The sequence below is a fragment of the Lytechinus variegatus genome, chromosome 4 (assembly GCF_018143015.1).
Source record: "Lytechinus variegatus isolate NC3 chromosome 4, Lvar_3.0, whole genome shotgun sequence".
Taxonomy (NCBI): Eukaryota; Metazoa; Echinodermata; class Echinoidea; order Temnopleuroida; family Toxopneustidae; genus Lytechinus; species Lytechinus variegatus.
Genome location: NC_054743.1, coordinates 64671336 through 64815514, shown reverse-complemented (window position 1 = coordinate 64815514; position 144179 = coordinate 64671336). Strand labels below are relative to the sequence as shown.

The 144179-nt window shown below is 37.1% G+C and overlaps 6 protein-coding genes across 8 annotated transcripts; 4 read left to right on the top strand and 2 right to left on the bottom strand.

Annotated features, from left to right (window-relative positions):
• Positions 1-15649: 15649 nt before the first annotated feature.
• LOC121414543 (tubby-related protein 4-like) lies at positions 15650-32168 on the top strand. Of its 3 annotated transcripts, none has more exons than XM_041607754.1 (11): positions 15650-15811; positions 20135-20309; positions 21476-21607; positions 22383-22516; positions 23179-23403; positions 24167-24221; positions 24950-25126; positions 25810-26030; positions 27672-27915; positions 28453-29675; positions 30757-32168. In XM_041607754.1, the coding sequence occupies exons 1-11, from the start codon at positions 15683-15685 to the stop codon at positions 30877-30879; spliced, it is 2838 nt and encodes a 945-aa protein (XP_041463688.1). In that variant the 5' UTR covers positions 15650-15682; the 3' UTR covers positions 30880-32168. The 3 variants fall into 3 exon arrangements, with proteins under 3 accessions (XP_041463688.1, XP_041463687.1, XP_041463686.1); XM_041607753.1 differs by having other exon boundaries at positions 21479-21607; positions 22380-22516; positions 30757-32167; XM_041607752.1 differs by having other exon boundaries at positions 22380-22516; positions 30757-32167.
• Positions 32169-41699: 9531 nt separating this feature from the next.
• On the bottom strand, positions 41700-53113 carry LOC121414542 (transmembrane protein 39A-like). Its single transcript, XM_041607751.1, has 8 exons — positions 52896-53113; positions 49730-49946; positions 48287-48370; positions 46508-46662; positions 45264-45543; positions 43855-44039; positions 42664-42784; positions 41700-42231 (listed from the first exon to the last, which is right to left on the bottom strand). The coding sequence occupies exons 1-8, from the start codon at positions 53021-53023 to the stop codon at positions 42010-42012; spliced, it is 1392 nt and encodes a 463-aa protein (XP_041463685.1). The 5' UTR covers positions 53024-53113; the 3' UTR covers positions 41700-42009.
• Positions 53114-59837: 6724 nt separating this feature from the next.
• On the bottom strand, positions 59838-67569 carry LOC121414541. The gene is made up of 5 exons (XM_041607750.1): positions 67469-67569; positions 65611-65723; positions 64749-65020; positions 63588-63877; positions 59838-62347 (listed from the first exon to the last, which is right to left on the bottom strand). Exons 2-5 carry the CDS (start codon positions 65709-65711, stop codon positions 60089-60091), a joined length of 2922 nt encoding a protein of 973 aa, XP_041463684.1. The 5' UTR covers positions 65712-65723; positions 67469-67569; the 3' UTR covers positions 59838-60088.
• A 293-nt stretch (positions 67570-67862) lies between these two features.
• Positions 67863-79479, top strand: LOC121414540. The gene is made up of 7 exons (XM_041607749.1): positions 67863-68218; positions 70984-71162; positions 71943-72047; positions 72580-72661; positions 73547-73704; positions 77343-77553; positions 78667-79479. The coding sequence occupies exons 1-7, from the start codon at positions 67975-67977 to the stop codon at positions 78756-78758; spliced, it is 1071 nt and encodes a 356-aa protein (XP_041463683.1). The 5' UTR covers positions 67863-67974; the 3' UTR covers positions 78759-79479.
• Positions 79480-89753: 10274 nt separating this feature from the next.
• LOC121414539 (protein TFG-like) lies at positions 89754-102779 on the top strand. Its single transcript, XM_041607748.1, is given in 9 exon segments — positions 89754-89833; positions 92728-92950; positions 93498-93581; positions 94114-94287; positions 96782-96910; positions 97242-97330; positions 97333-97468; positions 99803-99877; positions 101697-102779. Coding segments are annotated over 8 exon segments (1248 nt in total). The 5' UTR covers positions 89754-89833; positions 92728-92748; the 3' UTR covers positions 102056-102779.
• A 7143-nt stretch (positions 102780-109922) lies between these two features.
• On the top strand, positions 109923-132125 carry LOC121414538 (1-acyl-sn-glycerol-3-phosphate acyltransferase gamma-like). Its single transcript, XM_041607747.1, has 9 exons — positions 109923-109952; positions 112070-112277; positions 114012-114181; positions 116803-116964; positions 120535-120688; positions 125876-125978; positions 127954-128032; positions 130368-130581; positions 131199-132125. Exons 2-9 carry the CDS (start codon positions 112100-112102, stop codon positions 131339-131341), a joined length of 1203 nt encoding a protein of 400 aa, XP_041463681.1. The 5' UTR covers positions 109923-109952; positions 112070-112099; the 3' UTR covers positions 131342-132125.
• The last annotated feature ends 12054 nt before the right edge of the window (positions 132126-144179 follow it).

Below are 144179 nucleotides of genomic sequence, written 5' to 3'. Positions count from 1 at the left end.
GGAAAGCTAGTGGTAGGTATGATAAATGACGGAAATATAATGAAAATGAACAAATACATGTATGAATACAATTATTATTTCGACTGTGAAGTGATGTATTTTTCTCCATAATGAAAGACCAAAAATAGAAGGGTACATTTGATATTGTGTCCCCCTGTCCCCTCTGGGATTTCCGCCCATGTGGGTTGAAGATGTCACATTCCCACTATCCTGTTTCTTGTGTCATTACATGGAATCAACACTGTTTCATTTTTTTTCAAACCAGTGTGAATGATATGTCTCCCTTATAATGAAATAAGTTGCAGCAAAGAATATCTAATTGACTAGATCAGTTGTCAAATCAACTGCTTTTGGTTCTCGAAGGGAAAATATTGAATAAACCTAATTCTATATAATGAAATACAGAAGAACAAGTGGGGATATGACATCATCAGTTTGCTCATTGGATATTAATGAAGACATGCTTAAAACTGTTTCACCTGAATAATGCTAATCTTTAAAATGCAATAACTTTGATTTCCTTGTCAGATTTTGATCAAATCTTTATTCTTATCAATTCATCAATTGTGTATAGTTATATACTACCTATTCTGTTCATGCAGTGGCGTAACAACGGGGGGGGGGGGGGGTGTCGGCTGACCAAAAAAAATGGGGAAAAGGAGAAAAAGAGGGAGAAAGGAAGAGGAACGTAGTGGGAAAGAAGAAATTATCATTCATTATAATGGTATATTACATTATAATCATGTTATGTTATATTACATAGGAAACATTTTAATCATAACTTTATGAAACATAATTTGCTCAGGGCCTATGTTGTCATTGTTCCTGGTGCTCGCATTGTCTGTTTAGACAGATATACATAAACCTGTTGTACGAAAAACTCCTGTTTCAAGTGCAATATACACCAAATATATTATTGTTTTATGTAGTGACATATGCTTCTTTTTTAATGACTACTTAAAATGATTACCCCATGTTAAGGTCTTGACATTAAACATTTCCTGTCTGTGATTACGTTCGTATCAGTGTATTGTTGAGATAAGTCTGCTCTCCGTGAATTCCTAAATCAGTCCTTAAAATGTCCCTTTTTGATCTGAATATCAAAAATTTTGAGCTCGCGCTTCGCGCTCGCATCATTTGGTTAGGGAAATTTATTTATGATTACAATGACTACAAGTGCTTCCTTAAAATGTCTCCATTAGGTAAGTATACCTGTCAATTGAGCGCGCTTCGCGCGCTTACTAAGTGACTCAAAATTTTTGCCCAATGCCGTGACCCAAGGTACGCCACTGTGTTCATGATTAGAAAAGTGCTTAAGATGTCCTGTTTTTAGGTTTGAAATCCCACTTTATTTCAGCTCGCACTTCGCGCTCGCATCAATACCTATCCTCTTCATGATTAGAAAAGTGCTTAGAATGTCTCGTTTTTGGTCTGAAATCTCAATTTTGTTTCCGCTCGCATCAATTGTATAGATATTTACCTATCCTCTACATGATTAGAAAAGTGCTTAGAAATTATTTTTTTTGTTCTGAAATCTCAATTTTTATCCTCTTCATGATTAGAAAAGTGCTTAGAATTTTTTTTTTGTTCTGAAATCTCAATTTTGTTTCCTCTCGCGCTTCACGCTCTCATCAATTGTATAGTTATATTCCTATCCTCCTAATGATTAGGAAAGTGCTTAGAATGTCTCTTTTTTGGTAAGATATCTCAATTTTGTTTCCGCTCGCGCTTCGCATCAATTGTATAGTTGTATACCTATCCTGTTCATCATTAGAAACGTGCTTAAGATGTCCTTTTATACGTCTGAAATCTCATTTTTATTTCTGCTCGCGCTTCGCGCTCGCATCAGTTGTATAGTCATATACCTATCCTCTTCATAATTAGAAAAGTGCTTAGAATGTCTCGGGTTTTTGTCTGAAATCTCAATTTTGTTTCCGCTTGTGCTTCGCGCTCGAATGAAATGTATAGTTATATACCTATCCTGATCATGATTACAAAATGTGCTTAAAATGTCCAGTATTTAGGTCGGAATGTCAAAAAATTTTCAGCTCGCGCTTCGCGCTCGCATTATTTGATTGTTGATATATGTATCGTCTTAATCGGTAACTGCAAACAGTCCTTATAACACGTCTCTTTCGATCAGGCCAGAGCGTATATGAAAAATAATTTACTTCAATAACTCCATACATCTACTTGATTTGCTAGTTCAGCCCTCTGGACTGCCATACCCGAAAAGAACTCCCAAGAATTTAAAAAGCGCGAGCGCGCCCTCTCCCGTTCAGGCTTACTACCCATGATCACCGCGCAATTAGCGTCCATCTTCCTCTTTTGCTTTCGGCAAGCCACCTGTCAAGACGTGCTCAGATAAGTCTCCTAAGAGCTCAAATCTTTTTTGAGCTTTGGTATATTATTTTCGCTTATCTGTTGTGCTTTCTCCCTTTTAAATTCAATCTTTCCGTTGGTGTGTAAGATTGTGTTCAGAATTTACACCTGGCGTGACTTTTTAGACGTGTTTTTGGTGACACTTAAATTGTGTTTCTAACGTTTGAGTTCTCGTCGCGCCGCATCGCTAGCGCGTTCGCGAGGCACCGGGCTTGGCCTGCCTACGTGGCAGCAAGCCTTCACCACCGGCCGTGGTTATTGTTCTTCAACGTTCAAAGTGTGGTGGTTTTTGGTGCCGCTTTTGAATTAAATTCTAGACAGCCTTTACACTTTGTTGTCGAGGGTGTTATTGTTATTTCTTTTTGCAGGTTGGGATCTCCAACTCTGTTCCTTCCTTGCTTCTGGAATTGATTTATTAAGATTTTCGATTGATTATTGATTGATTAATTCTTCAATTCTCTTTCCTTCTGTTCTGAATAAATTTCTTGATTGATATTTTATTCACAGGCGGATCTTAAAGCTCAATTCCTTTTTCCTTCTGTTCTGAATAAATTTCTTGATTGATATTTTATTCACAGGCGGATCTTAAAGCTCAATTCCTTTTCCTTCTGTTCTGAATAAATTTCTTGATTGATATTTTATTCACAGGCGCAGCTTAAAGCTCAATTCCTTTTCCTTTCTGTTCTGAATAAAATTCTTGATTAATATTTTATTCACAGACGCTTCTGGGATTGTTTAATTCGACTTACGCAATTATACCTTGATTAATTGGTTATTCAATCCCCCCCCCCAAAAAAAAAAAAAAAAAAAAAAAAAAAATTTTTTGTTCTTTACAGGTGGGGTCTCCTTCCTGTTAGAAATTTTTTTGACCTTTCCCGGAATTGTTTTCTTCGTTCAATTCCCTCTTCCCTCCTAGTCTTATATTTTTTTACTTCGACAGGCGGGCTCTACGATTTCCCTTTGAGGATTTACTGTGTCGTTCTTCCTCTTGGAATCGTTACTAGAGACGTTCCTCCTTCCTCCTGTTCTGAATTTCTTTACCTTTCCACAGGAGGTTACTTTTTTCCTCTTGGAAATTATCGTAAAATTTCTTTTATCTGGAATTATTTGTCCCTCAATCCCTTTTCTTCCTGCTCTGAAATGCTTGTTTTTGTGTTTCTTCGCAGGTGGAAACTTCGTTCTCTTCTGAACTTGCATTCATTTTTGAATTTTTGTTTCGAATTTTTCCTTCGGGCACAAAAAAAAAAAAAAAAAGAGAATATAGTAGGGGAACCTTGTAGGAGTTTCTTTTTTCAAAGTCTCCGACCTCCTTTTTATTTTCTTACAGGCAGATACCTAAACTATTCTTAGGTTCTTCTTCCTCCCTACCCCTCCCCTCTTGTTTTGTTCTGTTTGCTCAAACAAACTCCTTTTAGGAGGAGGGAAAGACCACTCCGGTCTCCACTTTTAATCTAAGCGAGATCTTTGTAAAAAAAAAAAAAAAAAAGAAAAATTTCTTGTTTTTCCTTTTTCAGGGTAGAGAGAGGTACCTTTGAATGGGACTAACACAGCCCCAGAGGACCTGGTGCCCTCCACGGGGACCGTCCCGATTGCAAGTTACAGAAGTCGGCCGCCTCCAGGCGAGTAGGAGGGACGCCGCGGTGAGCGCCCGGCGGCGGTGAGTATGAGGGTGCGTCGATCAGCATTCCGAATTTGCGGTCGGATGCTAAGAGAAGGAAGGCCGAGACTGTGGTGCCACGGTCTCGGACAAAGGAAAAAGTGGTAGCCAAGGCTTCCAAGCCTAAACTAGGTCCTGCAGCCGCAGCACCCATAGGGCTATGCGACCCACCGGCTACCGGGTCACCAGAAGTCCGGAGGGAGAGTGCGGTTCTCTCCCCCCGGCACAGGTCAGGATCTCTGCCGTATAAGTCGTCCTCCGTTGACAGCATCGGGAGAGATCGCCCAGCCCCTGACCGCGAGAGGCGTCACACAGACTGTAACCACAATCTGATCGTGACCACAATCTGACCCCGTCAGATTCGGGTGAAGTTTCGTTGTTGGCGGCCGCCCTGCCAGGGGCGGCAAATCGTAAGAGATCACCCGTGCCTCTTGTGCCTTCTTCTGCTCCGGCCACGCCGGCGGAGCCCGCAAAATAAGAAGAAGAAGAGGTCGAAGGAGAGGTCGGCCAGCCCTGTTGCCATGGGCGTTCCTCCTTCAGACCCTTGTATCGGTGGTCAGATGTTACAGTCATACATGTTATGCTGCTATATTCTGCTACCGCGAGAGGCGTCACACATCAGGCTGTGACCACAATCTGACCCCGTCAGATTCGGGTGAAGTTTCGTTGCCGGCGGCCGCCCTGCCAGGGGCGGCAAATCGTAAGAAATCACCCGTGCCTCTCATGCCTTCTTCTGCCCCGGCCACGCCGGCGGAGCCCGCAGAAAGAGAAGAAGAGGTCGAAGGAGAGGTTGGCCAGCCCTGCTGCCATGGGCGTTCCTCCTTCAGACCCTTGTGTCGGTGGTCAGATGTTACAGCTATTCATGCTGCTACATTCTGCTACCGCGAGAGGCGTCACACATCAGACTGTGACCACAATCTGACCCCGTCAGATTCGGGTGAAGTTTCGTTGTTGGCGGCCGCCCTGCCAGGGGCGGCAAATCGTAAGAAATCACCCGTGCCTCTTGTGCCTTCTTCTGCCCCGGCCACGCCGGCGGAGGCCGCGAAGAAGAAGAGGTCGAAGGTGAGGTCGGCCAGCCCTGTTGCCATGGGCGTCCCTCCTTCAGACCCTTGTGTCGGTGGTCAGATGTCACAGCTATTCATGCTGCTACATTCTGCTTTCGAGCAGTGCGGGTTCACCCCACCCTCGACGTCTACTCACCCCGCTGATGCCCCTGAGCATCAAGCGAGACAAGTGGGCAATAACCACCAGACACCCGGGAAATCCTCGAGCGATTCTGTTAAATCGCCAGCCAGTGCACCGACTAACCGGGTGCCCCAAGATCGCGTGTGCTTTCCAGCATTTTCGTCGATCTCAGAGCACGTGTCCCAGCCGACACGCGGGGCCACCCCGGCGCTTACTGGACAACCCCCCGGTTCAGTCCATAGAGCGAGACTCCCTTTACGAGGAGTCTCTCGAAGGCGGACAGTGCGAGGACAACCCCTATCCCGCGGTCGACTTTTCAGTAAGCGCTCAGGCGCTGCTTGACAAGTATCTACCTCACATCTACCCTCCGAGCGGGGGTATTGATGAAGCAAGGGAGTCCATATTTTCTCGCCCCGCCTCTTCAGGCGCCCCGAGCTCAATCGGCCGAATTGGGGGTCTCGGAGAGTGACGGGGTCGCTCTAGACGAGGCGGCTCCTACGACGAGGAAGCCGCCAGCTCCGAGGGTGTAAATCCACCCCCGCTCTGCTGCTGCCCGGAAGCGCCAGGCTCCGGCGCCGCCGTCTCGAAATTTTCAAGCCTCTCGAGGCTAGCGAGAAGGCAGAGGCAGGGGGGGGGGGCGATTATTATGCAGGTACTCCCGAATTCGCCCTCTACGTCAAGCTCACATACGGCGACGACTCCTTCAGCGGTAACTCTCTCCATTCTTCCCCCTAAGCGGGCCCGTAGATTGGAGGTATGAATCTCTTACATACCGCATGCCGCACTTCTCTCGTGAGAATGTTTGACTGCTTTGAGAGGGCAACCTATCACGTCCGCGGACCGTCCGCCCAGGCGACGAGACCGTCGCTTTTCTGGCCTGAACCTCACTTTCTATTCGAAAGTAAGGGTGCCCTGTCTTACTTAGCTCCTACCCTTGCAACGCCAGAGTCAGGGCTAGTACAGACACCCGTTCTCCAGCGATCGCCGCTGAAGAGAGGGCGACTCTGATATGAGCACCATCACCGCTCAGCGGTATGTCTCACTATCTCATAGCTCTCCGAGCTTATGAGTATGTATATTGGATCTGAATGTCACGGCGATTAAAAGTTCTCCTGGGCTTAATAATCACTATGCCTTCACCACCCGGTGCATTATGGTTATGTTAACCTATTTGTCTCGTATTCGGGCGGCTCGTACAAACCCTGCCCGAGCTGCCATCACCGGTCGTCCCCCCGGACACCGCCGGCAGCACCCGCACCGAATACGTGGAAGGAATCAGCTTTTCATATGCTAGATATCCCTCCTGTTGACATTCACAGCTGTTCCCCGAGTCTTTCCCGGTTGGGTAAACATCATCTCGGAGGAAAGTAACCACCGTACATCTCATGAGATTGTTGGCTATGTACGTGCGTTCAAACTTGTTTAAAGCCCCAGGATTCTCTGTCGGCATTCTATGCCTACTTTCTGGGCACACCCACCGTACCGGGTCGGCGAGTTCACAACAAACTGTACACCGCCAGACCATCGGTCGAGCTCTAACTGTCTATCTTATAGACTGCCCTCTATGTGGGTCAATCTTGCGGGCGTCTCCGCCGTTCCCTCCGTGTGCGGAGTGGTCTACGGTGGATGTCTTTACCGTGCCCGTTTGTCGAATCAGCTTCTTTCTTAGAAATTTTTTCACGGCACACTCGAGTCGCCCCGCATGCTGCTTTCATCCTCCTTCCATGCAATGCATGTGGCCAGGGTCACCGCACGACCGAGGATGATGTAACCGTGGATGGATGTATGCTTATGCCTTCCTAACCACGATCACTACGACCCGCCTTCTCTCGGGCCGACTGTGGATGAGTCTCTCCATGTAAGTGATTTACTTCACTGGAGTCCTTTTAGAAATTAATATTCTCATCCCCCGCTGCTTAGGGCGTCATTTTTGCCGCCCCCCGCAGCTTTTTGGAGCTCCTTATCTTACCGATATCGGACTGTTCCACGCTGCCGCAACCGGCGCCGGCGGTGCTTGCTCTTACGATCACCTGAGAAACAGGCCTCGTGACTGTTTTCATAAACAACTGGTTCTCACCGCAGACTGATGGAAATTTTGTGATTACTTCCTCAAGTCTCCTTCGCTTGTTTCTTCAAGCGAGGACTTCGACACTCTTAGCCAGTTTCCGTCCCTAACTTGATAGGACAGGGCCGTTGCTACCTCATTCGATTCCGTTGGGAATGTAACGGTTGACGTATCATATCTGGCGATGTCTGTTCGTTTAGAGCATCTCTTGATGGTCATTTACACGTAATATCGTGACAGATTTTTTTTCGCCAGCTCCCTCTGGCGTACGCTTGCTGCTGCTAGGGATTCCCCCGCCCAGCGGACAGCCATCGCAGCCTAGCCTCACGGGCTCTCTCGGCGATGGTGGCTTGAGCCAAGCCACCTCTTCCACCGCGGGCACTGCACCCTCAGATGGGTGCTTCAATCAGTATGGGAGAAAGGGGATCCTGAGTTCTCTCTCGATCACTCGGTCTAACACACTTTTGTCGTGATGTGTACCGCGCTGTTTCCCTGACACGCCCGGTTGAGCTGTTTTGACCAGACTGCTCTATTCTACATAGGCAACATGTCCGCGGCATTCCTTATTAACAGGATGGCACTCAGTCGCTTTCTCGACCCTTGTCTGCCTTACGAGTGGTTTTCTTCCTAAATCCCTACTCTCCGTCGTTCCTGGTCCCCTTCGGACCGCTAGTAACTTTTTACCACAGCTCTCTATCAGAATTCTGCAGATTTTCTGCCCTCACGCATTTGAGACAGATATCGAATTCTGGGCGCTTTCTCCCACGCGGAGGCTTAATTCTGAGATATCTCGCCTTCTCAGATTGGTCGATTGATCACTTACTGAGCCTTAAAAGCTTCAGTTTTCCGATCACGATTCTTGTTGAAATTTTCAACAAATTCCGATTCTTACGCTCTAGTCAGCAGGTGATGTTCTCCTGACACTAGGCCGAGGGCCCATGATACTTAGTATTCCTGAGTATACAGGGCATTCCTCTCGAGGACATTTTTGAGGGCCGCCTTTTGGCGCTCAACTAACTCCTTCACTTCTTTCTACTTGAAGGACATTCCGTCCAGCGAGGCGAGATTTGCTGCTTCGGCGCTTAAAGCAGCTGCGGCTTTTTCCCCCTCTCCCTAAAATTCGTTGTTTTTGTTTTTTAAATTTTCTTAGGCTTACAATTGAAAACATGCCTCCCTACGGTTTGAGTCCGTGCTGGTCTAGCAAATCAAGTAGATGTATGGAGTTATTGAAGTAAATTATGAAAATACTTACCTGATTTTCTTATTTACGAGATAACTCATACATCTACTTGATACCCTCCCACCGACCCTCCGCCTTGCGTAGCAACATGTTTCAACGTATGGGCTTGCGAAAGGTGAGGAAGATGGACGCTAATTGCGCGGTGATCATGGGTAGTAAGCCTGAACGGGAGAGGGCGCGCTCGCGCTTTTTAAATTCTTGGGAGTTCTTTTCGGGTATGGCAGTCCAGAGGGCTGAACTAGCAAATCAAGTAGATGTATGAGTTATCTCGTAAATAAGAAAATCAGGTAAGTATTTTCATATCTGCTCGCGCTGATCACGTTCACAGTTATTATTTGTTACATACGCATCTTGTTCAGGACCACAAAAATTGCTCAAGATTTTCAATTTTCAGGACAAAATACATAAATCCCCCCCCAAAAAAAGCTCGCGCTTCGCGCTCGAGTTCTCTAATTATATATCTATGTTCTTTTATTATTAGAAAGCTAAGAAGTCACTGTGTTTGTCATATACGCAGTTGAGTATATGCACATAGTAACTGCGCTATATAAATGGTCATATTATTATATTATTATTATTCAATCTATCTATCTATATATGTATATATATATATATATACATATATATATGTATGTGTGTGTATGTGTGGGTGTGTGTGTGTGTAATTATGGAAAACTCAATTGTGCCCCCCACCGTTGAAGAGAGCTTTCAGCACCCCCACTGAAAAAATCGTTCCCAGGTCCCTGTTGATGAATGCCCTCATCTGTTGCTATGAAAACTGACAAGAGTGGGCAGTTTGAGGCGGTGGAGATGTGAAAGGAAAAGACTGCCACTGAGATGTCAGCTTCTCACTCAGTCTGGTGCCACATGAATGAAACTGTGTTTTATTCTAATTCTGCAGTAAAAAAAAAAATCAATTTCTGTCATACATGAAGGTCGTTGTAGATGCAGGGTATTGAGTGGTATTATGGGGAGCATTTCATGAAACAACTATAACAGGGATTTTCAATGACAATTGTTATAAGCTACTGACATCCTTGCATTTGATTGGCTTGTAAAAATATCACTACTTCATGAAACACTTCCCTGGTTTCCAGGAATCATCTCTGTTCTAGAGATATGGTTGCAGAGAGGGGGCAGAGATTTCTGCCTCTAATTTGCCCATTCATCTTGATGAGGACAAAATACTGAAATCACAGCATCTCAGTAAAGTCTATTGTCTTGCTTCCTAGAGCTAGAAACTGCACAGGTAATATCTCATGGAGGACTCATATTGTTTTTTAAGAGTATACTCTCTGATAAGTGGCAAAACAATTCTCTAATCACTGCGATTGTGAATCTTGCATGTACAGTATATGATGTAGATCAGAGGCATTTTATCAACATTTTTGTTCCTCAATCCATCAGATCTTTGGTGTTAAAAAAACACCACGGAGATTATGAATAACACCAAACTTATGTTAAAATAGCAAACATTTTTTTTTTTATTTAAGTATTTATTTATTTGGTTTAAAACATAGATACATGATACAAAGGTCCAAGGACTGATCTGAACAATTTTATAATAAATACAACAAAATCACAGATGAAAATTAATAGTAGCAACCAAATCAGACTACTGAACTTCGAACAAAGAAAATTTAAAATGCATAGGAATAAAATAGTAAAATAATAGATGGAAACATACATGTATATGATAAAAAAATAATGTGTAATTGAATAATATATATTTATAAAATATAAAATGATATTTTTTTTAAATATAAAATATATGATGTGAAATATGAAACATATTAGTCTTGATTTCCTTTTTGCTTATTCTGGTAATTATGTCATTGGGACAGATGCTACTTAAGCATCGCCATTAAACTTCTTCTTTTTTTGCATAGGTATCTGAGTGATTAGGATTGTTGAATTTGTTGAAGTGAAGATGTGCAAAATGATAATTGAAAGGTTTTAACAAATGTCCCCCACGTCCTTAAATCTCTTCAAATTGAGCTTTCTTTTTCTTAACATCTCTGTACAAAAATGAGTCTGAGGAGAAAGTCTCGATAAATCTTTACAATTTTGAAAATAAGTATGTTATTGGCTTGGTGTAGAGATATACCTGTATGCTTGTATCTCTCTTGTCTGCCATGGGCAGGATCCATTATCCCCATGAAAATGTTGCTTTTAAAGGATTTGTAAAGCTCAGACATTTATCTAAATTCTGCTTATTCGTGTCTTCTTTATGAAAAGCATGAAAGGGATCCATTAATATCCATCTCCGTGGAGACTGCTTTCCGTGGGAGAGGGGAGACTGTTATCTCTTTTGCCTAGATCCAGTTCCTTTTTTATTCGCAACATTACACTTTTGAATGGGGAAACTGGAACGAATGAGATGGTGACATTTAAAAATAAAATGGAAATGCATGTTTCGTATAAAATTCGCTTCTTAGAAAAAAATAAGACAGAAATATCCCCCTTTTTCCTGACTCTGCTTTCGTGTTGTACTGTTTTCAAAAGGTCTTGGAAATTGTGTGATCCAAATTTTCACATTTAACTTTTACTGCATTCATTTAATTGTCAAGTAGAGTTAATAAAACAAAGAATAGAAATTATCTTTTTAGAAATATGGATGGCTGCGATCTGTATATTAAGTTTTAAGCTTTTAAAAGGGAATCATAATCCATGAGAACACATTTCTTATTGGAAAGAGTGCAATGAGTGGGGCCATTTATAACAAGTTTCATCAAAAGCATTTGTAAAATAAGAGAGTTATTTAGTTTTTGTTTGATAATTCTTGCAGCACTTTCTATTGAGACCCTTAAGTTGGCCAACATGTTCCAAAATCTGCTGATTTTGTAGTAAAATCTCAATTTTTTTCTTGTACCCAAATTATTATATATTTCTATTCATTTCTCTGATCATCTCCTCCTTACCTTGACATATATGTGACATGAATTGTATTTTCCCATCGTATGTTATAAGAAAGCAAGATGTGAGCTGAAAGATAATGGGAAAATCTGAAAAAATTTGTACAAAACAAATGGAGAATTGCCCACAAAATCAGCCATTCTGAAGCATGTTTTGCTTTTTGTGGATTCCTATAGAAAGTATAAGACTTTTCTTGCTTCCATACACTGTATCTCCCTAATTTTATAACCGATTTTGATAAAACTATATATACATGTATGTTGATCCTCTCATCTTATAGTCTTTTTATTCAGATTGATTCACTTCTTGATTTCTTAACAGTCCCCTGCTTTCAGAATTTGGTGTGAAACTGAATTGCTCATAGTTACAATTACTTTGTTAGATTAAGTTACATTAATTTACTTTGAAAATAAAGTAAGATGTGATTGATATTCATACAAAACTATTAAACAAATATCAATATTGGAATTATTGGTACCATTTAGAAGTAATCTGGGAAATATGATATATTATTACCTCGGCTGTAGCTGAGCCGCCATATTAATTGGTGATAAAGTGTTCAAGGAATAATCCTACCACCAGGTACCCATTCACCTCACCTGGGTCGAGTGCAGCACAATGTGGATAAATTTCTTGCCGAAGGAAAACATGCCTTGGCTGGGATTCGAACCCACGACCCTCTGTTTCACAGAGGCTCCAACTACAGTGTAACTCGTGACACACTAAAAGCACAAGTCTTCAATCTTCACTATAAAGAGACTTCTTTTTTTTTTTTTACTTTCGGCTGCCTCCAATGAAATATTCAAGATGCATTTAGTGGCACATTAGAATTGTAGAAAATATTCCTTTTTTATAATTTTACAAACATTGATTTTATTTTCTTGATTTCCCGTGGGCAGGTAAATGCATATCCAATTTAACATAAAGCTAGTATCAGGGGAGTTCTTTTTTCAGAAATCAATCCAAATAGATTATATTTGATCAGGTGTTTACAACGGATGGGGGTTTTCCCTAAAAAAATCTGATCCACTCCACTATGTAAATGAAGAAGGCATTATTTTTCAAGAAGGAGAAGAGTGTTGATGATCTATTAAATACAGAGTCCATTTTGAAGTTGATTTGTATTGACCAAAGTTATTTATTTACAATTTAGAACAAAAAACTCAGCCCATCTTGATATTTGAAAATGATGTAGTTTAAGAAGGTTCATATTCACTATTTCAAATTCTCAAGTAGTCTAAGGCTGTGTTTATGCTTCCACTTTTCAGGCCAGAATCAGCGTTTCCAAACGTGATTAGTCCAAAACACGGTTGCGTCCATGCTTACTTTCATTCAAACGCTGTTTCAAAACGCCGATCGTAAACTCACAAAAAGGTGCGTTTGTAAACGTCGTTTGACCAGAATCAGGCTTTCTGGGGAAGTAACAGAACCACGATCGTAAACGTGTTTAAATGATGTCATTTAGTACATGCTTCTGGTGAGATGAAAATCCGCGGGCAAATACAGTCGTATTGCTCCACGTTATCTCTACATAATAACAACAATCGGAAAAAAAACTTTCAAAAAAAGGCGCGCCCAATATGACCTCGCTTTACGATGCGAAGCCAGCTGGAGATCATGATTTGCTCTGAAAAGTTAAGCATAAACAGCACTCCAAGAACCACGTTTACGATCGGCCTTCTGAATCGACGTTTGAAATCGCTGATTCTGTCCTCGCAATGGAAGCATAAACACACCCTAATACAACTTGTGCGTAATAAACCATTTGGTATGGTCTACCGTCAGTTTGGTCTAATTGCCGATTGGTCTACTCTACACTTGGTCTAATACCAACTTATTCTAATTTTCATTTGGTCTAATGTCAAGTCTAAAGTCAAGTTGGTTTAATTTCCATTTTGTCTCCTTGCTATTTTGTAATTTGCTCATGATTTTGGGTTGATAAACAGTTCATCTAACCATGTAGATAAAGTGGTGTTTAATAGACCGAGTGGATATCAGATTAAATGGGTATCACATAAATAGGAATTAGATGAAAATGGTGAAAAGTCCTAGAAGTGGCAATAATAATAATGATGTTTTATTTGCCAAGGGTAGCCACTTCGGTATTAGGAAACTGCTCTTCTAGTGGGCCCTTCATAACGTAATGGTATTATTACCCTTCTCCAATCTACATGTAAATGCTGAGTGCTTGGAGAGGGCAGGAAGTCCCATTTTTAAAAGTCTTTGGTATGACTCGGCCAAGGACGACCTCCCATTCATGAGGCGGACACTATTACTGTGCGGAGCCATCATGCCCAGTTAGAGTATTAGAATTTTAGATCACATGTTTAAAGATGAGCTGGTTGTAGGCAAAATGAGACAAAGCCATCTGGTTTTGGCAATTTACTTTATAAGAATACAATACAAAAGTCAGGCAGTATCTTTTTCAAAACTCATTACTGTCTGTACTTGTGTTCTCTTGTTATCCACTCTATTATCTTGCATGTATGAATGTTACCATGGTGATTGTAGACAACATGTCCTTGATCCGCTTGGTCCATACTGACCAATTTTGACCGGGATAACCCACCAGACTCCACGTAAGAATCCCTCCCATCAATCTAATTGCATAAAACGCGTCAAAAGTAGTTCATCTCTGCTGGCGCCTACCGCCCAATCAAATCACGGTCACTGCCGGCAAGTCGGATCAAATCGTGCCAGTCCCTTGAGCAGGCGTGAGGCATCTTGGGTTCTGATCACCTGTATTGTCCCAGTGGTGCAGGAAACACACCCACATCCTAATTATATCGCACCTTCACATCCAGAAGGACTGGGGGAATGATGTTACCGAAAACCCTCAGAGACCTCTGGTTGTTATTAATAAGTGCTCTACAAAGTGATGTATTATAAGTAATATCCTACATATCTGCATAATGTGGGGTGCCTCAGGGAAACCAATTAGGGACTCACATTTTCATTTATTTTGGCATTTATGCTTTATTGAATGATAAATTGTCTTTTCAAAATAGGAAGCTTAAAACACGGAAGACAACCAGTAAAATTTTAATATGATTCTTTAGTTTTTCAGTACATTTTAGATAATTTCATTTGCATTTCCAAAAAAAAAATGGGCCACTCTTTTTTTTACAAAATATCAAGAAATCCTCAAGCTATCAGAAAGAAAACCCCTCTCCTATTTAATGCCTAAACACATTTACAAAATGGTGAAATATTAAATGGGTACTCCTCCCTGATATTAAGTTGATTTGAACACAAAGAGTAACATCAAACAAAGGAAATAAAGTTTTGTTAAAAACACATGACAAATAACAAATGTCTTTTGTTAGAGCTTTTCCAATGTGTTTGATAACTTGTGGATGAGATACACTGCAGCTTTGAAATAATCAAATCCAATAATCCAAAATAAAAAGGATAATGATGCCACAAGTCCAATTTGTTTTATTATTATTTTTTGTATATGAAATTAACGAGACAACTTTCTGCTATATATTACTAACAAACCTTTATTGCCTCCCGGAATTTGTGAAATAAATCATTGTATACCCCGAACAGAGTTCGGTGGATACTACGTTTTTGGTCTCGTCGCGCCGCCGCTGCAGAGATTTCATTGTGAGCGCTCTATCAGCTGCATTTCTTCTCCGATCATCATCAAATGTGGCATTTTTTGTGGAAAATTTTGTGGAAAATTTGGTAAAACCAATAAACTGCTTTTTTCCCAGTTTGTCATAGTAGTTGGCACACAGAAGCAATATTAGAAGGTGAAGCGAAGATGCCTATCATTTTTGGTGGGGGTCTTAGGGTTAGGTTTGCAAAATATATCAGATTACCCTATAATTGTGTTCCCCAACAGGTGATACTGGACAATATTTTATGTTCTGAAGAGTCACGCTGTTGCATCATATTATTGTCATCAAATTTGGTACCCACAGGCAAAATGTGGGCAGGGTCATTGTCGCCATGATAATTGTATTTATTTGTCAAATTTCTGTGTGAGCTGTATATATATTGCAATGACGGATGACGCGGTGGGTTCGGGGGATACATATGCTCGGCTGCGCGACCTGCCGAGCATCTCTAGTTAGTATGTTTTTACATATTGTTATTGTCATTATTATTTTTGTTGTTAGTATTATCATTAATATTTTTACTATGGTTATTATTATCATCATCATTGTTATTATTCCTTTTCTTTTTTTGTTGGCAGGTAAGTGATTTCTCCTGGAGTCATGATGGCCGAATGGCTCTGATCTGCTATAAGGATGGCTTCGTTCTCGTAGGCTCTGTGACCGGTCAACGCTATTGGTCATCTCTGCTTGACCTGGATGCTAAGCTGCTATGTGGGGCATGGGCACCGGATGATAAACAGGTAGGCATGACTTTATGTATGACCGAGCAATCAATCAAGAATGGCATCTAAATTAAAAAGATGAGTTGAATACCTAGGGAAGTCACTTCCCTAGGTATTCAACTCATCTTTTTAATTTTCCTGGAATACCCATCCCCCGGGATCATTTTCATGAATATTTTTCTGGTCAGTCATCACTGACAAATGTTATAAGCTACTGAAATCCTTACATCTGTGTGGTTGAAAGCAATTTAACAATAAAAAAAAAGTTGGTGCATGAACTCCTGTGGTCAAAATGTGCTAAAGAGTGATATTTTCATTATACCTCAAGACTGCATTGAAATTCATTAGAGGCAACTCTGAAATATAGTTTATTCAGAAAGTGATATCTTAAAGTTATTTTTAAAAAAAATTCTCTAAAAATCCCTGCTATATATTGTGAGTACTGTTGTGCACCTGCACTTTTTATTCAGCAACCACATAGCCACAATTGATTGAAGAGCCATTGAAATGAAATTAATCATAATATAATAATATAATAAGCATAATATAATGTATCTTACAATACAGAAGCTTTATATGACCGAGGATTGCCATTCTTTTATGTCTCTTATTTTCATACCGCTTATATTGAAAAATGTCCAATGCTGATGGGTGCTTTTGTCACAGTGCACCAAATTGACGCCTGTTGCCATGGTTATCCATGCTATTTTATTCATGAGTCCACTGTTTTGAATTAATGAGCCCACTGCTAAAATAGTGGACTCATGAGTAAAATAGCGTACTTAACCATGGCAACAGGTGTCAATTTGGCGCATTGTGACAAAAGCGCGCATCAGCATTGGACACTTTTCAGTATACGCGGTAAATAAGCGTGTGTGTTTGGCATCCTCTGTCATATATGCTTATGTTCCCTGATTATTGATATCTGATAAATACCTGAATTATTATGATTATTTTGGTGTGTGTATACTGTACGAAACATTCTCTTTTTAATCATTGCTGAAGCTCCCAGCTTGCCTATAGAGTATATGCATACAGTCTTTAGGTGTCCGAGTTACGAAGAACGTCAATAAGTCCTTTCACACCTTCCAAATAAGGAAAACATACCTTGTGGTATTCCAGATTTAATTTAAATCTTCACAGAGAGTTTTAAAGTCAAATTTATATAAACCTGAAGTGCAACATTAAATCATACTCTTATGTTACGTTCTTCATACTTTTTTTAGTTCGTGCTTGATTATGTTTTATTAATTTGTATTTGTAAACTATTCATTTCATATTTGTATTTTTTCCATATTATGTCAGTCTCCGGACTGTTTTACAATGTCTTTGAAACCATATCAAATTGAATATGAATATGAATCAACTATTTCTCTTAATTCTAATTCTAATACAAACAATATCCTTTCAATAAAACATATTGGCAATATGATTCTGAAATCTGTTTATTTTTTGTTTTAATACAAAGTATTAACCCGTCTTGGTTGGAAATAATAATACCAACATGCTTATATAGAGCATATCACTGCCAAATGCGTCCCTATGCGCTTAATTGGATATTATTACCCTGGCTTCAGTCTCGCAGCCTTTTACAGCATGATGGCATTTCAAGGAATAAATTCCTGCCAGGTACCCATTTACCTCACCTGGGTAGAGTGCAGCACAATGTGGATGAATTTCTTGCCGAAGGAAATCACGCCATGGCTGGGATTCGAACCCACGACCCTCTGTTTCAAAGTACGAAGACTAATCCACTGGGCCACAACGCTCCACATAGCAATGTCTTTGAAACCATATTAAATTGAATATGAATATGAATCAACTTTTTCTCTCAATTCAAATTCTAATACAAACAATATCCTTTCAATAAAACATCTTAGTAATATGATTCTGTAATCTGTTTATTGTTTGTTTTAATACAAAGTATTAACCCATCTGGGTCGGAAATGTACAACATACATATTGTATAAGTCGGTAATGAAAATAATGGCATATCTGTTGCCTGTACAAAAGTCAAGGGTATTTTTTTTTATTTGGAAGGTGTGAAAGCTTCTAACATTTGCAGACTGTACTAACCCTGGAGTAGAAAACGTATCAGATATCTACCTGCTTGCTTGTTTGTTTGCCATATTTTGATGACAAATAGAGCGGAATCGCATTTCCCAGCTTCGTACCTGGGAAGAAGACAAATCTGGGAAAGGGGATTTGTCGGAGAGTAACACAATTTTGACCAAAATCACTCTGCCTTCTCTACTGAAAAGCAGAGGAAAGAGATGATGAGTTTCATATATACATCATCTTTCTTTTTTTTGGTGGGGGGCAGGGTCTCTTCTCTTTTTCCTTGTTCAGGGAAGAGGGAAGGGTCTTTTATTTTCATTTTAGGATACTTTTCAATGTCTACAACTTAAATGTTTAACATATATATATTTTTATTATTTTTTTTGTATTTTTGTTTGTATTTTTCCTTTATATGGCTGTTGTCTTTAATACTCATTTTCACCCCCCCCCCCCCGCCCAGCACACAAACTCACACACTCACTTTCTACCTTTCTCTCTCTCTCTCTCTCTCTCCCCATTGACTCCTCCCATTTTATCCATGGTTTATCAACCCAATCTGTTTTTTATAAAGTCTCCGTAGAGCAGAAATCCATTTTAATGGAGTATCTTCGCCAGATATTAACCAATCTATTGTGATCAGCCTTACATCTTCATAAGGTTATTTGAGCGATAAAATCCTTGGGGCATTTATTATGTGACGTTGCCTAGCAACATCATCCATGCGTTCAATTTATGTGTTTTCGATTTGAGGAAAACATATCTAGAACCTTTTAATTGCAGTATTTTAAAGTATTTTAACCTTATTATTATCACGGTAAATTCTCATCATTTAAAATGGCACTTTCCTGTGTTACTGAATTGCTTTGTGATGGAATATTAATTACCAAGGGTTTCGTGGTGTCTGTATAGTTATTGGCCCGTAGTCTAAAGTTGTTGTGTAAGTATGGACAGCCAATTGTTACATAAATCACTAACAGTAGACATGTCATATTTCAGCTCATTTGGCTCTCCAATCATTCGTATTTGTCTATAGGAAGGGTAGATAGATAATTGTCGTCACCATTGATGAATCAGGACAGAGCACAGTAAACATAAGAAACATACAACTTAATAAAAATTTTGATACATTTGGCTTCCCATACTGTCTTAAACCACAACTTTAAACCTGTCTTCAGAATACGGGCCATTGAATTTTATGTGTAGTAAGACTAAAGTTTGATCAGAGGAAGCTGTCATTTGAAAACAGTCATTGTACTTTTCTTATTGCTATAGGTAATTACTTCTTATTCAGATTTCTTTTTTTTTCTTAATTTTTTTTTAAATTTCATCTGTTAACACACACACTCCATCCCCCACCCTTGAGCCCAAACTCTCCTCTTTCATTTCACATCTCTCTTTCTGCCCCTCTCCCAATTTCTTCCCCCCCCCCTCTGCCCCAAGCTCCCCTATTTCATTTTTTTATCACTTTTATGCCCCTCTTCTAATATCTTCCATTCTCCAACCCCAAACTCTCCTTTTTAAAGGGCAAGTCCATGTTGTTGATTTGAAAAAAAGTGACAAATCCAACAAGCATTACACTTTATTGTATCAAAGTTGAATTTAGCAAAGAAAGACATGACATTTTTAAGTTTCGCTTAATTTCCCAAAACAGGTTATCATGTATGACCATTTTGTTTGGTATGCTAATGAGGGGACTGATGACATCACCCACTCATTTTTTTTTTGTCATGAATTTGGAATATTTTTATTGTCCCCACATTTTCCAGTGAAACAGTTTTATTCCTCCATGAATATTTGGTATTGCCATTGCTTTAACATTTCATGGTTCTGTCAAGTTGGTTCTTAATGTCATATGAGTAAAAATTTCATAACTTTCTTATTTCACATCCAAATTGGATGAAATTTTTATTTAGTGTTAGGCCTGTGCTTGTTTGGTTTTTCTCTATTTATTCAAATCAACATTTTTCTGGAGTGGACTTGACCTTTGATTTTCTCTCATTCTATATATGTATCCCCACACTCCCTCTGTCGTCCCCCCCTCTCTCGTTAACAATTTGTTCTCAAGTATCACTTAGGTCCTCCTTCGTCCTTTTTGGTAATCCGAAAAATACATTTCATATACATCCCATCATCATCTCTACAAGTCGGCCTCAGAATGAAAAAAAAGTAAACAAGAAAAGGAAACCGAAGTAGAATTATTGTTCTAACCTCTTTTCCCACTCTCATTCTCTCCCTCCCTCTCTCCCTCTCTTTCTCTCTCTCGCTCTCTTATTTCCAACCAAGGTTTTGTTAGGTACGTCCAAGGGGGAAATCGTCGTGATGGATATCCACGGTGCCTTGGTGACTCAGTGTAACCTAGCAACGGAGCGCCCCCTCAAGGCGCTGCTCTGGTCCTCAGAGAAATTTCGGATGGTTAACATCGGGGACTGCGAAGGGGACGAGCGAAAGAAGAGGAAAGGTAACTGGGCGTGTCATGGGATGAAGCACGGGGGGAAATGGTTTCACGGTAAATAGGACGTTGGTAAATGGACTGTAATTTAATTGCCATATCCATCTTATGGACTTGTCTTCCATTGGCGAAGTGGATTGCTTCCGCCAAACCAGCACTTTGCATGTATTTTTCGCACTTGAGTTTTCTTGTGAGTTTTTGACGCTAATTAATCTGATCTGTGTAGACTGAGAGCATACAATCAAACGTCTGTTCTAGAACTATGAGAAGACAAAAATATCAAATTTTGTTTATACTCTTATTATAACAGATTAATATTTTAAAGAATTGCCCAATTAGCATCAACAGATATCTCTATGAATCGATTTTGATAATCCATTTAAGTAGGCAATGATAAAGCGGGATTAGAACAACAACAAAACAAGATGATTACCCGGTATTTCATGGAATTACCCAATGCGCATGAGCAGAAAAAGGTAATTTGAGATAAACCGTGAAGTTGGCTTTCAAATTCACTGACATAGGCATTTGTGATTTGATGATTATTCATGTATTCCTTTCAAAATGCTCATTTTATCACATCCTAGCTGAAGAGTAATGAACAGAGCCTTTATAATCACTGGTATTTGACAGTAACGTAAACAATAGTCAAGTGTGCCAAAGGCAGACAATAAAACAGATATCCAAACTTTATCCCTGATGTACTATTCTAGTCACCTGGTCTATACAATGCCTTTTGTTCTTAGAATTTGAATGCTCTAGGTAAAGTTTGCGCAACATCTACATTTGAAAATGATAGTGCTCATCCTAATGAAAAATCGCAAAGGTCATTTGAGAAAAGTTGATCATGAGCTAACCATGAACTGACTTACAGAGGTAAGACTGTACCATGGAGTTTTCTAAATTGTAGGCTTAGAAAATTGATCTACTCAAGTAGGCAGTGATGAGCAGAAAACAAACAAGAACTAAAAGATTGTCATGATTAATCCATAGAGTTGCCCAGTAGAGGTGTGACTTTAAACGCTTATAGATTCATTTTATGACATTTGCCCCCCCCCCCCAGTAAGCAGTGAATCAACAATAAAAAGGTTGATTATTTCATGGAATTACCCAATGGAGGTATGATGGTAACACTAATAGAGATTTTTTCTTTGTATTTCATTCGCCGACCCAAGTAGGCAGTGACAAGCGGAATCGTAATAAGAGGAAGAGTCCAGTGATGGCTGTAGACCTGGGTGACGGCGAGATCCAGCTGATGAAAAGTCATGATGATCTCACTCCTATATGCGTCAAGACTGGAATGACCGGTAGGTTTCTTAGGGTATGGCTATATGCACAGCTATTTGTAATGTCCAGATAAATCTACTTTTGCTCCTTAAAAATTGACAGTAGTAGGACTATAGGCACCACTTTTTCTACGAGTCATCAACATTGAAATCTTAACTAGGGTCTAGTTTTGAAATGTCATTATTACTTAAGAAGCATGTGGACCTAGTTCATCAAGCAGAGTGCTACATAAGCACTTGCCCGATTGCCCGGGGCAAGTACAAGTTAGAGTCGGGCAAGTAGGGCAAGCAAAATTCTTACAGTAGAATGACCAAAATTAGGGTCGAATATATGATATGATATTGACCCAAATTTTGGTCATGGCAGGCAAGATAAAATTACTTTGGAAAAAAAATGTAATAACAAGGTAGATCAGTTCAAGTCAAAAGAGAGAAAAAGGTCAATGGTTTATAAAACCGCAAAACTTTCTTTTGAAGAGGTAAAACAAAAGATTTTATTGTGCGAGTGAAATAGATTTTGGGGCAAGTATATTCCAACAATTTAAAAATGTACTTGCCTGACTAGGAAAGTGCTTCTAAAACTTTATGTAGCACCCTGCATGAAGTATCCCTGATCATCTTTCATGAGTCACATGACCAAGATCAAATGCCATTTAGGGTCGGTGAACTTTGATCATCTTCCTCAACCAATGTAGTGTTTGAAATGTCTTAATAATGTGGGTAATGTATAGACCTAGATGACAGCAGAATGATTGTACTGACATCTTACTTGTTATTTCTTTGCCATATAAAGCAGCTGTAAAGATGGAGTGGAGTGGTTGCGGGGGCTTCCTGGCCGTGGGTGGCACGCAACCTGTTGAGAGTATCAGTGCCGTCAAGTTCTACGATACCACGGGACATCTACGCTTCACCCTCAATATTCCATCTCAGGTATGACCAGGGGTGTGAGAGTTCAGATTTTTATCTGATTTCAGATTTTTTTTGTTTTGATTTTCAGCTTAATTTCAGCTTTTTTTGGCTTTCCTCTGTACAAAAAGAATGGGAGCTCGTTCTATTTCAGACTTTTTCACCACTCCTCACCTTTTTTCAGATCTTTTTATTTGTGACCACTCACACCCCTGGGTATGACCAAAAAGTCTTTGAAGGATTTTGTGTTTCGTATGATGCCTGTATGATGAGTGGCACTGACATGTGTCATCCTTTTTAGATATTAAACAAGAAATAAAAATAATATAGAACTCAAAATGATTGTTTTGGATTCTTGTTTCTCGTAGAATAAATTTGTACTTGCTCTATCAAAGAAGGAAAAGTTAACATTCATTGAAAGTTTTTGCTCTTGACTGCCGATTACATTTTTGCATACAAAATTCCCCCTGAAATCATAATGAATCAAATATGATTGTAAATGGTCCCTTTTTTGGCAAATATTTCCGGATATTTGCCTATGAATAGTTTGATAATGTAAAATACTTGAATATTACTTGTGTTATTTTGAAATTCTATTTTGGTAAATGCAAAAGTATGCCCATCATAAATAGGGTTCACTTTGTAACTGTTTTTTCTCTCGTTCCTCTTGCCTTGTTCGTTTTCAGAGACCACTCTCGGCGTTGACTTGGGGTCACAACGACCAGCGACTCTTTGTTGCATGCGGCTCCATCCTCCACGTGGCATGGATCGAGAAGGGCGTGGCCCCTCTGCAGGTGCTATGTCGGGAGGTGATCACTCCTCTCACCAATGAGGAGAAGCTGATCACCAAACTTCCCTTGCCTCTAAGACTCAGAAATTATGTCTCTGAGAGATTGTCTCTCACGATAAAGGTATGTGTTACTTAAGTTTTGGAGCAAACTTTATTTGCATGGAAATATTTTAACACCATAGAAGTGGAGTATATATTTTATATATATATATAACGTGGGGCGTTGTGGCCCAGTGGATTAGTCTTCGGACTTTGAAACAGAGCGTCGTTGGTTCGAATCCCAGCCATGGCATAATTTCCTTCAGCAAGAAACTGATCCACAGTGTGCTGCACTCAACCCAGGTGAGGTAAATGGGTACCGATAGGAAGTAATTCCTCAAAAAGCTGTGTGCGCTATGAACGCCTAGCTTGGCCGGGTAATGTAGGAGCGCCTTGAGCACCTAACAAGGTGGATATGTGCGCAATATAAATACCCTATATTATATTATTATTATTATTATTTTTGCCCAGTGGTGTCCAACCACACACAAAAAAATTTCTTGTTTATCCATTCAGTGCATGTGAATTTCCTCTCTCAGTTTAATACAATTTTCAGCTTACCTGACAAATTCAGTAATGATAGTTCTTTTTGTACCGTGTATGAATTTGAAAGTTCATTGTTAATGCTGTACCTTTTTGAATTTACACTATTTCTTTCATGACACTTAAAAGAATAAACCGTGATGATAATGATGGTGGTGGTGTAGGTGATGATATTGATGATGATGAGGAGGAGGATGATGGTGATGATGATGATGATGATGGTGATGATGGTGATGATGGTGATGATAGTAATGTTATATTATTCATGAAACCAACATCTACATGTATTCCATCTCATACAGGGATGCATTCCAGATCCAGCCAAACTCCGAGAGTTTGTCAGTCAACCACCTCCAGGTAAGAAATAAACCCGGGGAGCATTTCAAGAAACAAATAGCAGTGATTTTTTTGCTGACTATAGTTGTAAGCTACTGAAATGCTTCCATCTGATTAGCTAAGAATAAATTAGTGAACATCACAAATTAGATGCTTCATTGAATGCTCCCGTTGAAAGCATTTTAGAAACGATGAAACATTTCATGATGCAAAATATTTTTGCCGAGGTTCATTTTACATAGTCCCATGCATACATTTGTATGCAGTGCATGTGACAATTGTTATAAGCAACTTAATGTCATTATTGTGATTCCAAACTCTCAGAACATATATGTACTAATACTTCATGCATTATAATCAACATTACTAATATTATTTGAAGCTTCTTCCACAATCGATCTCCCAAAATGAAATTAAAAGTATCATGAACTGAAATAATAATAATGAAATAATGCCTTTTAAGGAATATGGTCTTTTGTTAAATCGATTGGAACATAAAGGCATTGTGTAGTTATTCTGACTTATCTTTCAATAAAATGGCAGTGGGTTCAAATCCAAGCCATGGCATGTTTTCCTTCAGCAAGAAATTTATCCACATTGTGCTGCACTCAACCCAGGTGCGGTGACTTGGTGCAGGCATTATCAATTCCTCCAGTGCACTGGAAGTGGCAGTAGAATACATCTACGTAGACAGAGCTATATTAATGCCAAAAATTATCGTTAAATACCACGTTCACTCTTTTGCGTAGGCAATGAAAGACTGCACTGCACGATGGTACGGACAGAGTTCGACTCAAGAACCGGTAGTCCATGTTTCACCCTCTTTCTGGAGTTCCTAGGAGGACTTGTCCCCCTTCTGAAGGGGAGAAGGATAAGCAAGCTTAGACCGGAGTTTGTGATCTACGATCCCAAGACAATACCAAAGAGTAAGTCCTCTGGGAGATATTGTTTGTCATTTTGTTGTATGAATTTTTTTTCTTTGTGGGGGGGACTTGATTGACGACGTGCAGTAGAATTGAAAATGCATTAATGGATGTAGCATTGTGCATTAGGTACTTAGCATAACTTGGCTTTCATTTGGTATTATTCAGTTCTTGCAGCCAACTACAAATGGGGCTCTAATATTAGGAATGACATTACTATACAGCAAATAGAACAAAAAATGATTTTAAGTGTCTAAGTAGCAAGACTATAGAGTGAGCGAATTTATTGGCACATGTATGAAGTGGTATTCTTGCAAACCTATTGCGTTGGGGAGAGCAAAAATAAAATATTTCAGGAATGGGTCATGCTTGCATCATACACTCAGCAATGGACAAGCACGGGTCGATTGCATTCTGTAGCTCTGCTCACAAAGTGTAGGGAAAGTTCAAGTCACACTCATATTGTCATAGATTTATGATTCCTAATTTTATATCGATTGCAATGTGAGTTTGATTGAATATATCTCATCTTTTTGTTAGAATGGGCCCAGAATAGAAGAAAAGGGAAGAGGAGAAAGAGGGGGATGAAGAGAAGACATTGTCTGTTGTTGAGCCCAGCCCTTATCCTGTCAGTCCTTGCTCTTGTTAGCTCAACACTCCAATTCACAATCATTTTCATCTTGCAGGTAATGAGGACGATGCCGGCGTCCCAACCTTCATGAGTTCAGACGACAGCTCGTGCTCGGACGACAGCGATGAGGATCTGATGTGCAACATGCGACGCAAGACGGACAACCGCAACAGCAGCAGTAGTCCCAAGCCTAGGGAAAGTACACAAAGTGCATCAGACTCGCCAAGACTGAAGGAGAAGGAATTTGATAGCTTGTTTCTAGATAGTTTACCTGAAGTAAGTCACCTAGCACCCATTACAGAAATGGTTGTGTTCGACCACAGCTATAGTATTGAGGCAAAAATCCAAAGCACATGGTTTTTAGTGGTTAAAAGTCAAGTTGCTTTTGATTATTGAAGTCGCTGATGATTTACATGGGCTGGTACTTCTTGAGCCTGTCCCATCATCATTGATTTCATTATTTCATCTATGATTCAATTTTGTGATTTCATTCTACCATTTGATTCTATAATTTGGTGTCATGCAATTTCATCATTTGATTTCATTCCATGATTTCATTTATGATATGAATTACTGATGTCACTCATTTATTTCATTATTTGATTTTATTGTCTCACCTGCATAGCAGAGTGAGACTATAGGCGCCGCTTTTCCGACGGCGGCGGCGGCGTCAACATCAAATCTTAACCTTAGGTTAAGTTTTTGAAATGACATCATAACTTAGAAAGTATATGGACCTAGTTCATGAAACTTGGCCATAAGGTTAATCAAGTATTACTGAACATCCTATTAGAGTTTCATGTCACATGACTAAGGTCAAAGGTCATTTAGGGTCAATGAACTTAGACCATGTTGGAGGAATCAACATCAAAATCTTAACCTGAGGTTAAGTTTTTGAAATGTCACCATAACTTAGAAAATATATGGACCTAGTTCATGAAACTTGGACATAAGGTTAATCAAGTATCACTGAACATCCTGTATGAGTTTCATGTCACATGACCAAGGTCATTTAGGGTCAATGAACTTTGGCCGAATTGGGGGTATCTGTTGAATTCCCATCATAACTTTGAAAGTTTATGGATCTGATTCATGAAACTTGGACATAATAGTAATCAAGCATCACTGAACATTTTGTGCAAGTTTCAGGTCTCATGATTAAGGTCAAAGGTCATTTAGGGTCAATGAACTTTGGCCGAATTGGGGTATCTGTTGAATTACCATAATAACTTTGAAAGTTTATTGGTCTAGTTCGTTAAACTTGGACATTAGAGTAATCAAGTATCACTGAACATCCTGTGCGCATTTCAGGTCACATGACCAAGGTCAAAGGTCAATGAACTTTGGCCGAATTGGGTGTATCTGTTGAATTACCATCATAACTTTGAAAGTTTATGGATCTGATTTATGAAACTTGGACATAAGAGTAATCAAGTATCACTGAACATCCTGTGCGAGTTTCAGGTCACATGATCAAGGTCAAAGGTCATGTAAGGTCAATGAACTTTGGCCATGTTGGGGTTTTTTGTTGAATAACCATCATATCTCTGTAAGTTTATTGGTCTAAAAGTGGACATAAGAGTAACCATGTATCACTGAACATCTTGTGCGAGTTAGAGTAGTTTTCAAAGTCAGCACTGCTGCTATATTGAACTGCGTGATGCAGGTGAGACGGCCAGAGGCATTCCACTTGTTCAATGATATCATTTTGTGATTTCATTTAGTGATGCCATTCCATTCAATGAATTAATTTCTCCTTTTCACATGAACGAAACCTAAAAATTAAAGGAAGCAGGCGTTCATTCTGTGATTTCATTTTGTGAATCTATTCTATGATTTGCATCTCGTGACCCTATTCTTTGATGCCATTCCCGATTTCATTCTTTGACCCAATCATCTTTGTTTGTTCTTACACAGCGCAATCCCCTGGTGGAAGTCACATCTAACATCTGGGGCACCAAGTTCAAGATCCATGGCCTGGCTGAATTCCTGCCAGCCAACCTTGGCCAGATCAACTACAGGACAAGCTTACTGCATCTACAACCGAGGCAGATGACCATTGCTCTGGTGGAACTCAAACCCGAGTTCCTGCGCAGTCGGCAGGAAGAGGACTCTGACTTCGATCCTAATGTCTTCAGTGAAGACGACGATGATGTTCAAGGTGAGGACTTTGTTGAAGAATGATAATTAGAGTCTTGAAATTCATCATTATTATTTGTTTGGCATCACATTTGCCTGGGAAGATATAAGCGAACTGATAAACTGTGGCCCTTATGTCTCTCCTGCCGATATTCCTGATTGGGGTTGTGCAGGTGGACCACTCCTACAGGGTTTCTTCCTAGTGTTTCATGAATAGGGCATTTGGTTCTTAACATGCCATTGTGGTGAATTTCCTCTACACAAGGGACTCCATTTAACATCATATCTGAGGGACAGTGGTTTCCTCTGTAACACAGCCTGTGTCTATGAAACAAGGGAGGGGCACATTAACACACAATGCAGGCTTTACATGCGCCAAACTATTTTGACTGAAGCAAGATTGTATTCAGGTTCAAGATAAAGACCATTTTTGGCAAAGACAGAGGGAGGCAAAAGATCTTTATCTTTTTTTAGCAATAAGTATTTTGAGTCCACCGGTTCTTCCAATATCCTAATTTCATCATCTTTCCTTTGTTTTTCTTTTCCTCTCCTTTACAAGATGTAGTGAAGAGTCCCCCTCTTGCCAAAGCAGCAGCAGCACCAATTGCCCCGATGACATCGACCAACAGGAGCTTCTCAGATACAGTAGATTCAAACAACCACAATCTCGTCAGTGAACTGACCCAACAAAGCAACGTTGAAAGTCAAACTGTTGACGAGGGAGAGACCGATTCCATTCCGCTTTTGGCAGAAACCACTCGCGAGGAATACGCTCAACAAGGCGCTATCCCAAAACAGAGACTGGTCTCACAAGGAAGGCGGAAGATCGAATCGGAATGTGGGACGACCAGCTTAGCCGGTGGTCGCACGGGACCGCTGGATGTTGTAACGGACGTTCGGTTGATGAACGGCGGAGCGGAAGCGCTAGACGAGGGAATTATCTTACCATCCGATGTACAAGGCGAGGAGGAGCTACAGACTGATTTGCCACGATGGGCGGACACAGCTCCAAGACATCCACGGCCAGGACATTTATGTGACGGTCCAGGTAGTAGTAGTCAGTCACCAAAGAAGATGGCTAGGAGAAGAGAACATTATGAATCAAATGGTCACGGGACGGTGAAAGACACCGATGTGACGTTAGCGAACGGTGTCAGACATGTAGCAATAATGAATGGTAGTCCTCAGATAGATAAAATACGTAGAGCACCTATAAGTGTGAATGAACCAGATCTTGACTCGTCAGAGCCAGCTAGGGCGCCCTCCCCCAAGCCTTGTGAAACACCGGTTGAGGATAAGGGGAAGGAGAAGAAACAAACAGTGTCGTCACCTCAGACAAAATCAAAGAGGTCCAAGTTAAAAGGAAAAAAAGCAGAAAATGGACAAGAAGGGGCATCATCTGAGAAGCAAGGATCTCCGAAACTCTCCGGAAGCACCCCGGAGAATTCCTCCGGGAAGAGTCGGAAGTCGTTACGCAAAGCGTGGTCCAACTCTGACCGCTCGCCCTCGAGGTCTCGCATGAAATCCCAGGGAGAGAACTCTGACAGTGAGGCGGAGAATCAAAATGCCAACGAGGCAGGGGATTCGTCGACGGCAAGCAGCGCTAAGTCGAGAAAAGCAAAACTGATGAAACAGTATGCTAACTGCAAATCCAAGGTGTTTGTGATGCATAACAAAGCTCCCTTGTGGAATGAGAATACACAGGTTTATCAACTGGACTTTGGCGGGAGAGTCACACAAGAATCAGCTAAGAATTTCCAAGTGGAGTTACATGGAAAACAGGTAGGACACAGAATCCTTTTTAGTACTTAATCTTTTTCAAGAAATTAAATGATGGTAGTATTGTATATTTCCAGAAATGATGATGTCTCTCTCTTACTTGTATTTTATAAATAGCCGATTATATCTGTATTGTGTGTCTAAAACAATAACACTTTACACTTATGAAATGGATACCATGTAAAAAGAAATATAGGGTTGTGGAATATACATGTGAGAAGGTTTTAGACTCATCTTTTCTGACACCTAAAAGTCAGAAAATAATTGATGACCACGGTGTAGTGGTCCACCTGCATTCCCCCTATCAGTTATATCGGGAGGAGAGACCTGCGGGTCATAGTGATTCAGTTTGCTTTTCGCCTCCCAGTCACAGGTGACGCCAAACAAATAATAATAATGATGTTTTTAGTGATCACTGCTCATTTTTGTAAAGGGTGTGGAATTAGGTTACGCAGGAATAGACCTTCCTATTTGTGAGAGGAAAGTCCTCTGGAGCTTATGGAATTGAAGATGATGAGAAAATTTTTGATCAGTTGTGATGGATTAGGTTTTGGTAGTAAATTTTTTTTTTGTCAGATTAACATTTTATGCATGAGTGAACGAGAATTGCATTTATTATTGCAGCATCGAAATTTTCCCCGGTAGACTCGATGGTGTGTTCCTTGGAGTCAGGGTGGGGGCGATGCAGGAAAGGTCTTGTTGATAATGTGGCGGGTATCTTGCATGTTGATTTTCATCATGACCATGCAATGACCCGAGGTCCTCAGCGTTAATTAGGCCTTAGTATAGCCCAACCTTTTTCGATCTAAAGCAAAGTAATATACAGTCAAACATGTCTTAGTGGCCACCTTTCTATAGCGAATACCTCTCTCTAGTGGCCAACAAAATTGTCGCCCATAGGAAAGGAATATGTAGTCTTCTATTAAGGCTGCCTGTCTCCAGTGGCCACTTTTTTTGTTTCCCCCTGGATTGATAGACAGGTTTTTTTCTGTACCATGAATACATTTCTAGGGTGTTATAAGATCACCAATTCACACAAATTCTCTTTTCTTGTTTTCTGCCCCGGTGTCCTTCCGCCCCACTGATCCAGGTGATGCAGTTCGGCAAGATAGATGGCCAGGCCTACACCTTGGATTTCCAGAGCCCCTTCTCGGCCATCCAGGCCTTCGCGATCGCTCTCGCAAACGTGACGCAGAGGCTGAAGTGAGGTGGCACTTGTGTGGATGCCTTGGTTTGCCCATCTTCCAAAGGCTCTTGCAATCTCACTGGAATCCAGGACCTACTGGTGACATGGACTAGGAACATCAACCTCCGGCAGGCCTGTATTGAGCCCATCATCCATTACACAGGCCTATGCAGTTACTCTTGCAGAAATGTGAGGTAGAGACAAAAGTAAGATGGCTTCAGTGGAACGTTGGCGAGATGACAAAAGCTTGGAAGAGCAAACTATTGTGTGTTAACAATGGTTTGACTCTCTAAATCTTTGTCTTATCAGATTGTTCCTCTCAGGCCCCCTGCAGTTTCCTTTGGAACTTTGGCCTACTAGTTAAACACAGACCTCCATTAGGTCCATTCCTGACCTCAGTCATTGGGTATCCTAACCCAGGCATGGGCCTACATGTATAACATGATAGCACTCAAATCTTTCATTATCACTTGTGTAGATATGCAGGGCATTAATTTGTTATCTTTAGGCCTTAGCAGTTCTTTGGATGCGGCTCGAAGACCAAAACGTGATGGGATCATCCTAAATGTACATGTAGCTTCAACCCTCAACCCTAGTGAAGTTTGGATTTTAATGCACTCTAGACCATCCAGGCTTTCGGAATACCTCATGCAAGTGTGGTCAGTGGTGAAAGTGATGCTGATCACGCTTTCATTGCTTGCAGATGCAGTAGAGAGCGAGTGTCTCTGGTTAAGCACTTGCATGTAGTCATCACTGTCCATAAAGATAAGACATCACTTGTAGATGCCGAGGGAGAAAAAAGGGTGCAAAATGAAGGAAGGTGCCAGGAGAAGCATGAGACTGCCATTGACAAACAAAGTAAATGTAGTTCAAAAGTTGACATGAGGTGTACACAGACCTGGGCTCCGTAACACAAAGGTTTGCAATCAATCGCTAAATACCAATGACCAATCAAGATCGTCGTTGCATGCGCACTCTGTTTAAAATACTGAATGGGAACCAATCAGTGAGGTTCTCTCATAATTGAAATTCATCGCAAACTTTCGTGTTACGGAGCCCTGGCTGTCTTTTCATAAGGCTGTTCTTGACTTAAAAGTAATTTTAGAAAAGACTTGAAAATAGAAAGCCATGTGTTATTCATACAATCTCTTTTAGGATTCCAAGTGTTGCTACTGATCGTTATTGAATCATGGCAAATGGATAACCAGAAGAGAGAAAAAAAATGATGATATTGATATTTATTCAGTGTTTTCGACAAAAGTTTCAAAGCGCTGCTTATACAAACGAAAGTGTGAATTACATGAGAATAATTACATGTACCAATGCGTGATAAATTATTACATATTTACAATTGTTTTTTTTTTAATTGAAACATAATAATATAATAATAATACATTATTGAATAATCTACAAATTGACAAAACATGTTTCATCATCTATAATCCTCTTGGGTGATTGAACATTGATAATATGCCTTGATTGCCCAAAGGCTCAAGGGTGGTTTATCACAATCATACTATTTTTTTTTGAGGGATTCATGGTCTCCGCAGCCCTTATAATTTTGTTTCTTGCAGAGTTATACATATTTTCCCCCAAAGTCGTAAGGTCGGCCTTTACATACATTGTAGGAGGTATCATACAAGGACAGTCTCTGTATGAGAATTGGACAGTCTCTGTTCGATTTCCATGTATATTTCAATGCAGACTTGCTCGGTTGAAATTTCTCGCAGTCTCCCCTTTAATCCTTGTTCAGAAGCTGAACAGTCTTGAAAAGCCTCTGTTCATCACTGACCCATCTACGCTACCCACTGCGTAATAATTGTAGCCCACAGCCACCTACATGTATGACGTGCCCCCTTTGCCCCCCCGAATAAAGAGTAAAATATCGAATTGTTTGATGACGGCAGCAAATGTAAACCAAGGATTAGTCATCTCAAAAATTTGGTTCATGTTTAAATGTTAGTTTTCCATCCTTTTGCGTTCAAACAAGAACATGAGAAACGTTTGGCTTTCCATACATACATGTACATGTAAAGTCTTCTTTAAGTTTCTTTGGAAGTTAAGAACATGCTTATGAACTATGGCCAAGGCTGCAGAATAATAATTATAATGAGCCATTTTAGAGAATATATATATATTAATCAATAGAAAGATAAGTTGTTAAATGAAGCACAAATTCATTCAAAACACTTGCCTGTGAATTGGTATCGGTGTATGCTTGTAGTAGAAATTATATTGTTTTTGGTGCTGAAGGATTTAAAAGCTTACCGTGTGATTGCCATCTCTCTCTCGTACTTGCCTTTCAATTTCTCCTGAAATTCTATCTATAAAAATAAATTTATGTTGTAGTATTGGGAATTTATTGTCTCAGAATTATTAGAAAAGGTTGAATATATTGAACCAAATACATGTAATAATAATGATAATAATAACAACAAAGGGTGTTTTATAGATGTTTCAAAACACACATGGATAGACTTTTGATAATATTCAATAATTGGTTTATATGTTTGTAATGACAAAAATAAATGATAATAATACTTGTATTCAGTTCTTATATTTAGCACATTTTAAGTTTCTGTGCACTTCCAAAGAGACTTTGGATATCTATAAAAATTGTAAAAGTTATACTAGATTTTGCAGTTAGTCACTTGCAGTATACAGAGAAATTAATATGCGGGCCTACACACCAAAATTTTAGCTCATCATATTGTGAATGTGGAGGACTTTTGAAGAGTAGTGGTTACTCGCATTATACCGAGAAATTAATATATGTGGGCCTACAAACCAAAGTTTTAGCTTGTCGTATTGAGATTGCGAGGACTTGTGAAGTGCATTCACTTGCAGTGTACACAGAAATAAATGTGGGCCTACACACCGAAATTTGTAATATTGTGAATGTGAGGACTTTTGAAGAGCAGTTCTTTGCAGTGGACCTATTTATACTATTATTATTATTCTTGATAAGGAAAGAAATAAGCAAAACCTCAAACCACTCATCACCATTCAGGACCATCTCTTTTAAATGAAATCATGATATGTAACACGCAATGTTATTGATCAATACGCAGTAGTGCAAGTCCTATTGGCATGATCTGACCAATGCGGTGATGTCTTTAATACCACACGCAGCGAGGCATTTGAGTGCGACTCTATGTCGTGTGGAGTGTTGTGGCCCAGTGGAATAGTCTCCAGACTTTGAAACAGAGGGTCGTTGGTTCGAATCCCAGCCATGGCGTAATTTCCTTCAGCAAGAAATTTATCCACATTGTGCGGCACTCGACCCAGGTGAGGTGAATGGGTACCCGGTAGGAAGAAGTACCTTGAACGCTCGAGCGCCCGATCAAGGTAGCCATGCTAAAGCTAGGGTGATAATAATAGCAGGGCCCGCTGGGAGAACAGTTTTCGGAACTGAAGTGGCTATCCTTGGTAAATATGTCATTATTATGTCATACTTAAACATTTGTGAAACACTCCCATAGAATCTCACTTTATGTGAATGTTGGTCTAAAATTATTGATACGAAACCTGTACATAAAGACCACCGGGGGGGGGGGGAAAGTAAATGATCAGGGTACCGTAACACAAAGGTTAGCGATTAATCATGCGCTTGATTTTCACGATTGATTGTACATTGTAGTCACTGCAATCAATCGTAGAGAAACAATATACATGTACGCTCATTGCTAAGCTTTGTGTTGTGGGCCCCAGGTGGTCTTTGTGGGCAGTTTCTTATAATACATGATTCAATGGGAGAAACTATTCATGGGGAAAACCCCAACAAGGCTTGTTGAATTCAGGAAATGTACAGTTTCAATATTTCATTTTATTTTGATATTTGTGTTGTAGGTTTTGGGGTGGTTTGTGGACATTCGGTGAGGTTTGGTTCAAAATTTCAAATACATTCAATGATCCTTTATCATACATAAAACTATCTTTGCATTTTGAATAAAGGGAGCTTGAATTGGTTACAATGTATATTCTTGCATACAGGTTATAATACATGTATCATGTTAATGATGATGGGGGAAGAAGGTGTGTGTCAGTGTATTTATTATAATCAGCTTTTCATAACTTTCAACTCGTGTTTACTTGGAAAAATTAACTTATTGGAAATAATCTAAAATTTTGAGTTTGGTAAAAAATAAAATAAACGATGGTTTTGCTCTATGTATAAGCTTGGATTCGATGGGATTTCTGAAAATGTTAGAAATAAGTGTGCATATTTAGGATTTTGAATATGTTTTGTTTACTGGTATTAGATATTTGCAGCATAGAGTGGTATTTATTGCAAAGTGGATAAATTTCAACATAGATAGTGACAATTAAGACACACCCAGAATCTTGATAAACTGGACCATTTGTTCTGTAATGGTTTTCACAGTTCTCTCTTATTACCTCTGAATTTGTTACAATATTTCTTGACTTTCGCTGTATTCGAATTTGAGGGTTTTTTTTGACTACCCAAGTATGTTATTTGGAGACTGGATATCAGAGAAACAAACAGATTTTTATGTAATATTTTTCACCTGACTTCACAATTTCATATTCAAAACATGGCATAAGTAAAGACTTTCAGTGTGTCCATTTCCTGGTGGGCTCCACTAGTGCAATCAGTCTTAAAAGTTTGTGACAATAAAGGATTTTGACAGATGAAAGTGTAGTTTTCCAAGCACAGAGCAACTGGTGTAATCATATGTTTGACTTGTTTTAAAGTGGGTTGAAATTTACCTTGGGGCCCGTGACACAAAGCTTAGCAATGATTGTAGGGCATTTTTTAACGATTGATTGCACTGACCACAATGTGCAATCAATCGTGAAAATCAAGCGTACGATTAATCGCTAACCATGTGTTACGGGACCCTGGTGGACAAGTACATGTAGTTGGGCTATTTCTTTATATCACATTGCCTAAACCACTTTGGTGTACAATGAATTTGGTCTATTTGTTGTTTGCTCCAATACTACCTGTAACTCTAATGGGGTGTTGCAAGAAACTTGCAATCAATTGCAAGTCAATTTTCGGTCCTTAATTCAATCATATGTCTTGCAGTTAATTGCAAATTAGTGATTGATTGCTAATTTGCTCCGTGAAACAAGAAGTTTAATCTGATTTGCTACAGCTAATGTTGATCAATCGGTTGTAAAATTGCAACAGAATATTTGCAATTGATTGCAATTATTTTCTTGTAACACCCCCTAATTCTCATATAGTCTTATTACTTATTACCATGGTTTGTCCAGTGTTCACCGTTTCCTTATTATGTTTTACTTTGTCAAATGAAAATTTAGTTCTTATACAGTTCATCTAATCGTATTAGACTAAATGGTGTTAGACCTAGTGGATATTAGATGACATGAGCATAGCCTAACTGGAAATTAGACAAAATTGAAGACTGGCAAAATTGTTAAATTAACCAGATGGTTAGGAGATGAATTGGTCATAGACAAAGTGGCCCGTATTCTGAAGTCAGGCGAAACTTAGACCATGGTACTCTGTGCTAAAATCACGAAAAGCCACTCGTGTAAAAATTTTGTTTGCATTTTATGTTTCCTGTGTTTACTGTACTCTTTCCTAAGTCTTTGATGTCGAAAAAAACTATCTTATTCATCCATGAGAGGCAGTTAATAATGATTTGAGAGCCAAATGAGCTGATACACTGAACCTCTACTGTTAGAGATTTATGTCACAATTGGCTATCCATGGTTGAACCACATCTTTAGACCAGAGTTCCAATCAAACCTGACTTCAGAATACGGGCCATTAGCAGGTTTAGGTCATAGGGGATGAGACCAAATGGAGATAGATGTATCGGGTGTAGACTATGTGGTAATTTACTGTGCACCAACTCATAAGTCGCCATGTATTTGCGAGCTTTGACACAGTGCATTGTTATGATGTATCAGAACGAACTCTCTGGCTGGTATTCTGAAGTCAGGTTCAAGTAGACCACGGTCTAACTCTGCTAAAATTATGGGGAGCCAAAAATTCAAAAATTCTGTTTATATTGTATATTTCTTATGTTCACTATTTTGTTTTCTTTTTGCTTTCATAATGAAGAAAAGTGCTTCAAAATTAATAAGTTATCATTCCCAGACAATTTGGGTGTCATATGAGTTAGTAAATTGGATGTGTATTCTTAGGGGTTGGTGCCTCAATTGGCTCTCTCTATAGTCGAACCACAACTTTAAACCAGGGTTTAATTTAAACCTGAGTTTAGAATACGAGCCTCTGTATTCAGGATTATGCTTTGAATGGCAAATACATATTTTGTTCTTTTCACTACTCTGCACTCACATCTCGCCGTGTCAAGAATATGATTTGAGATGAGAGACCGCAAAAAATTGCCTGTTCATAGTCATTTGTGAAACCAAGTTTCTACCAAAATGGTTTAAAGAGATCAATGAATATGGTTTATTATGATGTATTTGTATGCACCGGTGTCACATTTGATCCTGTCTTAAAACCTAAGAGGGCATAGAGATAGAGTTGGGATTGTATTTGGTTCAGGATAATATAAAGATAATGGTTTATTTAGCTTTGGAGGTTTGGTTTTAGGTTTGGCTTGACGCACAGATTTTCCATCGGAGCAATTGTCGCCATAGCAAATGTCGTTGAACCGTACATGTACCAGGAGTAGGATCGTCCATTCATTGAAATATGTGATTTGTTTTTTATGTCAAGATTTTGATCTATTTATGAAATAAGTGTGTGAGATATATTCACCATAAGTCGTAACTCATGCTCGTAAAGTTTATATCGATTGGTTCTCATTTCACTTGTGAAACAATCTGTGACATGATTTTTGTAAACATTTTTTTTTGTTTCCTTCTCTTTTATAATCTAATGTACAGGTCTGTATAAATTTGTGCCGTGTACATGTATGTATGTATGTATGTATAAAATTGTTATATGTGTGAAATACTTGGATGATGCACATTGTCATTTTGGTCGAAATAATTATGGTACGATGAACATGATTAAATCTTGTTTTTCCTGTTGTTTCATGGTGAAACACTTTCACAGAATATCTGTGTCCATTGACTTTTATTTTAGTACATGTATTTATTAAGATCCTTCCCTCCTTTTAATTCATGTGAATTGTCGTTTGTATCCCCCCCATATAGAACGGGCAGTTTCATGAACAAAAAGTGAAGATTAAATTGGTTCATGTTTCACATAAAAATTTGCTTATACTTATTAAAAACAGGAGTACAAACAATAATTTGAAATTGAGAAGCTTTCTCAATCATTTTGAGTTATTTTTGCATTTCTAAAATTACTCTTCTTTTATGATTACTAACTGAAGAAAAAATGATTTAAGGTATGAAGAAAGTTGAGAACTTCTTATTTTGAAAAAAAAATACTATAAAACAAACCTTTGAAGTTTCAGCATATTCAAGAAAAAGCATTTTTATTTCCTTATAAATACAAATACATCACACGATGTGAGAAAAGCAATATTTATACAGACAAGAATGAATCTAACATACAATTAGAATCTTAACTCCGATTAGAGTGTGTAGAATGAAAGTTTGTAATCAATCAATTGGACTTTGAAATAAGGATGCTGATTGGCTTAAATGCTCAGCCTCTTGAGTCTAATGAATGCAACCATTCTCCTGACTGGTTACAATCATTTTTGCATCAGACCCCGAGCACCGTTTCACACACAGTACATGTATCATCACTGACAAAACTGTGGGCTCTTACAATTTCGGTGAAATCCCTGGTTATGATTGGCCAAGAAGTGCTGGTCTCTTGACTACTATTACAGGAACTATTGGAGAAAGACAACTTACAGTGTTGACAATCTTCAGTTTACATCAGATACATTTTTTCCTCATTCCCTTGACTTTGACCTCTTTTTTTAGAGTTTGCCTGAGAAGTAACCTGCAACACTTAGAGCATTTTTTTAACAAGCTATGAATAGGGCTTGTCAATTCAACAGAGGTGCCAACCATTATGATAAATTAGTATTTATGAAAATATGACAGTAGTACAAAAGTACAAAAGGGCATCCAATTCAGGGTTAAAACGAGGGGGGGTGGGGGCTAAAGTGCTACTTTCACAAGAATATATGTAACGTATGTAAAACATGTTTGTAAGAAGTGAAATGATTTGGAATCTTGTAAGTCATAGGCCCGTATTCTGAAGTATGGTTTAACTTAAACTAAGGTTTAAAGTTGAGGAACAAGTATTGGAAGCCAAAAGTATCAAAATTGTTATTAAGTTGTATGTTTCTTATGTTTACTGTGCTATTTCCTGATTCATTGATGGTGAAGATAATCATCTATTCATACTTCCTACACAATTACGAATGATTTGAGAGCCGAATGAGATGAAGTATGATATCTCTACTGTGAGTGATTATGTAACAATTGGCTGTCCATACTTATTTAACCTGAGTTTAAGTTAAACCCGACTTCAGAATACAGGCTATAGAAATGCACCACACTGTGGCTTGGAGAGCAAAGAGTTGTGCATTAGCACTGCATGATAATGGTCAACGAAAAATGAAAAAAAAAGACATATCTGAGAAAGCACACATTTGTGAAGCAATCTGTGACATGAGAAATACTAATTTTGGAGGTACATGTACAGAATGTTAATTTGCTCTTCCAAGGGTAGGCAGCTCTATTTAACAATGCGCTAAATATACTGGTCATTAAAGGAGAGTCTCTGAAAGAAAGCAGGGGGAAAAAAAAAGTATTGGCAAGTATCAACACTAGACCCAGAACCCTTCTCGTGTGTTAAGCTTCAATCAAGGTATAAATGAGAAAATTCCTTGATTACATAGGCACGTACTTCCATAAACAGATCATACGAGTCAAAATGCAAAATCCGATCATGATTTTGTCATTACTAGCTATTCATCATCTAAAAGAATCTACAGAAGTCTAAAGAAATCGTAAAAATAAAAAAGAAGTAAATTACAAGCACACTCGCCGTAAAGGCCACAATCACAGAACAAAGAATAGGGGAGCATTTCACGAAGGGGTTTAGTCATTGACATTCTCTGAGTTAACTTCTCTCAGCCAATCAGATGCAAGGATTTTAGTAGCTTTTAACAACTGCGGGTAAAAAATCCATGACAAAATTTTCATGAAACACTCCCCCCGGTTACCAAGTATAACTGGGCTGGTATTCAATACGTAACTTTGATTTTACTGGCCCGGGGCCGTTTCATAAAGCTGTTCGTAAGTCAAGAGCGACTTTAAGAACGACTGGTGATCCTTTCTTGTGGTGAATGTACACCAAATTAATCATTGGCAATGGTTTAGCGCATAACAAAAGATCACCAGTCATTATTAAAGTTGCTCTTGACTTTACGAACAGCTTTATCAAACACACCCACCTGTATTCTGAAGTCTTTTAAACTTGGGCCTAAAGTGGTATATTGGCGCTGAGATATCAAAATATCCATCGTGATATATACCAGCCCAGAAAAATTTATCACAACCCCTATTTAATAAGGCCACATGCATACAAATGTCACTTTGTACGATACTCCCTTCTAAAAAATACTCATTCTACACAAAATTCACAATACTAGACAATTGATAAAATAAAATAAAATAAAATTAAGAAACAATCACAGGACATATACAATCCCATTCAACTCTCCATATTCAAGTCTTTTTTACTGCAAATACCCATGGCTTGCACCCAGTGAATAGGATTGCATATATTCAATCAGAAATAGAAGTCAGAAAAAAAATCTTGGAACCAGCACGATTTGAACCTCTCATCTACCGATTGCCAGTCATTGACTCTACCACTAAGCCATCACTGGTCCATGGCGCAGTCATGATGATATAAGAACCTCAGTTATTTTAATTTGACTTGAATGTCCAACGTACTTACTTTCAGATGAAGTATAGGTTCTATGTAATTACTGGGTGCAAGCCAGACATTGTATTTACAGTTTAAAACTTGCCCATTAACCTTTTTTCCATTCAAGTCTTTGGTAACCCATTCTTGCATTTCTGTCCCCCCACCCCACCCCCTCAGTTGTTTAGTGTTAATTGGTAATGATTGGACCAACGGTAGATTGGCTCAAACCTGGGAAATGTTTCACAAAGATTGAAATATGACTGAAATAGTTGCCTGTGGCGCATAAAGGCATCCGCACACCTTACAATATGTCTCGATGGTCTGCGACCTGATTTTGGAATAAAACGTAGCAGAATACGATGCTGATATTGAGACATGGAATATCTTACTGTGTAATGTTTGAAATCATCTCAGGAATATATGTTTGAAGCTGTGACTATGCTATTATCCTTAGAATTTCATCTCCTTAGAAAAAAAGCGAAATTAGTATCTAGTCGTAATGATGTCATAGGAATGGTACGATTGGCTATGATTTGAAACTAATTTAATAGTAATAGCCAATTTTTATAGAGCGCTTTTTCCAGAATGGCTCAAAGCATGTTACAGCATATTATTACCCCGGTCATTGGATTCATTTCAATCCCGCACGAAAAATGCACAATTTCCACTCCCTGGGGAGCATTCCTTGGATTCATCTCAGCCTTAACTCCAAAATAAAGGCTTACAGTCATTGTAAATTGTTAAATTAGTTTTCTCTAAGTTAATTTAACCCTCAAACAAAAAGTTACATTCAGAAAAAGAACAAAATGTGATATGTTCAAAAAACGGATCGAGGACTAGTCGTTGAGTGTGCGGAGGCCATTATGGGTGCTTGTCATAGCATGCACACCTATATGTAATAATCACTACCTTGTAACATACCATGGGCAGAAAATCCCAACTAATTACTTTTATTGGGAGATGAACGTCCTACTTTGATTTGCATTGGTCTTAATCTTCTTCTTTATACTGGAAATCATTTACTTAATTCAATTCTTATTTCTCATTGATATACCTCTCTTCAATTTTTGTCAAATGTACCCCCTCAAAATTGGTAAGTTTATTTTGGATTGTCCCTCCAAAACTGGGTTCCCACTGTAAGGATTAATCTGCTTCAGAATGGCTGCTAATATTACACTACTGATTTTACAGACATTCTTGTCAATATTGCAGATTTTAACAATCAACCCCACCAAAATTAGTTTAACAAAGTAAAGGAACTTCATAAGTAGTAACCAAAAAAGATGACATCACATGCAATCGACCTTTGACCTCTACTCCACCTCGTCGTGCACGGGTCGATAGACCTTGCCCAAGATGAAGCGGCTGCGCAGCAACTTGAAGAGAACGTAGTAGTTGCAGAACAGGAGGAGGGAGAGGGAGATGACGTAGTGCCAGTGAGAATGACGGATGAGGAGATAGAGTTGGGTTGCTATGACGCCCAGCTGTAAGAACACGAAGAGGTTGAGGACTCGAAGCGGGTCGTGGAACATGAACTGCGTGGGATAAGAAAAAAAATTAAACATAAATGCCAGCTGCGGTAACTATCTAAAAAGGAAGTTCAACCAGCATCCAATCAAACTGACCAGCTCTGTATGTAGAAACAAAATGTCCAATATGAATTCTGGTAGAAAATCATACTATAAAGTAATTGGCAAAATAAGCATTGTAGTCCAGCCTCATGTTGGGTCTATTAACTAAGCAATAATAAATAATTTATCTCACATGTGTTATCGGTGTTGGTGATCATCATTGTGATAAGAAATCATTGTTTGATTTCAAATGTCCTTTTCACAGCATTGTGACAACCCCCCAATGGATATGTGTGCATAAAAATTGCATGCATTGGTAATGGAAATGGCCTCCTAGAATTGGATCTGACGTTGGTTACTCAATTTTAAATCTAAGAAAGTTCAATCTGCACTTACATAGAAGCGAGCATAGGACCGGTCTGAGGGAAAGGCTACATTCTGCTGTCCAGTTGCCCGATAGATACCCTTGTTGTATCTGACCAGTACCCCTTGCGGCCACACCGTTGTGTCTGACCAACTAAAACAAACAATTTTGAGGATACAATTACTCATTGGTATTTGAATAAAATGAAGAATCGTATGGTTCACCTAACATAATTATATCGTTTCTATTTATTCAATTACTATTTATAAACTTCTTAACTATTCGTTCGTCCATCCATCCATATGTAAAACCTTTCATCCACCCATTCATTCATCGACCTATTCATTCATTCATCCACCTATTCATTCATTCATTCATCCACCTATATATTCATTCATTCATTCATCCATCCATCCATTCATTCATTCATTCATTCATCCACCTATTCATTCATTCACCATCCATCCATCAATTCATTAATTCATTCCTAAATTCCTTATACATTCATTCATTTTACATTCACTTTTCACTCATCTTTCTATTTGCTTACTTAATATAAATTTATTTATCATTTGTAAATATACTCTTCTTATTACATGTACATGGAAGCATATTTTCATCAACAATTTCATATCACATGCTTTATATAATTCAACATTTAATCACAAAGCTCCCCCCCTCTCCAATACAGAACACACTGATGCTTTGAAAATGCATTTAGTTTCCATAACATTCTGAGCAGATAAAGGTTTTGGGGTTGAACCTTAATAACAGACAATAACCTATATCCAACTCGTAACATTCCAGTTATATTATAAGATTATCGTAAACAGACATCTACCCAGAACATTACACCACTACAGATCCTCTAAATAATGAAGTGATATTTCCCAGGTAGAATTGATACCAATTATAATTTCTTTGTGAGTTTACTTAATCTACATGATAAGCTTGGGGCTAGGCTTGATCAGCAAGGATGTTACTATTCTGTTAGCTACAATTGCCAAATTCTCTGTAATATGTTACAATCATAAGAAATTATTGTATATTAGTAATATTTGGTAAAAAGTTTAATACAATTCCATTCAATTAAATTCATTTCATATTAGGGATTGATACTTATAATTCTAATATACTTATACGCACTAAGCACAAAGCACTGAACTTAAAAACGCCAAAGCAATTTGGGTTCAATGCTTTGTGTCAAGGTGCTAGGTGCTTACAGGTGTTGAGGTGTGTTGCTATACCCATGTTCCATCTTCTGCCACCGACCGAGGTGTAGGGAGCACCGATGGAGTGCGTCGCAGTACGCCACGGGTAAGAAGTGTGAGCCAAACATCACGAATGAATTGATCCACACAAAGGCTATGAGAAAACAGGACCACCACAGATCCAAGTACATTGCCGGCTGTAATGAGAACAGAACATAAGAATCAATTCAGTGGTGTGACTACACACAAGTGGAAACAGCTGAAATTGCAAAGGGGCTCACAGGCCTAATTCATTTCTCATAGACTCGTGTGTTAGAGTGGCACTTAAAAAGAATTTATAAAAAATAAGGAGGAAATTCGAGGGTTGATTGTTTACTTCCAGTGGATAGGATAAATGTCTGACAATCCATATCTGACCAGAAAAGGGTACCTCGACTGGCTCATTTTAAAAATATATCAGCATTTATGAAGACTACACCTACGGGACCAAATTCATCACTTGAGAGAGTAAAATGACCCTAATTTTTGCGCCAGTAAAAATATAGTTCAATAGTGGTGATATATCTTTCCAATTAGGAAAAAATAAGTTCAGTAGGTACCCTCCTTAGAATCAGTGTTAGATTGTCAGTCATATTCATTCATTTTTATCAATCAGCAATATCAAATTTAAAAATTGAGCAATGGGTTGGGTCGAATGAATATCTATGGCCTGCCAGTTGTGATTAGGCCCGTGCAACCAAAAATCCTTTACATTACTCTATAAATTACTAGAAATACAGCACATACAATCGTCTGTTTTGTTTTTCTGTTGCCATGTGTTTAATCAATACTCCATATATTCCGGGATGAATTTTATGCCAATCCTGTGACATACATATCCCACTTTTTCTTCTTTGTTTCTCTCTGATAATGTTTGCAAAGTTGGAGTTAGACCTTGTACTGATTTAACTTTTTTGTGTGTATTCACTTAAATCAGTTTTTACGTGAAACAATCTAAAAGCATTTGTAATTCAGCCATTTTCTTTTGCTGCAAGAATTTTTTTGAATTATCAATAAAGAACATTATTATCATTATCCTTTACTGTTTTACAGAAAATGTTTTGAATTATCAATACAGAGCATTATAATTATTATCCTTTACTGGTTTACAGGATATATTTTGAATTATCAATACAGAGCATTATTATTATTATCCTTTACTGGTTTACAGGATATGTTTTGAATTATCAATACAGAGCATTATTATCCTTTCCTGTTTTACAGACAGAGTACCGTCTACACAAAAAGCTGAAAAGAAAAATCAAATATTAAAGAAGGTAATACAATAACAGCTTCTACTTTGCTACTAAAACAGTTTTATGAAACAGGGACCAGCCACAGTATGCCATTTTGGCGGCAAGAGTAAGGTGTTATTCAATTACCTGTAAGAAACAAATCGGCACAAAGCCAACGTAGTATGCGCAGACCATGGAATTGAAAAGCACGCTCTTCATACGGGAGTTGAAGTCTAGCTTGAGGAGGTCGGCTTCCTGCCTGATCTCGTTGGGGACGTGGGAACATTTGTGCTTGGCAGGCGTCAACATGGTGATACCGTTCCATAACAGTTCCTCCTTGCTCCCCTTGGCCGGGGGAGCAAGCTGTGAAAAGAGGGTCGTGTTGAAGTCCAGGGTCAGGCCGTACAGGAGAAAATAGGAGATCAACCTGTTGCGAGTCATGAGAAGGAAAATGGTTAAAGGTACAAGACAGTAGTTGCTGCAAACAATTATTTCATGAGAGGTTAATCGTCAAAATATGATCATACATCTAGATCTGGTACATTAATGTAAACTTATCCTTTTAAATCATGAAATATTAGCTCAAAATCGATAATTCTGATGATCACCTACACAGAAAAACATATATGGGACAGTGCATTAGTATTCCTTTGAAAAATATGCGACATTTGACTGAATTCCGTGCATATTTTGCTCATTTCGCAGCTGAAAAAAAAAAAGAAAAGTTGCGTTAAATGTCACAAAAGCTCATGATTAGATCAAAACAACGCTGAATTATGCCGCCCTAGAGCTAGAATTATGATCAGAAAATACCATTGCGTTGCTGAAATTTTAATTAAAACCATTCACAGATGGGCAAGACGGAAGTGACTTTGTGATTATGGAGTGTGCAGCGCGAATTTGAAAACCAGCGAATATGTTTTGAAGCCGCCGAGCGCGAAAAATTAATCCCGCGAAAATAACAGCGTTTACAGTACACTATTTGTAGTTTGTATTCTACGGCAATGTTGCAAACAAACTTATTTTAGTTGATTGCAAATATTTCGATTGTCCAAAAGTTCAAAATTGATTGACCAATATCAACTACTAGTATAGCCAGTTTTAATAAAATTTCTTTATCAAGAAACGGCAATGAATTCATACATGCAATTGATTTCAGGACTTGTAATCAATTTGAGTGAATAAAACAAATCTGCAATTAATTGCAAGCACATGATTTTAATTTGACCCTTCCCAATGTGCTCCCTTTTGCTTTTGTCACTGTATTACATGAATTATTTGAGGAATTGTCATTTTATCTATAGGTCATCTTTTTTCATCTTTTTTCATTTTACAGTGTTTACTTGAACAATATCTGAATAGGTAAAACTGGAGTATTTGATGTTACTTACGGGTAGGCGAGGAAGAGGAGATTCAGAGGAGAGTTGTTGTTCATCAGCTGCCAAAGACACCAGAGGCCAAGATTGAGGAAGGTTAAGGTGATGATGAGCTTGATGGCCTGAAGGATACAGTAACGCACTGTAACGACTGTTACTATTGGTGTCAGCTACGGAAACAATAAAGATCAAGGTATTGATTAAGATTGAGGAAGGTTAGGGTTATGATAAGCTGGATGGCCTGAAGGATGCAGTAACGCACTGTAACGACTGTTACTATCGGTATCAGCTGTGGAAACAATAAAGATCAAGGTATTGATCAAGATTGAGGAAAGTTACGGTGATGATAAGCTGGATGGCCTGAGAAATGCAGTAGCGCACCGCAACAACTGTTGCTATCGGTGTCAGCTGTGGAAACAATAAAGATCAAGGTATTGATCAAGATTGAGGAAGGTTAAGGTGATGATAAGCTGGATGGCCTGTAGGATGCAGTAACGCACTGTAATGACTGTTACTATCGGTGTCAGCTGTGGAAACAATAAAGATCAAGGTATTGATCAAGATTGAGGAAGGTTAAGGTGATGATAAGCTGGATGGCCTGTAGGATGCAGTAACGCACTGTAATGACTGTTACTATCGGTGTCAGCTGTGAAAACAATAAAGATCATGAAATTATTGATGAATTTCAAGTTAGCATTAGTATTACTGGAAAATGATGGCCCCCCTTCTGATCTCGGCTGCAGTTCGCACGATCGCAACAAAATTTGGCACGCACATTCTTTACCACATAAACTACAAGCTAGTATAAAAAAAAGTTCTGAAAATAATAATTTTTCATTTATCATGAATAAAATATGCAAATTTATTCATAAAAACATAATATTTGCATATTTAACACCCAATTCCACTTCATATTTTCTTCTTTTATTGCAGATGCCATCTTTGTAATCTAATTTAAAGGTTTCCACAAAGAAAAATTGTGAATGCCAAATTTTTCTTTATGTATTTCTTTGTTTTTAGAATTTCTTATGTATTTCATCTTTTGTTTTTCATTGTTTTTTCAATGGAAATTATTACAGACCATTGAACAATTAAACTAAACTCTAAATATATTTAGCAGACCAATTAGAATGAAAAATAGTCACCCTTTTGTGAATTTCATCTCCCACAGACTTTGTACACAAAGCTAAAAATGAGCCATTTTCGGCATGACATTGCCTCATAAAAAGTCACGCGATGTCGCGATACTGCACTGTATACCCACATGTCGTGAATTTGGTCTCAAAAGTTGTGCGAGACTTCAAAGAAAAAAGTCATAAAATTTTGCGGCGCTATCTTTTGCGATTTGGAAATGTCGCGCGAAACATCGAGGGGGGGGGCCATGATGGCCTAAGTCTAAAATGTCCTTTTAGAGTTAACACAACCCCCAAAATCAAAAGTAAGTCTAAAATGTAGACACATGATAAGTAAATATCATGCTACATGTACATATGACTTTCGCCTTTCAATGAGAGGGTCATGGGTTCAAAACCCAGACATGGTGTTAACTTCCTTCATCAAGAAGTACATCCACATTGTGCTGCAGGAATGCTTGAAATTACTTGGGAATTGGGATGGCCAGCTATGCATTTGCCAACGATGCCTTCAGCGCTCAGTATATACTTGTATTATTACTATCAAAAGATAATTTGTAATTCACAAAAAAAAGAGCAAAAATTGCCTAAAAAATAGCCCATATGAAGATGATATTATCCCACCCCCACCCCCCAATCTGCGTTTTAAATTCAGACGTACCTCAATGATGAAATGCCATACCAAGCGCCGGATGAGAACCAGTGTTACAAAGATCAACAGGAAAGGATCAATGAGATGAAAGTTCTGCCGGGGAGAAACAAGAAAGAACTCAACAAAGTCTAGTCTAACGTTTTCTACGTTCTACGGCAATATGAATTTGAATTTTGAATACATGTATGATAAATGATGTAGGAGATAAAGGAAAAATATGATTCAAGAACAAACTGTTTTAAAGGGGAATGAAACCCTTGGAACAAGTAGGCTTGTGTCGAAACAGAAAAATCAAAGAATGAGAACAAAGAAAGTTTGAGAAAAAATTGGACAAATAATAAGAAAGTTATGAGCATTAATATTGCAATCATTAATGCCATGGAGATCCTCCCATTGGCAATGCGACAAGGATGTGTGATGTTACATGTGAACAAACTTTCCCATTGATGGACTATAAAATACCCTCAAAATGTCTCTTTTTGCTTTTTCTTATGGTGATGCAAACTCTTTATCCATGATGCATTCGTTAAAAATCTGTATTACATGCCCTCCTATAGAAAGAACAAATGATCTACTGATATATATGATAAAAGAGGCAGTTTATGTGAAATATATACTAAAGTAATGGGGACAGTTGTTCACAAGTGACATTACACATCTTTGTCGCATTGCCAATGTGAGGATCTCCATAGCATTAGTGATCACAATATTCAAATGCTTATAACTTTCTCATTATTTTGTCCAATTTTTCTCAAACTTTCGTTGATCTGTTTCTTTTATTTTTCCCTGTTTTCACACAAGCTATCTTGTTCCAAAGGTTTCGTTCTCATTTGGGGAAGTGTTTACAAAGAGTAGATGTATTATGAATTGCACAAACTAAATTGTGTTCTCAGCCAATGGTATCGCAAGGATTTTTAGAAGAAAACTTGCATTCACAATAAAGGCCACATGCAGGACAGGAAACAGGTTTTATTCATTTTATGGGAAGGGCAACTGTCGAATATTTGGGCTATTTCTTTTAATTCAAGAGCTACTTTTTTGTACAATCAATAAATTCTGCAATAAATGCAAATTTAATCATCTATCATAAGTAGAAAGAAATTCACTCTTCACTATAAAATGGGTACCCGGTAGGAAGAAATTCCTTGAATGCTCGAGTGCCTGTCAGGGTAGCCGTGCTAAAGCATGGGTAATATTAAGCAGCACTAAGTAGCGCTATTTAAATTTTGCATATCATTATTATTATTACTATTGTTGAAAGCATTATTTCAAGCAAGAATATGCAAAACAAGTCAAATTTTTGCCAAAGTTAAGTTAAACAGATTTCTGTGGTCACAAGAGATAAATTGACCGACACAAAGTCACCTTTATAAATTGAAGACATTCTCATACATGTACATGTATCTGGCAAAGGAATTTTTCAAAAATGTTTCTCCCCTTTCTCACACTTACCATGGCTGTGTTAGAAGGGGCCAGAGGCAACCACCAGACTGTCTTATAGATGTTGATATATTGAAGAAACAGGGCAGTCAGTAAGTAGATAACAGTGTGCGTCTCAAAGAGAAGACTGCCCTCTGTTGGCAGGTTAGGGATATCAGGATGACGGATCGGTGTGATGGTGATTAGGGTAGTTAGAGGGGTGTTGCTGCCACTGCCGCCAGTACCACCACTGTGAAAACAGGAAACAGAAAGATTGTACATGTATGCTCAATATGATAGGGAATCAATTATGCAGATGTAGATTGTCAACCCTGTATGAGTCAAACTTCCACAAGTCAAGCATTTTTCTTTATCTTTTCAGAAAATAATGTGCAAAAAATGAAGAATATTTGCCCAATAAAGTCAACAAGTTTTTTGTGGTCCCAAGATATTCAAGTGTCAATTACGGCTAATTCACCTGTTGCTACAGAGAAGTGTCAATTTCAGCAATTAAACCACTCATCCAATGTACATGGCTAAATCAAAAGTTAAGTTAAAATTGATTTTTTAAAAAAATCATAACTGTATGGAACTCAGTATTTTTGGTTACAAAAATGATATTTTTGAAAGGTTTTTTTTAATGTGCATTCCATGTTGCAAAGATAGACAGTATATATGTAGATTCACCACAGACAGGGTGGTTGCACTGTGAAAGAGAATTAAACAAGGAACTGCAGGATTGTCATTTAGATCTAGTTACTCTTTAGATTTCAAGATTTCACACCACCCAGACAAAATAAAGGAAAATATTCCCAAAAGCCAAGTGAACCTCCCAGTGCTCCCACCCACCCCTCCCAAAAATATATATATATCTTTTTTTAATGGTCTGCCCTCATTGATCAAATGTCAGACCACTCTAAGGGAAACTCCAAGTGCTACCACCCACCCCTCCAAAATATAAGAATAAACGTTTTTTTTTTGTCTGCCCTTATTGACAAGAAATTTATTGTGAGAACTGAGAAGATAGTATTTTATCTGTAACCAATGTTTAAGTCACTATCTTGTCTTCTTTGTTAGTAGGTAAGTTACATGTACAACACGCATATAGAGGGCGGCATGATGATGCCGCCCTCTTTAATTTTTCCCCTTTCTTTTCTCCTTTTGCCCATTTTTATTTTCATTTTGTTTCATCAATCTTTCTTTCATGATCTTTTGTTTCTTTTCTTTCTATTTTCTTTCCTTTCTTTATTTTTTCTTTCATTATTTCTTGTTTCTTTTGTTTTATTTCTCTTCTTTCTTTAATTTTTGTTTTCTTTTAGTATTATATTTTTTGAAAATTATTTTTGTTTGTTTCCCCCTTTTATACATTGTTCTAGTTTTTTCTGTGATATTTTATTTTCCTGCTATAATATGCTGCAACGGAGAAAACAAAAATAAACTGGATTTTGGGCATGCATGTATCTAGGTTTTGGGATTCAAGAGGAAGAAAGGAAAAAAATGTTGTTTACATATTCTGAGTTTGTCATGCATACTTTATTTGCTTTACCATTATGGGTGCGTGTCTATACATGTATGTAGATCAAAAAAAAATGTCCACACAATCAGGGAACAATACAATTCATTTATTCTCTTTCTATCATTTCATATTTATAATGATAGAACAATTTATATTTTACCACAAAGCAATTTGCAAAATATAATGACCACAAACAAGGTTTACATACAAGATGTACAAAATAAAAGTAAATTTGTGGTTGTGACTGCAGAAATAACATATTAGAAGTTTGTTTTATTCATTTCTAATGTTTTTCTTTACATTTTTGGGGTCACCAAAAAATATTGAATAAAGGTTTTGGTGGCCCGAACAGGCCACCATAAAAAAAGTTAATGTGGAGCCTTGACATAACAATAAAGGGCTTTCCTTTTTCAGACCAAACAGCATTCACTGTTACCCCATTATCTGCTCCTTTATTGGGAAAACAAAATGTTTGTTTTTCAACGATCCGTCGAATAGGAAGTAGACTCTAGTAATCGAGCGCGTTTCAAGCAACTTTTTCTTGACCATGCGTCAATCAGATTTAAAGCATGATGTCTCATATGGAAGAAGAAATAATGGATATTTAAGGTATGAACTTTTTTTCTGAACAGACAGCATTAAAACCCAGAAAACTAAATAAAAATTGTAATTTGCTCGAGCAAATTAAAATTTGGTAACACTACTTCCATAGACCAAAAGCTTCAGTCTCTGTATTTGGTTGTTCCGCTGACTTGCGCTGGCTTCTCTCACCAATACATAGACTGAAGTCAATGGAGGCCAATATGTAAAGCCAACGTATTAGCAGTAAAGTTAGATCAAACATTCGGCGGAAACCAAATTTTTGGATAGCAGTGAACAAGTGATTTCATTGGGCATTGTAAATTGCCATCTAGCATGACGTCATCATCCTTACAGACATCTTTGCCAGTCGCCATATATCGCAATATGTGCCGCTGCGTTGCGCTTCTCTTTATATCGCTAATTGTGCGTTCAGAAATTGTCGCTTGGATATCGAAAATTCAAATAGGAAACTAGGAAAGCCTTGGTAAAAGCCCAACTCAACGAATGTTAGGGCAGCAACACACGTCTGCCATTTTTTCCTCTCCAGCAAAAAATGTGAAAAAATAAGGAATCAATCATCGGTAATGTATATTTTAGATCTTTATTACATATATTTTGTGGTATCAAAAGAATGATTTAGCGTTTAGTTACTCTACCGAAAATAGTGGGTCATCGTTCAAAAAAAGAAAATCTACTCAAAACACTATAGGCCCGAATTGGCATGATTGGGAGAAATGATTACACAAGCAAGCTCACACTAACGTACTTCCTTCGGTGAATGGGGATGATAGTAAAATGTCGGAAATTGTTAAATAAATCCCCCGAAACGAAGTCGAAGGTTTACAGTTACACTTTCCACTGCTTTATTCCTTTAAGTAACTCAGAGTCAGACAGTCATGCATGCAATATTACTGGCATTATGAACATTGAGATGGGCTTCAAATGAAAGAAGAGAGCATATCTTTCCCTTCATGAAAATTTCATGAAGCAAATTTATGATCATGATAGCAGAAAATTCTCTGAATCTCGGTTTCGTTTTTTCTGGGACGCTCTGTATTATGGGAGACTGCACTAACATCATAATGAACGCGTGGGACCTACCGATGTCGAACAGACGAACCCTGGGATGAAGAATTCCCCCCATGAACAACATTAGTGGCATGAATCGGTGGAGGTGGCATCGATCGGCTCATCTGAGGTCGTCCTGGACCTCGTCGACCTCCTGCCATGGTTCTCAATCGTGTAATTTTGCCAGGATATTGTTGATTTCACATCAATGATTTTCCAATGTTTAACAAAAGTTGATTACCAATTTGAGAAGCGTCAATTGCGCATAGTAGGCCTAGCGCGATGTTTTCTTCATTGATTTTTTTAAGTAAACATCAAAATATAAACTAAATATTTTTAAAATTTTTTGCTTTTATAAAGATTTCTAATTAAAAAAATAATACATTGACATTATTTTCAGCTTTAGTTTCCAAAATTGTAATTTTTAATACGTGTAGATTGGCAACGTCATAAGTCATACGTATCTTTTGTCGAAGTTAGCAGATCATTTTGGGGGTTAATACAATTTAAAAAAAATAAAGGGTGTAGGGGTCTGTTGCAGATAAAGAGTTGCGTATAAACGCAATAAAAAATCAGTTGCAATTCCAAAATGCGCGCTGTTGATTGGTTGAATATCAAGTTGCGCAAGATTTTTAGAGTTGCGTTTAATTTGCAACCCTTTCTGCAACGGGCCCCTGGATACCCCCCCCCCCTCTCCCCAAGTGGCAGTGAGTCCAGGGACCAAGCTAGGGGACTAACTCTCTCAGCTGGACATGACAGAAGAAAAATACAACAAAGAAAAAGACATTAAAAAAATCAAATCAAGAAAATCAGAATAAAAAAATAATAATGAAAGAAACAACAGCTAGATCAAGAAAAGAAAAAAAACTGAGAAGGGATCGAGGAAGAAAGAAAGAAAGAAAGAAAGAAAGAAAGAAAGAAAGAAAGAAAGAAAGAAAGAAAGAAAGAAAGAAAGAGAGAAAGAAAGAAAGAAAAAAAGAAAAAAAGAAAAAAAGAAGAGCAGAAAGAAAGAAAGAAAGATAGAAAGAAAGAAAGAAAGAGAGAGAGAAAGAAAGAAAAAGAAAGAAAAAACGAAAAAGAAACACACAAAGAAAAGGAAGCAGTCATCAGTGCCATTATTAAGTCGACTGAGTATTATTTGATTGTAAACGACTTTGTATATCAAGTTTAATTGACAAATCTACAGTCTACTGAAGAATATCACCACCACCACCTGCAGCGCCACCATCGTCATCATAAACACTATATACCACCATCATCATCATCGATCATCATCATTATCATCATCATCGTCATCATATGTCATTCGCTGTCAGGTTCTTTCATACTGTAATAATAATAATAAATAATTTGTTAACCTAAACATTAGCTTTGTTGGGGAATATCATGCCTTCGATCACAATAAAGCCTGATTACAGTCGCTTTTTTTATTATTTAGAATGATTATACAATGTTACATGAACCATTTGATTAACCATATTTTATGTATTTTTAATAATTGCTGTAAAATATTCAATCTTTGAAATATATAGTACTTTTTATTGTATTACAAAATATATATTTCAAAAAGTTTTGTATCATTAATGAATGCAGAAGAAAATAACACAGATTATATGCATCGCTCGCTTTACTACTGGGTTCTTCTAGTTGACATATATATGTATGCATGTTTCAATATGTACATTTATCTATCTATCTATCTGTCTACTAGTATCTATCTATCCCCATCTATCTATCTATCAGTCTGTCTGTCTGTCTGTCTGTCTATCTATCTATCTATCTATCTATCTGTCTGTTCATATCACATCTATTTTTTTTCTGTGTTCCTCTATATCTTTCACAATTTTGCTTGAAAATGATGTGAGGTTCGTTGATGCCCCGGGGTTGATGCTTTTCGATCTTCATCTTTGTATTCCTTAAGCTTTTATATAGGCCTGACAGAAATCATATGCAGTCTCATAGTTTTATTTTGATGACATTGCGTATTGTTCCTAGCTGTACTTTATGTGAAACTATAAAAACAAATAGGCATGGTGTCATAATCTTTTTTTTTGTCAGATGAGGAAGCAGAACACGGTGTACATAATGGGAGGGAGAAAATCAATTAATTTGATATAAAGTGTATCTATCTACTAATATCTATCTATCCCCATCTATCTATCTATCTATCCATCCATCCATCCATCCATCTATCTACTATCTATCTATCTATCTATCTATCTGTCTGTTCATACCACATCTATTTTTTTCTGCGTTCCTCTATATCTTTCACAATTTTGCTTGAAAATGATGTGAGGTTCGTTGATGCCCCGGGGTTGATGCTTTTCGATCTTCATCTTTGTATTCCTTAAGCTTTTATATAGGCCTGACAGAAATCATATGCAGTCTCATAGTTATATTTTGATGACGTTGCGTATTGTTCCTAGCTGTACTTTATGTGAAACTATAAAAACAAATAGGCATGGTGTCATAATCTTTTTTTTTGTCAGATGAGGAAGCAGAACACGGTGTACATAATGGGAGGGAGAAAATCAATTAATTTGATATAAAGTCCCTTATAAAAATCGCCAATGGTATTTGAATGGTGGCGAATGGTATTTGAATGGTGAATTGAATGGTAAATGGTGAGTAAATGGTATTCAAATGGTGTTTCAATGATATTTGCTTAATGGTAGTTGGTAGATGATTAAATGGTCAATGGTATACCATTCACCAAATGGTGTCTCAGTGGTACTTCCTTAATGGTATGAATGGTAATTGTTTAAATGGCAAAATGTATACCATTTATCCAATGGTATCTCAATGGGATGTGGTAAATGGTGATTGGTAAATGTTTTAATGGTGAATGGTATACCATTTATCCAATGGTGTCTCGGTGGTATGTGCCAAGGCCTAATGGTATAATTGGTAGCTTTTTAATAGTTGATGGTACCATTTACCAAGTGGTTTCTCAACGGTATGTGCTGAGTCCTAATGGTATAATTGGTATTTATCTTAATAGTGAATGGTATACCATTTACACAGTGGTTTCTCAACGGTATGTGCCAAGGCCTGATGGTATAATTGGTATTTATTTTAATAGTGAATGGTATACCATTTACCAGTGGTTTCTCAACGGTATGTGCCAAGGCCTAATGGTATAATTGGTATTTATTTTAATAGTGAATGGTATACCATTTACCCAGTGGTTTCTCAACGGTATGTGCCAAGGCCTAATGGTATAATTGGTATTTATTTTAATAGTGAATGGTATACCATATACCCAGTGGTTTCTCAACGGTATGTGCCAAGGCCTAATGGTATAATTGGTATTTATTTTAATAGTGAATGGTATACCATTTACACAGTGGTTTCTCAACGGTATGTGCCAAGGCCTAATGGTATAATTGGTATTTATTTTAATAGTGAATGGTATACCATTTACCCAGTGGTTTCTCAATGGTATGTGCCAAGGACTAATGGTATAATTGGTATTTATTTTAATAGTGAATGGTATACCATTTAACCAGTGGTTCCTCAATGGTAAGTGCCAAGGCCTAATGGTATAATTGGTATTCATTTTAATAGTGAATGGTATACCATTTACCCTGTGGTTTCTCAGTGGTAAGTGCCAAGGCCTAATGGTATAATTAGTATATATCTTAATAGTGAATGGTATACCATTTACCCAGTGATTTCTCAATGGTAAGTGCCAAGGCCTAATGGTATAATAAGTATTTATTTTAATAGTGAATGGTATACCATTTACCCAGTGGTTCCTCAAAGGTAAGTGCCAAGGCCTAATAGTATAATTAGTATTTATTTTAATAGTGAACGGTATACCATTTACCCAGTGGTTCCTCAGTGGTATGTGCCAAGGCCTAATGGTATAATAGGTATTTGTTTTTGATAATGAATGGTATACCATATAACAAATGGTCTCTCAGTGGTATGTGCCTATACCAGATGGTAATTTGTAACCCAAAGATGGCTCAATGGTAGGGCCTATATGTCTATAATAAATTGAATGGTGATGGTACGTATACCCAATTGTAACCAAATAAAAAATTTGACGATTTAAAGAAAATCCATCAAAGATTATTACAAGTTTTTCATTTTTGACTTAATATGCAAGCTGCTTCCCCAAATCAAAGAAAATCATGAAAATTATGGGTTCAACTGTACCCTTGCAATATCAACAAATTGTCATTCCTGAAAGCAAAATAATCATAATCATAGCATGCAAGTTTTTGGGAGCATGAGGAAGATGGATGGATATCTCAATAATAGTTAACAATGCGAATGTTAAAAATAATATCATATTTCACCTTCCTCTCAATCCCTTTCTTTTTCTTTTAGATTCTTTGTTGTTGTTTTTTTGGGGGGGCCTCCCCCCATCTGCACGCCACTGTTTTTTTATAGGTTTTACTATCTTTTTTTTTAGAAATAAAATTTTCAAAGCAGGATTTTCCAAGGGGATGGGTAGTTTCCAGATGAAAATTTGACAAGCAAAAAAAAAGTCCTTACATGTGTAATGAATTACATATTTCCATTGAAATATATACGTTGTAACTGGGGGCACACTTGTGTAAGAATGGCATATTTACATGAAGAATATTGACTTTATGGCTCTCAGAGGCCCCCCCCCCTGTGCTTCCGTCTGCCTCTGTTTCCAATTTTTATTCTATTTCATTCTATTTCGTTATTATTTTCTTAATCTGGTATCTTCTCTCCATACATGTAGGCATGTTTGTGAATATTCTAAACAAAAATCTAGATCATCCTACAAAATACTAGTGATCAAAATAATACCGTTTTAGAAAGAATTGCGATTGCAAGTCCAATACCCTCTCTGTTTCATCTACAAGAAAAGCAAATAAAGCTGGCAACGATTACAAGTCTTAAAGTATCGTAGCCCTCATTTGTGATTATTACTGTGGTAGGCACAGCATACGGTTTTCTCCATGCATTTGTTATCTTTTTCAGATTACTTCTTCACTTATCAATATCATATATCAGCATCAATGTAGAAATGAATGACAAAATGATTGGAATTTGTATTTGTTGCTGTAAAGAAGTAGTGGAAAGACTAAGGCATATTAAAAAAGAAATACACTCAGCAGGATTATATCATTCATCATACATTTAATGAAATTTTAAACAAAATATTTGGCACTTGTCCATTGAAACTATTTCTTGCAAATCAGGTGAACTTTCCTTAAAGAAATCCCGACATGTGAGAGTAACATTCATACCATGCAACAAATCATGTAAATATACCACCATATAATTCAAGAATGTATGGCTTGTATCTATTCAATATTGTAAATGAGGTTCACCTATAAATACACCTTTCCCTCTCATCAAATTCAATGTCTATATTCATATTCTGACATCTGACATAGGCTAAAAGCTATCTTGGCGCAATTAGTGTGCCGTTTCATAACATAATTTTCTTCCGAAAAAATTAATTAAGCAAAGACAGTGGTTTTTGAGCCAATATTCTAAACTAAAAATACACAACTCTATCTTCATGGAAAAGTGTGACAACAAATTTGCACTACAAAAAGGTATCACATGTAGCATCATCTGGGCATATACACGTGTGTGTGTGTATAAATCATAAAACCTGATAAAATATTTACACACCAGTTGACATTTACTAAACTGAAAAAAAACCTTCTAGAAAGAGATTAAAGGAAAATAAAAAACATTTATACCTTTACATGCATATTAAAGACAGTTTACAACATGAGGTAAATTGTTAACACTTTGGTCCCTTAAATTGTATTATAACCTAGCTAGTTAGCAACGGATTTATTTTTCTCATGGTAATAATACAGTCAGAACCCAGAACCCAAAAAAGTAACAAGATCCACCTGGATGAGCTGCAAGGCATCATGCAGTTAACCTAATAACTGTATTCTGCAGGCTGCACTAACCCATACGCCATCCAGGTGAATACGATGTCAGTATTTTTATGTGACACAATGTAGCATAAAACTGCATTGAAAATAACTTAGTATGAAAAAGAATTACAGTAAAAATTCAACAGAATCTAAAAGCATGAAACTGCAGTAATCAAATTTCATCAAATTCACAGCACAAGTCGAAAAATATAAGAAACTATACCAGCAAGATAGCTGATTCAAAATGTTATTGAATTTGGAATGTAAAATAAGAAATTGTAGGAACTGCATTCAATATTTGAAAGTGCTGTGCTATCTTGACTAGAAATAGGCCAACGGCATAGTTTATTCAACTTTATTAATGAGCGTCGATTATCTTTCACTTATATCATTTGTCATCAATATATTTGCATTCTGTAAATTGATAATATTAGGGGTCAGTTTTAAAATGAGCATGAGTCGTGTCTGTATCAGAAAGGTCAAATTTTCAAATACTCGTCACCTACGGTTAAAATAATACTCCCTTGTTAAATAACTTTTTACAAGAGATATTTAAAATAGTACTAATTATATTAAATCAATTTCCATGCATGAAGCTGCACATTACCAAAACAAAAAATGAGTTATATCAATAATACACTTTCAAGCAAAGTTATATAATATCAGATAAACTAATTTATTTTTATTTCCATTTTGAAAGTAAAAATCACAATTCATAAATTGCAAATATGGTTGAATTTAGTATCAATGCATTGGTGAAGGTACAAGGACAAGGCACACCCCAACACCCCAATTCAAAAACAAATCTAAGATAGCCCTCCGAAAATCTGCCTTGAACATGTCTCTAAAATTTACACAAATGTGTAACATTCTTTATTGAGAATGTTGATACAAAACACTTTGGTTGCTTTATAAACTGTGGGCACTGGCATAATAACCCTACATGTATCTAGGGCAGGATATTTTGGGAGATCACATGGATGGGGGGGGGGGGGGGGGGGCTGTCGGCTGCACAATTTTGCTGATAATTGGCACAATTAATCTTAAAAATTGTATAGTAATTAATTTCATCCAAATTGCTATCAATAGATTAAGCCAATATCTTTAAATCTTTGTGTGGAATGTTGTGTTCTGCACTACAATCAGGAAGCTAGCTAATATCCACACAAATGCAAAATGTTTTTTATTTGAACTAATGTAGAGTCATATTGGAAAGAAAGTGCAACACAAAGGTTTAGTACTTAATGTGAAAAATCAACTATGCAAATTGTCAATTAGTTAATCACAGCTGAAGACGATAACCAGATAATCATATATTATGTTCACCGTTCAAAAGGTTTAGTCTCTTTCATGTCTATTTGGGAGAGAAGTCACATAAAGTGAGTCACCAGTGTGATTGCAGACAACACATTTCTCCTCAATGTTTTCCACGAAAACTGCCTCAAGAGGAGATCTCACCTGCATCACATGACTAATGTGACTTTCAATAGCAAGCTGCCTATCGGCAAACTGAGCCCCGGCAGTCCTTTCTAATACACGAACAATGACTACAGGTGTTCCCACACAGTCACACTGGCCAACATCACAGTGACAGGCAAGTTTCACTACGGTAATAGTCTGAATACAACAGAACTGGCCATCCCTTCGTTTGAAAACTGAATTGTTCCTTTTATTTGATCTGCTGTAACTTTGACTATGGTACAGTCTTCCCTCGTACTGGAAGCGGTTCCAATAAGTGGCATTCACACAATGAAGCTGTTCTCCAATAAGATGCTCGATAGCAATATGATGCCTTGCATCCATTCTTAAGATATTTGACTTGCCCAAAAGCTCAACTTTGCCAATCATCCTTCGCTGAACAGGTCTGTATGACCCTGTGTGAGTCAACTGTTCATAAAGTTCCACACATTTGCCTGTTGCATCTGACATGCACTTCTTTGCAAGCTTTCTTGTGGTCTGGTGTAATTGGAAGTTGTGAGCCATCTGTGTCACAATGTTCTGGGTTCCATGACTCAACCTGAGAAGAAGTTGATTATTTCCTTCGAAAGGAAAGGCAGAATGACTCCAGGCAGGTCCCCAAGAATACACGCTTTGTGACCAATGACACAATTGGTGGACATTAAATGATACGTATTCTCTTCCATACAATGAAGCAGTCTGGATGACAAACTTCTTCAGGGTTAGCTCTGCTTTATGAACATCTTCAACATGTAGCTCGTTCTGTAGCAGAGTATAGGCTGCATGTACCAAAAGGAACCAGTGTTCCAGAAATTGTGCTGGGAGTATCCCCTGTAAAATCAAAAGAGAGTAAAACAAAAGAAAGGATCTCCACTCAGAAGCCTTCCAGAAATGTCTTGTCGATAGACTTCTAGGAGCTCTTGTTACTTCCGCAGGTGGGTGAATCCTCAACAGTTTGGCATCTATTTGGGTTATTTTATTTCCAATATACCATGGGTGTATGTGATTGGTACTGTCCAGCCATAGATTGACAAACTGTCTGACTACACCAAGGAGGACACAATGCATGTAGTCAACAATGAAACCTTCTACAATATTGAAGTTGGGCATTACCATCAAGACTGAAGGGCCCTTCACACCATGCACTGGTTCGCCTGATTCTACTGCCCTAATAACATCTTCACGATGAGACTCTAATGTACGCAACTCTGGTTCAGGATATGTAAATGGAAAGCAACGCACAAAGCCATCTCCTTTTGGAAGACGCTCTCCACGATGGCGACACCAATCACATCCATATTGGCCATTGAACTGCATGCAGTTTCTAACTACAGGCCTAGCCACAGCATCACAAGAAGAACATCCCAAAAAAACACGACTGTTGATAACATCCCCTGTGGAGCTTTTCCACCTAAATCCATTTGTACCCAATTCCTGTAATTCCTCATTTAGTGGTTTCAAAAAGGCGTTCATCTTTGGCTTTTTAGAACCAAACCACAGCCCTGTAATTAATATATTACGTCTCCTATCCTCTGGCATCAGCTCATTTACTATACATTGAATTGGCCATAGAGAACGAGTTGATGACTTGAACACTGGAACACCATCAATGTTAAGGGTAAGGGTAATGTCAGAGTCATGCAAATTTCCTTCCTGTACCATTCGCTTTACTTCAGCCCCTGAGCACATGTCTTTAATGACACCTGGTCTCGTTCTATGTGATATCATTTTGTTCCTATCATAACCTTCTAAGAGACTCTGGAGCTGCTCTTTCAATGGTATTGTAACAAAAAAATTATCACTAACAATATTCTCTTTACAAGAAAACTGCCTTTCACATTGTGGACAATTGCCTACTTCTCCTATTACACTTCTGCACCCAATATATGCACTGCAATAACTGCATGTGATGTGGTACACTATATTGGTTATGTTAGAAAATTCTTTAAGAAAGATATATTTCGATTGAGGAAGAACCCCAGGAAAGAAGATGTCTAGCATAAATAACAAATCTTTCAGACCTACACCACTTACATTGTGCTTAAAAATATATGACAGTAAAAGTACTCTGGCTTGATCTATGGTGACCTCAGAACCGTCGTACAGTGGTTTCTCTCCGTTATCTCTTGGAAAATCATTCTGTCATAAAAAAACAAATATGGAATATAAGAAAATAATTGATAAAGAAATTAAAATTTGACAAATGTCTGTTAGTTTAAGAGAATAACATAGGAAAGAATCTCAAATTACAAAAATTTACAAATTTTGTTCTGATCCTTTGGCTACTTATCAGGAGAATAGTCTACCAAATAATGCACACAGCATTTTAATTAGAAATATTCAAATGGTGGGAGGAATTATTTCCTCAAAAAAGGATTTCTAAATTTCAGATATGTGTTTATTTGTGGTTAGGAGTAATCATCAGACAGAAACTCCAAAATGAAAATCACACTTTTCTTTTAAGCATTCTGTAGAAATCATTTCAAACATTAGTTTGTTTTTGGCAGTGCAACAATCCAGGTCTCTAAAAATCAAATTGACAAGCAACATCACGAACATGTGGCCGTGACGTATAAATAATGAGGCACAAGGAGAAATCCCCTCTGACTCTTTAACAAAATCAGCATATGCAGCTGGGTTGTCAGAAAACTTGGCTTGCTAACACCCCCCATTATAGGTTCATGATAAAATTCTGTAGTACAAGCTACAAGGAAATCAGTGAAATCTGAAAAGCTGAGAGCAATAACAATATCCAGAGTTGAATCTGCTGCCTGCCCAGTACTACCATGTACATGTGGTGTAGGTCTTACTTCTCAACGATAATGGTGTGACATTTGTTCAGCTAGCAAATTTTTTATTTCAAGTAAGTTGTGAAATTAATCTGTGAAATGCTGTCAATTCGTGGCAAAAGATGTTATTTATCTTGCGAAATATATTTCAATGGAGGTCATTCATTCTTGCTCCCACGCGTCACGGTTGACGGGCGCCGACTATACCCTGAACATTTGTCATTTTTCATAAATTGTAAGTGGAAAAGTGGATTCGTTTCACATCTAATGTTTTTCAACTTGAAAATTTGTGGCAAAAAATTAAAAATTTGATATCAGAAGGTACATTCAATTATAGTTCAATTCATAAATCTAATTTAGGAAATGTTTAATATTCTGAATATTAGATATATACATGTAGATGTCAATCGAAGCAAAATTTTACTTCAATTTGGATTGCCTGCAATCTCAAGAGCTTAAGATCAATGTTCATGTTTTGGATTTAAATACCTACAAATGAATCTTGTAATAAACCAAAATTGTTCTAAATTTATCTCAGCTTTATCATATGTCTCAGTCTAATTAACTTGTATTATATGAGTTGATATTACCCTGCCATCAGAAGATTCATTGTCACTGCCATCAGTCTCTGGATCAGGTTCAGGATTAGGGTCAGGCTCCGGCTCAGGCTCCGGATCAGGCTCCGGCTCAGGATCTCGCACCGGCTCAGGATCCGAGTCATAATTAGTATCAGATTCCCGCTCAGGATTTTGCTCCGGCTCAGGATCCAAGTCATAATCAGGATCAGGTTCCCGCTCAGGATCTCGCTCCGGCTCAAAGTCATAATCAGGATCTGGTTCCAGTTCATGATCAGAATCTCGATCAGATTCTGAACCAGGCTCTGAGTAATTCCAAGACAAGAAACCATAAAAAAATGTGCCTTAAATGCAAACCCTTTGATATTGACTTGTGATCATTAAAATGTATGGGCATCATTCATATCATTTTTCAAATTCTTAGTTCCGACTATGATATTCTTCTACTGATTCATTTCCATGAATCTACAAGGGTTATTTAAATTGTATGTGTGTACACTACAAACATGGGAAACAATAATTCATTTGTTAAAAAATATTGTTTTCGATGTCTTTATTGACATAAAGCTAATCTGAACAAAATTAAGGCACTTTTGTATTTCAAAAGCCATGTTATGTAACCTCTACAACAATAGGAGTGTAAGATCACTTTAAATGGAGATGAAACAAACTGATACATTATTTTTAAGCATAACATTATTACCAATATCTTTGTCTTACTTCCAAAGGGAAGACACTTTGTGTTAATAAGAGATGTACAAAAATATCCTATCACTCCAGTAACTTGTGTTTCAGGATTCATTTGGAAATAAAATCATATAAAGGACACAGCATTTTTTTTTTCTTTTTTTTAAATTGCTATTTGACTATCCGCAATCAATATAGAAACTGGCAATCACAAATTATTTACTGTATTGTACAGGGTGTACCTGGTAACAAAATTTTGATTTCATCTGCATTGTTTCATATCTCGAGTAATAGCGATAGTAAAAATAAAACAGCATAATATAGATTCTGCTGCACAAACAAAATAAAGTAGCACTGAAAAGATAAGTCTAAAGATGTGCTTTAGAATGATCCATAATTTAAGAGCCGTTCATCTTATTGTTATATATGCGGCTCAGCTGCATATATAACAATAAGATGAAAAGCTTCTTTCAAAATAACATCACTTACCATGAAATTGCCCTTCTAGACTAGATTCGATATCAGACTCTGTCTCCGAAATTGTATCTGACTCTTTTTGCGATCCATTTTCCATGTGCATATCAGGCTCTGGTTCCCAATCCAGTTTTGTCTGTGATTCAGACCTAAGAGCTACATGTAGGTCCTGATCTGAATCAGAATCAGATATTACATAGAGTTCAACTTCTGGTACAACATCAACCTTTTTCTGTGGGTCTTGTTCCTGACGTAATTCAACTTCAACTTCCGCATGGTCTGCACAACTGGTAATGAAAACAACAGGAAGAAAATGAGGAGTAAGATAGAAAGTACTTAAGTTGAACATGAACAATTACATATGAATATAGTATATGAAATTCAAATGCGTGTCAGTAGAAAGTGGCAAGTAATCAGAAATAATGCTGAATGTGTTTTTGGTGACTGAGATCACCTGTAATCTGATATCTCAAGGAATGAGTTTGATATGAGGACCTAACTATCTAAATGAAAATACGAAAATTGTAAATGAGCAAATAAATATTGACAAATCTGTGAGTAATATCATAAGAAACTGTCCCACATGTTTAGTACTGTAAGTTCCTTAAGAAACTTCCATTGTGTGGGTGTTAATGAAGAACATATTTCATTGGAAAGGCCTTTAGGGCACAATTATATCTAATTGCTTCTCCTACGAAAAAAAATCAAGCTGCTCAAAAGGAAAAACCTTGAGTTTCCAATTTGTATTTGAATTATCACAACTTTAAAACCACTTTAGGTTTCTCATCCTTTAATTTCTCTTTCAAAAAAGTTATATATCAGTCTCTGATCTGCTGTTAACAAATAAATGAATACATGGGGAGAACCTATCACTTACATTTTTTTACCCGAAAGCTTCCAACTGTGTATGGTAGACTTTGGAATCCCACCTTCTCTATATCTTTTGTAGGCTCCACGCTTTGTTATGTGATCTTCCATCGTGCAGCTTACCTGTGTAAAAAAAGAAAAAGTTTCTCATCATATTTGCAGACTTTCAACTGAGTGATATAATTAATAACAGTATTAAAACCATTAAAGTGCGAATTGGACCAGCAGAAAGCAATTCCTTAAAAAGCTGTGTGCACTTGAATAGCCTAGCTTACCCGGGGTAATATTAGCAGGGCCCGCTGGGAGAACAGCTTCGGAACTGAAGTGGCTACCCTGGGTGAATATACTGTTATTATTATTAATTGACCCTCTAAGAAAACAAAGTGTTATACAGTATAGGAAAGTCACAGAATAAACAAATTCTGCGAGGGGATATGTAATAATAAATTGGGTGCATTTTGGTTTATATAGGTCAATCATATAAGTAGAAAAAAATAAACAAATGTACAGTTTGTGAAATAACATATGGAGTAATAGCATCAATTAAGTAAGAATTAAATGCAGATCCATAATCAAATTAGGGAGACCAAAAAGCATATATTATGAATAGACTTGTTCTATTCTATTTATGTCTTCTAATACCAGGAAAATCAAGGGATACTGGATCGTCGTGGTCAAATTCAATACAAGTTATGTGTACAGGAAGAGCCTATAACATCGACAGACAAATAGATCTATTTCTGTCAGTGCTAATTCCAGATGTTCAGGGAGGAATTAATCATTGTTCAACTTGACAATGAAAAAAGAATATTTCATATAATAAAGACAAAGGAAGTTGAGTGGATGACGTCATAGTCTCCTCACGTGTATAACAGCCAGGATGTGCATGTAACTGTTCTGTGAAATTAAGTGAAATTTTAAAATGTCAAAACTTTCTTATTTTACATCTGATTTTGATGAAATTTTCAGTGTTATGCTTTTTAAATTTTTCTCTTTTTATTCTTATCAACTATTTGTTGGGGTGGACTTGTCCTTTAACTGCATAATGTAGTCATCGATAACTGCGTAAGTCTCTTTTAAATGGGTGAGAAGGGATGCAAAAGTAAAGAGAAAATAATAGAAAGTATATAATCCGCTTACCATTTTTCCAAAATACATGCTGGAAAATACAAATTTTTTATGAAAAATATTCAGGATGAGGTTCTTTGATCATTTGCTGTTATGTTTGTAAATGTGTATTTTCTAGCATAAATACGTTAGCGTGGATGTTTTACCCAAAAACATTTTGCTGACCCAACTAGCGCTAGCTATTCAGATTCAAAACATGGTAAGCTGTAGCTGGTTGCATTTTCTATCATTTTCTTTTTATTATCGTGCCCCTTTAACCCTTCAAAAGGAGGGATCACAAAATTAATAAATAAAAAGTAAGTTAAAACTGCAAATTTCCTAATAAGTCAAGACTTTGTTTGAGTTTGATTTAATTTAGACAAGTTCGTGTCTTGTGGATAGCTGTAGCGAAGAATAGCTTTGTTTCGTCAAGCAGTGCATTTTTTCTTTATCAATCATCATGAAGCAGAGCACTTATTTAAGTTATTTTTAAAACTGTTAAACTTAATTAGTGTTATACTGACTAGGACACTTTTGTTGAACGAAAAATGAGACTGAATGAAAAACTTTGTCAAAACTAACACCAAATTGACAGAGTGGGGCTAAATAAATTCCTGCCAGTGCTATTTTGCCAGTGCAGATTTCTAATGAGCTAACTGTTCATTTTGATTGTTAAATCTAACATACAACTAGTTCAAGCTAAATCAAAATGGTAAGAAAATTACCGTTAATCGTAACATAGAATAATGAATTATACTTACAATTTTAAGTCATGACTCCAGCACACTGTCTAACGATAGCTTTAGTTCAATACACCGCCGTCGCGGAGCTAGCTAGCCGCACGAGATCGAGACTCGTAGTCTAGTCGTCTAGTCGGCCGGAGCTGGCCGGAGCTGGAGCTGCTGAATCGTATCATTTCCTGCTGAGTAGGCAAAACATTATTGTGCCGCCAAACTTATTGTGGTGCGTGATTAGTTAATCTTATGAATTCATCTGTAAAAATTAGACAATCATTATAAATATAAAAAAATAGAAATTAATTTTAAAAAATATTTAACATGTTTTTACAATGGCAAAAGAAAATCATTTAAACGAATTCTATTATTCTTTTAAATAGAAGGGAACGAGGTTGTACAAATTCAGTCTAGGCGCGCACGTGCTCTCGAAACGTTTGCCAGAGCGCCGTTCGTCCTATTTGAAAACTGAACCGTTAATTGAACGTTAATTTCATTAATTAAGATTTGACAGTTGATTTTTCTTTCCCACGATGTCTCAAAAATGGGCTCTTCTTGACTTTGGCGACTTAGGAATAGACACCGTGGAAACGCGCCATATAGAGTTTCCTGATGCTCGAAGAGAGGACCTGTGTAATGAATACTTCGATGATATCGGAGAAAGCGATGATGAACGGGAAGTCACATATTACCACAAAGGAGGAGATAAGGGCAAAGCAAAGCAGGGAAAGAAAGGAGCCAAGAAAGGCTGCACAGCGAAAATTCTGAAGTTTGGCGGTAAGTTATGGCTGCCTAAGTTATAACTTAAGTAGAATTAGAAAGATTTCATTAGCATGATTAGTCTAAAATGTACGGTACTGTCACAGTCATCATGGTCATGACAGTCATGACTTAAGTTTACGATTACGATTACGACTACGAGAGTGTGTGAAGTTTGACTTTGAGACTGACTCACCGAGAGTCTAAATTTGGTTTATTTTAACATAAGTTAGTTAAGTTAGTAAATAAGTAAACCTCGGTCACATTTGGCGAGTCAAAAACAGCAGTTTCATTCATCTCTGGGGCGCTAATGGCAATGCAGTTTCCCATCAGTAGAGGCGCACGGCCAATATTGGAGACTGTCTCCCAGAGATTATCTCCAATATCAGAGACTTTCATAAAGAATTTTGGTATCCAATTTCAGAGACAGTCTCCAGTTTTGGAGACCAATTTTCTTTGTTTACATTTGCTTAAAAAGGATTACCTTGGCGGCAAATAAAAATGTGATACGCAGATTCCTCATGAAATATTACCCCTTTTCACCGTCTACTTTAAAAATTCACCGTCTACTTTTGTTTTTGTAAGGATTTTTGTTGTCATCCACACACAAAACAAATGGGCTTCTGACCTCAGTGGGACAAAAGTTTGGGTGGAAAAAATCATACTTTTGTTGGTGTTTCTTTTGTTCTTTTGCAAAGCAAGTTTCCAATATGGGAGATTGTCTCCCTTATTGGAGAGAGTCTCCCATATTGGCCGTGCACCTCTACTGCCCATGGCCTGGGCATGATGGGTTGATTACCAGCATACCTCAGTCATACTCTTCATAGGCCTAACGTCAACGATACTTCATTTGTTGAACTAGTTGAAGGCATCTCAGTTACATTTCGATGTCAAATATACCCATTGCTTTTCAAAATACCATGATCAGGAACGGCTATAATATATTTCGGCTTCAATCTCGACATCGTTGATCTAACTTAATTCGTAGAAATCACTTCGCGGATCGCTTGCATGCCGCATGTGCTGTGAATCTTTTTGGTTGCTAACTTCAGTCCATTTCAACATTATGGCGCATGGCGAATCTAAACAATCCGCGAAGCGATGTCCAAGGATTAGATCAACGACGTCGAGATCGATTCGAAGCCAAAATACAGCTGTTCCTGATCACGATACTTGAAAAGCAGTGGGTATATTGACATCGAAATATGACTGAGACTGAGAGACTTGTCATGACATTCGGGAACAAGGTGATATGACTATGAAGTATGCTGGTATTGGTAATCAGCCTGTACGAAACTGTTTTCAAATCACCGTATGGCTGCCGTAGAACATATGTGACCGAGGAATAGAATTTAGATCTAGCACGGTGTCTGAAGCCACACTGAAAGGTGTCTGCAGAAAAAAAGGCTGAGTTTAGGGGAAAGTATGGCACATTTTTTCGGGAAGTTGAGGCTGCTAGAAAAATGTGATTTGAATTGATAATTAATTTGTATGGAAAGAGAAAATTCAGCCTTTCAGGGGCTTCTTTTGGCAGTAAGCCTAGGGACAGTAATAAAAATATGATCTGAATTGATTATTAACTTGTATGGAAAGAGAAAATTCAGCCTTTCAGGGGCTTCTTTTGGCAGTAAGCCTAGGGACAGTAATAAAAATATGATCTGAATTGATTATTAACTTGTATGGAAAGAGAAAATTCAGGGGCTTCTTTTGAAAGTAATGACAATTTTATAAATCATCATTTTAGATAAGGATTTATTGATGAATTACAAACCCTCATTTTGTTTGTGTTGAGATTGCCCTTTCCCCATGCGTTTTCTATGCACCGATTGTAAAATCAATTCATCTCGGGCTTAATTGAAAATCGACAATTGTGAAAAAGGATGCAAGATCATAAGTTTGAGTGAGTGTGTTTGAACGAGAGAGACACAGATACAAGAAGCCGAGGGATGGAATGTGAAATGTAGAAAATAAAAAAATGTACAGATAAGAAACTCAATGAAGCATCTTTTAAAGGAGAAATATATTGATTATGAATATGGCCTTACAGACAGTGGAAAGGTCATGATGTGGGGATTATCATTTGGTCATTCAAAAATAACGAAAGTAATACGTAAAGTGGCAATTGTAAATTAAAAAGCGCTAAAATGCCTCCGAAATACGCCTCCAATCGGATTTATTGTGGCCCGCGGTGACATGCAGCTAGCACTAGTAGATGAATGAGTTGGTAGTGAATCGGCATGCAAGTTGATTTGTCCAACTCATCATAGCCGCAATTCCCCTAATTTACCTCCATCCACGTCACTAGACCTAGAAACTTCATCATCGTTCTCTTCATCTTCAAAATCATCAATTTGAAAATCAAAATCTAGATAAACTTCTGGGTTTTCTTTCATTTCGTGATCGAAGTATTCAGTGATAGTGTGGAGAAAACGTACCCTCGCAACAGGTTTTGCATGCAAGTGGAGCTTGACGTAGGAGAGCCAATCACGTCTCTCGTACACTTATACATGTACATGTCATCAAAACCTGTTTTCGCGGACGCAATTGTGCATGTTTGAAGCATTTAGAGAGAGAACTTTAAACTATCAATTAAGAGAGTTTCATCAGTCTCCATGATAAATGATGTACACCATCATGTTTTTATTTTCCCCTTTAATTTGATATGTCTTAATTTTTATGATTTTCAATATATTTCTACTTTAATGCAACTGATATTATGCAATTAATCATAAATAATTGTCAGCATTGAATAAACTAATTTTTACTCTCATGTCTATTTGCAGACACAAAGGATGAGTTAAAGATGCCGCTGGCCAGGGCCTTGGATGGCAAAAATATTAGTTCCCTTGATAAAGAGTCGCCCTTGGGAAGGGGCAAACGGCAACATGTTCCAAATGTCAGATTCACCGTTTCTGACTCGGATGAGGATGACATTCATGAGATTCCCCTGAAGAAGGAAAAGGTTAGTGATAACCTTGCATCTTATATTGACATCAGTGGAAAGCAAAATAATTGGAGAAAAAGAATGATGGTAGATCATACACATAAAGATATTAGTTCTTGAAGATGAGAATCTCATCTTCAATAATAATAATCTCATGATAATATCATGAGATTAATTGTGATATAGAGAAAATCCCCTTTTTTTATTGCCCTCAGTAGAATAAAATTTTATGAGAGAAGTACTTGTAGCCATTTTTCCTGATAGCCTGTTGATCTATTCCAAAATGTTTTTGTTCAACCTGCTGTTATTTCTTTGTTTTCTTCAGATGCTACATGCATCATATGAAATTATTATAATGAGAAATATGTTAACATTAAATGAAATTAGGTTAATGGTGTAGCTACATATAGTAGGAGGGTTCAGCCAATTTTGTTACTGATTTTCTTAATGTCAGCTTAACTTAATAGCTTTCGTTTGTATGAATTTTATATGGCCTTTGTCAATTACAGGCTTTTTTTCAATACTGAAGATTTTCCAGTTCCTTTTATTTATTTGTAATCACTCAGTCCCCTGTTTTAACAGGCAATATTACCACATGAACTGAATTTTTAGCCAGGCTACATGTACATTCTGTAGTTTGAAATCATATCAGGTGAGTAATAAACATTGAATGTGTATGAAATAAAATAAAAAAAATCACTTGTAGCAAGACAAAGCTAGAAATGTGTATTCCATTGTATGTACTTCTATCACAACCTTTTCATACTTCCAATTTACAAATTGTTTTCATATTAACAGAAAGAGAAAGAAAAGGCAGCATCAAATGTTGATGTGGCAGAGGCGAAAATGCTGGTGCAACAGATCCTGAGCACCAGCAAAAAAAGTACAATTACCACAGCACAGGTGAGCAATGATACACCTATGTATATGTTGCTAAAGGAATGATTTTTGCCTCCATGGGCAAGACAAATTGATGAATGATTGAGCATAGAGAGTAAATTTGAAATATTTCCAGACTTCAGCAACCACCTTCAATGGCAACCTGAACACATAACTCTTTAAGAGTGCCATTTCATAGATATAGGCTTATTGTTCAGACATGTATTATACATGTATGTAAATAGCTTTGGTTGTTATGCTCTCGCCTTGAGCATCTTATCAAGATGGAAAGTGCACTATACAAAGCTTATGTATTCAAAGAAAAACAACAATTTTTTTTTACAGAAGCTAGTTTTGCTACCTGTATATTAGTCTTTGAAATAAATATTTAGCCTCAAGTCTTCAAATATTATGGCTGATGAACTTGTTTATTGTATATACAAATATATATATTGTATGGATTTGTAAAAAAAAAAGAATAACTTTCACATGTTTCGAACAAGTGTCGTGGCAGTTTACTAATCATGGAGTTTTGATTTTTCATTTCTCCATGTAGGGACCAACAGAGATGGAGATACGTGTAGAGGAGCTCGAGAAGGAGAATGCCTCTCTACGTGCGGCATTATCTATTATTCAAGGTACATGGACACATTATGTTTTGAAAATGTATGAGGCGTATATCTTGAGGGAATAAATTAGATATTCCTTTAAACACTAAAATTATTTCTAAAATCCTATTCTAAGAATATCAAGAACCATTAAAGGTAAATGCTAGTTTTGGTAACGATATCAAAATGAGTTCGTACAGAATCCAATGAAATGACCACTAAAGTGTCTGTATAAATAAAACGCATGTGCCAAAGGATTCTGGAAGAAATTGTGTAATTGCTGAGAAATCAGCAAATAAGCACGGGATTCGGGTAGGGCGTCGGGCCCGACGCCCTAAGCAATAATTATACATTGTCCCACGTGCGCTTATCTGTGTTGGGGATTTTCGGAGTGAACATTTTTCAGCGTAGATTTCAAGATTTCACAAAGTCCAGTTAATGTAACTGTACCAGATCTAGATCCTCGATGATATACTGGCAATTAAGCCTTGTTTTACAGACTTTCTCATGAAATCAGTGTTAACTGCAACTACTGGAATTTCTCTTTAAGTGTAATAAGTCATTTAAATAGCTCAGCTACTAAGTGGCAGACGATCAATTAGATGAAGCTTAAATAGAGCATGTTTTTCACAAAAAAGCCTTTTGAATTTTATATTCCTCACCGAGGTTTATCATTTTTGCTGATCGATATGTGTATAATGATTTTTCAAACTTGCCTCATGTGACAGTGCAGAATTATAAAAATTATTACACATGTACATGTAGTTTCACAAGGCATGCCACCACCTCATTACCGCCAATATTGTGTAATGCATACTCAACTTTGAATATTATTGTTGTATAAATATGATTGAATACTAGTACTGTGTCGTGCAGTGGTTTTTCAGTTGCGTTACCAATTTGTTTTCCTTATAGAGTTGCCAGCGTTGCTTGAGAGTGTTAGACAACTCACACAGACTCTCAATAAGAAAGCCCCTACATGCACTCAGTCTCGCTCACCAAAGGCCTTGCCATCGACTTCATCCAGTCCTACATGTAGTATGCAAGAACCCAAAGCTGTACCAGATGAAGATGTGAGTTATTGAATAAATGATTAAATATATTCACCTGTTCAATATCCTGGCTCCCTTTGCTTGAGAGTAACTATTATGGTAACTTTGCCATCCAATGGTAAGTCCTATGGTAACGCTGATCAACAGCCATTTAGAATGAAGGATTCCATACAAGAAACAGTTGGATGACAAACTTTTTTGCAATGGAGCCAAGGTCAGGTATTGGTGCTGAATTATTAGAAAGACTGTCAGAAATTCAATTGGTATTCTCAAGTGTTCATTATGTACCAACGGCAAAAATAGAATTGGTTATTTATAGGGTATGTTAACGGTAATTGCCATTTTGTCTACTGCCAACTCGTCCGCTAACCACATGGTCTACCTTCATTTAATCTAATACCATTCCGTCCAGCATTTCTTCTAATAACAATTTGTCCAATAATCATTTGGTCTAATCACCAGTTTGTCTGTGACCATATCGTCTAAGAACCACTTGGTCTAATATCCATTTTATCTTTTGCATAATAATAACTTAGTAAAATAAGACCCTATGGGGTCATTCCATCTGGATTCAACCAGTGGTTGCACCCGACCGTCTCAGAATTTGTTGTAATTTGGTATACATAAAATTCACTATGGCCCAAGCACAAAACCAAAAAAATTAGTCCAATCGGTCCATCGGTTCCCGCGCTACGGCCCGCCCTTTTCTCCTTGTTTTGACAAAAATGGGCGTGACCTTCAACTTTCAATGGCCACTGCGTTGTTACGTGTTGACCAATTTTCATGAAACTTGTACCATTTGATAGGAAATTCAGAGAGGAATCCAAAACATGCATCGAATAATGTATTGGAGCAATTTATAAGGTCATGACCTTTGACCTTAACTTTGACCTTGAGTTTGACCCCCGGACAAATAATTTTTTAACTTGATTTTCGTGTATGTTAATTAATGGTATGATATTGACAAAATATGTTAAAATCAATGATATTTTATTTCTTCACCTTCAAAAACTCTTCCAAAGATACCATGAAATTTCACTCTAGTCCCACACACTGATATTCATGTTAGTAAAGTGTTTACCAGTTACATTATTTCTTCAAATCTTAAGTTACAGTATGCAAGCTCATGAAAAGAAATTTAGCTTAATCAGTTCACATATAAAAGATTAAACCTTTATGCTCATGAATAGGTATCTGTTTAGGCATTTTGATGTTCATCAATATATATTCATTTTGATGTTCGGCAATATATATCATATATATTCATGGTAGTAAAGTCTTCACTTTTATCATCAAAATATATACATGTATATATATGTATATGATGTATATTGCTGAATCATAAAATGCCTAAACAGATACCTATTCATGAGCATAAATGTTTAATCTTTCATTTGTAAACTGATTAAGCTTAATTTCTTTTCATGTGTTTGCATGCTGTAACTTAAGATTGGAAGAAATCATGTAACTGGTGAACACTTTACTAACATGAATATCAGTGTGTGGGACTAGAGTGAAATTTCATGGTATCTTTGGAAGAGTTTTTGAAGGTGAAGAAATAAAATATCATTGATTTTAACATATTTTGTCAATATCATACCATTAATTAACATACACGAAAATCAAGTTAAAAAATTATTTGTCCGGGGGTCAAACTCAAGGTCAAAGTTAAGGTCAAAGGTCATGACCTTATAAATTGCTCCAATACATTATTCGATGCATGTTTTGGATTCCTCTCTAAATTTCCTATCAAATGGTACCAGTTTCATGAAAATTGGTCAACACGTAACAACGCAGTGGCCATTGAAAGTTGAAGGTCACGCCCATTTTTGTCAAAACAAAGAGAAAAGGACGGGCCATAGCGCGAGAACCGACGGACCGATCGGACTAATTTTTTTGGTTTTGTGCTTGGGCCATGGTGAATTTTATGTATACCAAATTACAACGAATTCTGAGACGGTCGGGTGCAAAATTGCACATACACTGGGTGAATTGGCATGGAATGACCCTATGGTAGTGCTGTTGTTGATAGGCCTCATATCGACATTGATGTCGACATACGAAGGATTTTCAATGTTTCCGACATGTCGACATGCACGCATCCACATCGACATGCAAACATAAAATAAAAAGGGGTCTAGCCTAAAGTCACGAGTATACAGCTTAGCTGAAACGTTAGAAGCTTTTATTCACAGTAAGTGGCGCGATTAAAAGGTTTAATCAGCTATAAAGCGGCACATTAAATGAAAAAAGAATACCTGCGAGCTGCGCGGCAGCAGAAATACGTCAGTGCCTGAGTGTGGGCCGGCCTGCCCGATCGAGCTGCCCGGCCCCTCGACGATCGCTCTAGATCTAGCTAGCGTATAGCGAGCGTAGCGTAGTAGCATTCACCGTACCCATCCATATCCCATCGCTATTCACCGTGCTTGATAATACATGTACGTTGCTCCTCAATGCATTACTTCTCACATAAACGTTTTTGTCAAAGTTGTGACCGCCGCAATTGAGCGCTTATTTCAAATCACGAAGCCACAGAAAACTTCTCTTCCTTCGTTTGGAGATCGTTGCACGGATCGCCGCGGAAGTGATACTGAAATTATCGGTAGATTTTCATTATTTTTTACTGTCAATTTGAGGAGCTTGCGTTTGCAGCACATGTGTACCAGCGTATAATACGCAATGATCACTATTGTAATTGGTGATTCTCAAATTGGCTCCGAGTGTTATTGCGCAATGCTTTCGAGACCGGATCATGGTACAAAACTTGATTCTCCAGAAAAAGATGTGGATTAAATCGGTGATTTTGAAAGTGAATTCACTCTAGCTTAGTGAAAATATGTTTTCCCGAACTGAGCCTGTATTATATAGATCTAGTGTGGGGATATCACTCGTGTCAAGGTGAATACATTTGATTGAGAGTGTTATGTTCCACAATCGAATTATTTTTTTTGTTAGGGAGCCTAGGCTAAATTACGGTCCTTTTTTCATGTCGACATTGTCGATGTCGGGATTAATTTTTAAGCGACATGTCGACATGGATTTTTGTTTCCGACAACAGCACTACCCTATGGTATCATGTAATAAATGGATATTGTACCAACTGTCAATTAAACGAAATTGTGAATGGTAGAATGCCAATTAGACCATGTGAATAGTGGAGGAACTGATGGTAGACCAAGTGATAGTAGACGAGTTGGTAATTGGATGAATTGGCATGAGACTAATTGAAAATTTACCATGTGAATAAGCACATTGTACCAAAGTATAACATCTAGGTAATGAAATGTTCCTCAAAGACAAGGGTTCAGGCCGGGGATATTTAGCGTAAATGTGTGGTGAGGGTTGTCATATTAGGGCTTTTTTTTTTTTGGAGAGTACCCGGTACATACAATTAGCCAGCACACTTTGTGCATCTTCACTGGGTGGCTGAGCAAGATACTTATTATATTGTCCTGAGATCCAAACAATTTCGCTCTTTTGCTAATATTTGGTCTTAGAAATTGATTCTGTGCTTGTTTCCTTCCTGTTGGTTTATCGGTTATTCTTTATTTGTTATTGTGCAATGGAAACAAAGTACTAGAAATATTTTTTGCTTTTTTTTTACTAAAGCATACATACCCTGATGACTTACCATTTCCCCTTCCTCTTTCACACACCAGCTCTTGACATCAGATGGGAACATAGTATTGAACAAGGAAGCCCTTTGTGACCTAAAAAAGTCTTCACCAAGGGCTTTGGTGAATGCCATCATGAGTGCAGCATTCTCAAAGCAGGAGTTGATTAATCACTCATTGACGGGTGCAAAATGTAACTTGCACAAAGAAGACGGAAGGCCCCCTCTTCCACCCGGAAAAGTCGCGGCAGTCAAAGGTATGTGTACTTTTCGAGGAATAAGAGATTTAACAAGCAAATTTTTGTTTACAAGCAATGAATTTCATACCTCCTGAATGCATAATATCTGTGCTTCTCATTGACATCTTGGATTTCATCAATTAAGACTGCTGTCTTGAACAAGGTTTTACAAAAGTTCAGTTTTTTTACTTCTATTGGAGTTTGAGGTGATTCCCCAAGATAGATTGCTTGAATGTGTTCATTTACCAATCCAATTAATGTGAAATATTTCTAATGAAATTTATGTCAGCTAAGAGCATAATTATTATACTCTTCAATGATACCTTTGTTAGTTGTATCATAAAATGTATCCAGATCTTGTGCACCACATGTATCACATGATGTATTCTCCCTATGTACTTTGAAAGAGAATTGCCCAAGCTAATTTACAAAAGCACTTGGAAGATGTGATCAGATAGCTTTGTGAATAAGGTTGACTCTCATTCAAATAATTAGTTGGCATATTTTTACCACTCAAATCTGCATCATGAAACAGGAGTGCTTTTTGCATACTCTTGGTACTTAATCTTGAGTGTAATCTTAAATTGTTCTCAGGCACACTGCCTTTAGTTATTACATGAAAAAGAACCAGCTTTGATTTTCACACAATTACAAGACAATCATGTTGAGTGTACATGGCTCAAGAAAACTCATAAGATGTAGTATGTAAAAACATGTGTCCTGTCAGATATTAGTTTTAGTGCTGGTAAATAATTTGATTACCTAAACAGATTTTGTTTAAAGTTAGTTTTCCTTACAAAACTAAACATTATTTTATCCATGCTCTTGTTTCATTAGTGCCCTGTGTCATAAATAGCTACAACTTTCTAGTGATGCTACTACTTGTTGGGGGAAAAAATGAATATTATTACTCAAAACAAATAGAAAGGGATTAAGCCGTTTGCTAATGACTAATATATTAAAATATTTAATGCCTTTGTCTTTGATTTGTCTGCTTTAAAAATCTTATTGATCATGTACCTCTTTGCAAACAAAGCAGTATGTTAAAGTACAATATTCTATCATACAAATAAATCGTATTGAAAAAAAATAATACCTTTTATTTTTTTCTGATTTTGTATGTTTTCACAGGCTTCGTCAAGAGGGTTTTCCCTGAATACCAACTATTCAACAAACATGCGAGCGAAAAAATTTCCAACTTGAGGAAATCAATTAAACAGTAAGGTGCATACATTGTCCCAAATTTTAAAACCATCAGTTGAACCCATTATGCTGATTTCCTGTATAAAGTATGCTTATTTACTGCAGATAGTGAAAAATGTCCAATGATGAAGCGCGCTTGTGTCAGTGTGCCAAACCAATGCCTGTTTCCATGAATAAGTATACTATGTTCATGAGTCCACTGTTTTAACGTATTATGAGTCCTTTCTTGAAACAGTCATTTCCTGAATGAAATGGCATACTTATCAATTTCAACAGGCGTCAGTTTGGTGCTATGTGACGAAAGCGTGCATCATCATTGGACATTGTTTAATATCCGCGTTAAATAAGCATAATTTTTACAAGAACTTGCAAAAACCATGGATTCAACCGATGGTTTTAAAAACCACCTGTGTAAATTAATTCCATAAGTAGTTAATTGCCTAAAGAAAGTGATCATGCTAGAGATTGTTGATATTAGTTTAAAAGATGTATTTCATTAATATATTAGATTTTTGATATTAGAGTTTTCCCACTGTAGCTAACTTAACCCTATCTAGGCCAGGGGGGGGGGCGCCTTGGAGGGCCTCAACGAGTCGCGCAATATTTTCTCCGCGCAAAATTTGAGACCAATGAGAGTATGAGACCAATTTGTGTCACCGGGGTACGCAGTTCCGAAATTACGCAACGTTATGTAAGTGCATGTCAGACCAAAAATTGCTCCAAAATGTGATTTCATGTACAAAGTCGATGTAAATTGTGCTTTCAACCAAAAATCATAAATGTATGTATTTTATGCTGTTTACGATCCTAGAAGAGTCCCCAACGAATTACATTGAAAAAAAAACATGAAAAACAAAGGGTCCAAAAATCATAGAAATGCATAAGAAAAGTGAAAAAAAAAACAATATAATACAAAGGAAATGATCTGATATCACAAAATTTTTATGTAAACTTGCTAAGAACATCACAAAGAGTTTCTATGCCAAAAAAATAGAACATTTGGAGCTTTATTTATGGAGTTAGAGGAAAAGTATGATTTCGCATACTAATTATGCATAAATTGGCATAATTACTTAAAGGTCAAGTCCACCTTAGAAAAATGTTGATTGAAGCACAATGCTGAAAATTTCATCAAAATCGGAGGTAAAATTAGAAAGTTATGATATTTTAAAGTTTCACTTATTTTAACAAAATTTTTATATGAACGAGCCAGTTACATCGAAATGTGAGTCAATGATGTCACTCACTATTTTTTTTTATTGTTTGAATTATACAATATTTCAATTTTTATGAATTTGACGATTAGGACCTCCTTGCCTGAAGCACAAATTGTTTTAAAAATGGAATTCCACGTGTTCAGGGAGGAATGAAACTTCATTTCACATGACAATGACGAGAAAATAAAAACTTTCATATTTCATTTAATAAAATACAAAAGAAATAGTGAGTGAGTGATGTCATCAGTTCCTCATTTGCATACTGACCGAGATGTGCATATACCGGTAACTGTTTTGTGAAATGAAGAAAAACTTTAAAATGCCTTAACTTTCTCATTTTACATCCGATTTTGATGAAATTTTCAGTGTATTGCTTGTTGAATATTTCTCTTTTTATTCAAATCAAGTTTTTGTTGGGGTGGACTTGGCCTTTAATACCAATTCGCATGAAATAAATTATTATACAGTTTTGTAGATTATATCCCAGACAACCTGCATGCCTATTTTCAGCATGATCGTGCAGTCGACGGCCGAGATCCTCCATATGAATTCCCAAAATACGCCGGCCGAGATAGGGTTAACTCTGTCTAAGCCAAGGAGGTGCAATTTTCGTAAATTTTACTGCGCCGCTTGCTGACTTTTAACTTTTAATCTTATGCAACTTTTGAGGCAAATTCTGTCACACCCAGGTATTTGGTTCCAAAATTGCGCAACAGTTTGTACATGTCACACCCAAAAATGCTCAAAAGCGTGATTTTGTGTACAGAGTCAATGCAAATTGCGTTTGAAACCAAAAATCATAAATGTATGATTTAAATATTGCTGGTCTAAATGGATTAGCATAAACAATAGCAGTTTGCGTGAAGTAAATCAGGATTTTGTAGGTTATGTCACAGTAAAGGTGCATGCCAATTTTTGGCACATTCGACAGCCAACTTCTCAAGAGGGGGCCTGGGAGGCACCCCATCTCTCCGGGCCATATCAACTCCTGAAATACCCTGGCCTAGATAGGGTTAGAGTAATATACAAGCTATTTGATATGTAGGAGAAATAGATTATGCTTAGTATTTGTTGGAAAATGTGTATTTAAAGGGGAAAATTATTGATCATGAATATGGTCTTAGATATCAATGGAAAGGAAAAGATATAGTGATTATTATAAGGTCATTTGAAGAAACGGAAAATAATACAAAATGTGCTAAAAGCCAATTGAAAAGTGCGAAAATGCCTTTCCCAAATATGACTCGCACAGTCTCTGAATTGACTAGAATTTGATGACGCGTCCAGTAACGTGTCTGGTACCATCATACACATCATCAAATTCAATTCAATTTAGAGCCAGAGGTGAGGCATATTTCGGAGAGGAACTTAGCACTTTTGAATTGGGAATTTCCACCTTATTTGTATTATTTTCAAATGACCTAATGAAAATCCCCACATCATTACTTTTCCATTGATATACTATAAGGCCATATGTTCATTATCAATATATTTTTCCTTTAATCATAGTTTTTGCCTTCAGTCCAGATGTTTCATACATTACTTATGTTCACGAGAGGTAGAAACCATTTCGCTTTAGGTCAGCTCTAGTGGGAAAAATTGAAACAGCTCTCGAGAATACTATTCACCTATTTGTCGAGTGTTACAGATCTTTTGCATTAATACAATGTGATTAGGATGCACATTTCTTTTAACCCTAAAAAGACTGGGGGGGGGGCTGATTCAGCCCCCCTCAACATTTTTCATGATAAATCCACGGCGCGAATATTTTTTACTGCGTCGCTAACCGAAATTTTACATTCAAGTCTGGCGCAACATTTGAGACGAAATCTACGACCCCTGGGTACGCTGTTCCAAAATTACGCAACATTTCGTAACTGCATGCAGACCCAAAATTGCACAAAAACATAGGAGTGCCTTGAGCACCTAACAAGGTGGATATGTGCGCAATATGAATACCCTATATTATTATTATTATATACATCAATTTTTGTACAAATCCAATTCAAATAGTTTTTAGCCAAAATTCATGAATGTATCATTATTTTTCCTTTTACAGATTGAAATCAATTCCATCTTATGCTCCAATTAAAGTCCCTGAGAATTTCCATTGAAAAAAAAGTCGAAAAACAAGGAAATACATAAGAAATTTAGAAAACAATAAAATACATATTAAGAAGATAAATGTCATTTTGAATTTTATGTACATTTGATCAGATTCATATAAAGTGACTGTTTACCAAAAATTAGCTTTCTAGGGGCATAATTTAATTAAATAAAGCAACATTTTGATTATACGCATAAATTAGCATGATCAATTAGCAATGACATTTTTCGCAGAGTTTGATCTAGTTGTTTTGTATATTATGCCATGGATAATGCGCGTGCCAAGTTTCGTCGAAATCGTGCGATCGACGGCTGAGATCATAAGGGGGGCTGAATCAGCCCCCCCCCCCAGTCTTTTTAGGCATTGAAATAGCCCAGTCTATTTAGGGTTAAGGTCAGTGCAAATTCACTTTTTGGAAATTGGCCCTTTTCTTGGAACACCCAAACGTGATATGACACTACTTTGCGAGTTCAGATTAGCATTAGTCATAAGTAAAAACCAGCTTTTAACCTATTACTGCGGAACTACACCTTTCCATAGTATCAAATGTAGAAATAATGGTTTAATAAAGCATTTGTAAAGTTGTCAAAGTTCATGCCTAATACCACTATATTATAGATATTTTTTTGCTCTTTATTTAACATTGGACATGAGGAAGAATTTTCAAATTTATAGGAGTCAAGATAATTATTAAAGGTCAAGTCCACCTCAGAAAAATGTTGGTATGGATCAATAGAGAAAAAGCAGACAAGCACAATGCTGAAAATTTCATCGAAATCGGATGTAAAATAAGAAGTTTCGCTTATTTTTAACAAAATAGTTATATGAACGAGCCAGTTACATCCAAATGAGAGTCAATGATGTCACTATTTCTTTTGTTTTTTATTGTTTGAATTATACAATATTTCAATTTTTACGAATTTCATGATTAGGACCTTGCCTGAAGCACAAAATGTTAAAATGATAAATTTCTACCTGTTCAGGAAGGAATGAAACTTCATTTCACATGACAATGACGAGAAAATAAAAATATTTCATATAATAAAATACAAAAGAAATAGTGAGTGAGTGATGTCGTCGGTTCTCTCATTTGCATTCCGACGGAGATGGGCAAATAACTGTTTTGTGAAATGAAGTGAAACTTTACAATGTAATAACTTATTTTACATCCGATTTTGATGAAATTTTCAGTGTTATGCTTGTTAGATTTTTCTCTTTTTATTCAAAATCAAGTTTTTGTTGGGATGTACTTGTCCTTTAATAAAACAAACAAAAATTAATCTGCACTTGTTATTCCAAATAAGTCCTGTAATTTGTATTATTGATGCAATATGCTATTACCAAATATCCTACCATTATGGCCTTCGCCAAGCTTTTGCACTTACTCAATTTATTCTTTGAAAATATGTCATGATGAACTTGAACAAAATTCTGAAACATGTGAAAGAAGTCACACAATACTGGATGAGTTTATTCTTTAAAATTGATATGAAAAGATATGCTGCGCTTGTTTTATCAAATTCTGTCTTGTATATGTTATGGATCCTACATTCTTGATGCAATATTTACCAAACATGCTTTCATTATGGCCTTCGCGAAGCTTTCGCACATTATATATTCATTTTTGAAAAAAATCAAACTTGTATATTTTATGTATGCTCTGTTCTTGATGCAATATTCTTTTACCAAAAATACTATCCTTGTGGCCTTTGCCAAGCTGTCACAAGTTGCAATATGTCATAATGAACTTGCCCAAAAGTAAAAACCATTTAAACATGTTAACCCTAAGAAGACGGGGGGTGGGATTCAGCCCCTCGACATTTTTCGCGATAAATCAGTCGCTTGAAATTTTTTGACTGTGTCGCTTGCTGACTTTTTACTTTCAAAATTGTGACCCCGGGTACGTCGTTCCGAAATTACGCAACAGTTCGTATGTGCATGCACACCCAAAATTACTCAAAAACATGCATTTGTGTACAAATCCAATGCAAATAGTGTTTGTAGCCAAAATTCATAAATGTATCATTTTTCCTTTCACTGCTTAAAACCAATTAATTTTATCTTGTAAGTGGTTGACAGTTTCCATTGAAAAACAATAAACAAAAAGTAAAACAAAACAACAGAGAAATACGTAAGAAATATAGAAAACAATAGAATACATATATGAAAAAAAATAGCATTTGGGGGGCATTATTTTATTAATCAGAGCAAACTGATAATTTCACACATAGATTAGCATAATTAATGAGAAATAAGATTTTTTTCACAGAATTTGATATGATAGTTTTGTAGATAATGCCATGGTTAAAGCGCATGCCATTTTTCGTTGCGATCGATGGCCGAGATCATTAGGGGGGCTGAATTGCCGCCGCCGCCCCCACCCCTGTCTTCTTAGGTGTCGAAATAGCCAAGTGTATTTAGGGTTAAACTGGCAGGAGTAAAGAAAAAAAAAATAATAATCAGAAGCCCTGAAATTTAAGACATTACATCTTTTCATCGATGAGACAATGAATAAATTAACTTCTTTCTTCAATATGGTGTTACACTCACTGAATACCAGTTAAGTCGACTTGTGTGTGGGACTATGATTTGGCATTATTCTGGTTTCTCATGTACACACTATTATGTTGAAAGAGATTAATAGTATTAAATAATTTCAGAGACAAGAAAGGGGTGAATATACATTTTCTTGAAAGTTTCCAAGTAAATTCAAACAATATCAATGAAATAGGGATAATGGATATGCATTTCATGGATGTGAAGATGTGAAATTTCATAAACATTTCTAGGGGTTTTTTAATACGTTTCTTTTTTCATACGTTATTTTTCTTCATACGGTTGTAAAACTGAAGAAATTTTAGCTTTGACAGTTTTTTTTTTAAGTTTTAACATGTTGGATTGAACCTTTCTATTTGTCATGAACTTGTTTGACGTGACATTTTCTTGCCAAGGTATTGGGACAAACGTGTATCAGTGCTATTTATTCCATGCGATGTGCAATGCCAAATGGTCTTGTCGATTTCCTTATTTTATGGCCATGAGCAAGACTCATAACAAAGTTGTCAATTGCTAGTTGCAGACTGCCTTTCCATGTCTTGTGACCGTATCAACTATCAAGTTGGTTTTTCAAGCTTTGTCTTTCCATTTTTTATATAAATATTACGGGTAAGGCATAAAGTATTAATGTTGTATATTATTCTTTCTTGCTATAAAGCAATTTATGGCCATGAGCAAGACTCATAACAAAGTTGTCAATTGCTAGTTGCAGACTGCCTTTCCATGTCTTGTGACCGTATCAGCTATCAAGTTGGTTTCTCAAGCTTTGTCTTTCCATTTTGTTTATAGATATTACGGGTAAGGCATAAAGTATTAATGTTGTATATTATTCTTTCTTGCTATAAAGCAATGACCATTTCAAGTACATGTATTCACATGTAAAGTGTTTGAACTCCATCCCCCCCCCAAAAAAAAAATACAACAATAACAAAACACATCACCAACACCAAAACGTACTAGGCATTCTTTTCATTAAGGAGTAATAATGAAAATGGTATGTGCATCCTCTAAATTTGGCCCATGCAGGAGTCAAATTGGCATACCACTTATTTGTTAATCCAAATTAATATCTAGTAAATTATGTTGGTATATGTCTGATAAAAGTGCCCAAATTATTTCACTTTGGGGCGAATAGTACCCTTTAATCATATTACAGAATGGAGGCAATCACTCATTTCAATTTCAGTCTTGGAAAACTGGGTGATGTTTTCTTTTAATTCAAACTCTGTCTTACATGTTAATTTGTAGATGGCATGATTTAATTATCACTGATAAGTACCATCACGAAAATTGTACAATAGCAAAGTCATTTGTTCTTGAATTATAGCCATGTGAAAACAATAATACATTGCTGGTTTAAAATCAAGGCTAATATATTATGTATCAGGGTTTTTTTCTTTTTATTTCATTTTTACAGAGAAATAATCTTTCCAGGTACTATAATCATGTGGTCATGTGAAAGTATTTAGACAGAACAGGTTTATTTTTATTTTTCGGAAAGTTCATTTTTGTCTTGCCCACCAGAGGTGAAGGCGAGACTTGAAATGTCGTCCATCCGTCACAAATCTAATGACACATAACTCCACAACCGTAAGTCGCTTTTCAACCCAACTTGGATGGTAGATGGACTTGACTGTTATGCTGTAGTCAGAGGTCACATGGTAAGGTCAAAGGGCATTTTCAGGTCAACATTAAAGTTCACATGCAAGACTCTGGTATGACGGCTAACTCCGCAACCGGACGTTACTTTTAATAAAACTTGGATGCAGATGTACTTAGGTGACCTGCATGATATGCTGCAGTCGTAGGTCACATGGTAAGGTCAAAGGTCATCTTCAGGTCAAAATTAAAGTTTACATGCAAGGCTTTTATGACAAGCATTATTCCATCCCAGTCATTTCACAATGAAGTTTTGATACAATTCTGTTGCATGCCCTCGCAAATCAGGATATTTCTGGTTATTCTCATAAGTGAGCAAGACACAAAATCGCTTTTGCCTTGTTTAAAATACAAATTCTGTCTTACATGTACCTGTTCATTTTGTAGGTAGCAAATGTATTCATAATATTGGTGTAATCATGTCTATACTTGTAAATACTTCCTTGTACTTTCATGTCGATTCATTAATTGTACAGTAGAAAATTCATGTGTGCCTTAAATATAGCTATGTGAAAGCAATAATAGATTGCTAGTTTAAAATCAAAGCTAATATATCATGTATCAGGTTTTTTGTATTTCATTTTTCAGATGAATAGTCTTTCCAAGTACAATAATCGTATGTGATCATGTGGAAGCACTTAGACATAAGACATAACAGGTTTATTTTTTGAATAGAGTTCATTTATTTTTAACATTCAAGTTCTGTCGTTCATGTTCATTTTGTAGGTAGGTAGCAAGATGTATTCATAATATCGTTGCAGTCATCCGAACCGGCGTTCACACATGAGACCTTGCAAACCCATTTAAGAGAAAATCAGTATCAAAGTTTACTATAATTTTCACTCTCGGTTTCCCAGCCTTTCAATATATGCATTGTTAGAAAAATGCATGGTTGGAACGACCAAGATAATTGCTGGACATTAGTATTCTTATTTTTACGTAAACCAGGGATCAGAGAAAATATTGCAAAAGAGCTACATGCTTGTAATTTCGGTTTAAGTGGCTTAAACTTTCCCTGCACAAAATGCCATATCAAAATGCGATAAGACGTTTTGACCAACTGCGATTTCAATGTGCGCTCAATCAAAACGTTTTATTGCTCTTTTTTTAATTTCAAAGTCAATGCAGTGCTGATACGATGGCTTGGCTGACTGCGCATATTTGAAATTGCGGTCAGTCAAAACATATCCTTGCTCTGCTAGAGTACACGTTTCCAATGGGATTTGCGCATTTTATAAGAAATTTGAATAGCATCAACGTGAAAATCCCCTCATATCTAAGAAACTAAAATTAATTTGTGCCTAGAAATTAAGTTATGAAAAGAATAGGACTGGTACTTCTGTTTTCTGCAGAAATCCCCAAATCAATTTTTTAAATTGATGGCTCGGATGAACGCCGATAAGGTTTGTGTTTTACTCATGTTTATACTTGTCACTAAGTTGTATTTATATTCTTGCAAGGTAGCAAATTCGTGTGTGCTTGAAATATACCCATGTGAAAACTTTTGCAGAGGAATAGTCTTGCCAAGTTCAATAATCATGAAATGCATTGATACAGAACGGTTATTGAAAAGTTGGAGTTCATCATTGTTTTATCTTGTATAACATGTTCATTTGTAGAAAGTAAGAGGTGTATTCATGTGTGCCTTGATTTTGCCTATACTTGTCAGTACTTGTTGTTATACTCATTTATAGTAAAAGCTTATTCACATTTTTTAAATAACAGTTTTCAGCTAATTTCTTTTATTCTTTATATTTTAGTCCTTTATCAAATCTACCATCACCACCATTCCCTGTACACCGTTGACCTACCATACAACACAACCTACCATTGGCCTACCATTCCCTGTACACTATTGACCTACCATACACCAATGACCTACCATTCACTGTACACCATTGACCTACCATTCACTGTACACCATTGACCTACCATTCACTGTGCACCATTGACCTACCATTCACTGTACACCATTGACCTACCATTCACTGTACACCATTGACCTACCATTCACTGTACACCATTGACCTACCATTCACTGTACACCATTGACCTACCATTCACTGTACACCATTGACCTACCATTCCCTGTACACCAATGACCTACCATTCACTGTACACCATTGACCTACCATTGCCTGTACACCATTGACCTACCATTTACTGTACACCATTGACCTACCATTGCCTGTACACCATTGACCTACCATTTACTGTACACCATTGGGGCAATGGTGTACAGTGAATGGTAGGTCAATGGTGTACAGTGAACGGTAGGTCAATGGTGTACAGTGAACGGTAGGTCAATGGTGTACAGTGAACGGTAGGTCAATGGTGTACAGTGAATGGTAGGTCAATGGTGTACAGGGAATGGTAGGTCAATGGTGTGCAGTGAATGGTAGGTCAATGGTGTACAGGGAATGGTAGGTCAATGGTGTATGGTGAAGGCCAATGGTGCGTGGTGAATGGTAGGTCAATGGTGCATGGTGAATGGTAGGTCAATGGTGTGTGGTGTATGGTAGGTCAATGGTGTGAGGTGTATGGTAGGTCAATGGTGTATTGTGAATGGTAGGTCAATGGTGCATTATGAATGGTAGGCCAATGGTGCGTGGTGAATGGTAGGTGAATGGTAGGTCAATGGTGTGTGGTGTATGGTAGGTGAATGGTAGGTCAATGGTGTGAGGTGTATGGTAGGTCAATGGTGTATTGTGAATGGTAGGTCAATGGTGCATTATGAATGGTAGGCCAATGGTGCGTGGTGAATGGTAGGTGAATGGTAGGTCAATGGTGTGAGGTGTATGGTAGGTGACCAATGGTGTATTGTGAATGGTAGGCCAATGGTGCGTGGTGAATGATGTGTCAATGGTGAATGGTAGGTCAATGGTGTATGTGTGTGGTAGTCCATTGGTGAATGGTGTGTCAATGGTGAATGGTAGGTCAATGGTAAACCTGTCTATAGTGGCCATATGGTAGGTCAATGGTGAATGGTGTTTGACCAATGGTATTTGAATGGTAAATGGTGCTCATGAATATGGTAATAGTAACGTCCGAATTATTTAAATTAGTTTCAATGGTATACCATTGGTGTTTGAATGGTATACCATTGGTGTATGGCACGTTCTGTTTGAATGGTATTCAAATGGTGTTCCAATGGTATTCCAATGGTGTATGGTGTATGGTATTTCAATGGTATACCATTCAGTTTTTTTTATAAGGGCAGAATTGTGTGACCTTTGACATGCGGAGCTACAGAAAAAAACAACAATATTTTCTTCCCCTATAATTTCCCTTTTCCCCTTCTAAATATCGAACAAGCCCCCCCCCCCCCACCATCGCCATCACCAAATTGCCAATAGACCCTCCCTTGCCCGCTCCCTTGCATCCAAATGAAATTTATAAAAAAAAATCCTTTTTTTTTTGGGGGGGGTCTATTTCTTTTTATATTTTGGTACAAAAGTGTCGGCTACCTTCAATTTCATACACGTAGTTGAATGAGGCTGTTCCCCATCCTTCACTCGGTGATTTGTTTTTCATATTCTGAAGGCTACGGAAGAAGGTGAATATGATGTTTGTTTTGTGATTCTAAAGGGAATATTATACATCTGATAAATTGTTAAATGTGAAGGTTTATTGTATGGCTTTGCGTGTGATAAGTCGATTTTATATTGTTCTTGCAGTGCACGGACAGTCGGCAAACAATAATTGTAGTCCCATCCATAGGGCTGTGTGATGTTAGAATGAATGGGAGCGCAAATTTTAATAGCGCATTAATTGTAGCCAGCCAAAATGGAAATATTTTGGCGAGTTTAGATAAATGATTTTAGATCATGTATTATATTCTCTTACATATGAGTAGTTGATCACCTTACGGTAATTAGGCATGGTAATGTATCTCACTATCTGGATCAGGATCATGACATTCATTGTACAGAAACATTAACAACTTCACAAAAAAAACTAATCTAGGCTTCTAGCCTAAAGAAAAAAGAAAAATGGGAGAAATGAAAGACAAAGTAAAGAAAGGAAGAATAGGAAGAAAGAAAGGAAGGAATAAAAAAGCAAAAGAAAGGAAAAATGAATTAAAAAAGAAGAAGGGAAGTAAAAATGAAAGAAAGAAATTAAGGACGATTAAAGGATGCAAGTTAGAAAGAAAGAAGGAAGGAAAGTAAAACAAAAGAGAAGGAAGGAAAGCAAGAATTTAAAAAGGCAAGGAGATAAGGAAGGATGAAGAAAGGATGAAAGAAAGATGGAAAGAAAGAAAGGAATGAAGAATTAAGTAAGAAAAGAAAGTAAAAAAAAACAGGAGAGAAAGGACAAAGGAAGAAAGAATGTAATGAGAAGAAAGAAGGACTTGGGGAAAGAAATAATGAAAGGAAGGAAATAATGAAAGAATAAATGAAAGGGAAAGAAAGGGAGAATGAGTGAAAAGGAAGGAAATTAGGAATGAAATAAGAAAAAGAAAGAAGGGAGGAAGAAGGAAAGAAAGAAAGAAAGAAAGAAAAAAAGAAAGAAAGAGGAAAGAAAGAGAGAAAGAAAATATTAAAGGGACAAATTGATGAAAGGAAGGAAAGAAAGATGGAGAAAAAGAAAGAACTAGAAAGAAAGGATGAAAGAAACAACGAAAGATGGAAAAAGAAAAAAAGTGGAAGAAAGCTAAATCTAAAACAAAGAAAATCACTCATCTTAAATTTTTCTTATATTTATTCTCAATGAAATATTCTGAAAATATATCTTGAAAATGGTTAGAAAATTGACATGTTTTAGAAATTTCAAATATTTTCAGACATATGTGACATACCGTGCATGTATTTATCTTCCCAAAGCCCACCACACAAGTCTGCGTCATCATTTGTAACAAGACTAAAAACAACTGCTGAAACTACTTCTTTTAAAAGCTCAATATTAATAACTTGCTCGGCCGACAACATCACCAAATCAATAATTTGAAAATCTATTAAATTATTACCATATCATGATTTTGCAATAATTTCTGTGGAAAAGTGATTTTTTATGTGAGATTGTTCAGCTCTGATTCATAGTTTGATCGGGGAGTTGTGTGTGCAACAAAGTGTAATTAGGTGGTTTCAAACCACCTCAATCATAAGAATCCCCGTTAAATTATGAGAAATTTTTTAGGCTAAAAAATACCCATTAATTATTCCTGCATTCACATCTCCCTGAAATATACCCTTCGGGATAAATTCCTAAAGTTAGGAGCATCCACAGTATGGTCTGATAAGCAGGCAAGGCGAGAGATTCAAAACCACTAGCTCAGCAGCCACCCACGGGCGCCCGTGCCCAACTACACGCTTGGCTTAAAGTTCCTGTAAATTGCTTTCACATTGCCAAACCACCTGTGACCTTGGAAAGATCCCCGCGAAAGTTCTCATAATTTTGCCAAGTACCTACTATTTAGTGGGTATTTTCTTTCGGGGATATTACGCGTAATTTGCTTTCACATTTCCAATATTACCTGGTATTTTTTGATCTGGTAAATTTCCCGATCAGAAAATACCTGGAACTGACGAACTTCGAGGCAGTCTGAAACCACCTATTGAGAACTTGCCAATCCCCCCAAGCCTGCCATGCCATGCTTATGTCACACCTTACCATTCCATTGTGACAGTTTAGCATAAAACTCTAATCTGTAGCCTCAAACTTCTCGACCATAAGCAAGTAACAGCAGAAATGAGTGTTCCAAAACCTAAGGCTTTATCTTCCACTCTATAGAAATTCTATACCTCTGCATCACTCTATATTTTTTATATCCTAGGATTCTTGCCAATTTGAGGATTGGCAAGTATACCATAAGACATTGTACAATTGCTTTCAGTTACAGTTTTCTGGGGGTATTATTTAAATAATTGTTCGATACGAAGAAAGGGGAAAAGATTTTGACAACAAAAATTTATCGAAATTGCTGCCTTGTCTACAAAATAACATAATTTACTTTCAGATAAGGGAAATCAACCAAAAGGAAATAAATAGAATAGAATTTCAAATTAATCCTATACATGAAATTGTTCTTAGTCCACTCTAAAAGAATTGTATACCTCTTGCACTCTATATTTTTTAAAATATCCTCGGTAGAATTCTTGCCAATTTGAAGATTGGTGAGTATATTACTTTCAGTTTTAGTTGTTCGGGGTGTATTTAAGTGTTTGAAATTGAAATAAAGAAAGGGGAAAATAGGTTTAATCACATTTTGACAACAAAATTTTATTAAAATTGCTGCTTTGCAATGCTAAAACTATCTTTCAAGTAAGGAAAAAAAATCAACCAAAGGAAATATCTACCAAAGGAAATATTTAGTGTAGAGTAATGAACTAACCCTTTTTATAAAATTGTTGCAAGTTGAGAGGGGGCCTACGGCAGATTTCTATGGCGTGTGCAGCCCAAACAACGATGGTCTATTCCTTTTTACCCTGCCTATTATTACCTTAACAATAGGTAGGGAGCTGAATAAAGACAATGGAAGGGCCTAGTGGCAGCTTCCCGCAGATCGACCTGAGCAACAAACTCATCATCAAAGCCCAGCTTGGGGACGACATCAGGAGGATACCCATTCACAATGAGGACATCACCTACGATGAACTGGTCCTGATGATGCAGAGGGTCTACCGGGGCAAGCTCAATCCAAGCGACGAGGTCGTCATTAAATATAAAGATGAAGGTATGTAGGCATCGTGGGTTAGGGTATGGAAAATGATTTTGCGTTTACCGGTAAATGAAAATTGAAAAACTGTTCGGTTCTTTACTTTTCATGTGAAAATTAATTGAATTTACTTCTACGGAATAGACTTCATGTTTTCATCTTGTGCATTTCCTATGACAAAACAGAATTTCCAGTTTAGACCAAAACTGCAATACAGGTTTTCAGAAATGAAAAAGACCATATTTTCAAATGGAAAATCACTGTCAACACGGGTTATCCAGGATGCCAGGATGAGAAAAGAATTAACTTCTTTTATTTTTTTTAGAGGGAGTAAATATAGTTGTTTTTACTTCTAATTTTTTTTAGGGGATGATAAGATACCGTTGATCAATACCGCCAAACAAGATCAATCAGCTTTCTTTTTCCCACAATTTATGAAATTAGGGTTCCAACCCTATCAAAATCAAAGTTCTTTAGACAAGCCTTTGAATTGTGTGTTATAAATAAATACCTTTCTTGAACTTATCATTTGGATAAATTTAAATGAATTTTTTTTCTTTTACAGATGGTGATCTGATAACAATTTTCGATAGTACCGATCTTTCATTTGCAATCCAGTGCAGTAGGATTTTAAAAATCACATTATTTGGTAAGTTCATTAAATCCACTTTGATCTACGATGCATATAAAACCTTTGGGATAATTTTGATCCTCTTGCTTTGGAGATATTTCTTTCCAATGTGGCAGTGCCTATTGTAAGCCCAAATTTTTGCTCGTTATTTGATAAGAAAGTAAGCTCCTTTTCTGCTGAACTAGTTTTTAAGGTCGAAATTGGAATGATTCTTCTTTTGGCATTTCTTTTAATTATGCAATTTTGAATAAAGTATCGTTACTGGTTATCACAGCTTTAGTTATCTGTTTAAGAAACATGTTATCTAAAAGCACAGCTATTTTTTTTTTCAGAAAAATTGAAGGACGCTAATTGAAATGTTTGCTTAATGAACAATAATTATACCAAAATTGAAAATTTAAAATAATGAGAATATAATAAATAAAATGAAGACCTAATTGATAATAAAATTCTATTTTTTAATTTGGTATATGAAAGAGATGTCATTTTAATAAAAATATTTTTGATAAAAAATAACTGTTGGTGTGGACTTGACCGTTTAATTTTTCAGTCAATGGTCAGCCAAGACCGATCGAGAGTGACCAAGTCAAGAATCTCAGGCGAGAGCTGCAGTCCATTCGCAACCAAGTCAACTTTCTCCTGGACTCCCTGGAGCCTCGGTTACCCATCGAGAAACCCGAAGGTACTTGTAAGCCCTCTGTGCGATCAAAGAAAAAACCAAAAGGTATAAGTTAGTGGTCTTGGAAATAAGACTGCCACCATTATAAACTGAAGCTAGCAGCATGAAAACTAAACCACTTTCATCTGGCAAGTATGGGTGCTTTAAAGATCTCTTGGGCAGAAAAAAATGAAAATGTTCTCCTTGACCTTTTGTTAAATTATTGTCATTTTCAAATAAAAATTGCTTTCAAGGAGGAAGAGATATATTATATTCCTCCATCTGGCAAATATGGGTGCTTTAAAGGTCTCCTTGGTGGAAAAATTGGATGTACTCTTTCGGGCCACAGCTTTAAGGGCACCGCAGTTTTAGTGAAAACCAAGTTTCCTGAAGGTCAAGGGCTATTTCCCCTCATCTGGAAAGTATGGGTGCTTTTAAATAAATCTTTGGCAGAAAAGATGTTGTTTTTTTCCCTACAATTTAGTAGGTAACATCCAATTTTCTTTAGTGAAGAAAGCTTTCTTGAAGGTAAAGGGTTATTTCCTTCAATCTCGCAAGTATGGATGCTGTCAAGATCTCTCTTGGAGGGAAACTTGAAGATTCTTGCCAATTTTCTAGCTTGACCCATTTTCATGGTGGTCGCTATTTCATGGCACTACTAAGTGGTCTTAAAGCCAAATATGAAGCAAACATCGATGAAATAACAATCTGACATTTGTGACAAATATTTCAAATCAAATATAAGAATGTTTGATGTGAATTATGCAAATAAAACAAGATTAGAGGTGGAAATGAGTGCAAGAGCAATTCCTCTTTGCAAGGAGTTTAGTTTGGAAACACTTTTCATTTGAAATAAGCGTTGGATAGAAGCAGTGTCTTTCATGATGAGTGGTAGTCAGAAATTTTCTGTGCCAGTTGGGCCTGACCACTGCTATAACACTGGTTCTTACAACCTGCAGTTTTAAAGAGCATTGCCTTTTTCTTGATTAAGGAAAAGGTTTGAAGGTGGAGGGATGTTTCAGAAGAAAATATTATAGGTCTGGCCCCCACCCCTTCTTGAATATATGAAAGTCTGGATGAAGATTTCTTCCTCCCAGATCAGCTAATTTCGTCCCACTGGATTGGGATGAGCGGAATACAAGATCCTGCTAAAAGTTATAAATGTATTTATCAAATCAGTTTGACCATATTTCATCATTCAAATGGGCAAAAATATAGTTTAATAACATTAACATTTATAACCTGCCTTGTAACTGGTTGCCTATTTAATGGTGCAATATGTATATATTATTGTGCTGATAAGTTGTATCTTGGTGAGCGCTATGCCAAAGAATTCCGTTCATTTTGATAATTCTGAAATCATTTAGCTTAACCGCAAAATGCAACGTGATTTCTTGAGAGTGGTATGAACCAGGCCCGAAAAAGCAAAAGTTATGTTTATCATCAGTAACTCATTTGCATGAAGTTGAAAGCATGATCAAACCTGCATGAAAGATTATATTTATGCTGAATACGCTTTATTGCCAAATACCAGTTTTTCGCTGAATTGGTATTATCAGTGAAAAAACATCAGAAGCTCTATATACTCCTGTATTAGATAATGATCAAATTTTAAAAAGAAGAGATAATCTGTATGTATCTAGGAATTGTCTTTTTATTAGTTAATTTCATGAGACTTTCTATTTCTTTGCTTTATTAATTTTGTATATTTGTGTGCATTTTATTACTCAAAACAAGTGTTCAGATATTTTCTGAATAAAATGAAATTGTTCTTGTAAGAATATTAAAATCTCAAGAAATAGATCAACAAAATTTGAATTATATTTGTAAATTTGTATAGAATTTGGAATAATAATGAGAGAATAATGAGCATTTGAATTTTTAGACCACTAAATGCCATGGAAATCCTCCCATTGGCAACATGATCAAGATGTGCGATGATGTCACACATGAACTACTTTTCTGCGCAAATCCTTCACTCGAGTCAAGGGACTGGATGTACAGCTTGTAATTCCTTTTGTACTGAAGGCCCTCTGTTGAAACAGCAAGTTTTATTTGTGCTAGTCTTTGCATGGAGACCCACTTGTTGATCAATGTTTCATTCACGGTCTGTGCCAGAAGATTCCACATGAACAACTTCTTCATCGCTTCTGTATAATTTCACTATAAATTAGCGAGTTTTCGCAGTCACTATCCAGACTTTTTCTGGAACGTTGAGAATCTATTGGAGATGTTTGATCACAGTGAACTGCTTAGAGGTCATTACCAAAAATTGGTAAGCCGAGACGGCAGATATTCCTAAGATTCAGAGCTGATCAAAAATTGCAGATATTTTCCAAACGTGTTCAGAATCGAGGAAGACTTTGCTGTTCTGACTCACCGATTTTCGACAAAGGCTGCTTTGTTATGAAGTGAAGGGCTTTTGACAATAGATTCCCAATGTTCCAAAAAGTGTCTGCGTAGCAGTTGCAAAAACTCCCCCGTGACTCATTATCAAGTCTATCCTTAAATCAGAAGATAATAATTCTTTCATACACTATGATTTGAATTGAATTGATAGAGAATGCTGCGGAGGAGCAAGTTGAAGCCAAGCCTGCCGTTAGCACAGCCCAAACTGCCATGTTTGATCCATACAAACAACCAGCTCCGAACGCAGCCGTCATGAACAGCTTCGGTATTGACAAAGATGGTAGGTGACAAGAGGAAAAGAATAGAGTGTAATGAGTTGAAAATTTGTATGGTGTAATATTTTGCTATACCCTATTAATTGATTTTGGAAAGTCATGTTGGAATGCTCCACAAGGAGTGGAGAAATGCATCCATTTTCAAGCCAGGATTCAATGACTGGGGTAATAATATGATAATTACAAAAATTATGTAAAGTGCATAGAGTGGTCATTCCAATATGCTGTATATAAATGCAATGTATTATATTATTATCATGTGAAAGACTTTTCTTGACCTTGACTCAAGGTCCACTGACCAGGCACAAAACTTTCACTTCATGGTTGATTTTATAGAAGCAACAGAAAGGCCGGCCTCACCTGCTGACAGCGTTTCAAGTCGGAGCTCCAATGTCAGTCAACAGCAGCAGCAGCAACAGAGGCAACAACCCCTGCCAACCAGCCGGGTGCACCCCACCCCCAACCTGGGGTCACGCAGGGTATGTCACCGGTTCACTCGCCCCGCCCTGGCCCCCAGCAGCCCGGCATGCCGCAGTCTCAGCAGCAGCAACAGGCTTATGCTCGTAAGTGATGTGAAATAATCTGTATTTACAGTGGCGTGTGTTTTGTTTTGTTTTTGTTTTTTGCTGTGCCAATTCCCAATGCTTGCGGTTTGCAAAAGACAATTACTTCACAGGACCTGAAGTATTTAGAATGATCATGACTGCATGAAGGTACAATAATTCGATTCTGAATAGAATGCCAAGCCAAACTGACATTTTTTAATTACATTCATTGGAAATATGTTGATTCAAGGAGTTGTAATTGATACCATCCCATTTTTCATGTTTCTTTTTTTGTAGCAAGTATGTACTAGGCATGTAGTTGCAATTAATATGAATAACCATTAAAAAAAATTATCATTACTCATATTTTAAGCATGCGGTTTAGTTGTAAGTAGCATTAATAACATTGAAAGATATCATTTTAAAATGCATGTTGTATTTTTTTCATTTGGTTTTTGTGTGGTTGTTTGCTGGAAGTGTGTTTGCAATGCCGTTTAAATATTGGTATGAATAACTTTTCAATATACTCTCTTTCCTATCTCTAGAAATTGCATGTAGTTTCCACCAGCTGTGTGCATGCATGTTTCATTGTCTTTTCTTTCATATTTTACCATTGATATATTATGGTTCTTAATGCTTTCTGTGCAATGTTCTTAACAATTCGGACAAAATTCAAAATATTAAATTGGAAAGTAGACGAAATCATGGAGTGAAATAGAATAGAATTAAGACATGAAAATTGAATAAACATGAAATACAATTCAATACACTGAGAGCACATTCAAAATTTAAGAACAAAATTATGCCTTTTCCAGCAAAATCAAGATGAATTCTCATTTCTGAATATACTGTAACTTCCAATTTTATTCTTTGTTGATGCATTTGAAATCTGTATGAAACATTAGTGAGTATATTGATTTTGAATAAAAGTCTAGTATAATTTTCCATAAAAAAGATCTCTCCAAATATCTGAACCTGGCTAATATTTATTCAACCCAATTTATATGCTTGATTCAGTATAATTTTGTTTTATGATATATAAAGGTCAAGTCCACCACACAAAAATGTTGATTTGAATAAATAGACAAATATCAAACTAGCAAAATGCTGAAAATTTCATCAAAATTGGATGTAAAATAAGAAAGTTATGACATTTTAAAGTTTTGCTTACTTTAAAAAAAACCCAGTGATATGCACAACTCAAATGAGACAGTCGATGATGTCCCTCACTCACTATTTCTTTTGTTTGTTATTGTTTGAATTATACAATATTTCATTTTTTTTATAGATTTGACAATAAGGACCAACTTGACTGAATCATATAGCTTATTCCATATTGCTCATTCCACATGTTCAGGGAGGAATTAATCGTTGTTTCACTTCACAATTAGGAGAAAAATAGGACATTCCCTATTTTATGTAATAAAATACGATAGAAATAGTGAGTGGATGACGTCATCAGTCTCCTCATTTGCATACCAAACAGGGTGTGCATATAACTGTTTTGTCAAATTAAGCAAAACTTTTAAATGGCATAACTTTCTTATTTTACATCCGATTTTGATGAAATTTTCAGCATAATGCTTCCTTGATTATTGTCTATTTATTCAAATCAACATTTTTCTGGGGTGGACTTGACCATTAAGAATTATATTTGCATGAAAGTGTCTGATCCGGATATGGCTATGGCTGGAAATGTAGGAAAAGAGTCATATTCAATATTTGAACAAAAAACAAAATATGAACATACTAAACTCTTCCTTGACACAAAAATTTGAGTAATTTTCCAAGACAATATGTGAAAGAAAAATTAACTTTTTGAGACCAAAATGCAAATGATGTATATATATATATATTCTAGAATGAATATCATAATAAAAGAATCAGGTTTGTGTATGTATGAAAATTTTCAAAGCCATTTTGAGTAATTTTGGCACTTTATGATCGATAAGCTTGAAAACATTGTGAGATACGTTTGAAAATGATTTCTAAAATGATTCAACATGTTTCTAACACAATTTGAATTGATAGAAAATGTTTGTACATAAAAATCTTTATCAAATATGTTGGAGACTGGAATTGCATTTTCCATTGACATCTGCCTGCTTCGAGCATAGCCTCCAATGGGTTTAGGTAAAAAATGTTTATCATAACCCAGATTTTGAGCCGAAGTTAAGTAATCATTTGTTACTCAAATGTTTTGGTATGATTAACCACCCACAGAAGGGTCAAGTCTACATGAAATTAACAAGAATAAAAAAAAGAAAATATCTCTTCAAAATGTCTGCTCTTGCAGTTTTTGAAAACCATGCATGTTGCTTCCATTATGTTTGTGTTTTCATCCTCTCCTAGCTCGTCCTTCAAGCCAACCCACCACCCTGGGGCTCTATGGCGCTCCTACTCCTACTTCATTGGGATATCAGCCAGGTATAATGTCTGGGCGGGGTAAGGGTGGGGTGGGACAGATCAGGGGTGGGGTAGGTCAGGAATGGGCAGGACAGAAGTGAGATAAGGCAGTGCATGTTTTGGATGGGCCAGGGATGGGGTGGGGCAGGGATGGGGTGAGGCAGGGTTGGTGTGGGGCAGGGATGGGGTGGGGCAGGGTTGGAGTGGGGCAGGGATGGGGTGGGGAAGGGTTGGGGTGGGGAAGGGTTGGAATGGGACAGGTCAGAATGGGATCGAGGCAGGGCAAGGTTAGGGTGAGGTGGGATCATATACAAAGTTTTTATCGCCCTAGAAGAAGATCATGTTGCAATTAATGAAATGATGCTAGAAAACGATTTTGAAAATTGCCAGAGGGGAGGGGACCAAAGCATGCTTTGCCCCTTGGATTTAAAATTACAAGGATGGGTGGGGTTAAGAAGTGGTATATATGCTTGCCCCTGGGTTTTACACATCAGGAAGGATGGGGTCAAGAAGTGGTATATATGCTTAATTGCTCCTGTAAATATATGGAATGATGGGTCAAGAACTAATATATGCTTGCCCCTGGGTTTTACACTTAAGGAAGGATGGGTTCAAGAAGTGGTATATGCTTGCCCCTGGGTTTTACACATAAGGAAGGATGGGGTCAAGAAGTGGTTTGGGATAACAAATGATAGGAGGAACAAGTGGGAATTGGAAATGGAAACTTGGAAAAAAAGGGGAAAAGAAAGGGAGGAATGTGTTTATTTATTTTCTCTTCTATTTAAAAAAAAAATGCTTTTCTTTTGTTTGATGTATTGCATCCAAAGCATTTCTTACATGAACATATAAAAAAAATTTGCATGACACCGTTTTGCTTCTTGCAAAATTATCAATTTTGTTAATGTTTACTTGTTACAGATTATTAATCTGGGGCCCGTTTCATAAAGCTGTTCGTAAGTTACGCACGACTTTACGCATGACAGGTGACCCTTTCTTGTGCTATATGACGTATCCTCTATATGTAGCTGACTTATTTATAAGAACATTTTCCATTTGTGCGTAACTTTACGAACAGCTTTATGAAACACCACCCTGTGTTGCTTATAATTCCTTGTCATTGAGAGTTGTTTTCTTTCAACTTTCTTCTTCAGATGTAGGCTTTGTATTTTCTATTTTTTCGAGATGCAAATCCAGCTCACAAAACACACATACCAGTTTGTACAATCGATTTCATTGAGAGGTTCCCTGTCAAATTCATCAAAAATTCAAATTTGATAAAAGTGTTCAAAGATAAAAAATTGAAAATTTGAAGGTTGGTTTGTTTAAACATTCCTAGAAATGTTGATGTAATAGTGCTTACATATAATCTGGGCCTTGAAACACAAAGCTAAGCAATTAATAGTAAGACTGATATTTATGAAGAATCAGTCGTAGAAGTCAGCCCAATGATCATTGGGCAGGGGTTTCCGGGGGTGTTCAGCACCCCCCAAGATTTTCTTAGAGGGTGCTGTGTGTGTGTCATTCTCCTAATAGGCAGCACCCCCTGGAATTCTCGTAGTCATGGAAATATTGAAAAAATTAACCGAAATGACACACTTTTTGTGGTAAAACCATTTTTTATTTTTGCCTGTCAAATTTCTCCGAATCAAAAAGACCTTCATTTTCTAGTGAAACCTTTTTTTTTGAATTTGCTTCAGCACCCATAGTGAAAAAGAAATCGTTCTCAGGACCGTGCCCATGATCAGTTGCTAACATTTGTTACTGGACCTGGCTTTAGAAAAAAGGGATTTTGCGAAGGAAGTAGTGGTTTGTAATTTGCATATTGTGTTTTGTTTTTCAGGCAACATGCCACAACCTCAGCAACAACAACAGCAACAACCAGCTGTTTCTCAAGGCTACAACCAGCCGCAAGCCCCGTACAGTGGTCAACAAGAACAACCACAACCACAGCAGCCGCAGGGATTCCCACAACAGCAGCAACAAGGATACCCACCGCAACCACAACAGTCGGGGTACAATCCCCAGCAACAACAGCAACAACCAGCTGCCTACAGCGCGTACCAGCAGCAACCCGGACAACAACCTGGCGGGCAACAACCCTACCCAACACCAGCAGGGGGCCCGGGCAACCCCTACGCTAGGAACACCCCTTATGGCAGGCCCGGGGCGTACCAGCAGCCGGGATTGGGGTATAAATGAGTGTCATGCCTGAGGGAAGGTCCTAATAGAAACATGGAAAGAAGCTGAGAAGCATTTTATTGTATGTTTTTGTATTTTGGTTATTTTATCAAAATTCCAATGGTATTTTAGGGTATTTCTGATCTCATTGATAGTTGACTAAAGATCTAGAATTGTTAAAAAAAAGAAACATATATGACATACAGTCAGACCTTTACAAATTCAAACTTTTGATCCAAAGGCAAAATGAAAATCAGTAAAAATTATTTACCTTTAACTTTTTGACTGCACACCTAAGTCTTCAGGGATATGACCTGTCTGATCATTGCTGGAAGTGACGTAGCAGCAAAGAGTTGGGTCATAAACTCTTGGAAGTCGTGTCGGCCCCTGTCATGATTCAGCGTAGGTTGGTGCGCCCTTTAATATGTAGGTGTATATTTTTTTTACCGAGTTTCATTTGGCATTTGGATCAACAGTTTACAGTAAATTTGTGGATGTTTCATCAATGCAGTTTAACTCTCATTCAATTGTGACAGTTAGACCTGTCTTTAAAGACTTCTCAAGGGTGACAAACGTGTAATCCAAGCTATGTACAGTTGAAGTTTACATACACCCAGAGAATTCAAAGAAAAGTTGACACTTGCCAAACAAGGTGTCATTTTCTCCCTAAAAATCTTCATATTTTAGACACATTAAATATAAAAACATTTCATAATTGTGCTAGTTACTTCTTAACACAAACATTTCAGATTACACTTTTTGTTCAGTGGTGACATATAATAGAAAATGTAATATAAATCATAGATTTGGCATTTATATATTTCTATGGAATGATGTTTAAAGATATGATAACAAACAATAGAATATGTTTGGCACGAATATCACTTTCTTCTTCAAAGAAAATTCCACCTGAAATATATTTTAATCCCAGTGGCATCCCAAATCATATGAAAGAATTTAACATGCTCTTTCATTTGATACCAAATTTGTCATGGTAGTATTATATTTCTGAAGATATAGTAAATTTTACGATGTTTGGCAAGCAAACAAATTTCAATGAATTCCATGGGTGTATGTAAACTTTTGACCTCAACTGTATGTGGGGAAGTTACAAATTGATGCAGAGGTTCAGGGTTTGTGCCCTGGTCACGACTTTCAAGATGGTGACGTTAAAGGCCGGCCCAGACGTAAATAATCATACCTAACATAATCAGCTGAAATTAATCTATCAGTTGTAAACAGAAATTTGCAATGATTGCAAATATTTTCTTAGAACACTACTTATTCTCATAATGAATGTTTATGAGTGCAATCGACAAAATACTTTATAAGATGGAAAGTGAAACGATCCATTCAACGAGGAATAGCCGAGTTGAATGGATCATTCATTTCATCTTTCAGCAAATGAAGCATTCTGTCCATTGCACGAGTGAAAAGAACATTTATTATGTTTTATATGAATAGATCCTTGTCATTTGACATTTATAAATCTGAATGCAAATGTGCATTCAGTGGGAGCTTGTTCGCATACATTCAGCCGTGTACTGTGTTTTCTTGTGTAGTGAATAATAATTGTAAATTTATATTGCGCAATTTCTATTTGGATATACTCAACTGTGCATTACAATACATAACAGATAAGCAGAAAACAATTATTAACAGGATATGCAAAAATTTTAAAAGTAAATTTAAGTTTGTTAAATTAATCGAAGAAAAATAAGTAAAGATTAATTAATTCTACAAAATACATAACAAAAAACATGAAAAAATGACTTATTTATTTAAAAACTCTCTTGAAAGAGGTGGGATTTCAGTTTGGTTTTGAATAAGTTGACAGAGGATGCATTTCTTATTGAGGAAGGGAGACTGTTCCAGAGTTTGGGTGCAGCACTGATAAAGGCACGGTCACCTAGTGTGATCTTTGTTTTACATGGTGGGAGACTGAGGAGCATTGCGTCATGGGAACTACGAAGCCTGTAAGACTGGGTGGGTGATTTTAATTTAAGGAGTTCTCTGAGATGTGCTGGTGCTGGTGATCTCTGCGAGTGTGCAATAGACAAAATCATATGGATCCAAAATTGCAGAATGAATGAATCCAAAATTCCGTGGGTGATGACGCCATTGTAAAATGGGTTGAGAATGATTGACATCAAACAACCAATCAAATGACAAGGATCTACATGCATCTCAGTGTCATATAAAATGGGTTATTCCCTCCATGCAGGGTGCTACATAAGCACTTGCCCGATTGCCCGGGGCAAGTAAAAGTTAGAGTCGGGCAAGTGTTTTGAAGTCGTGACCAAAGCTACTTGCCCGAATTGGGCAAGCAAAATTCTCACAGTAACGTTAGAATGACCAAAATTAGGGTAGATATGATAGTGACCCTAATTTTAGTCAAGGCAGGCAAGATGAATTCACTTTGGAAAAAGAAATGCGATAACAAGGTAGATCAGTTCGTGTCAAAAGAGAGAAAAAGGTCAATGGTTCATAAAACCGCAAAACTTTCTTTTGAAGAGGTAAAGCTTTTTGGGGGGCAAGTGAAATAGATTTTCGGGCAAGAATATTCTAACTATTTCAAAATTTACTTTCCCGACTGGGCAAGTGCTCCTAAAAAGTTATGTAGCACCCTGCCTCCATGGTTTGTTTCTTTTAATTCGTCAGCATTGTGAGAGAAGAAAAGCCTGCCTGGTCACATGATTTCCAAATTGCTTCTCAAGATTTTTTTTTTCATGTTTCTTTTAGATACCCTTTCTTCTTTCTATTTTGTACAGAAATTTAATGATAAATTCATGATAGTATATTGTTCACTATTTTGTTTGTATAAAATGACCAATCAAGCCAAAATTGGAATTATGTGTTTATATATGAATAAGGGGAATGCTAATGCAATGTATGCCACTGGACCCCGTGACACCAATGTTTGCGATTGATTATAAATATGAAAGATCAATTCTGATTGGTTCCTGGCTAGTGCTCTGAACAAAATGTGCATGCAACAATGATCTTGATTGGTCATTTGTCATTTAGCAATTGATTGCAAACGTTTGTGTTACATAGCCCTGGTCTGTTAGAAATGCAGAAATGTAGCTGTGATTTAGATAATAGAGATGACTATTAGAAGGTTGTATGCGTCCAATTTACATAATTTTATATGAAATGACTACTTTGGTTGTCCCAAATGGATGAAGAGCATGGAAATTTATATGAATAATTCGATATGATGAAGTAAAAATAAATAAAAATTACATGATCATTACTTACTATTATACAACGAATTCAGAGATCAGATTTACTTTGAAGGTTTACATGATAATGATAGTAATTCCGCTTTTATATTGCGCTAAAGACATAGGAATAATGTCTCTCGGATATTTGCAGAAATGTATATTTCCTGGTCAGTGTATTCTTGTTTGCCCACACACATTGCCTGATGATACAGATAATGTAAAAGAGGTTTCTAGAGGAATACTTATCAGGATTTTTCCACATTTTTATCTGACGGATGCTTTCCATTCTATAACCCCTGGTTTTAGTCTTAGCTTTAAAAAAGTGGTTTGTGAACATTACTTGACAATGTTTGACATTTATTGATATCTTGAATTATAGATACAGTGGCGCTAGAAAGTTAGCGAAACCCACCAAAAAAAGGAACTCCTTCATGCTGAGTATTGAATGTAGACAACAATATCTGTACCACAATTTTTGGCAAGCCCAGAGAAAAACACTTTATTTAATGTAATATTTTATCACCTGACTTTCAAGCGTTGTGACCCAGTGGATTAGTCTTCTGACTTTGAAACAGAGGGTCATGGGTTCTTTCCCAGCTATGGCAAAATTTCCTTCAGCAAGATATTCATCCACATTGTGCTGCACTCAACCCAGGTGATATGAATGGGTACCTGGCAAGAATTTATTCTTTAAAATGCCACTGAGCTGTAAAGGCTGTGGGGTTAAAGCCAGGGTAATAATATCCAGGTGCTTTAGAAGCGCATAGGGACGTTATGACATAATGTGATATATACAAGAAATATGTTATTATTATTGATTAAATATCTATATTTAACATGGCAGAACTATTAGATATGTTCATTTTCTGGGGGGGGGTCACAAACTTTTTAGCACCACTGTTTATCATAGATAAACATATATATATTTTTTCAGTTTGAAACATTTATATATCCAGGAGGGGGGGGGGGTCTGAAGAATATAATACCCCAAACATATTATTCTACCATATCATTAATGCTAACTTCCATAAATTACTAACACCCTTCCCCTTTGGTTTTCTTAAGATATGAATTAGTTTACTACAGTACGTACTTATATTATTGTTTTGTAATCAACTTTAAAAGACAGTATATCTTCTTGGCCGAAATTATAGGTTAAATTTTATAAAGCTAAATCAAGGAAGAATTGATTATTTATGCTGTATTGATTATGTTATCGATTCATATATTGCACATATTGCACACAGTAAAATCATTGAAGGTAATGAAAAGTTTTAACTGGATTTACACATCACCCATTGGGTTGTGGCCAGTAAGCCAAGAGTATTCTGAAACTTGTAGTAGGTGAAATGTAGTTTCCACATGGGAGAAGTAATTGCTAAATAGTTTTTCATTTCTATTTTTTTACACAACATATGATATTATAAGCATAAGCATATAGAAACTTATTTTGTGAATTTCTTTCTTACTCAAGTTTTAATTTTTCAGGGTAACATCAATATTTTTTTTTTGCATTCCGTATTCATGTAGGCTACACAATCTATTACTTAATTTGTTAAAATAAAATTTGAGCGAAATCAGCTGCAGCCCTCATTCCACCCCTCCCCTCAAAAAAAATCTTAGAAAGCATCTTGTTTTGGATTAAAGGGGCAAACATAGTCACAGGTACCCAGAATTTTGTTTTTCCTCAGTTCCTATGTTCAAACTGGCTTCAGAGCAGGGGAGTAACAAGTTAGAGGTTTGGGGTTGGGGAGGGGGAAAAGTGGCATGCTACTGACGTGCCACTTTCACTGATAGCAAAAATATAAATTGAAATATAGTTTATTTTTCTGTATTGATTACTCCTAAACAACTCTTCTATGTCATGCCACCCAGAGGAATATAATTCCATTTTTTATTCAGCCAGGTTTACAACCTGTAAATAACATTCTTTATATTTATGCATAAGGGGAATGTCGTTAATTGTAGGGGTTGATCCAGGTTTCACCATAAGGAGGGAAAATATATTGACAACACCCCCCCCCCCTCCTCTGTGGGAAAGAGGGGGCAGGGTCAAAGGTCACCACTGTTTGAAGCACTTCCTGTTGTGACATTTTGTTTCTTCTGATAAGCAAAGAAAGAATAATATCCTCAAAGGGGGGGGGGTGCCCCTTGGCCTTTTGCCCTCCCCCGTTACCATTGCCCCGGTTTGGCACATGAAGAGCATTGCTTAGGTAGAATACAATATTTAGAATACAATGATGATTATTGTGTAGTTATTTCATGAAATAAAATCAAGTGAATGTGCACGGAGCACACAAAACGCAGAGGTATTCGTTTATCTGATTTTAAATGTTAATGTGAATGTGGTCTCTGTGCATGTTATGTGTATCGTGTATCATTCTTAAATAAATAATGGGGAAAATATAGCACCTTTTGTCTCCTTTTTGTGGGTTGTATTTTGGCACACTTGTGTTCAGGAAAACAAGTAAGAATGAATAGAGAGGGAGATAGTGGGTAAAGGGGATGTGGAGAAAAGGGAGAGAAGAGAGGAGAGGGAGGTGGAGAGGGGGAAAGAAAAAGAGGGGGAGAAGATGTAGAGATCAAGGGCCCAGCTGAGGATGGGAGAGAGGGGTAGAGAGGGTTGATAGAAGAGAGAGATGAAAAAGAAGGGAAAGAAAGAGGATATGTCAACAAAGAACACTAAATTACTTTTTCAATTTACATCTCCCTGTAAAACTTGGGTACAGTCCGATACTTGCTGGAAGAGAAAGAGGAGAGGGAGGTGGAGAGGGGGAAAGAAAAAGAGGGGGAGAAGATGTAGAGATCAAGGGCCCAGCTGAGGATGGGAGAGAGGGGTAGAGAGGGTTGATAGAAGAGAGAGATGAAAAGAAGGGAAAGAAAGAGGATATGTCAACAAGGAACACTAAATTACTTTTTTCAATTTACATCTCCCTGTAAAACTTGGGTACAGTCCGATACTTGCTGGAAGAGAAAGAGGAGAGGGAGGTGGAGAGGGGGAAAGAAAAAGAGGGGGAGAAGATGTAGAGATCAAGGGCCCAGCTGAGGATGGGAGAGAGGGATAGAGAGGGTTGATAGAAGAGAGAGATGAAAAAGAAGGGAAAGAAAGAGGATATGTCAACAAAGAACACTAAATTACTTTTTCAATTTACATCTCCCTGTAAAACTTGGGTACAGTCCGATACTTGCTGGAAGAGAAAGAGGAGAGGGAGGTGGAGAGGGGGAAAGAAAAAGAGGGGGAGAAGATGTAGAGATCAAGGGCCCAGCTGAGGATGGGAGAGAGGGGTAGAGAGGGTTGATAGAAGAGAGAGATGAAAAGAAGGGAAAGAAAGAGGATATGTCAACAAAGAACACTAAATTATTTTTTCAATTTACATCTCCCTGTAAAACTTGGATACAGTCCGATACTTCCTGTCATGATAATGATAGATTGGCTGGAAAAAGAATCATCGCTGCCCAAAACTATTTTGTAAAGGTTTAGAGATTTTATAAATGATTAAAGCTTGTCAGCAAGAGAAGTGGAATTTGTATATTTCGGAAAGATCCCTATAATATATTATATCCAATTGTTTTATTCATTTCATTATTATTTCATTATTATTATTTTTTTTTTGGGGGGGAGGGCATGCTTTAGTCTCAATCTAGGAGCCCCCTCCAACCGTGAAGAGGCTGATTTTGTATGACAAACTAGGAAACTGAGCGAGAAAAAAATGTGCTATGGTACGTACACAAAAGGAGGAGCTATAGAATGCACATTTCCTTTTCTGACCACTCTACTATTCCCACCCTTCCCTGTGTTTTGTTTTGTATGCCCGGGGGCCACTTCCATTCACGAGTGGATACCATGCGCGACCATGGGGTCTCAATTTCCATGTTCTGAAAATAAGTATCGGCGTGTGAAACCATACCCTTAACAAGTATTGGAAACAAAACGATACTCTTGGCAAATATTCCCTGAAATGAACCCCTAAAGAACAGGAATGTTTTGTTGTTACGGGTCCTTCGGTCGTCGGCTTTACCTTATTTGGTTTAGTACGAACCCACCTTCTACACCTCGCGCAAATAGAACTAAACACGTAGTGTTGGAGCAAAAAGGACATCCTTTATAAAACATTTTAATTTTGTTTAATCATCCCCGCAAATTCGACCCTAAACACGTAATTTTCCTAGCGAAATAGATACCTTTTTCATTATTTTTGTGTTTTTGACACCCTTATCACGTGTACGTAACGTGCCCTTTCGTGAAAAGGACATCCTTTTTACGTGTTTTTTTGGTCGCGCATGGTATCCACCCATCAATGTAAGTGCCCCCCCCCCCCAGGTTTTTATGTTCCTTTTTGATACAGACCCTTTATTCATGTTCATTTCTTTCTCTAGCTGTCTTTTATCGATCTCTTCTCCCTTTTTTTTTGGGGGGGGGTATCTTCAATGGCTCCTACAGGCCTATGTACATCAGATCAAATTTCTAACCCTTCCTTATTATTTGTATTGTTGATACCAAAGGTTGATACTCCCGTGGCAGTGCTCCTTTCTCAAATGTCGCCCAAGGCCCAACCCCCAACCCCGCCCACCCCCCTCCCCCCAAAAAAGCGATTCCGTTTATATTGCCGTGTAAATCGTAGCGGGCGTTCTTCACATCACGTTGGCAGCTAGCTAGCAGGGCCGTAGTTTCACGAGTCCGATAGTGCCAGGTAAATACACTAAAGTCTAAAAATCAAATTTTAAAATGTTATAGTATTTCTAATTGTGATTTTAGATTTGAATTACTCAGTTAGGAGGCATACAAGCTATTGTTAACTGCTCAATGAATAAAATCATCATTTTGATCTCTGAGAGTGTGGGAAATTCCGTTGCTGTTTGAATCTCTTGCGTGCGGGATTCGCATAAATCCAGGCGGCCAACTCTGGCGTGGTGCACCAGTTGTAGTGCGGTGTCGAGTTATGCGAGAAGCTGCGCTGCTTAATTCTGCTACATCATTCATAGCTGCGCTGCCTTAATTTCTATGCACTTCACAAATTCATGTTGATGTTTTTGTGAATCTTATGAATGATTGATAAGTGTTAAAATTATCTGAGACTTGATTTAGCTTTTAGTTTTAGCTAGAGTCGAGTCAAAATTAAGACAAACAATACTGCGATTTTCCCTGGGGAACCCGTTTGTTGAACAAAGTTCGCCGGCAAAGCCAAGCAAGGGGATGGGGAAAGTGTCCAGTATGAAAGATACACAGGAAAAGTTCGCCGGTGAAAAGGCCAATATGAAAACTCACCAGTGAACTTCTCCACTTTCAATGATGTCAGATATAAATTTCATATCCCTGAGGCTGAGGCCTGAAATGCCGTGAAGATGAACCAAGATTCTGCACGATGATAAAGCGGATTGCTGATCAATCAAAGTTATACTTTGTTTAAATGTATTTTCAAGCATCTTTTACATGCTCAAATGCACTGAAAATATTGAAAATACTCTGCGTTTTGTTTTGTTTTGCTTATAATCTTTCCAAAATATGTTGTATTTTTAACCCTTTTGTCGACACCTTTTGTAATCGATAAGAAGAGAGTTTACAATTTTCTTTAAGTTCGTTGTATTTACGTGCCGAGCATGTTCAGCTTGGCTTGGGCTAACGAGTAACGTTGCTATATTGCGATGTCGGAAAAAAAAAAATAGCCTGCTTTCGCCTGAACAAAACGGACGTTGACTTTTGCCGGGGAAGAGATGTTAGTGCAAAAGGTCACATTTTTCTCTTTGCCGGGGAAGTGAGGAATGTGTGCAGGAGAAGTTCGCCAGCGAAAATCGCCGGGGAAAAAGGGAAGAAGCCAGTATGAAAGGGGTATTAGACTTAAGTCAGTAGAGGCGCTGGTCCCAAAATTGGGATGGTCCCAGAAAACCAGGATATATATATCCTCATAAACCAAGACAAATCATATCTTAATAAATTGATATTGTTCTTGTTTATTGAGAATTTTTTTCACTTATCCCTGCGGGACATAGACAGCAGTTACGAGGAATGAGAGTGCTAAAAACAGATTCAGTTTTCTGTCTGTTTTTCACGACTTCTCATCTTTCAATAATCTTCTTATGAAACCTGATATGTTTACATTGACTAGCGCACTTGATTGATGTCGGCACTTGACAGGTGAATGAACTTTCCTAGATTTCTTTTGTGGAGAAATCTTTGAAAATTTAGACAGTCCCTGTAAACTGGGATGATCACAATTTTCTGACCAGTGCCTCTACTAAAGGATTCTGGAATTGAAAATTACAAGACAAGCATTGCCATTGGCAAGTAGAGTATTTTGTCGATGATAATTGTTGGTAGCTGTTGCAGTAGGAAACCTCCCCCTAAATTTATATTAATTTTTGCATAGATTTGTTTCCACTATCTAATTAATCAATCTGAATTTTAGCTGCATTAGGTATTGGGCATGTTGCTTGTTGAGAACAGCTCTTGATTGTTTTGGTTTTGGACTGGACATCATTCAAAGTTTCTTTTCGGTGTATAGGGCCTTGAATGATGCGAGCGATCAAAATTCATTAAAACGTGCAACTAAATGTTTGTGCCCTGCAGATCTGCATTGTAAGGCAAAGTCTGACCACAAGTAGGCTATATCAGGATCAAGGGAAAACATTTTACCTTCCTCTATTAAAGTAATACAATAAGGGATCACAGCCATGCTGTGTCATGGTGGCACTGACAGCAACAGCAAAGGGCTGTCAGTAGTCAATAGACTGAGCAAACATACTTTGTCTTATTTCATAATTTATAATTCCAATGACTGACCAAGGCTTATTTTTCCTTCACTTCTCATAGTGCTTTCCTCTGCCACCTGTACCTTCAACAATGGGCCTAGTATCTTCCATCAAGAGTTCTGGCCTGGTCCACATCTGGTTCTTCTGCCTCTTTGTGATAAGTGCCCTCATTGTCACGACGTGCCAATGCTTCACCCTGGTTTTATGGCCGATCAGCAAGAGGTTATACAGGGAAGCCAATGGCCTCATTATCGCTTTGATGTGGCATGGTAAGGAACTTCAATGAAGAATTTGTCTTTGATTGATACATTCTCAAACAGAAAGCCTTTCTGGAAGGTCACTTTAAGTGGAAAATTGAAGTATACTTGCCCCAAGAATAATAATTACAGCAATACATGTACATGAACATTTATGTCACACAATAAAAACGTAGATGAGAATACAAGAACCATTGTAATTCAGTCCGACCTCTCTTATCCGGCCTCCTCTTATCCGGATCTCTCTTTTATCTGGACACACACTAGCCAAGATTTTTTTTTCCAATTCAATCTAGTATGTTGGAAACTCAAGGACTACTCAAACTCACTTTGATTACATATATTTTTCAAAATAGTCTACCTACAACCACATTTTTCATGAAATTATCTCACCCAAATCACTGAAAGAACTTAGACAGGATAATTTTCTAGTAAATCAGGGTGCAGCGCGAACATTTCATCACGTTCTCTTTTTATTTCCTGTGGGAAAAAACAACACATGTCTCGCTAGCTAGTGCTACATTGTAGGCCTCAATACGAACAGCACCAAACTATCATGTTTGAGCCTACAGTCAGTATAATAATGGCTGACATTGCGAAGCTATGATACCCACCGCGATGATCCAATTGTAAAACTTAGTTTCATCAAGTCATTCTCTTTCTTTCGCGGTACATGTACGCTTGATGTATACCTCAATTATTCTTATAGCAGGTAAATTATCCAATAGTTTTGGCCATCAATCAATTTCATTTCCGTAAAAACACCACATATAATTTGCATTGACACTGCAATGAATACTGTCTGCACGCCCACTACAAAAGATTATGTGTAGCTACCGTCGTTGGGGAGGCAGCTGTGTGTAATAATATTGGGTCTCCCAGATTTGGATAAATCCCTTATCCGGATCGGTGCTGAACCCAATGTGTCAGGATAAGAGAGGTCGGATTGTAATATGAATTTATATTTTGCTATAGAAATAATCTATTCTTAGGTGCACCGTTATTTTTACCCTGGAGCTGCCGGTTCCAGTGCTGTGTATTCAAGGAATTATCCATTCTTGGTACCCATTTGTCTCACCTGGGTTGAGTGCAGCACAATGGTAAATTTCTTGCTGAAGGAAATCATGCCATGGCTGGATTTCAAACCCATGACTCTCAAGACATAATGTCAGAACCACTCGACCATGATGTCTTCGATCTTCAGATCGTGGAGAAGCGATCATATAGTGTGTTGCAAGAGACCTGGTTGCAGCTGATTGCAAACCTATGTGTTAAGGCCACCGCTCACCTTACGACTGGTCTGTGACCCGATTTTGCAATAGAACACAGTAGAACTGATGCTAATATTGAGACATGGAATATCGTACTGTGTAATGTTTTACATGTAAATCAACCTAAGAATACCTATGTTCAAATCTATGACTATGCTATCATGCTTAGAATAAAAGCAAATTAAATATCAAATCGTAATGACGTCATTGCAATTGTACGATTAGCTACGATTTGAAATTACATTGTAATTTGACCTTCTTCAAAATAAAGGTTTGCGATCATCCAAAATTTTTATATCAGTATGAATTCTTACAGTTAAATCAAAACTCAAATTAAAAGAGACTTTTCATTCATATTTTTAGAAAGTGACACACATGCGATTGGTTCCAAACTGGGATCGTGGATCAGTCATAACGTATGCAGTGGCCGTTAGAGTGCTCAGGAATGTAATCTCTGTATTGTGTCTTTTATTAGAGCCGTTGTGGCTGATTGACTACTGGTCTGGATCGGAGGTCCATCTCTACATCAAAGATGAGGAACTGGACCTGATAGGAAAGGAGCACGTAGTCCTGATCTTGAATCACAGACAAGACGTGGACTGGCTCGTCACCTGGCAAATAGCAGAAAGGTGTAATGTACTTAGGGTGAGTTCTTATTCCTTTGGTTTAAAGGTCAAGTTCACCTCAGAAAAATGTTGATTTGAATCAATAGAGAAAAATCAGACGAGCACAATGCTGAAAATATCATCAAAGTTGGATGTAAAATAAGAAAGTTATGACATTTCAAAGTTTCGCTTATTTTTAACAAAATAGTTATATGAACGAGCCAGTTACATCAAAATGAGAGAGTCGATGATGTCACTCACTCACTATTTCTTTTGTTTTTTATTGTTTGAATTATGAAATATTTCAATTTTTACGAATTTGATGATTAGGACCTCCTTGCCTGAAGCACAAACTGTTAAAATAATAGAATTGAACGTGTTCAGGGAGGAATGAAACTTCATTTCACATGACAATGAAGCGAAAATAAAAATATTTTATACAATGAAATACAAAAAGAAATAGTGATTGAGTGATGTCATCAGTTCCCTCATTTGCATACCGACCGAGATGTGCATATAACTGTTGTTTTTAAATGAAGCAAAACTTTAGAATGTCATAACTTTCTTATTTTACATCCGATTTCGATGAAATTTTCAGTGTTATGCTTGTTGAATTTTTCTCTTTTTATTCAAATCAAGTTTTTGTTGGGGTGGACTTGTCCTTTAACAAATCACAGAACTGTTCCTGAGATGACCCCACAGTTCAAATGGTAGTGAATGTTGTATTGTGACTGCAATGGTAAATGTTCTACTCTAGAGCTTGTTTAATATTGTGTTTAAACTTCAAGCAATCATTCTCACCCCAGGGTCGTGATTTTCAAAGTAGACTGGCTTGTTACCTGGCATATGCATGCAGCTTAATAGAGTTATGTGCTTAGAGTGAGTTCTTATTCCTTGTGTTCACATCGTGTATAAAGGGGCTTTCGCAGTTGCTCATGCGATCGTTTGTGATCATTTGGTCACAATATACAGAATTGCAACTGTTGTAAGCAGTTGCACCACCAATTGTGTAAGGGGCTTTAACCCTTTTCTCCTAAGAATTGTGACTTTACAAAAATGTTGGCAAAGTCTATGGGAATTACCGATTTGTGGTCCATGGGTAAAATTACAGTTCCATTGAGGTAATTTTTCACAGATATCCAAAGTACATGTATTGTTGTAAATGCTTTTATAATCACAAACAAGAAATACTTAAAAGGTAGGTTTTGAAATGCAATTCTGCAGAACCAAGATTGCTGAAAATAGTCTGAACACAACAGAGATCTCAGTCATTATGACACAATTGAATTGCTCCGCTGTTGGTTCAGATTTACATTGCCTTATTGCATACACCAGGTGGGTGTTTCATAAAGCTGTTCGTAAGTTAAGAGCGACTTTAAGAATGACTGGTGATGCTTTCTTGTGGTAAATGGCATACAACCAAAATGTTCATTGGCGATGGTTTACGCGTAAGAAAGGATCACCAGTCGTTCTTAAAGTCGCTCTTAACTTAAGAACAGCTTTATGAAACACCCACCAGGTTGGCTTTTATTTCCTGTGTTAAACTTTGCATTACTTTGGCAGTGACCTGTTTTGGTGTGCATGTATTAAGGAGAGTGAGCATTGATGAAAATTTGCTTGAACATTGTCGTAGTAATAACGATTTGTGTTAATAATTTAATTTGTAATTCATATGTGATTCTAGATTCAGAAATCATTTCAACTTGCTATAAATCTTTCATTTCATTATTCTTCAAGGAAATAGATACTTGAATTAAAAAGAAACACATTCATTTCGTCTCATTTCCTTCTCTTTTTTTTTAGTGAAAGTTACACTTTGCAAAGGTTGTGATACATTTCTGTTACGGCTGTTGCTGTATTGTTCACCTAATCCACAAGGAATTTCCTTGTATAAACTTTAATCCTCATTAGATAATCTCCGGTCATACTAGAATGTTTTACTTTCAGCGAATGCAGGCATACCTTTGGCAAGCTGGTTTTTTTTATTATCTATTTCTTGGTCAAGAATTGCCATGGATTAATGCAATTTGTTGTATATTAAGAAATCGGTTGACATTATAAAATGGCTTGCCATATGAATGTTTGTTTTTTAAAATATCCCGGTGTGAAGTCCCTTTGATTTCATGTCTCAAATACAATATGATATTCTATAAATGGCTGTAGACATACTATTGCCTTGGCTTTTACACCACCCCCTGATCAGATGCTCTAACATTCAAGAATTTTTTCATATCAGGTATTACTCCTGGGTAGAGGGTGGCAAATGTAGATACACACCTTGCCAAGGGACGCAATTGCTTTGAATCCTGGACCTTGTGCTTACAAGTTCTGAGAATTATCCACTGAGCCACAACTTCTCTAAAAACAAGGTCCCAGGTTCACATCCTTCTGCAGCACTCTCATCCTCCTGCAGCACTCGCATCCTCCTGCAGCACTCGCATCCTCTGACAAGGCGTTTCTATTCATGTGCCACTCTCCACCCAGGTGTAGTAAATGGGAACCCAGTACATGGAAGAAATTCCTTGAATGCTTGAGTGTCTGATCAGAGTAAATGCGCTAAACCTGGGGTAATAATATGCTGCGCTTAGAAACATTGTATTAAGTGCTACATAAATGTTGAATATTATTATTATAAAAACTATTTTCTCTCTCTTTTTATAGGGGGCAAAGAGTCTGATGAAGAATGAGCTGAAGTATGTGCCTTTCTTTGGTTGGTCTTTCTACCTCACTGAGCAGCTTTTCGTCAACAGAGATTACGCTAAAGATAAAACATCCCTGGTGAACCATTTTAAGAACATCACAACATTCCACTATCCATGTGTTGTAAGTATTTCAGAATGCCACATTTTATTGTTTTTTTAATTTTTTTGTGTACGTATGGTGAAAAGCAGTGCTAGTATCAAAATTGTATACTTTTTTATATCCAATGCAAAGAGATACCCTGATAGCTGGCACAACGATTTGTATATCAGTAGCAGTGTATGAGAAAATAATCCAGAGTTGGAATATTATTAGTGGTTGATTTGGTAACAGATTCAATTTTTTTGTGGCTGTACAGCCCAGACCTTCATTTTTGAGGAGCGCGATTGTGCCGGGGCTCCTACCACGCTCCTAAAAAAAGTTTTTTATACATTTTTTTTCATAGTTTTTTAGTTACGGTATATTTATGTCACAAAAATAGACCCACCCTGATATGCTTGCCAGTTGGCCAGGTACTTGTACTTGATGATCAATGCTGAATTGTGAAAATCATTTTCATAGAGGCCAGTGTAAAGAGGCTATCTTTAAAAGGGGGTCAGGTTGATGTCATGAGTTATGTTGTGTCAATAGATTCAACAAAGTATTACATGGTCTGTGAAGTTCTCGGCTGATCCGAGAAGAAATCATACGTTTTATGGAGTGTTCAGGAGTGTCAACCCTGGTGAGGTAAATGGTTACCTGGCAGAAATTAATTCCTTGAAGTGCACGTGAGCTGTAAATAATTACGGCCGGTGGGAATTGTATTCCTTGAAGGGATGAATTCCTTGAAGTGTGTGTGTGCTGTAAATACATGTACATGTAATTACAGCCGCCAAAACCTGGAGTAATAATATTCAAATCATTTGGAAGCACATGTCATAATGTGATACACTGTAAAAGAGCTTTATTATTATTATCATTATTATTTGGTGGTGATTTTTTTTTTACCTGATTGCTAAGAAAGCATGAATGCTTGTAAGCAAGCAACCAGAGGACCGACGGCTTAAGGTCCTCTCTGAAGGACCTGGTACTGAGAATTAATGCCTTACCAAAGGGCACTAGCGCACCAAGTGGGAATCGAACCCGGGTCACCGGAATACAAATCCCCTGCTCTGCTGACTGAGCTATCGCGCTTCCTCATACTCAAGATATATTATTATTGTCATTATTATTATTGTGTCTAGAGATTGTTCTTTGCCACAATTTATTTTACCAAGAGTGTAGCAAGAGTGTAGCACAAATTCAGGATGCTTTTAAATCAATACAAGGATGAATGGAACTTTTGAACACAATGGCCTGAATCCTAAAACTCTAGTTTAATTAGTCTAAAGTTCTGGCTTGGCTATGGAAACTGAATTAGACTCAAATCTCTCTTATTTAGAACAATTTTATTTCATTTTATGAACTCATTTGAAATGATGTTCAAATCATTCACAGCTGTCTGGAATAGCAGAGCTGCCAAGTAGTACCGATTTTCAGTATTTAGTACTGAAAAGTGAGAAGAATACTGATAGTTTCATGTAAAATACTGATTTCTAAAGTTTCAGTTGTATGTGTGGTCCTATGGTATTTTTTGGAAAATACTGATTTCCTCACCGAAATACTGATTTTCTGCTTCAAAAATACTGAAATGTTCCTTTTCAGGTTGGCAGCTCTGGAATAGTTTTCCGAACCATTATTGTAATGAGCATATTAACATATTAAAGATACTGTATGCAAAATTGTGATATTTATTTCAGCTTCCCATAATTCTAGCTCAGACTTATGACCTTGGCCTATAAAGTTGAACTGGATGTAGAGTTCAGGCCAGTATATCCTGAGTAGCTGTGGCTACAGTACAGTACATTATGTGCATTGTGTTTTCAGTGTAGTAGGCTAAGAAATGATGCAATCGTACTTTGGTCTCCTATTGTCTGAATTTATCTTCCTATTGCACTTCAGATAAAGATTCTTATCCTCACAAATTTGATTGGAATTCCTGTATCTTGCACTGTGGATATACATGTTGAGCTAACTTGTATTGATTTGACCTATTTTTTCTTGAATATTAAAGGTCAATTTCATGGTTTGAAATCTGGCAATGCTCCTCAAGTTTTCACGTCATGAAATATTAATCTCCTACGATCTGACCTATATTGAGGGAGGGGAGGGGCGGGGATAATTACATTACATGTACAATATTGACTTTAAAGGTAAATGCTAGTTTTGGTAAAGATATCAAAATGAGTTCGTACAGAATCCAATGAAATTACCACCAAAGTGTCTGTTTATATAAATAAAACGCATGTGCCAAAGGATTCTGGAATAAATTGTGTAATTGCTGAGAAATCAGCAAATAAGCACAGGATTCGGGTAGGGCGTCGGGCCCGACGCTCTAAGCAATAATTATACATTGTCCCACGTGCGCTTATCTGTGTTGGGGATCTTCGGTGTGAACATTTTTCATCGTAGATTTCAAGATTTCACAAAGTTCAGTTAATGTAACTGTACCAGATCTAGATCCTCGATGATATACTGACAATTAAGCCTTGTTTTACAGACTTTCTCATGAAATCAGTGTTTACTGCAACTACTGGAATTTCTCTTTAATAGCTGGTGTGGGGATACACTAGATTTCCCAACCATTTTGAATTTCGAGGAATGAATGTGCTGTTTCTTCCATACTGGGCCCTATCTTACAAAGAGTTACGATTGATCCAATCAATTGCAACTCTATGGAAATCCATCAGTGTCATAATTTTTTCTACAGGAAATGTGCACAATGTCTTTTGTAAACAAAGAGAAGCACGGTGAATTTTCAAGACAACGATGAATGCATGAATATACATCATAGCTAGAAAATATTTTGAACAAACATGCATAACAGATATTGACATTGCTGGCTGTCCATAGTTGCGATCGATCGGATCAATCGCAACTATTTGTAAGACGGGGCCCAGATCTCTTATTTCAATATACTAGTACTGTAGTTTTCCTTTTTCTCCCCTGTTTTTGTTTTTTGTAGCAAAATCATAACCATTTTCCAGTTAAATGGGTTGGGAGTTTTGGGATAAATATTGACTAAGCTAAGATCACATTGTCTGAGTAGTGTGGGCAATATTTCTGATTTCTTGATTACATAATTATGTTTCTATTTTTCTATGCAGAGAGGGGGCAAGGGGTACATGTACATATGCACTGGGGTTCCACAATCATGGGGGCTGGGGACATAAAAATGTACATGTACAAGTGAAATAAGGCAGAAAAGACTTGTAAGTGTGAACACCCCCCCAAAAAAAAAATACTTATCTCCTCTTTTTTTTTTTACAAATTGCAAGATATTGTAGAATGTGACAGACTATTGCCCTTATACTTTACAGATTGTCTGCAGAGAAAATGTTTTACTGGTATAGAAGAGGGCAGTATGACAGAATATTGCCCTCTGCATATTGCAATATCTACAGAGAAGCCTTTGAAAGGGGTACTCTAGCAAATGTTGCCCTCTCTGAGGTTTTGGATCCAGAATAGCATGCAAAACAGCCAGTTATTTTGCAGCTGAAGTTACTTATTTCATCATATGATATTATCTTCAAACAAAGGAAACGTGCCTTATATTTTTTAGTCCCCATGCAACTCCAACTTGAATACGCATCTGTTTTCCCCCCTTCCATGTAGACATTGATCTTCTGTGAGGGAACCCGTTTCACAGAGGAGAAGTACAAGAAAAGCCAGGCGTTTGCGAAAGAAAAGGGACTCCCAGGCCTTAAACACCATCTCATGCCAAGAACAAAGGGCTTCAATCTATGCATGCAGACTTATAAAGGAAAAGGTGAGGTGAAGAAGGAAGTTGGACTCCAATTCTATTCAATTCCATTAAATACTACTACTACTACTGCTACTGCTGCTGCTACTACTACTACTGCTGCTGCTGCTGCTACTACTGCTACTGCTACTACTACTACTACTACTACTACTACTACTACTCTACTACTTCTACTACTACTACTACGACCACCACCACCACCACCACCACTGCTACTACTAGTACTACTACTACTCCTACTACTACTACTACTACCACTACTGCTACTACTACTTCTACTACTACTACTACTACTACTACTACTGCTGCTGCTGCTGCTGCTGCTACTACTACTACTACTACTACTACTACTACTACTACTGCTACTACTACTACTACTACTACTACTACTACTACTACTGCTGCTGCTGCTGCTACTACTACTACTACTACTACTACTACTACTATTACTACTGCTGCTGCTGCTGCTACTACTACTACTACTACTACTACTACTACTACTACTACTACTACTACTGCTACTACTACTACTACTACTACTACTACTACTACTACTACTACTGCTACTACTACTACTACTACTACTACTACTACTACTACTACTACTATTACTACTGCTGCTGCTGCTGCTGCTGCTGCTGCTACTACTACTACTACTACCACTACTACTACTACTACTACTACTACTACTACTACTTCTACTATTGCTACTACTACTACTACTGCTGTTGCTGCTATTACTACTACTACTTCTACTACTTCTAATACTACTATTACTACTATTACTACTACTACTATTGCTACTACTAGTAGTACTGCTACTTATAATAATGATAATAATAATAATCAGTTTTATCACAGTGCATACCACATAGCTAAAAAAGCATGTCCCTATGCACTTTATATGAAATGATAGAAAAAAAAGTATAAACTAAGAAATGAAATTACAGAGAAGTTGAAGAAAGTTTGGCACCAAGTTCATTGCATGTTAAATGGACACCTTGTTTTATAGAGAAGTCTTGAACTTATCTTAAAGTCATGTATATTTTGGATATGGGTAGGAAGGGCATTCCATGAAATGGTGGAAGCATGTAAAAATGAGTGCTCACCACAAGTTTTGGTATAACGGGAGGAACACTAAACTATTGCACTGTGCTTGAGTAGGCAAAATTCAATTTATTTTTTTGTGTAAGTTAGTTTGTATATATAAGGAAATTTTGAATGCTGAAATTAATGTTGTAAGTTAGAGCAATTACGGGATCGGAGTTCGGTTCGGAAGTTTTGATCCTAAAATCGGAATCGGTTCGGATATCGGATCGGAATATATTCAAAAACAAAAAAAAAAACACATTAAAATTTGTATGTGGCCGGCGCATGGACAAATGCGGCACGCTACACTGATGGCAGAATTTGTTTTGATCTCCGACAAAAGCGGAGGAAGAAGATGATGAGTTGTTTTGATCTCCGACATAATCGGAGGAAGGAAAATAAGATAATGACGTTCCAGCGCGCGACACTACCGCCGATCAACGATAGGCCTCTTCTAACATCATCGTGGTGATGGCGGAGTCCGTCGTGAACTTTTAGAGGCCGCATTACTTACCGAAAAAGACGCATTATTATCCAAAGTTGTTTACCATGATATTCACCTTCTCTACAACATCGTAGTGATGGCGGAGGTAATCGTAAACTCTTAAAGGTCGCATGACCTCCCGAAAAAGACGCATTATTATCAAGAGTTGTTTACCATGATATTCACCTTCTCTACAACATTGTAGTGAAAGCGGAGGTAATCGTAAACTCATAAAGGTCGCATGACCTCCCGAAAAAGACGCACTATTATCCAAAGTTGTTTACCATGATTTTCTAATTCTCTACAACATTGTAGTGAAAGCGGAGGTAATCGTAAACTCTTAAAGGTCGCATGACCTCCCGAAAAAGACGCATTATTATCCAGAGTTGTTTACCGTGATATTCACCTTCTCTACAACATCGTAGTGATAGCGGAGGTAATCGTAAACTCTTAAAGGTCGCATGACCTCCCGAAAAAGACGCATTATTATCAAGAGTTGTTTATCGTGATATTCACCTTCTCTACAACATCGTAGTGATGGCGGAGGTAATCGTAAACTCATAAAGGTCGCATGACCTCCCGAAAAGGACGCATTATTATCCAGAGTTGTTTACCATGATAATTCAACTTCTCTAAATCATCGTAGTGATAGCGGAGGTAATCGTAAACTCTTAGAGGACGTATAGTCAGATAGTTGTAAATATTACCGCGCATGTCAGCGTGTTCAACTAAATCTTATTTGCCTCCGCTTAAGATCAAAACATATCGACTTTTCGTTGTTTTTCCTCCTCCATTTTTGTCGGAGATCAAAACAATTTATCACCAATTATCATCATCATCGTTTTGTTCTTCCACAATTATGTCGGAGATCAAAACAAATCATAATCTTCTCTCCACCTGCCTTTCCGCTAATATCGGAGATAAAAACAAATCATAATTTTCTTCCCCCTTGTCTTCTTTTCCTTCCACCGCTTTTGTCTGAGATCAAAACAAATCACCACAGGGACTCAGTTTTATAATTATGAGGGGAGCAATAAATAGCTCTCCTAGATCATTTAAGGAGAGCGGTAGAGGAGCACTGCAAAAAGCTCTTCTTCATCATACAAGGGGAGCTTTTTGTCCAATTAACAAAACAGATGGAGGTAAGGATCATTGAGGAAATGTATGTACTATAAAGTTACAATCAACAACCAAAGTATTTGTAATCGTTTTACAATGTTTTGTAATTAGATTGTGTGTTATCAAAACCTGTTTGAGTTAGGTTTTGACTTTGGCTTAAATTTAAGTAACTAACAATTTTTTTTTCAGGGGCTCCATTTTAAATTTTTTTGGCAAATTTCGGGGGCTACTTTTGCATTTCGGGGGCTCTTTTTAAATGCTACTTTTTGTATTTTGAGGAATACCTGTTCACTTATTAATGAATTATTACTTTTTGTTCAATATTGTATGATTTTTAAAGTTATTTTTCATGCTTAGAATCTTGGATGTGGGTGTGTGTGGGTGAGTGCGTGTGTGTGTGACTGTGAGTTGGACTTGGATATACCTGTTCACTTATTAATGAATTATTACTTTTTGTTCAATATTGTATGATTTTTAAAGTTATTTTTCATGCTTAGAATCTTGGATGTGGGTGTGTGTGGGTGAGTGCGTGTGTGTGTGACTTGATACCTGTTCACTTATTAATGAATTATTACTTTTTGTTCAATATTGTATGATTTTAAAGTTATTTTTCATGCTTAGAATCTTGGATGTGGGTGTGTGTGGGTGAGTGCGTGTGTGACTTGATACCTGTTCACTTATTAATGAATTATTACTTTTTATTCAATATTTTTTTATTTTTAAAGTTATTTTCATGCTTAGAATCTTGGATGTGGGTGTGTGTGGGTGGATGTGGGTGTGTGTGGGTGAGTGCGTGTGTGTGTGTGACTGTGAGTTGGACTTGGATATAAATGAATTCAATATCTAATTTCTACTCCATCTATTCCAGTACAAATACCCTGTACTCAGCCATGTACATGTAATAAAGGCCCACATCCCCTAACTTTTCCTGAAGTTCTTTGAAAACGCAGATCTCCATGAAAATTTAATTTCTCTATTGGGGAGTCTAAATTCGGTGAGAATGTATTCATTAAGAACTTAAATATACATGACAATGAAGAAATCATCAAACTTTATTGGCAGTTTTGAATAATATTCATGAAATGTAAACTCTGTCTGAAACAGAAAATCACCATCATTGAGGCCTTTACTGAGTGAATTGTCCCCCAGAGCTCTGGCAGAGACAGAGCTCTAACTGGCTAGCTAGTAAAAGCGCCAATGCGTGAGCTGGGCCGCCAGCCTTGTAAAATAGATGGAGCTTTGTTTGATGATTTATTGTCTGATATAATACCTCATCCCTTAGAAAAAGAAAATAAATGATTTTTTAGTCATAATTAATAAATAAGGTAACTTATTTTGAAAGTTAATAGGCCTAAGCCGTTTTGAAAAGCAAAGCCGAATGACAACTCACCAATGCTAGGTTACAAGTCGCAGGGATTTATTTCCTGTGTAATTCGAATTATTTAATCACAGAATCGTGATATCTGTAGGGGAAACATGTGCATTCGAAATTGCACATGGTGGTAGTCATAATGGACCCCTATACATGCAACTGTTTCCCGACCGTTGCATTGATTTTTTTTTCCGTACTTGGTACCATGTGTATGGAAATACGTGGTACAGAAAAAATAACGCAACGTCGGCATTTGAAACTGCGCTACTCGCGCTATTTTTAAGGATTATTCATGACTTTGAGTGTTGGTTTTTGGATTATTTTAAATGGTAAGCAGAGCTCGAGCATATTGAGTTGATATTCACTCGGCAATAAGCATGATTTGGGGTGATTTCAAGGGCGACTTTAGGCATTTCCGCGCAGGTCAACGATCGCGAGGCGCGCTATTAATCGCGCTACCAAAAATGGATTAAGGCGCGCATGTAGCGCGCGATCGCTCTCGCGCGCCTTAAAATCGAATCCCTGTCACCAGCGCATTTTGACGGCAAACATGTCGCCACGTGTTGTTTTTTTGTCTTGTTATGTTTTGGTTTTTCCGATCCGATTTTTTCCCCACTGGTCAAAAATCGGAGTTCAGAAAATGTAGCAAAAAGGGGAAAATCGGATTGGATCGGGAATTGGAATAAAAATCGGTTACAGCATTAGCTGAAATCATTTTGTTGATATCAGCATGAAACAAAAATGATTTTTCTTCTTCTTCTTCCGGGTGTAGTACAGACCTCTGGGTAGAGTATTTTCGTACTTTGTGCAGTGCTGAAAAACTAGTGTGCCATGCTGCATTGCCAAACTTCAGTAATATGCTTAAGAGGTTAAAGGTGTATGTACATATTAGGTAAAAGTGCTCCTTGTGCAAGTAAAAACTAACTCCCTTTCCATCTAAGCCTGGCGCAGCGTTATCCCGTCCAGCTGCCTCTTAAACTGTTCCAGAGAAGAAGCAGATGTTACACTGGCAGGGAGCTGGTTCCAATGGCGTACAACACCAGGAAAGAAGGAGGTCTCCCGTTATTGATTTGATATTGAATATGCTTAAAAAAGTTTCTTATTACATTTTTTTCTGTTCGCCTTTCAGTTTCACATATTGTTGACGCAACGATAGCTTATAAAGATGGTGCTAAATCCTCGCTGTATGATCTTCTTTGTGGAAAGAAATTTGAATACCATGTATACGGCAGGTCAGTATGTCCTGTTTACTTATCATTGATGGGCTGTTGAAACCTGATGGCCTGTATTCTGTAGTCAAGAATTATGGAAAGCCAAAACTGTCAAAACTTTGTTGATAGGCCTATTGGACGGTTAGAGGGTGTGTGTCTTGTGATGTTGACCCTGACAGCGATGGGCCATTTTTGGTCACATGAGTGACAGAAATTATGACAAATCGTGACTTTAATTCCATCTAGTTATAATAAATCTATTTTTTTTAGAGAGATTTATGACTAATTATGATGATTTTGAAAGTCTGAATTTCATTTTGAAATGCAAAGGAATTTTGAAATGAAATTAAACTTTCAAAATCATGTTTCTGTGTGAAGTCACACATGTGACCCTCTTCTGTTGACCTCTGACCTTGAACCTACATATTGGAGACAGAAAAAAATATTTCCAAGTGATAGCTGTCTGAACATGTTAATGTTATAACTTTTAACTACTAAATCTCTAAAAAAATATTAAGATTTATTAATAAAGTAAAGATTTGTCGTAATTTCGGTCACAAACCTAATCAAGAATGGCCCAGATGATGATTGTGATGATGATGACGATGATGGTGATGACGACGATGATGGTGATGATGATGATGATGATGGCAATGATGATGGTGATGATGATGATGGTTAAGGTAACATGATGATTGATGATGATGATTATTTTTTTCTTATTTTCTAAAATTTTACTCTCTTTATACCAGTTGTTTGCTATCCGTCATTTTGTATATTTTATTAACTTGTTGTATTTTCAACCAAATTTATTCTTTTGCAATATGTATTGCTCTCTTCAGTATTAAAAAAAATGTATATGATCATATTGACTTCCAATGAAATTGCATTTATCGACTGATTAAGCCACCTTGCAAAAAATTCTATTGATAAAACAATACATATGTAATTGTGGCCTCGCTGAAAAACAGCCATCTGGCTGACTTCTAATGTTTAATATCATTGATAAATCAAACTCAAGTCTGGATCCAACAAAGCATATTCACACCTGGTGGGTGTTTCATAAAGCTTTTCGTAAAGTTACGAACAACTGGAACATGTTCTTAGGTCATAACTCAATTAGACAGTGATATCACATAGCACAAGAAAGGATCACCAGTTGTGCGTAAAGTTGTTCGTATCTTACGAACAGCTTTATGAAACACCCACCAGGTGGGTGTTTCATAAAGCTGCTCGTAAAGTTACGCCCAACTTTACGAACGACTGGAGCATGTTCTTATGTCCTAAATGAATGACATAGGGATGTATCATCTAGCACAAGAAGGGATCACCAGTTGTGCATAAAGTCATTCTTATCTTACGAACGGCTTTATGAAACACCCACCTGAACAATCAGGAAAATACTCATAAAATCATAAGACCTTGTTTCAGGGCAGACATTTCATACAAAGCTATGCACGACTAAAAATGTTGTGACAACTTTACACATATATCAGTGATCTTTTTTATGCTAAATGAGATCTACCCAATAGTTTCCTGTTTTAACATGATTGGAGTGAACATTCTGTAGAGTTTTCCTCAAAGCTTGACAAATACTTGTAAATAGAATGTGTTTGTTAGAAATGTGAACAATTTTTTTTTTAAATAGCAAGAATTTTTATCCACGGAGATCAGATTTCAGTCTACTATACATTATTGAGAATCTGCTCAACCCCAAGAAAGAGTTTTAAATACATGTACCTTTCAAACAGCTTTATGAAACATCTCCCAGATATTTTTGGTTTTCACTTCAAAATGAGCATGCTATTGATTGAATTTCTACTCTAACCATACCTACCAGATATCCAGGGGTGCTACCTATGATGAATAACACATGCAGCACCTCTGAGGCAAAGCTTGGGGTGGGGGGGCTTCAAGGGTGTTTCAACCCTGCCTCCCAGGGCCATGTCTTGCAAGTCTTGATCATCAAATATTTGTCATTCTTTTGTTTTCACAGGGTTTTACCTCTTGACGAGGTACCTACCGATTCAGACGAAGCAACTGCTGAATATTGCCATGAATTATATAGGAAAAAGGTAAGAAAAATATTTTCAAAATCGGGGGGGGGGGGGGGGGGGGCAGCCAACAAGTTACGCAGGGACAGATGGCGATTCGCCCCAAATTTTTAGAAATAATCCATGTACATGTATTTGGGGTTGCATGACATTTGCTCCGATGGAAAATCTACATCAGCCATTTTCATTATTTTATTTATTATTATTAATCATTATTACTTTTGTTGAAGCTCCAAATTTCTTGTTGAGAATCTGCTCCACTATCTAACATACGAAATAGTGTGGTGGATGTGGAGGGGGGGGGGGGTGCAGGACCACCTGAAGCATGGTTTCGATCCCCAACGGGGTCAAATATAATATAGGAATGGAACCTTGTGCCTTCTGCTTGGCGCTCAGCATTTAGATTGGAGAAGGGTCATAATGGAATGCAGGGCCGCTGCAGTTCCCTAACCGAAATGGCTACCCTGATTGAATAAAAACGTAATTATTCAATTCAATTCAATTTATTCAAATTCCATTCAATAAAAAAACACAAGATACAATATCAGAAAAATACATAATTGATAAGAAAGCAATTAAACATACATGAATACAAAATGAAATTTGGGAGACTGCAAAAGACCGAAAGGTCTTGACGAGGCAGACCCTGAGTGCCATCATGGCGATATATATATTGACATATTAAAAATGAGGACATGAAGGGATTATGATTATTATCATCATTAAAAGCACTATTTACAAATCTATGTTCACACATGTACGTAGTCTTTGTACCAATCGTAAATAAATACATCAAGAATAGAATAAATGAGAAGAAGAACACCATCAAACCTCCATAATAGGGGTTATTGAATGCTAGATTACACAAATCAGAGGAAATCAATAAGCATTTAAATTTCAAATAGATTTTTTATTTTCCCTTTGTAATAAAAAAAAATAATGATCAAACCTCGATTCCAGATTAATAGTAGATCAAACAGTTATTTTCTCGTGTTTTTTTCTATGCCGGCTACCATGAACCACTCTGCAAGGCTCGGTGCGTCACAAGTGGCTCGCCCGCCACCATTTGAGAATTCCCTGATCTACATGTTAAGCCAAACATACCGGTACCACCTAGTCCCCAGAACTAAATAAACCCTAATCCTTATCTTTGCATTATTCTTAAACAAATGCTCTATTAAATTACAATCCTAACTCCATGCCCCCTGAGTTATTAAGTCATGAGCAAATGTCGCAAGAGCAAATGTGGTGTCACCGTATGTGGATGTAAAAGAGTGTAGGGGCTGATTTCATAAGAAATTCCATCTACTGTATATCATTGTAGCTTCTATGGAAACCTAGATTATTATTGGCTTGTAAGCCATGTTACGATGGTGGTTGCCATTATTGCAAAGTTACAGCTATTGTAACTCTTTATAAAACAAGCCCATGATATTAGAAATACAAACAGTCAAAGCACCTTCCCTTAAAGAGATAATCATTATTTTCTCTCACAGGATACTATAAATCATTATCTTATATTTATCCTCAATATTATGTTTTTGACCATGATTCATACCTTTACCTTTGTTTACTGTATACCGGTACGTAGCACCTCGAGTGATGATTCATCAAACAGTATCCATTAGGAATACTTCTCATTTCATATTGAAGCCCAGCTAAAGCTTTGATAGAGGGTCAGTGTTGGGAATTATAATCAATTATCATCTACTATCATCCAAACTTATATATGTGTAGTAGTCTTGAATCTGTTTTCTTAACTAATAATAATACTTGTGGCATATTTACCCACGGTAGCCACTTCAGTTCCGAAAATTGTTCTCCCAGCTGGCCCTGCTATTATTATTACCCCCGCTTTGGCACGGCTACCTTGTTCGGTTGTTCAAGCATTCAAGGAATTTCTTCCTACCAGGTACCCATTCTCACCTGGGTCAAGTGCGGCACAATGTGGATAAATTTCTTGCTGAAGAAAACTAATGTAAACCATGGCTGGGATTCGAACCCACGATCCTCTGTTTCAAAGTCTGAAGATTAATCCACTAGGCCACAACGCTCCACGTTACTGCTGACTCTCTGTGGAATTTCGAATTATAAAATCTCAGATATCTAGCACTTTGAAATGGGAATTTTATAAAAACAAACAGAAAATCATGCGTATATTTTATTTGTATCAGTCACTCGATAAAATATTATGTTGATGAAAATTAGCAAAATTTATCTTGTAAAACACGCTTTCATTTCATTTTCATGCATATCTAGTGAAAAAAATGAGTTAGAATAATCAGAGATGCATTTAGGGGATATACCATAGCCAAAGACAGGCTTTTAACCTCAAACTTCACTTTGATCTCCACAGGACGAGACATTCCAGTACTTCTTGGACCACAACACGTTTGAAGGGTACGATCCCGAGAGGGGGCACAAGTTTTTACCCCCTTCCCCCACTCCTAAGTACGTGATGATATTTTGGTTCACGGTGTTAGGAATTCCTCTTATTTACTACGCCTTTGTCACGCTTCTCTCCGGCTCAACTCTCCTAATCCTTCTTGTGGCTGGTGCCGTCTATGGAGGTGAGGATTTAGTGACCGGGGGGTGTGTGTTTCCCAAAGATTTAAGGATGACTTAGAGTCGCAGTTAAATGCCAATGCCTACATGATATGCAGCGCGCAGTCTTATTGATCAATACGCAGAAGTGCGCGTCCTCTTGGCATGATCGACCAATGCGTCATGTTTAAATTTTTTTTCATCTGCAAAAGCAGTGTGCATTTTAGCTTGCATGCACCTTTAGCGCCGCAATGAACAAGTGCGCCATGCATTTTATTATGAAATACACTTTTTTAAGGGAAAAATGCACTTTTTTATCACAGAATACAATTTTTCATTCCCAGAGGTTGGTAAGTCTGGAATTTAATTCTAAAGAAGGATGAAACTTGAACTATGTTGGGGGATAGGTCAGTAGGGGTTGGGTTGATTAAATAGAAAACATTATTTGGTAATTATACACCTGTTGGTGTATAATTTGATAAAATAACCCTCCTTGATTTTGACTTGATAATTTGTTTGGGCAGTAAAGAGAATTTTGAAACAATGATAGGCCTTGGGGTGGCAATTGTAAGTGTTTCCAGTTATGGGAATTTTTATCCTTCTCTATCTCATTGTTTCTCTATTCTTGATTTATATCCTGCAGTGTTTACCTACACCAAGTCTATCATCAACGTCACGGTAGCATCCAAAGGCTCTGCTTACGGTAGCACCAAGGCCAGCGGGAGTCAAGGGGTTAAGAACGGCTCGGTGGACACCAGCAGTAAAGTGGAGAAGAAGGAGAATTAATGCTTCAACTCTCACAAGAACAACGCCCACAAGAATAGTCACAACAGTGTCAACTATGGTAAAGTGCCACTTGGTCTACATCCGCTTCGTCTTCTTTCTGTTAAGGCCTCATCCCACATGGTCATTCTGTTTCATCTACTTTCATCTACTACCAGTCCTACCAACCATTTTGTCTTGTTGCCATTGAGCACATCAATCATGTTGTTTAATTTTTTTGTTAGGCTATACCCATTTGGTCTAATAGCCACTTGGTCTAACATCAATTGGTCTATATGATTAGGTGACTAACTTCATTTTACAACGTAAGAAAATTAGACCAACTGGATATTTAATAGACTAAATGACAATTAGACCATCTGTATTTTACCAAGTTTAATGTAGACTGAATGTTGGTGAAATAACATTGATTGTAGACCTGGTGGCATGTGGTCTCAAAAGAGGTTTCAATTGTACCGTGGTAACAAAACCTTGGACTACGCTGGTTTCTGGTATTATCATAGGGGCGCCCTTTGCAATTCATAATTGGACATTTCATAGTGTACATGATGAAATAAATGTAATTTATATACACTATTCTGCATGATCCATGGTTATGTACCATGGTATGATTGAAACCTCTTTCGAGAATAAGGGCCAATAGGTTTAGTCCATGTGGCATTAGACTGTCGGAGAACTAGACCATCTTGTAGACCAATATTATACAGATGTTGCCTACCTAGAGTTTGAATATAACATTTAATAATAATAATAGTAATAATATGCAACATTTATATAGCGCTTAATACTAATGTTTCTAAGCACTGCATACTATTTCCTCTCCCCGACGGAGTTATATTTTTCCCAAGGGATTATATTTTGCCCGAAGCGCGCAGCGCTGAGGGAACTTATTCTCCCGGGGGAAAAATATAACTTCGGAGGGGAAGTGAAATGTTGTTTATTAAAACGACAGACCAGGCAATATCTGTTATATTATATAGTGTATACATGTACCTGTGGATTCGCCATCAGAGATTGCATTCATCATCTGGCTCCAACCAGAAATTCTTGCTAAAGCTCTGATCCATCTATGTCATGATAGAATTTTCTTTGAAAATACATCAAGCGCGTTCTTCATGCAATCTACGCGTTTACACTAGCGTGTACATCATTACACAAATTGTAAGCAGCGAGTGACATCGCCTTAGTGAATATAACACCGCAATTGACAATACAATGCAGTTATGTTCACTGAGGTGACGTCAAAACCTAGAATATAACAAATGCGATCCTCGCAGCTACGGTCACGTGATGGCATATTGACCTATCATTGATTCGAATCTACATTACCTATGTAATATAAGCATATTTTACACAGAAGTGGTGAGCAATCTAGCTTTTCCAGAAAATCCTTTTAAAAGGAGACAAGAGTCACTCTGAAAAAAAAAACGATACCATGCCACACAATCAATACACTAGGCTCCAATTCACCAATCCACAAAATTGGTGCTACAACTCTTGATGAAAAACAGTAATATTCAATCCATCGAGCTTTGAGAGCGGAGTTTATCAGTGAAGTCTGATTAAAATTATGTTAAAAGTGAAAATTGAAATAAGTTTTGGGTAACCTTTTGCTAATGTTTTCTCAGGTATGCAATATGTGTTGCCATAGCCAAAGGTATGGATACCTTATAATATTAGAAGTATGTAGTAAGGATGTAATTTGTATACATCGGGAATAGGTACTTTCCTGCGGTGTTAGTTGAAAAAAATATAATTTAAGTCGAAAACTACGCTAAAATTGAGGAATCTATGATCATATTTTGCACATATTTCTTACCCTGAATAAAAGTTAATTCAATCATTAGAAACTCCAAATTGGCAATGTGATGAAACAACAAAGTCACTGTTTAAAAATAAGCATGTAAATTGGCAACTTTTCATAATACTTGCTATTATCGTCCGTTTTGAAGTTTGACTCATTACTTTAAAAAAGCTGTACCTTTAAAGATTAATGCGAGACTACATATAATTTTTTTTATAGAAATGATGTCTCACCTTAATTCCCTATATCAGGCAATGTCACTATGTGCAGGTCCTATCATGTTGGGATATAAGTAGATTTAACTGTATTGTTTTTAACTTCATTATCAAACCATGTTTTAATTTCTTTTGTTGCTAATATGAACTAATAAAGACTATATGAAATATGTAAGCTAGCAAATCTATTTTAAACATTAATGAAGGATACTGAATTTTATCAGATTTATACAATTTTAAGAGGGCTATTATGATAAGATTTTACTTCCCTTTTTGTTTCTTTTATATTTCATTTTAACATACTATATAACTCTAATGGTTTTAATAATACTTCTTTTCATATTCATCACACTCAGGTCAGAACTAAAAATAGATTAAAAAAGAAATGATCGAAAAACACAAAAGACTAGTTATAATGTTCAATCAACGATCAACTGTTTGAATGTATTGGCACTATCAGTTCAAAGTGATGATTTTTTATAAGAAAATAGCAAACTATTTTATTTTTAGAATGTAAGAAGAAAATTATGGATTTCTACATCTGTCACAGTACTGTAAAATGCTTTTGATAAACATATGTAGTATGACCCCACATTCCTTGCCCTGAAATGTTGATATTTTTATTTGCATAAGCAAGCTTGGCCGATGACTTTTTCGGAGGTAAACTGGGTTTGCTTCCCCCCAAAGATGACTATAATAAAGGCATTTATAATCGTGCTTTTCACTTAATTCGATGTCAAAAAATAATGATCAAATCCCCCATGAAATCATGTGCCCAGCTGACTTTAATAAATGTATAAGCCCTGTTTTCATATTTCCAAGATCAAGTTTTCTGTAAGATATGCAATATAATTTCAACCAAAGTTCATGTATAAATAATAAGTGATGATTGTGCAGTGAATTTGTTTGTATGATTTTTTTTTTATAAATGCAATCTACCTCTAAAGTGAGTAAAAAAAAAAATAATTAAACAGACATAATTAAAATGTGCTGGTTGAGGGCCCAATCACAAATTTGAATATGATTTCTCTACAAGTTTTGACGACTTCGCAAGACAACCGAATGATCGTCTACTCTAAATTTGAATTTGTTTTAAAATTGGGGAAAAGCTATTAATGAAATGTTTTATTTGTGAGACTGTCTATCTTTCGAGTATGAGGGGAATCTCACTTGAGTTTTTTTTTCTGTTTTCCTTTTATAGCCAGGTTTGAGGAGGCTTTTGTATTGTAACTTTGGTCTTGGTGGTAAATGGGCTTGTAATTTTATTGTGCCATAAAAAATTGTTTGAAGTGTCAAGTGTGATATGAAGTGCCATCCGTGAAGAAATTTTCATGAGCAGTGTCTACCCAAGTTTGAGTGGAATTGAACTAAGGAGTGAAATTGAGGAAGCAAATCTGTAAGAGTGAAAAATAAGTGTGCATCTGCATCTAGTTCATATTGAATTGAATAATTATTTTGGAAAGTATACATGTGTATGGATGCATCTGGTTAAATGTTTTATGGTAGGCCTACACGTATGTGTATGCCAAGATCAGAAGAATGGAGAGTTCTATTTAAATGAATTAGTGATTTACTGAAGAAAAAAAATATTTGACCAAATTACCTTGCACCCTTTGTTAGGCATCTTGAAAGAAAAAGTCAAACAGTAAGTAAACATGGTTTTAATCTGAAATTATTATTTTGACATGAGCCTGTTGGTTTTTTTTTTTACGCAAGAAGTAATAACTTTTGAGTGCCACTGATGTAGACTTTTAAATAATTGCTTGTTTTCCATTGTATATGACAATCTGGATATTTCAATTGTGGTGTTGACCAAATCTTATAATAGAGCATTTGTGTCTTTTTGATTGTTGATGCTAGCTGTGTATTTTCATTTGAATAATGTATTGTCATGTCCAATACTGTTATGTCCGGGTAAAGTTTAAGGGCAAGGTTAAAGATATATGAATGAAGTTGCAGTAATTGCCTTTTTCATGAGAAAATCTGTACAACCAAACTTAATTCTCACTATATCATTGTACCTCTAGATCTGGTATAGTTACGTAACTATACTTTATGAAATCATGAAATCTAAGCTGAAATGTATCACACTGAAGATTACCAACACAGATAAGCACATATGGGGCAGTGCATTGTTATTGTTATAAAAATAGTATACTCAACATCTGTCTTGAATGCCATGCTTATTTTCCTAATTTCTCAGCTTTTACACAATTTTTACTAGAATCCTTAAGTACATATTGTTTATTCATTCATATATACATACATGTGCATGTACTAATAATTCAGAGCTACCAAGTCTCACGCATTGTGCGTGAGACTCACGCATTCAGGGTCCGTCTCACGATCTCACGCATGGCACCGATTTTTCTCACGCATTGGGACCCGACAGAAAAAATAGAGAAAAAGTAGCATTATTCGCTAGATTATACGACTGGCCGGCCGCCTTCGCGTCTAGCCCGGCACGTGAGACGAATCGAGAGTGCAGTCAGCATGGTCAGCGCACAGCTAGTACGTGATACGATGAATCGCGTGCGTGCATCGCATGGTTTTGTAGTATGGATCGATATCATGATGAAGCCCATATCTCATGCGCGCGCGTTGCGCGCGCGCCTTTTGGCAACGTACGAGTGTAAGTACTGGCCGCGCGCGCAGAGACGCCGAGTCATGAAAATCTCACGCATAACATTTTTTTGAACTTGGCATCTCTGATAATTTGGTTATCAGTTTATTTGATTCTGTGTGAACCCAGAGTCTGTGCTGGCAATTTATGTGTAAAAGAAGCTGGGCAACTCAATGTGGTGGCATGCATCTGTGATATAGCGAAATGGTCGTTACGCAGTGATTTTGACTGCCTTGGTTCAGAGCCATGTTGATTCGATATTTACATTGATTTTTTTCTTATAATACTCTGGATTTTAAAATACTCTAGATTTATCAGTATATGCAAACCCTCAAAGATCATTTGGCAATACTTGTTTGATAATTACTCATGGAAATGGTTGATTGACTACTTAAAAGTTACTGATATATCTGCACAGCATTCAAAGACAATTTGCTTATGTATTAAGTGCTGTATAAAAGTGGAATATCACCATCATACTCTTACTCTTGTTAAGTTGCTAAGAAACTATTCTGCTTATAATTGGACCCGATATTCATGTATTGTAACAATTTTTTTTTTGCCATTACAATGCAACCTTTTCTGTGTGTGATCTGTATGTCATTTGATGTGATTAGAGTGTCTCAATTGAATGATAAAGCCTTCCGTTCAAGACTGAAGTGGTTGATAATAAATGGACACACTGCAAAAACTCTGGTGTTGATTTAACACTAGCCTGGAATCTATATATGTCCACACCAGAGAAGTATTGAAACAACACCAGTTTGGAAACAAATCCATGCTGCTTTACTTATAATTGGTGTTGTATAAACACCTATCTGGTGTTAGACCAAAACCAAACTGGTGTAGTTTAACACTTCTCTGGTGTGGATGTATATAGATTCCGGGCTGGTGTTAAATCAACACCGGTGTTTTTGCAGTGAGTGCTGTGCCTTGTACCACAAAAATTTAAGGTTCTGTGCCCTTCTGTCAAAGCACAAATACAAAAATAGTATTATTGGATGTACATGTATTCAGATTTTGATGAAATGCAGGAAGGTCAGATTGTCAAATAAGGATAAAAGTGATTTCAAGTCTGGTGTTGAAATCTGGTCTCGGTGTTGTGAAAACACCAACCAGCGACAACACCATACTTGAAATGAGGTTGGTGTTGAGATTATACTCGAAAAATATGACATATATCCGGTCAAAGTGGACAAAGTTGATGCAGTAACATTAGATCCTTTCATGCCTCCATTGAAATAGATTTTGTATTATATAGTTGACTCGGGTTGAATGTTTTACAAAAGAGCAGAAGTAAACAAAAAAAACCGTTAAAAAAAACAGTACTGATTCATTCAAGGAAGTTCTGTGCCATTTAATATTGATATATGTCTCACTTTATCAAGCCATATATCTTTTTGCCTTAATTGTTTTTCATTGTGCCAATTAAATTTCATTTTACTTTCGCCACTAATCGCATATTTGATTTTCACGATTGATAATGATCGATACCATCACTTGAAAATATTAGCCCTATGTTCAATCACTGACTTTCATGAAACATTACCCAGAGTTCAGTAGCATGAATTTTCAGAAAGTAGCAATCTTTAGAAAAAAAAAATTGAGAGGCTAATCAAAGTAATTGTTATACGGACCAATGCTTGCCTGGTATGACAGTAACCAATCAGAATTGTTGTTTCAACTTTGTAAAATTGATCACAAGCCTTTATGTAACATATTTCATTCATTTCTATTCAGAGATTGCCGATCATAGACTTGGGCCCGTAGTCTGACGTCAGGTTTAACTTAGACCATGGTCTAATGCTGTGCCTAAATTATAGGAAGCTGAAATTGTCCTATGTTTATTTACGTTGTTTGTTTCTATTGATTCCTTTCCTCTTTGCTCATGCAATATAAATTAAGAAAGCAATAATAGTTGTCACTTCCTAACAATCATGAATGATCTGAGTGTCAATTGAGCTTATTCATTGAACTTTTACAGTTAGAGATTCTAGTTACAGTTGGCTATCCATAGTTAAACCACAAACACCAGAGTTGAATTTGTGACGCAATTGGCTATCCATAGTTAAACCACAACTTTAAACCAGAGTTTATAAACCCGTGTTCAGAATGCAGGCCATGGAGCTTTCTTAAACACACTGGCCCGTATTCTGAAGTCTAGTTCAACTTAAACCATGATGGTCTAACTCTGCTGAAATTATGGATAGCCAAAAATTCTGTCTCTCTTATGTTTACTATTTTGTTTCCTGTTCCTTTCATAATAAAGTAAAATACTTCAAAATACTTCAGTTATCATTCCCAGATAATTTGTCGCACGCACCATGAACCGTCCTCTCTGCGCACTTCAATGCGAAAGTTAAGCGCTCTGTATCTATTCCACGAACCGTCCTCTCTGTTACGTTGCCCACTGTGGCGTAAATAATTAACTTTAAGAAAATATAAAGATACAGGATGAAACTTTGGAACCTGAACTTTTTAACGAAGACACTGGTAAAAAATTGCTCTCCTTGTAGGTGCACCTTTTGCTAGTTTAAAAGAACCCTTTTCTTTAAATGCGTTTTCTGCAAAAGTAACGTTAACATCGAAGTGCGCAGAGAGGACGGTATGTGGTGCGTGCGACGAATTATGAACAATTCGAGTGTCAAATGAGTTAATAAATTGGATGTGTACTGTTAGGGATTTGTGTCCCAATTGGCTCTCCATAGTTAAACCACAACTTTAAACCAGGGTTTAATTTAAACCTGAGTTCAGAATATGGGCCACTTTCTCAAATGAATCCATTCAAAAAATTAATATTACTAATCACTCTTGCCTTCAGTTTTCCATATCAGCTGCACAATGCAAATACTTTCTGCACAGAGAGTGAACATAAATTGTAATTTGTGCATTACTGTAGTAACTTGTACTTAGGATATGTCACAGTAAACATCAGCATTGCTTCTTCATGTAAAATTGGAGGAGGAAAATTCAAGTCATAGTTCTGAACAATAAATGGATGGATTGTTCTGACATATTTGTTATGTTCCAAGTATTTCTTGATAGAGTGAGGAATTTTGGGAAAAATTCTGCAACTGCAGTTAGCAAGATATGAGTGGATTTACTGGTGTACATATTTCTATTCATTTTTAAATTTCAACATGCAGATCAGGAGTACAGAAATGCAATAAATGATTAAAAAAATAGCAATGAACATACATTTTTGTTTAGGTAATATTGCTACAAACAAAACACTATCAATACAGATCACTTCACAGTTTTTACTGAAATTAAAATTCTCTGTTTTATTTCAAATTATTTAAACATTTTAAGTGGTTCGCTTTTATATTAATTGTTTGCTAAATGTGAAGCACTTTTAAAACATTTTTTCTCCATATTTCATAGCCCTTATGTCCCTAAGGGGCCTAATACCATTGACTTTGCTAATGCTCTTCTGACATAACACCGCTAATTTGTAATAGTTTCAAATTCCTTGTCTGTTATTCATATATTGATGATTTTATTCAATGCATACAACAACTAGCAAGCTCTGGTGTTAATAATGTAAAGATATTTGTTTCTATTTTTTGTTTGCATTATCCCTGTACCATGAAATGTGTACATATTTTTCTTGTATTATGTGATTGAATACAAAATCAACAATAAAAAAAATTGTCTATTAAAATAAGAATTGTGCACCAATTGTGTTATTGCCTTGTAATTTGATGAATTGAATATGGAGACAGTCATTTCTAACATAATTTCAATACTACAAGCAGAGCTGTCAAGTAGTGTTGATTTTCTGTATTTAGTACTGAAAATGAGGAGAATACTGATGGTTTCATGCGAAATACTGATTTCTAAAGTCCCATTTTTATGTTTTATCCTGTGGTATTTCTTAAAAAGTACTGATTTTCAGCTTTGAAATACTGAATTGTTTCTTGTTCAGGTTGGTAGCTCTGTAAAAGGCTCAAGTCATGGTAGGCGTTTTCATAGAGCTGTTCATAAGTTACAAGCAAATTTATGAATGAGTGGTGATCCTTTCTTATGCACTGAAAATTTGGTGTATATCATTTACCACAAGAAAAGATCACTAGTCGTTCTAAAAGTTGCTTGTAACATATGTAGAGCTTTATGAAACACCAAACCATTGCCAATAATTATTTGGTGTATACCATTTACCATCAAGAAAGGATCACCAGTTGTTCATTAAGTCGCTTGTAACTTACGACCAGCTTTAGAAACGCCCACAGATATGAAAAGATACCAACAGTATTGCAATATATCAAAATTTGCGTACATGGCTAGTCAAAATTTTACAAAAATTGTAAATCTGTGATTTTTTTTACGAATCTTTGAAATAGAAAGTTTGAGTTAAACATGGGACATTGGGATTGTTGCTTATACACAAGTCCATCTTGTGTGTAATTTGTATCCCAGCCCATCCAGTGCAGATTTTGGTCTGTTTTTCTTTAATGTTGGGCACTTTTGGTTGGATTTTAGGGATAAATTCATGAACAAGATGCGCTCAGGTATAAGCAACGATATTTCATGTTTATACTCAATCTTTCTATTCCAGATAGACTTGTACAAAAAACCTGCAGTGGTAGTGGTAGTGATTTTTTTACCTGATTGCTAAGAAAGCATGAATGCTTGTAAGCAAGCAACCAGAGGACCGATGGCTTAAGGGCCTTTCCAAGGAACCTGGTAATGAGGATTTAAATGCCTTACCAAAAGTCAATTGCGCACCAATTGGGAATCGACCCGGGTCACCGGAATGCGAACACCCGCTCTACCGACTGAGCTATCGCGCCTGTAATTTCATCTTACATGTAAGAATTAATGCAATATCCCCTCTACATTAAAAAAAAATCTGTTGAATATGAGAAAATTCAGAAAAATCACCTCTTTCCTGCATGATTATTTTTTTGTTATTCTCTGCAGCATTTAAGTTTTAGCTATATTGGTTACTTATTTTGATTGGTGTAATACAGTGCTATGGTAGTAGACCTAAATGCAAGTAATCACTATTGTCATGAATTTACAGGAAAAAAATGTAAAAGGGCCGGGCTTATTGCAAATAAAAAGGTGTTAGAAAAATCTTAGGTAAAGTGGTATTCCTGATATTCTGTAGTATGTATTGAACAGGTAAAGAAAAACCAGACTAACAAAAAACTGAACATTTGATCAAAATCAGACAAGGAATAACAAAGTTAGGGCATTTTAAAGATTTGCATTTTTTCGGTGAAAGAGTTCTATGCATGTCTTCATGAATATTCAGTGGGCAAATTGATGATGAAGGTAAGCCTACAAATATCATAAGAAACTCATAAATGAGGGAGTATTTTCTAAAGGAAATTGAAGAATTATATGGGAGTTTTAATGATTTTTTACTAAAATTTATTGGGGGGGGGGGGGCTGCAGCTTACAGCCATGTATATGAATCAGTTTTCATGATCAATGAAATTTAATTGTAAATAGGTCAGCGAAGAAATAAACATTAACAAATTATTTTTCCAAGAAATTAAAAGTACCAAATCGTAAAAATGTACGGTATTTATTATAAAAAAAAAGAAGAGTTGAAATAATATTTTCAGAGAGAGAAGTTCCAGCGCCATCTCCAGTCCCTTTTGAGGGCATACTTCGCAACGCGACGCGTAAAAGGCACTTTCGAGTAATTCCGATTGTGGCTATTTCTTCTTTAAAAAGTATTCATAAAGGACCATCTTTCAAAATTTATTTCTTCAGTTTGAATAGGAAATTCGTTTTAACATTAAGGTGAGTTCAACTATATTAATGTTGCTTTCTGAAACTAGCTGAAGAGAGCTTATTTTGCAGGCGCAGGCCGGGCCCGGGGTTGCAGGTGCAGAGAGGTTTGACTGAGTGAGTGAGTCTGAGGCGGAGACGGCTGTCAACGCCGTGCCGACGCGACCGTGGCCGTTGGCGTTGGACGTGGTAGTTGTCGCTGTGCACCTCGGCACAGTTCTGAATTCTAGGCCTAGACTATAGTAATTAGTATAACCTTCCTTGTTCATTGTATGAGTGAGTGACTTAGTGAGTGTGATAACTGATATTCATATTGATATTGGTGTGAACAAATGGGGTCCGGATTACTGCGGCAGCCCGAACACGTACTACTGTGTTCGGGTTGCGAAGTGTTTCACCCCAGCTCACCGGATCCGGACCGTATCGGCCAGAAGAGATTCGGGAATTTAATGATTATTAATAATATTAGACAAAATTGGAATGAAGGAATCAATACATACTTACAACTTAAGCCGCAATATTCACAATCCTCAAAACGAAGAAGTAATGTCCCAAAACTAGGCAAAAATGGAGGTAGGGACCCCAATCGAGAAAATCAAACAAAAATCTCCTTCGTTTTACAATATTAAAAGCACTTACCTCGATTGAAATAAGTGGTACAAATCTATTGGAACAGGTCTTGTTATTCCAACATGTAAATGAAATGTGGAAAAAAGGGTTCAAACTTGGCCAAAAACGTTCAATTTCCCCATTGACTCCGTCCGCGCTGCTTTGTGTCAATATAGCCTTTGCGGCCAGTTTTAGACAGTTTGGGGCGGAGCTAACTGCGCGAAAATAGGTGATCGCTGGCGCATCGCGTAAGTCCGATGACCCCTAAATCTAGTCTTGTAAAAGACGTCGTCAACCCGCGCCGTTATTCAATAAATTATCTCGATCCCGAAATATTTCCACCCAGTTATTTCACTTTTAATGTGCGTCCATCGAACATTGATTGAACAGAAAGAAAGCGTGAGTGAGTCAAGGAAATGAGAGAAAACAGAGAGGGCAATCGGGAGAGTATTTAAATTGTTTTCAGATATTGCTTGTGTGTCATTTATGTAATGTAATGAAGTCATCAAGCTCGCCCGGCAAGCTCGAAGAGGACGAGCAGAATACAGATAATTTGATCGTTAGATTGTTACATTGTTATGATTTCATTCCTTACTTTGATCTAGAGGATGGTGAATTCTTCTTATTTAGAGTCACGAGCTCTGTCTCTTTATTTTGGCAGCCTAGCTAATACCTCGGTTGCGTTTGCTTAGCATGCAAAGGCCGTCGGAGGTGTGAAAAAACTCCCGTCTTAACATTTTAAATAGCTCCGTGGTTTGAATAAAAATTAATAAAACGGCCGTCGTATTAACAAATGTGACCGAGGTAGAGGCTCCAGTGGCGGAAGTGGGGGGGGGGGGGGCGGGGGTATAAGGGGCTCACCTTAACCCCCTTAAATTCCCCCTCCTATTTTGTTTTGCTTGCTTGTCAATTTTTTTTGGTGGGGGGGGGGTAAGTCAAGACCAAGTCGAAATAATGATGATTATTTATTCTTTATGACTTCTAGACGATCTTATACCGCCCCCAAGAAAAACACACCTAGCTCTTACCAGATCATTCTTCCGCGAGCACATTGTTCCCCTTTATTGTTCCCACTTACGATAATGACTTAATGTCGACCTTTCTCAATGTTTTCATATTTCTCCCCCCCCCCCTCTCATCGCAAGTGGGAACAAAGATACGAGGGGTGCATTGAGGGACATGAGGGTTGAAGGAAAAGTGTAAGTTGTTGAGATTATGGGTTTGGCGCCCCCCCCCCCCCCTCTTATCCGTTGTTTGAAATATATTTTCTATACATGCTTACACACACAAAAATCATACACCAGTAAAAGCCAGTGATCTAATCTTATGTTTTTATGGAATAGAATCAAGTTATTAAGAACATTTAAAAATTATCTTTGCATGTACATGTAGGCCCAATTTGAGTAAGGTTTGGGGGATGTTTATATCGAATTCTGTCTTTATAATTTATAAGGTTTGAACATTCCCGCAGTGGAAAATAAATTTGAATAAGGCCTACATATTGATTTTAATTATGAATTGTAATGGATGATTCTTACCCGGATGCCCTCGTCCATCTGGAGTATTCCCTGGATCGGAAGGCAGGGGGCACGCCCAGCTCAGGGATCCCTGGGAGTATTCTCGTTTTTTCAGGCTAGAACACACAAACCCATCATGGGTTCATTCAAAAGATCAATGGAAAGAGGTGCTTTTCACTGGTCGGCACATGAATGCTTTGACCCAATCAGAAGTGAAAACGCAAGAAAAAAATCATTCATCTCATGAAATGTTCCCATCGATGGCGACGGAATGTCTGGCTTCCAAGACCTTATCGGACATGCGGTTTCATGTCTGTCAACACCGCGG

Excerpts from the sequence above, each read along its gene's own strand:
- LOC121414543 (XM_041607752.1), top strand. The coding sequence starts at position 15,683 with ATGGCTCTGATCTGCTATAAGGATGGCTTCGTTCTCGTAGGCTCTGTG. Across the intron at positions 21,608-22,379 it reads CGTCAAGACTGGAATGACCG|CAGCTGTAAAGATGGAGTGG; the intron begins GTAGGTTTCTTA and ends TGCCATATAAAG. Across the intron at positions 26,031-27,671 it reads TTCTAGATAGTTTACCTGAA|CGCAATCCCCTGGTGGAAGT; the intron begins GTAAGTCACCTA and ends GTTCTTACACAG.
- LOC121414542 (XM_041607751.1), bottom strand. The coding sequence starts at position 53,023 with ATGGCAGGAGGTCGACGAGGTCCAGGACGACCTCAGATGAGCCGATCG. Across the intron at positions 44,040-45,263 it reads TGCCGATTTGTTTCTTACAG|CCGGCAATGTACTTGGATCT; the intron begins GTAATTGAATAA and ends TTCTCATTACAG. Across the intron at positions 42,232-42,663 it reads GGTCCTATGCTCGCTTCTAT|TTCATGTTCCACGACCCGCT; the intron begins GTAAGTGCAGAT and ends TATCCCACGCAG.
- LOC121414541 (XM_041607750.1), bottom strand. The coding sequence starts at position 65,711 with ATGGAAGATCACATAACAAAGCGTGGAGCCTACAAAAGATATAGAGAA. Across the intron at positions 65,021-65,610 it reads AAGCTTTCGGGTAAAAAAAT|TTGTGCAGACCATGCGGAAG; the intron begins GTAAGTGATAGG and ends TTTCATTACCAG. Across the intron at positions 63,878-64,748 it reads TCTAGAAGGGCAATTTCATG|AGCCTGGTTCAGAATCTGAT; the intron begins GTAAGTGATGTT and ends GGAATTACTCAG.
- LOC121414540 (XM_041607749.1), top strand. The coding sequence starts at position 67,975 with ATGTCTCAAAAATGGGCTCTTCTTGACTTTGGCGACTTAGGAATAGAC. Across the intron at positions 68,219-70,983 it reads GAAAATTCTGAAGTTTGGCG|ACACAAAGGATGAGTTAAAG; the intron begins GTAAGTTATGGC and ends GTCTATTTGCAG. Across the intron at positions 73,705-77,342 it reads AAGCTGTACCAGATGAAGAT|CTCTTGACATCAGATGGGAA; the intron begins GTGAGTTATTGA and ends TTCACACACCAG.
- LOC121414538 (XM_041607747.1), top strand. The coding sequence starts at position 112,100 with ATGGGCCTAGTATCTTCCATCAAGAGTTCTGGCCTGGTCCACATCTGG. Across the intron at positions 116,965-120,534 it reads CATTCCACTATCCATGTGTT|ACATTGATCTTCTGTGAGGG; the intron begins GTAAGTATTTCA and ends CCTTCCATGTAG. Across the intron at positions 130,582-131,198 it reads GGCTGGTGCCGTCTATGGAG|TGTTTACCTACACCAAGTCT; the intron begins GTGAGGATTTAG and ends TATATCCTGCAG.